The sequence below is a fragment of the Castor canadensis genome, chromosome 18 (genome assembly GCF_047511655.1).
Source record: "Castor canadensis chromosome 18, mCasCan1.hap1v2, whole genome shotgun sequence".
Classification (NCBI taxonomy): Eukaryota; Metazoa; Chordata; class Mammalia; order Rodentia; family Castoridae; genus Castor; species Castor canadensis.
The window spans coordinates 13,335,328-13,448,783 of record NC_133403.1 but is presented as its reverse complement, the minus strand read 5'-3'; the positions used below and the strand labels follow the sequence as shown (position 1 = coordinate 13,448,783).

The following is a 113,456-nucleotide window of genomic DNA, read 5'->3' as shown; positions in this document are numbered from 1 at the left end:
TAAATGTTATCAAGAACAATACAATATTTTAAGATAGCCTTGTTCTTATGAGCTTAGAGAATTAAGTTTTAGTTTAACATCAGTACATTAAATTTTGACCTTACAAAACCTTTAATGTAACTGGATTTTAGTTAATCACTTACATAAGCATTTATAAGCTCCACCTTTTTATGACAACTTACCCTGTGTCTTTGTGACAGCTTATTTTGTATCTTCTAGGGGAGCTTGTCTTTATCCTTTTTTTAATTTAAAAGTATTTTTTAACCTTCTATTTTTTAAAAAAACCATATCCTTAATACCATATATACATATACATATATATGTATATTTGTGACTTGTTGAAAATAATTCATAAACTTTTTACTGAGAACCTTATATTTGTATGAAAAAAACCAGAAAGGAAGCAACCTTGAAATTATTTTTTGTACAAAAACAATTTATAGAAAACCCATTTGATAATAGACCCATGTATTATAAGGGAGAATTAAATCCCAGATGTCATTTACAAAAGAATGAAACAAGTTAAGGTCATTTTTAACTACCCAAATTTTAAGATTCCTGCTGCAGGCTGTGACCTCACTTTTCTTTCTTTCTTTTTCTTTTCTGGTCTGATCCAGAGTGTTAACCCCTGAATGACTGAATCCTAGTGAGACCTGATTGAAATATGTTTGAAAACCTGTTTTATTAAAAGTAGCCATAGAACAGAGTAATAATTTTTTACATTGACTCTATAATTAGAACTGTTCTCAAGATGTTTACATATTTATATGTAAAAAGCTTAAGCAGTTTATAACAGAGATCTTTAAAACAAATACCCTGATTTTTTGTTACCCTGAGTACCATATTAACCTTATAACAGCAGTTTAAGAACCATTTTGAAGATGCTTACACACACACACAAGTTTTATAAATTAAGCATGCCAGAAAGAATGTCAACTTAAGCACATATAAGATGAGCTAGAATTCCAGGAGCAAATTAAATTTTGCTCATGTTATAAACAAATTGACATACACAAAATTTAGAGTACATTCTCAAAAAAAGAAAAAACTTTAAAATTATACCCAGAGGGCTATCCGGTGGAATGGTGGATGATGCATTTGTTCTCTTGGGAGTCTTCCCTCTTTGGAACTGAATTTTTTGATATCCATCCCTTAACCTCAGTTGTGACTGTTTCCCAGGAAAAGCTCAACCCTCCCTTAACTCTCAGAGGTGTCTCACATACTTTTGCCCAGCTCCCTTAACCTGAGAGACCTGGTTTCACCCCAAGTAGGGTTATTAGGGGGTCTCTGGGAGGTGATCGGTCTCCCCTTCTGCCTTCTGAGACAGGCCTGAATTTTAACCCAGGTTCTTACCAGTCTGATGAGCAGTGGTCCCCTCCCCTCACTGGTTCCTGTGACTCACCAGGTTCCATTGTGCATCTGAGGCCCTCACCCCGACTCACTTGGAAGATGAATCCCTCCTCCAGGTCAAGTTGTCCTTTGGCACCTGGTGGGATCTTCTTCCAACAGTCCAGTGACAAGGGAGGTGACTAATTACCATCTCCGCAATCCTGGCAATGAGCCCCCAAGAAATGTTGCGGGACTCTCAAGCTGAGTTATGGGACACTGAGGCAGATTAGCAGGAAGCAACGTTTTATTGTGCCAGCACAGACTCAGTGGACTCGTGTCCAAAGGCTGAGCCCGAGAACGAAGGGGTCTCACCTTATGTACCCTTGCAAGCAGGTTACAGAAGCAAAAAGCAAGGTCTAATCCATATATGGTTATATACGATTTTATCGGCTACTTTATCCTAGTGTTACAAGACTTTTCCATCCCAGTGCTTCGTGACCCTCTCAATGTTCAGATTTCTCAGGTTTTATCTCTCTGCTATTCCATCCCTACCTCCCTGCTACTTTATCAGAACCCAGGCCTAGTTTGCTTTCTTCTGGTCCTCCTCCCTGCTACAGTACTTTAAAATAACTTTTACAAGAATTTTAAATTTAAGTAAAATTGTCTTTTCAGTCAGCTTTATTTTTACTATATAAACCCATGAAGAAAGGCAATTTTAAACTGTTTGTTGATACAAGTAAAGACAAATCCAATTATGAAACAGCTGAATGTAAGACAGGATGAAACAGATCAAGATTACTGCCCATAAAATAATTCCTGTATTTTAGTTAGACCTGGTTGAAATAAAACCTTGAAAACATGGTTTTTCTAAAAAGTAGTAGCAGAAGAGGTGAGAGAAAGAAGAGAACAGAATAGCAATTCCTTTGTAACTCTATAATAAGAAACATTTTAAAGTTATTTAAACACACACATATGCAAAAAAGGTTTAAATTAGGCATGCCATAAATGTCAATTTAAGGGTGTATAGATGATCTACAATTCCCTAACAATCAAAAAAGGCAAGACACATAAAAACAACTAGAGTGCACTCATAGGAAAACCTTTCAAACCATGTGTAAGTTAGAATTTTCCTTAGGGTAGAAACAAGATAAGCTCAGGGTCTTTAATTTTTATGCAAATTACAACAGATCTCTTTAAGCCTCCTTTTTAAATATGTACCATCCCTTTCCTGCAAAAAACCAAAATAGAATCTAAATTTCCTGTTAGACAAACTAGAAACTCAAAATCAACCTAAAAGTACAGCAAATATTAGTTGTTTTTTTTTTTAAATCAGAATCTGCATATCAGGCAAGGGAAAAGGGATCACATCTCCAGTGAAACTGGTGATATCTGGCTATCTTAGTAAGCATGCAAAAGGTAAAATGAATTAGTCCATCAAGAGTTAATTTCAGGGAAGGTGTCCCTTATAATCATAAAAAAAAAAAAAAGACCCAAATGCTTTATTGAATCTATAACCAAACCCAAGAAGGGGGCTGTCTTGTTGACTTTTAGCTAATGTAACAAACTGGACTACTAAGGTTCCAATTTTAAACACATGGGCATTTTGTAGGAGATAAAGAAAAGCTTAGAAAGGAAATTGAAATTCTCTCTCTGGTTCCTCGAGCCTGTGTATACATGAGGTGGAGGGCGTGGGTCCATAATCCCAACTACGTGGTGTCTTGGCCAGGAGAGCAAAACCGGCCAGCCCATGGTTGCCACCTGCAGCAACCTGGACATGACCTGTTCCCCTTCCTGGTCTTGACATGTCTGTGATGGGAAAAGTGTCCCATCTAGAAAGCAAGACTTAAAGGGGCTAACTGTTAGTAGAGAGTTCAGAGAGATTTAGAGACAGAATTAGGTGGAAAACAATCCCAGAGAGAAGCAGCTCCAACCTCAGCTCATACCATTTAGATTAGCTTCATCTTCTTTAGAACTCTTTTTTTCTTGTGATGTTTCCCCATCCTGGTCTACCTGGTTGATGAGAATGCCAGGTAGATGCTCAACCTTCCTAACTTCCTGGAGGTGTCTTGAACACCACCCCACATGCTTCGTCTATCCAACAGAGTCCCTCATGGGACAATATCTAGTTGGTGGTGCTACTTGGCATTAAGCACCCATCTAGGTCCAACTGGACTGCCATTAAGCTGTATGTAGTCACCTTGATAGCTATTGAACTGTGGATTGGGACTCCACACTCTCCCCGTGTCTCAGATACGTTTCGTTTACTCCCATGCAACCTCCACGATCTTCCCCAACCACCAAGGAATACTTTGCCAGTCAGTGGTGTTTCTTACCTCCCTGATCTGTGCACAGGATTTCTTGGTTGCTTGGAGCCACCACAATGAGGCAGAGGGACATGTGCTTCCAAGCACATCTCCTGGTTGGGATTATCCCAGACAAGTCCCCAGATTGTTAAAAAGAAGACCCCCGAAGACCACGGGGGTCGCAAATGAAGACACAGAAACAGAGTCATCTTGGCAAGGCAAAATTTACTTCTGCAGAAGGGTGTACAGGCACACAGGCACAGCACTCACAAGGAGCAGACTAAGTATGCATTTTTATCCCCGATGCAGTGGGGCCCTGTCTCCTTTACTCAGATTGGTTGAGCTTGGGTGCACAGTCTGCTCGCGATTAGCTTATGTTACACTTGGAATTTGCGAGTGGGGTAGGCAGTAATTTTGGCAAGAAAACAGAGCTTAATGAACAAGAACCTGGAACTGCAAGCAGCTGAGATGGCGACACACTTTGATAGAAAAGACTGTAGAAAGGGATAAGAAGTTTTTATCTTGCACTCTTGACTGGGCAAGAGATCCAGGACAGTAGACCTGAATTAAAAATTCTTAACTTTTGTCTGGCATTTTGTCAGATGTTCCACGCTCTCATAAGCTCTAGAGAGAGGTGTCTTAGCTGCCCCATGTAAAGAAAAACCATTTTCTGATCTAGCACCAGGTTCATGTCTAACATTCTTAAAACAAAAGACAGATTAATAGGAGAAAAGCATACCCATTTACTTGTTTGTTTGTTTGTTTAGTAGTGCTGTGGATCAAACCAGGGGCCTTGAACATTCTAGGCAAGCATTTTATCAGTGAACTACATCTTCATTCCTATTTAATGCAAGTTTCATGTGACATAGGGTTAGAAATAAAGTCAGTGGTGGTCCATTTTCAAGGCAAAGCATTTGACCTTAGATGCTTGTTTGCATATCAGTTTGCGGATGTTGGGGGATGGGCAACTGATACAGGACCTTAAACTGGGAGGAGTAAATCACATATGTAAAAGCTACATGCCAGAAAGCACGTATCAAAGGGAGACCTTCCTGACACAAAGCCCGCCTCTAAAATTTGACCAATTCCATGTCTGGTGGAAAGGCTCAAGTGGTAAGAGCTCCTGCCTAGCAACTGTGAGACCCAGAGTTCAAACTGCACTTGTGGGAGGTGGGGAGACCTAATGGGTCAACTCTGTGAATCTAAAATTCTACACCTACCACAAATTTTCAGGGCCAGTGGAGTGGCTCAAGTGATAGAGTGCCTGCCTAGCAAGCATAAAGCCTTGAGTTCAAACCCCAGTACCACCAAAAATAAATAATAATAAAAGAGGCATATTTTAAATAACCCAAGAGGCTAATAGAATTTAGGCAATATCTGGGAAAAGAATATATACCCCATAGTACCCAGTCATTGAGGAACTGGGGGAGGGACTTGAACACTGGACAATATATTGTTGGGTCTGGGAACCTAAAAGACAAATGAGTCAGTATCCCATCCCTCCATGGAGAGCACTATGAGCCCTGCACACTGAGGAGGAGATACATGGTCTCATAGATCTGCCACAGGGCTGATAAACAGAATGCTCTCAAGGTTGTTCCACTCCCCCCACTGCCCATAAGGGACAAACAGGCCAGCTCATCAAAGAGAGCCCACACAGGTGAATCCACAGCCAATGGAAAGAACCCACCTAACCCTTACCCTAACCCAGAGTTAAAGCATCCATAAAAAGCTCCAGCCTTCACCTCAGCAGACAGCCACTGGTTTCTGGGCTCTGCTGTACTGCTGCAGTTGTAGCTTTTTCTTTATCTCATAAATCTACCTGTGTGTGCACTATCTGTGTCTCCTGAGCTTATTCCTAAGCCCAGCAAAGACAAGAACTCCCATCACTGGCTCATTACAATATTGCTTATTGTAATAGCTTCTGGTGTCTCTGCTAGGCAGACACCCACCTTGCAAGGTCATCATTAAAGTCTCACTTTCACTGTACTCTACGTGTCTCTGAGTCCATTCTTTGAGTTTAGACAGGTGAGTGTATTTCTCACACATAGGAACCTTCAGAAATAAAGACCCAAAGTCCCAGGGAAAAATGTGTACATTTATGGTTAGAGAAGATGAAAAAAATGGACAGTCATTGTTATGGTTTGGATCTTAAATGTCCCTCCTTCCCTCAAAAAAGACCATGTGTTGAGGGCTTGGTCCCCGCCAGATAGTGCTATTGAGAGGTGGTGGAACCTTCAGGAGGTGAGGCCTAGTTGGAGATGTGCCCTTGAGGGTATGCTGCGTACCTGACCCCTTCTTCTCTTTGTTTCCTGGCCACCACAAGATAAACAGCTTTGCTCTACCCTATACTCCCTGTCTTGGTGTTCTGCCTCACTACAGGCTCATTACAACACAGTCAAACAACCATGGACAGAAATCTGAAACTGTGAGTCAAAATAAACCTTTTCTCTTTTAAGTTGTTTATCTGAGGTATTTTGTCATAGCATTGGAAAGCTGACTAATACGTGTAGAAGTGTGATTGGACAGAAAGAAAGAATAACCTAATAGTAATAAATTAGGTGAACTTGTTTGTTCAGATTCTTTGTGTTACATTCCTTCCTTCTGGGCATAGGGCAGGATGCCTGCCCTATGAGTGTCTTTAGGTGAGAGGGGGAAGATTTTGTTAGAGAAGACCTTTCTACTTCCATGGCTTTCTCATATTTTTTTGGTCAGTACTGGTGTTTGAACTTAGAGCCTCATTCTTGCTAGCTAAGTGCTCTATCACTTAGCTAAAAAAACCCAACACACACACACACACACACACACACACACACACACACACACACACACACCCAGCCCATTTTGCTTTAGGTATTTTCCCAGTAGGGTCTTACATTTATGCTGGAGCTGGCATGGACTACTTCCCACCTAGCTTGGATGACAGATAGGTGCCACCATGCTCAGCTTTTATTGGTTGAGATGGGGTGTCATGAACTTTTTGCACAGGCAGGCCTCAAACCATGATCCTCCTGATTTCACCTCATGAACAGATAGAATTGCAGACATGAGCCATTGTGCCTGGCTCACAAGTTTTTTGTTTGTTTGTTTGTTTTTGTTTTTAAAGATAGGTCTCTTTATATAGCCCAGGATGGCCTTGGACTCAAAATCTTCCTGTCTCAGCCTCCTAAGAGCTGGAATTAAATGTGTGAACTACCACATCTGGCTTAGTTTTCTCAATTTCCTTCAGTTTAAAATATGCCAAGATGCCATATTTGGGGTAGCATTTCCTGCACTCCATCAAGTGCTAGACTATTCTTTTTTTGCTTTTTTTTTTTTTTTTGAGGGGTTTGGGGTTTGAACTCAGGGCTTCATCCTTGCAAAGCAGGTGCTCTACCACTTGAGCTACTCCTCCAGTGCCTTTTACTCTGGTTACTTTGGAGATGGGGTCTCTTGAACTATTTGCCTGTGCTGGTCTCGAACCTCGATCCTCCAGATTTCTACCTTCTAAGAAGCTAGGATTATAGGCATGATTCAACAGTACCCAGTTGCAGACCATTCTTTAAGCATTAGGAGTACAGCCATGAAAAAACAGATGAGTTTCATTGTTGCTGTTGGTGGTGGTGGTGTGGGGTTTGAACTCAGGGCCTTGTGCTTGCTAGGCAGGTGCTCTACTACTTGAGCCACACCTCCAGGCCCAGATGAAGTTCTTCCTCTCAAGAAGTTTCTCTGCTATGGTTTGAATGTGTCCCCCAAAGTTCTTGTTTGGAAATTTAATCTCTAATGCAACAGAGTAGAGAGGTAGGACCTTGAAGAAAGGATTAAGTCATGAAGGCCCTGTACACATGAATGGGTTAATGTCATTATCACAGGAGTGGGCTTTTTGTAAAAGTGCACTCATGCACTCTCTCTCCTCAATGTGAAGTATTCTGCCATGTTGTGATGCAGCAGGAACATCTGGTGTTGTGATCACCAGATGCAGCCCCTCAATCTGGCACTTCCTAGCTGCCAGAATCATAAGCCAAACCAATGCCTATTCATTATAAATTACCCAGTCTATGCTGCATGAAATGGACTAGGACCTTACTCTAGGAAACATATATAAAATGGAGGCCACCTGAATGTCCTGCGTAAAGCGAATTTTGTGGCTTTTGCTATCCTACCATTCCCCACCTCTAGAGCTTTCCAATTGGTGAGCCACTGACCAGATCTAGGATGTATTTTGAGATGTCTTTTGATCTCAGAAATGACAGAGGAGTGTCTCCTTCCTCCTGTCCTGGACAGCCCCCAACCTCATGCTCCTTACATGTCCCCTCATTCCCAATCTCTTCTCTTACACTGGGGTCACCTCTCTTCTCATCCCAGAGGCCAGGCTTGTTCCTGTGATCTTCCCGTCCTCACTTCCTTTCACTTCTCAGTCACTACAGGCTGGCTTCTTTCACTCTGAGGAAAAGCTCCTGCAAACACCACAAAGGCCTCTGTCTTAGTTTGTTCCTGTTGCTATAACAAAATGCCATTGACTGGGTAGTTTATAAACAACAGAAATATATTTCTCCCAGTTCTGAATCCTGGGAATGTCAAGATTAAGGCAATGGCAGATTCAATGTCTAGTGAGGGTTAGCTCTGTTGCCACTAAGATGGAATCTGTCATGGCATGTCATATATGGACCCACCTCACTTCACCCTTGAGCATCGGGGCAGAACTTGAATGTTGTTAAAGCATTGTTTATTCATTAATTAATTTATTTTTTGATACAGGGGTTTGAACTCACGGCCTACACCTCGAGCCACTCCACCAGCCCTTTTTGATGGGTTTTTTTCGAGATAGGGTTTCATGAACTTTTTGCCTGGGCTATCTTCAAACTACGATCCTCCTGATCTCTGCCTCCTGAGTAGCTAGGATTATAGATGTGAGCCACTGGTGCCCAGCTAAAGCATTGTTAAATACAGTTAAGTAACTGTTAATGTTAATAATAGTCCTTTATTGCAAGAACCACATTTAATTTTTTTTTAAATAAGCTAATATGTTGGAGGCTTGGTTGATGTAACTCCCTAATTGACAGCTGGCAGATCCTTCCCTGGTGCTCTGGCTGCCTCAAGTGAAGGACTGCCAGCCAAGCAGCCAAACTACTTGTATGCCATCACTGGCTGCTTTGAACACTCCATGGACACCTTGAGGAAGCTGTATGGCAAACACAGCTGCTTTCTGCTGAAGCACAAATCCAGCTCCTGAAGGCACTAGCCCAACCATGACTGTTTCAAACAGCTTTCACCAGATGTTTTGCTGTCACAAGCCTTGGTGTACTCTAGATGACCTTGCAGCCATTTGCACCCAGGCCAGAGGGAGAGCATGGCTCCTTGTGGCCTAACAGAAGGTTTGTGATTGGTGCCAGCACAGTCTTTCGTTTACACGAAGGGACTGGCATGATTAGTGCAGTCATCCCTGTCACATCTGTCTTCTGGCTAAATAAGCATGCTGAAAGTGAGTCAGCCTGGACACACCTTCCTATGCTGCCCCCTGGTTTTGCAACATTAGGCTCAATAAAGGCTTCTCTTGAGTGTTTTTTTTCTTGCCTTTTTTAATCTTCATTGCTGGGGTGAGGCTGAACACCATGGAGAGTGTATGTGGTGAGGCAAAGCAGTTCACCCTCCAGAGTTTCTCCTTAAGTCTACCCTCACATTGGTTTCTATTGAGCTTTTGGGGTCACTCCTTTCTGCCTCCCCTGTGGGTTCCTGTTATCAGGGTGCCCAGAGCACTGTTATGCCTCCTGGTTTTGCCTTCAGTCATTTTCCTTCCTCCCATACTTGTTCTGCCTTGTTGCACACCTCAAATTGTGTTACATAATATGCCAATGACCCCCCTCCAGCCTGACCCACCACTAGGAAGGCCATTGGCTGGGCTTCTGCAGGCTCCTCACTCTGCCCTTGGCCATGCTGGGCCTTGTCTTTCCTAGAACCCAATCTTGCTCTGGCTTCCCTGTGGCTAGAGTGGGACCACTGTCTTCAGCCATCCTTTGGTCTTACCTCTCCTCACCCTTCACTCCTCCATATTGTGGAAACTGTCTCCTTCCCAGGTATATTGTAGCTGGGAGGAGGATCAGAAGAAAAAACAGATTAGGCATGAATTATGATAAAGTAGGTAGGGATGACAAAGCAGAGAGATAAAACCTTAGAAATCCAAACATGGAAAGGTCACATAACACTGGGGAGGGGGAGGTCACATAGCACTAGGATAAAGTAGTCTGTAGCATTGTATGTAACCACATATGGATTAGGCCTTGCTTTTTGCTTCTGTAACCTGCTTGCGAGGGTATATAAGGTGAGACCCCTTTGTTTTCAGGGCTCAGCCCTTGGACAGGAGTCTGCTGAGTCTGTGTGGCCTAATAAAACGTTGCTTCCTGCTAAACTGCCTCAGTGTCCCATATCTCAGCTTGAGATTCCCACAACATCTCTTGGGGGCTTGTTTGTAGGGATTGCAGAGACTGATTTTTTCACCTCCCTTGTTGCCAGTGTGTGTCCCCCAGACTGCCAGGAGAAGATCCTGCCAGGTGCCAAAAGACAGCTAGATCTGGAGGAGGGACTGGTCCTCCTGGAGAGTCAGGGTTAGGGCCTCAGGTGCATAACAGAACCCAGTGAGGCACAGGAACCAGTGAGGGGAGGGGAGCACCACTTGTCAGATTGATAAGAACATGAGTTCGAATTCAGCCCTGCCTCAGGAGGCAGAAGGAGAGACTGACCAACACCCAGGGAGACACCCTAGTAACTGCTTTTTGGGGTGAAATTGTGTCTCTCAGTTTCAGGGAGAGGGCGGAAGTACTGTACTATGTGAACATGTGTAAAAGTGCGAGCCCGAGACAGCCTAGCTGCAAAGCAATTGAGGAGTCCTGATCCACGAGACTGTGGTGAACTCATATGGTCAAGGGGGAGCCCTAACAGGGCCTCCAGTCTGGGGTTTATATGGACTCACTACGGACGGGAGATGCCTAAATCTCCACAAGGGGAGCAGATGAAGGACGAAGAAAGTGAGGACTCCTTACCTCTTCTTCAAAACCCCTACCCCTCTGTGTCTGTCTTGCTGTCTGGTAATGGGAGGAAAATGGGTGGAAATTAGAGTAAGATCACTCCCTTGGAGTGTATTTTTAAAAACTTTAAAAAGAGATTTAATGGAGACTCTGGAGTTAACTCCTAATCTGCTTAGGACCATTTGTGAAGCAGATTGGCCTGCTCTTGTCGTAGGGTGGCCCCTGAAAGGGTCACTACATAAAACTGTGGTTGATGAAGTTTATGGAGTAATTGTAGGAAAGCCTGGGCACCCAGAACAATTTCCCTATATTGATTGCTGGCAGGATGCTGTTCTCAGCCAGCCTACATGGGTAAGGCCTTACCTAGGAGAGGCCTGAGGATTATGGCAGTTAGGGTGGCTGCAACTTTCAAGTGTAGAGAAAAAGCAAAGAAGTCTATACTGGCTGAGGAACCTGAGGAGGTACCACCACCCTATGTGCCATGCTATCCACGTCTGTCACCAGTTCCCAGTTCCACACCTCTACCTCCAATATTGGATGGAGAAGCTTGAGGGACAGTCACACCTGTAAAATCTGATTTGGAAGCCTCAGGGGCCTCTACTCCTCTAACCCCCACAACCACCGAGTCCTATAGACTCCATACCCACTCTGAGTCCTCCAGTGCTCACCACACATCCCCCACTCGATTGAGAATATCTAACCAGTCTCCATGAGGACTCTTCCTCTCTTCAGACTCCTTCCGGTATGCAGATGCCCCTGAGGGAAATCCAGAGCCCCATGAAGACAGGTATTCGTCTATTAGCCCTTTGCCACAAACAGACCTCCTCAACTGGAAACATCATACTCCCTCCTTCATGGAAAAACCCAGGCTCTGATTGATTTGATGCAGTCTATCATCCAGACTCACAAACCTACCTGAACAGACTGTCGACAGCTTCTCCTGACACTATTTAATACTGAAGAGTGATGCTGTGTAATGCTGGCAGCTCTAAAGGGGTTAGAAGATCATGCCCCTGAAAGCACTCTAAACACCCAAGCATATCCTCAGGCCTATTTCTCCAACAAAGACCCCTATTGGGACCCCAATAATAGCCAGGATTACCAGCAACTTGAATGGTATTAGGAGGCATTATTGGGAGGCATGAAGGAAGGAGGGGAAAAGGCCACGAACATGAGCAAAACATCAGAAGTCCTCCAGGGGCCAGATGAGTCCCTGCCAGGTCTATGCACACTTGTATGAGGCCTTCCATTTAAACACCCCCTTCAACCCTCATGCCACTGAAAATCAACAGATGATCAACATTGCTTTTGTTAGCCAGGCCCAGGGAAACAAGGTGAAAATTGCAAAAACTGGAGGGATTCACTGGAATGAATGCTAGCCAGCTTCTGGAGGTGGCCACAAAGGTTTTTGTCAATCAAGATCAGGAGGCTAAGTGGAAGGCTAACAGGAAGATAAAAAGGAAAGTGGATCTCCTTGCAGCAGCCCTTGCTGGACAGTTAGATAGGCCCCAGTGAGCTAATTCAGGCAGAGACAATCCCAAAGGGTGAGGACAAATGTCCCCAGGACACCCCCACCCTAGAGAGGATACTAGGTCGAAATCAATGTGCCTACTGTTGTCAGGAAGGGCATTGGAAGAATGAATGACCCCGATGGGCCCAGGACTTCCAAAAGGCCTCCCAGACTAGAGGCAGAGGCCAGGTCTTCAAAGGAAAATATCAGCCAACTAGCAGAGGAGCCAGCCCCTGAGAGGAAAACATTGTCAGTCTGGCAGGCCTGGAAGGCTATGAGGAAGATTAGGACAGACAGGGCTCCATACTACTGGGCTCTCAGGAGCCTGTGGTCCAAATTAAAATAGGGGCCATCCCATTGACCTCATGGTGGACATAGGTTCTAAGCATTCAGTTGTGACCCAGCCAGTGGGTCCTCTTTCCAACAAGCATACAACTATTATTGGGGCTTCAGAGGACTGGGTCCACCACCCCTTCCTAATGGCTAGATGATGCAAGCTTGGGAGTCATGAAGTAAGGCATGAATTCCTCTATCTCCCTGATGGCCCTGTGGGTCTATTGGGCAGGGACTTGCTGTGCAAACTGAGGGCACAGATAACTTTTGATTCAGATGATATAGCAGCCTTAAAATTGAGAGGATCCAAGGCAAAGACTCTAATCTTCGCGATTGCACAAGAGGAGGAATGGCAGCTCTATATCCCTGAAGGGAGGCCTCTTGAAATCTCTGAGCTTCTCTTCAAGATTCCAGGTGTATGGGCCAAAGATGACCTCCCAGGTCTGGCCTAAAATGTGCCCCCAGTAGTGGTGGGACTAAAGCCAGAAGCCACCCCTGTCAGCCAAAAACAGTACTTCATTCCTTGCAAGGCCCAGGTCGGAATTCAAAGACACTTTGACTGACTTTTAAAATATGGGATCCTCTGACCTTGTCAGTCATCCTGGAACATCCTCTTATTACCAGTCCAGAAACGGAACTGAGGATTTCAGGCCAGTTCAGGACCTCTGGGCAGTAAATTCAGCGACTGTCACTTTGCACCCCATAGTCCCAAATCCATACATGCTTTTAGGCCTCATCCCAGCTGAGGTGAAGCTTTTTACCTTTTTAAATCTTAAAGATGCATTCTTCTGCATCTGCCTGGCCCCACAGAGACAGCCTATTTTTCCTTTCCAATGGGAAAATCCCAACACTTGGGAAAAGGGGCAACTAACCTGGACTTGGTTGCCACAGGTTGAAAAAATTTGCCCACTATTTTGGAACTTCCCTGGTATCCAACCTAAAAGCCTTCTCAGCTGACCAGCATAGCTGCACACTCCTCCAACTGTGTTGGACCACCTACAAAAGTAGATGACCTCCTGCTGGCTGGACCAACTCAGGAGGACTGTATGGAAGGGACTTGTCTTTTCTTTCTAGTTTATGGGAGACAGGGTACAAAGCCTCTAAGAAAAAGGCCCAGATTTGCCAAAACACTGTCAAATACCTCAGTTTTCACCTGTCTCAGGGGCAACGCAGGTTTAGTCTTGAGATGAAACAGGCTGTATGTTCCATCCCAGCCCCTAAAATCCACTGGCAAATTAGAGAATTTTGGGGAGCTGTAGATTTCTGTTGAATCTGGATACTTAACTATTCCCTCTTGGCCAAACCCCTCTATGAAGCCCCAAAGGGGGGAGAATGGGAGCCATTACTATGGGGAAGGTGCAAGAGAAAGCCTTTAAAGCAATCAAGAAGGCACTCACTAACGTCCCTGCTCTAGGTCTGCCAGATGTGATTAAGCCCTTTTTCCTGTATGTACATGAGTGAAAGGGAACAGCAATTGGGGTCCTGACTCAGTTACTGGGCTCCTGGAACCATCCAGTGGCTTATTGTCAAAACAACTTGATGTGGTTTCCTGAGGATGGCTGCCTTGCCTACGTACTCTGGTAACCACTGTTGCCCTGGTGACAAAGCAGACAAGCTCATCCTAGGGCAAGAACTCACTGAGTTCCCCACTCTGTCCTGACACTCATGGAGTATAAGGGAAATTATTGGCTGACTAACTCTCAGATGGTCAAATACCGAGTATGCTATGTGAAAACCCACGCATCTGGCTGGAGGTTGCTAAGACTCTAAACCCGGCCACTCTATTGCTGATTGACTCAGGTCCCCAGGAGCATGACTGCCTAGAGGTTATGGATGAGGTTTTCTCAAGCCAGCCAGATCAAACTGATCAAACAATCAGGAATCCGGACATTGAATATTTCACAGATGACACGAGCTTTGTCTGGAATGACACGTGCTTTGCCGGTTATTCAGTTTTTGAGGCTCGTTTGCTGCCAGTAGGGACTTCTGAACAAAAAGCTGAACTTGTCACCCTCACACGGGCACTCCACCTTGCTGCACGAGTACAGGTAAACATCTACACTGACTCTAAATATGCCTTCACAACCATTCATGTCCATGGGGCCTTATATAAAGAGAGGGAACTCATTAACTCGGAAGGAAAAAGTATCAAGTATGGGCAGGAAATCCTTGAGCTCCTAGATGCTGTGTGGGCCCCTAAATGGGTGGCAGTTATACTGGAAGTTATACACTGCCAAGGGCATGAAAAAGGAGATGGAACAATTACCTGGGGAAACCAGAAAGCTGACAAAGAGACCAAACAAGTGGCCCTCACAAGGGACCATCCCCAACTGTTCTGACAGCTGCCTTGTTCCCATGCCTCTTAGCTGAATGGGACACATGGTACACACCACAAGAACAGGCTTGGTTTAAGACTGAGGAGGGAAATTTTCTACCAAATGGATGGTGGAAGTTTGGTTTTTGGCAGCATTGCCATACCTGAGTTGCTGGCCCCTACATTTGTCAAGCAGTTCCATGAAGGAACTCATTCAGGGTGAATAGCCCTTGAGACCACCCTGGCTCAGCATTTTTATGTCCCCAAGCTCTTCAGCATAAGTAAGGCAGTATGTGAGAGATATAACCTATGTGCTAAAAATAACCCCAGACAAGGGCTAAGAGCACCTCCCCAGGTGCAGAGTGTTGGTGGAACTACTTGAAAACTTGATGTGGACTTCACTGAGATGCCAAGAGTTCGAGGATGCAAATATCTGTTGGTGTTTGTTTGTACCTCCTCAGGATGGGTGGAAGCCTTCCCCACATGGACTGAAAAGGCCCGGGAGGTGGCCTGATGTCTGTTAAAGGAAATCATCCCTCTGTTTGGAATACCTGTGTCAATTGGGTCAGATAATGGGCCAGTCTTTGTAGCAGAGGTAGTACAGCTGATGGCTAAGGGCTTAGGAATCACCTGGAAGTTGCACACGGCCTACCACCCCCAGAGTTCAGGGAAAGTAGCGCACATAAACAGAACCCTAAAATCAGTTAGGAAAACTGTGTCAGAAGACCAATCTGCAGTGATATCAATTACTGCCCATAGCATTACTAAGGATTACATTTTGTCCCACGAAGCAGACAGGGCTCTCACCCTTTGAAGTCCTTTATGGATGCCCATCTCCCTTAATCAAGAGCATATGGGGGGACCTTAAGGAAATAGGTGACCTCACCTTGAGGCAGCAGATGCAGGCCCTCAGGTTAACTCTCTCAAAGATCAATGACTGGGTCTGGGAGAGACTTCCTGTTAGCCTAACAATTCCCACACACTCTTACAGGCCAGGGGATGCCATCTGGGCAAAGGAATGAAATGTCCAAACACTAAAGCCTCATTGGAGAGGCCCTTTTGTTGTTGTCTTGTCTACCCCACTGCAGTTAAAGTAGCAGAGATTTCTCCTTGGATCCACCACAGACGAGTTAAGCCAGCTTCTCTCGAGTGGGAATGCATCCCTGATCCGGCTTCACCATGTAAGATCACACTCCAGAACATCATCACCCCTCCTTGGCAGGACTCTGCTTCCCAGGAAACAACAGGGGACCATGGAAGAAGGGACAACAGCTCTGCTCTAATCATCCTCAGAAGCTAACTAATCTATGCACAGCAGAAGCCTGAGGAGTTGACTCACCAATGGGACAAACAGACTGTTTTCCACACCAGTTATTTCACTGTAATGCATTGTCACCCCTTGTCTGTATCATTGCTATAATTCTCACTCTAGTCTTGGCCATAGGTTTGGCAGAAACCAACCCTGATGACTGGACTCATGGCAAAAGGTTTTTATTAGCTCTTTTCTACCTCTTTTGGGTAGGATGCATAACTACTGTCTATTGTTACTGATCTGGTTTCCCCTCATGGTCCCAGAAGCCTCATCTTGTGACCTTTGTATGCATACTACTAGGGCAGGAAGTGTTGTCACTAGGACTTTGCTTTTCCATACTTACTATTCCTGTGCAGGAACTGTCACTGGGTCACACACTCACAACCATACCACCTATCTAGTGTGCTCCCATGGTAACTAGCATATCTGCTTCAACCCCACCTACTGCCCTCAGGAGCAATGGCCAGAAGTCTGAAGCTTTCATGGTGATGGGAGCCTCATTTACTGTACCAGGGTTAGCGACCCTAACAAACCTGTGTCCATATACTTTGATGTGTGTGCCTCAATAGCTAAAAACTCCGCTATTTGGGGCTACTGTGGGGGTTTAGCCTGGGAAAGGGCCTATAGGCTGAATAATAAGTATATGTGTCCAAAAAATAACCCACATATTGGTTATTGAGGGTCCTATGAAGAACTCTACTGCTCTTATTGGAACTGTGTGGTATGGGCAACTTGGCAGAGAAAAGGGGCCATCGCCCTTCTCCAGAGAGGGGAAACAGCAACTTTTACCATTTTCAATCTCGGTGAACCCAACTGAGAGCTGGGACAGTTGACTGGCATTTTAATTGAGGGAAAGGGTGAGGACCCCAGGATTCTATTGTACTTCAGGCTCATTACAATTACCCACGAGAGTTCCTCTTAGCAAGTCTTTCATTCCTTTTATGAGGAAATGAAAAGTGGGTTCCCTATTTCTGTCAAGACCAAAAACTTGTTCCTCTTGCTGGCCGAGTCCATAGCCCAGACATTACATGTCACTTCATATTGTTTGTGGAGGGACCAATATGGGAGAATGTTGGTCATGGGAAGCAAGGGAGCTGGACCCACAGGAGCCCTTTACTGAGACCGCTTTCTTGAAACACAGGAAAAGCCTCTGGCTCCCAAAATCTTCCATCATTGGAAATTACTGTATTTCCTACCCAAAAGGCCAGTTCTCCACCTTGGTAGGGGATTTAACTTGTTCAGGGACATAAGTTTTACAATGACACTGCCCAAGAGACCAATGGTGGGGAGTTCCAAATCACACAGAACCCCAGCCCCACCCATTGGCCAACTTTTCTAATCTCCAAAAAGCTTGGAACCATTTTACTGCAAACATAGCTTGGCAGGCGCCTAGGGGGCTATCTAGATCTGTGGGAAGCAAGCTTATATGTTGCTACCTAGCAGCTGGTTTGGGTCTTATGTGCTAGGCTCAATCAGACCATCTTTCTTCTTACTTCCCCTCAGACAAGGTGAAAAACTGGAGTCCCCACATATGAAGAAAGATTAAGTAGACAAAACAGGTGCCTTACAAATTGGCAATAGGAAAGATAATGAATGGCCTCCTGAGCATATCGTCCAGTAAAATGGTCCTGCCATTTGGGCAGAAGACTGGTCCTGGGGCTATCGCACCCCTATATATATGCTCAACCACATCATCAGGCTGCAGGCTGTTGTTGAAATTATAACTAATAAAAGCACAAGAGCTCTCAATTTGATAACAAAACAAAGCACTAAGATGTGCAATGCCATCAATCAGAACTGCTTGGCTTTAGACTATTTGTTGGCCTCTGAGGGAGGAATTTATGGAAAATTTAACCTGAGCAACTGCTGCTTACAGATTGATGATGAAGGAAAGGTCATAGAAGAAGTCACAAACAGAATGAGAAAGCTTACCCATGTCCCCATCCAGACTTGGAGAGGATGGGATCCCAATGACCTGTTTGGAGGATGGTTCGCTGACTTGGGCAGATTCAAAACCCTAATGGGGCAATCAGCCTACTCCTGGGAGCATGCTTAATACTGCCCTGCCTGGGTCCCCTGGTAGTTCAGTCTACCAGGACTATTATGGAGGCCATTATAGAAGCAAAAACAGCTACATATGTAATGATGCTGTGAACATACAATCTCCTAAGTTAAGATGATGCTCTTTGACCCTAAGTGGGTCTGAGCATCAAAGAGGGGAATGATGTAGCAGGGAGGAGGATCAGAAGAAAACAAACTAGGCCTGAGTTCTGATAAAGTAGCAGGGAAGTAGGGATGGCATAGCAGAGAGATAAAATCTGAGAAATCTGAACATGGAGATGGTCATGTAACACTGGGGAGGGGGAAAAGTTACGTAGCTCTAGGGTAAAGTAGCCTATAGAATTGTATATAACAACATATGGATTAGACCTTGCTTTTTGCTTCTCTAACCTGCTTGCAAAGGTATATAAGGTGAGACCCCTTCGTTCTTGGGGCTTACCCTTTGGACACGAGTCTGCTGAGTCTGTGTCAGCATAACAAAACATTGCTTCCTGCTAAACTGCCTCAGTGTTCCATATCTCAGCTTGAGCTTCCTTCTGTTACACAGGAAAAAGGCTTGAGTCAGCCTTCTGTTACTACAATGAAAAACCTGAGGTGATCAACTTAATAAAGAGAAATGACTTATTAAGCTCATAGTTTTGGAAATATGAACTCAAGATTGAGTGGCCACGTTGACTTACGGTTCTGGTGAGGGTGCCAGGTGGCAATGGAGCCACCTTGCTCAGAGCAAGGAGAGCAGTCTCTGCTTCCAGGCAGGAAGCAGTGAGAGTCTGAGAGACCAGAGCACCCAATCTCCTAAGACACGCCTCCACTGATCTCAGGACCTTCCACCGGGTCTCACATCTTAAAGGTCCACAGCATATACCAATACCACCACTGTAGGGACCAAACCTTTACACATGGACTTTGGCGGACACTCATGTTTTGCCCAAACTATACCACCAGGATTCCAGCCAGGTCTGCCCTCTGTCCTCTCTGATTGACTTCCCGAGGTCACTGTCTTCTAATGGTCTCTCTGCTCAGTCCACTGTGTCTGAAGGCTGCTCTTAGGCCACATCCAGTCCCCAGCAGGCAGGATCTGGTCTCCAACCTTTTAGGCTCAGAAAATCCTGGCAATCTCTCAACCATTTATGTTGCTGGATCTCCATGCCTTTGTTGACACTATCCCCTTCTTTTTTTTTTTTTTTTTGTCTTTTTTCTTTTTTGGTGCTGGGATCGAACCCAGGGCCTCACGCATGCTAGGCAAGCGCTGTACCACCGAGCTACATCCCAGCCCTATCCCCTTCTTGAGATGCTTTTCCTGCTCCCCAAAAGTCCTCCTCTGTACACAGCTGGGGAACACACCCTCCAGAAAGCCTTCCTGGAAAGAAGAGGACTCCTATTGGGTACCTCCTCTCTGGAGGCTGGTCCTCCTCTTTTCCTTGTCCTCCCCTTCAAATAGCACTTTGGATTCAGTTAGGACAGGGTTTCTTTCACTTATTTTCTTCCTCCTCTCCATTCCACCCCTCTGCCAACTCTCTCTCTCACATATGGTCTCACCATGTATCCCAGGATGGTCTGGAACTCTGGATCCTCCTACCAATACCTCCTGAGTGCTGAGATTACAACAGTGCCTCACTATTCCTGGCCCCATCCTTTTTGGCAGTACCGGGGTTTGAACTTTATCACCTAACCGTGTCTCCAGTTCCCCTTTCTTTTTAACCACAGCTATGCCCAGCATATCCTCTCTTCCCACTGCTCCCCCACCCTCCACAGCCCCTTTCAAAACTAGAAATCTTCGTGGGCCCCCATCTATGAGGAGGCTCAGTTCTAACCTTGGATATACAATGGGATCCGCCCGGCAGAGGTGAGACAGAGAAAAATGAATGCCAAAACCCTCCTCAGGACAGCTGGAGACAGGCTTTGGGGTTGGGAAATCAGACTCCAGAATCTCCAAAAATCAACACCCGTTCACTGAGCCTGTATCTGTTTACTGCCCCTACACCCAGAAGGGGTCGTGAGACCTTCTGAGGCCCTACTTAAGAGAAGTAGGATGTGGGAAGGAGCAAGGGAGAGGATGAGGTTAGGAGGGAAAAAGGAGGGAGGGAACGACTGAACGAACGAGGAAGGCAATAAGTAACTGAACGAAGGAGAGAGGAGGGACTGAGTGAGCGAGCGAAGGAGGAAGGGAGGTAGAGAAGGTGAAACGGATGCACGGCTCCTAAGGCGTTCATCCCTTTATGCACTCATTCATTCGTTCCGGCCCGCCAGGTGCCTGGAGCAATGCCAAGTGCGGAGCGCAGCTCGCAAGCGGCAGCCCTTCTCGAAGGGCGTCGCGGAGGAGCGCCTCCGGAGCTGCAGGACCGCCCCCCGCGCACCCGGCGCGCCGCAGCCCGAGGCCCCGCGCTCTTGCCCCGCCCCCGCGGCACCCACAGGCCTCCGACTGCGCCTGCGCAGTGCGCCACGTGACGGCCGAGACCCCGCCCCACCTCCCGCCTTCTGCGAGTGCGGCCTCAGCTTGCGGCGGCTCCAGGTCAGCTGCGAGGTGTGGGCCGTGCGGGCTGTGCGGGCAGGCTGCGGGGAGCGCGGGCTGCAGGAGGCTGGCGGCGGGCGGGCGGGCACAGGATCCCGGGCGTGCTAGTGGCGCGGGAGAGCGAGGGCGGGCGCGGGCCGGAGGCGCGGGGGCGGTGGCCTGAGGTGAGCCCGCGGCCTGACGTGGCGGGGGCGCTGCAGGCAAGACCCCCCGGGCGCGGCGGGGCTGGGGCCGGCGCTTTGCTGCGGGCCGGGGGCTGGGGCTTGCGCGCGGTTGCTGGCCGACTGACCTCCTCTCCCCGGGGCTGGCCCTGTCGCCCATGGCCAGTCCGCGTGTGGCCTTACCCGGCCGCGACCCTCGGCGCTGCGCGGGCGGGACCTGCAACAGGCGGGTGGGTCCGGGCCCGGCCGCCGCCACCTGGCGTGACCTCGGTTCTTGGCCTTCCGAGCCTCGGTTTCCTTAGCCTTGTGGCCGGGCTTGAGGTCGAGGGGCCGGGGGCTGCAGGCACCGGCGCCGAGCCTGGCCACCTCGCCGAGTTTCCGGAGAGACGCCGGAGATCGCGCTGTCAGTGCAATAATCGCCTGGTCCAGAAGCGTCGGCCGCCAGGTCTCACTGTTTTAGATGCTGCGCGGGCGGAACGAACGGACCTGGGCTCGCTCAGCGGGGGCTCCCCCACCGTCCGCCTTGGCTCCTCCCTGGGGCCCCTCGCCCCGGGCATTCGTGAGGACGGGCCTTGAGCACTGAGGTGCTCGAGTCTGCTCTCTGGCAGCTCATTCAGAACAAATGGGCACCCCTTGGACGGGTTCTCTGGACGTGAGGACCCACTCTCCTCTGCTCTTCCCAACCCTTTCCCTTTACTTTGGTTACAGACCTTGCTTCATACTGTCCAGGAAGACCGAGGATGTTACTCAGTAAATGATGTTGAGTTGAAAATTCCTCTAAAATGATTTTGATTCTCATCCCTAAGTTCTTAAAAATTAATTCTGCCGCCTTCAGTTTGTATCTACTTGGGATTCTGAAGCACTCTAAAGATTTGAACCAGCACAGAAATGGAGGGACCTTGGTTGTGAGGGTCTAGAATTGGAGAGGATATGCACTTGGGGTTGGGACTGGGAAAGGGTTTCAGGATAGAGTCAAATGAAAAGGAGAATGAGGATGTCAGCTGGTAAAGCATAAGAGCATTTTTTAAATTATTATTTTAGAAGTCATCAGAAAAGAACAAGGAAGGATGTATTGCATTTTCATCTAATTATTTAAAAAAATATTGTAGATTATACATTTTTAACTACAAAAATGTAGTTAACACTCCGAAATGTTTTTTTTTTTAATCTAAATCAGCAAAGAGGTAAAAGAAATACTCTTGGTGAGCTCGAATGTGGCCCAAATCAGGTTATCATACTTTGCCAGTGGGAGAACAAATTGGTACAACTTCCATGGAGAACAATTTGGTAATGTCTAATAACATGACAAATACTCATTAAAATTAAAATGACCCAGTAGTTCTGTATCTAGGAAATTGTCCTTTGCTGTTTGTATGGCACATCTAAATGATTTTCAGTGCACAACTGTTTGCAATATCAAACAATGGGAAAAAACCCAGATGTCTGCCTAGGATTGGTTAAATAAAACACGTTTTTCCATACAATGGACTGTGGAGGGATATGAAGTTACATGCAAAAACCAATGGAAAGGAGGGAGGAATGTTACAGATATGCAGAGCTGCCTGACACTCCATAGGTATCTTCTGGAAGGGTCTGCAGGAAGGTGAAATAGCTTCCTATGGGAGAGGATCTTGTTGGAGCATAGGTGGAAGGGCAGTTTTGCAGTGCACGTTTTTATGCCTTTTGAATTTGAGTCATGTTAACGTATTATATACTCAAAATACATAAGAGATTTCACTATTTAACATTTCGTACTTACAGGAAAGTACAGGAAATAACATTCCTATCAGATCCTAATGTTCTGTTTTACACTTTTTTTTAAAACAAATAAAACATTTCCCCTTTCCTTCCTAGAGCTAATCATAACCCTGAGTTTGGCATTTCTCATTCTAATAAATTTGTTTAAGTTGTTTTATACCATTATATCTATCTGTAGGCAATATTGGATAGTAATTTGTGCCTTCTAGCTTTTTATAAATTTGCAAACTATTTTGTAATTTGTTGTTTTCTGTCTCAATGGCTCTGAGATTTTCCAGCTTTGGTGGCTATTCCCTAAGTTCTCGTTTGCTCATTTTAACTGTTTCCTAAGGTTCTGTTGAATTCCTGAGCCTAACACCTGTTCTCCTGAGATGAATGTTTTGGTGATGGTTAGTTCTTGGCTTCATATGCTCAGTTTTGTTTTGTTTTCTTTTTCTTTTTTTGAGACAGGGTCTTGCTACATGGCTCAGGCTGGACTTGAACTCGAGATCCTCCTGCCTCAAGCTCCTGAGTACTGGGATTACAGGTGTTCAACACCATGCCTGGATATACATGTGATCTTGAATGTTGTATCCCAGGCTGTGCTCCTTCCTATCAGGAAACTGTTTTTTTGTCTTCATGCCCCATTCAGCACCTAGCTGAGTTCCTTTCATTATGCTTGATAAATGTGCTTTGCCTGACCAAGGAAGTTGTCTTCCTGTCTTACTGTACTTGTTCTTGTGGTGGGTGTTTAAGGTGTAGCTATCATCCATTCCTTCCTAAGAGGGCAGATGGGCTGCTGTGATCTCATCACACAATGAGGTGGCTCATTGTTGAGACCATCAGTTCTCACAGTCACTCTCAGAATGAGACCATCCTGACTACATGGTTAGTTGTGGTAATGAGCCAACTGAGGTTTAGAGATAGGAGATAAGTGCCTAGAGTCTGTGATTAGCAAATGTGGCCATAGGAACTTTGAGATGCTTGTAAGACAAAGTCCTGAAGAGACCTAACTCTCCTTGCGGTGGATAGATAAGACAGGTTCCAGGGTATGTTTATTGTATTCACAACAAAGTGGTAGAGGTGGAAGTGATTGAGCTCAACCATGACCAATACAGGGTCATGAGAGGTAAGACAGGCCTAGGAGGAAGACTGAAAGTGTTGAGAGGATGATGGCTGTCCCTTTTGGGCTAAGGACCAGTGAGTGACAGGGCAAATGAAGGAAGGCTTGAAGGAGGTTTTGAATGAGGTTACAGGGAGCCAGTGCCTGGGAAGTCAGGTAGCATACTCACAGGGGTGTTTTGGGACCTCCGTGCAGCCGGGACAGTAGAGGCCTGGGAGGATGAGGCAAGAATTAAGGAAACCAGTTGGAGCAAGGGGATGTGTCTGTCTGAGATAGGGGAGAGGAGGAGTCAGAATCAGAGGGTCTGATAGTACACAGGCTTACAAAAGAAAAGAGATTGTTGAGACCATGAGATTTCACTTGTAGCTGTACCACTGACAAAAAAAAGCCACTAGGAGCTGGGAGCATGGCTTAAGTGGTAGAGTACCTACCTAGCTAACTGGAGGCCCTGAGTTCAGGGTTCTGAGGCCTAAATAAATAAATTAATTAAAGATAATTGAGTCATCTTAAAAAAATAGATCAATTGAGAAGGCTCCTATTTGGATTATGCACTGAGCTGGAGGTACACTGTGTGAGAGAAAAAGAAGAGGTCGAGATGGGGGATTCACCTTAGGGCAGAGTTTCCAGGCAGGAGAGACTCCTAAGCTAGAGGTGGTAAATGGGGGTTACATCTTGGCTCCAGCCATCTCTAGGGCTTTGGTGAAAAGACAAATCAATCCAGTATGTGAGAAAAAGTGGGTGGGTGGGCAGAAGACCCAAGTCCGGAAGGCAGACTGAGGAAGAGAATGGAGCATGTCTGATGGGAGGCAGTAGAGGATCCAAAGCACACAGGCCCAGATGGGGGTGGGAATGGGGAGATGTGTGCCTTCAGGAATGAGGAGGGAGACTCCTTCTTTTTGAACAGTTTTATATTAGCATGAAAAATTTTTGCTTTTAAAGATGCAGAAGGGAATTGGAGAGGGGAAAGTAGGGCAATATGAAGTGAGAAGACAGATGTTCATGGCCTTGTAATTGGCTATTTTATGGCCAAGAGACCATGCAACTCAGCCACAGGTCACATCTCATTGAATAGGCTGGCCACTCCCTGACCCAAAGCTGTTCACAGTTGCTTCAGATTTGTTCGTTGTAGGTGAATGGCACAAGTGTATTTGCAGTAGGTTTGTTTTCCTGGTTAGGTTTCTAAGGCTCCTGTTCAAATCAGTTGCAGTTTTTGAGTATGCTGACTCAGTTATTAGAAAGTAAAATGCGCAGTACTAGGGTTTGAACTCAGGACCTTATGCTTGCTAGGCACACACTGTACCACTTGAGCCACTCTGCCAGCTCAGAAAGTAATCTTGAATTTAAAAAATGTAGTGTTGATATCTTTATTTGTTGTTCTGGGGATCAAACCCAGGGTCTTATGCTTGTTAGGCACTCAACCACTGAGCTGCGTTCCCATCCCTATATGATCTCAAATCCATCAGTTCAAGTTTCTGTGGTTGACTCATAGACTCTTAGTAAAAGAAGGCACTTACTGGAAATGCTAGTCTGCCCTCTTCTCCCATGGGAGAGTTCCAACACTGGGTTTCCTGACCACTTTGGCATTTTATGTATCTAGTCCTGTAAGGGGGATCCCAATTTGTTGTTTTTCACTGGGAAAGAGGAAGAGGTTTTTTGGTTTTGGTTTTTCTTTGGGTGCTAAGGATTGAACCCAGGACCTCACACAAGCTAGGTAAATACTGTACTGTTGAACTACATCCCCAACCCTATTTAGTTTTGTTTTGAGGCAGAGTCTTTCACTAAATTACTCAGGCTGACCTCGAGCTTGCAATCCTCCTGCCTCAGCCTCCTAAGTAGCTGGGATTAGAGGCAAGTGCCACCACACCCAACTTCTATATTACTGCAGTGCTGAAGGAGACAAAGTGGGATGAAGAACCTTGGAATGAAGGAACACAGGTTTTTAGGAATAAGGTCAAGTGGGACTAGAACTGGGAGGTGACAGGGAACTAGAGGGTTTGGGATCATAAAGAATGGGCAGGTGAGCTAGAGGGAGGCACAGCAGCAGGGTAAGGAGCAGGGGTTGTGGTGACCAGTGTGTGTGGCAAGGGGGTGCTGCCTGCTTGCTCATTCCCTTTCCCCTGTCTTGCCAGCTGACAGGCCGCAGTGGTAAGGGTTGGTGTGGCTGTCAGGATGGCAGAGGAGCAGGAGTTCACCCAACTGTGCAAGTTGCCCACACAGCCCTCTCACCCGCATTGCGTCAACAACACTTACCGCAGCACGCAGCACTCCCAGGCCCTGCTCCGAGGCCTGCTGGCTCTCCGAGACAGTGGGATCCTCTTTGATGTTGTCCTGGTGGTGGAGGGGAGACACATCGAGGCGCATCGCATCCTGCTGGCTGCATCCTGTGATTACTTCAGGTGAGTTACCCAGACCTGTCTTTATAAGTCCACTGGTAGGCATGCTGGTACTGATGGTGACTGGTTCTCCTGCTCTTCCTGGAGCCTCTCCCACTGTCTGCTTTGGAGACTTAGTCAAACAAGTGTGACATAGAAGAGGCCTTGGAGTTTTTCTTTCAGCTGTTCTCTCTTGGGCATGTTGTCTCTTCAAAAGATAATCGTGCTTGGCAGTTGCATGTAATCATGCTTGTAATATTGCATTTTACAAAATGAATATTCTGTGGCAGAGGAGGAGGGTGCACCCAGCTGCATACACAGCCCTCCTATGCACATTGGTGTAAAACACATTTACTTTTTACTTTACTCTGGTTTCTATCCCCATCCCTAGCATTTTCATTTTTGAAAAATATGAAATTATGGAAAAACTGAAAGGATAGTATGATAAACATCTGACTACATACCAGTTGTTAACACTTTACCACATTGCTTTCTCTCTGTATACACACACTGCTTTTTTTTTTTTTTTTTTAAAGATGCTGTAACATCTTATCCCAAGTCTTTCAGCACCTTCCCCCACTATCATAATGCAAGCTAAGAGGTCCACATGGGTCCTGGTTACTCCTTTGGTACCTGATGGGTGCTAAAGCCCAAAGCCAGGTGATTACTAACTGTGTATACATAGCTAAATGATGTTTTGTGTCACCCCCTCCCTGACTATCCACCTTTTAGCTCTAACCTCTCATCCTCAGGTATTAGCTACTGGCCCTCACAATGGGCTGTGCAGCTCCTTCAGTGTTTCTCATGGCTTCTTGTATGACCCAGAGCCAGCATTTGGCACATTGGGAAGAACCAGTGACTTGTCTGTTTCATATGCTGGGTTGGAATCTTTTATTCCTATTCTGGAACCTAACATACTGTATTACTCAGGGTTCTCCAGAGAGACAGAACAAACAGGATATAAATGTATGAGAGGAAATTTATTAAGAGAATTGGCTCATGATTATGGAAGCTGAGAAGTCCCATCCATGACAGGCCATCTTTAATGTGGAGACCTTGGCATTCCTATAACAAGGCTTAGTCCAAGTCTGAAAGCCTCAGAACCAGGAAGGCCAGTGGTGAAATTCTTAGTCCAAGGCTCAAGGTCTGAGTATTCCAGGGAGTCCTGGAATACTCCTACAGTCCAAAGTCCAGAAAGCCTGAGTTCTGATGTCAAAGGGCAGGCGATAAAGAGAGTGCCAGTTCTGGGAGGGAAGAAGGGGGAGAGAGGGAGAGAGAGATTCTGAGAAGGAGAGGGAGAGAGAGAAAAGATCACCCTTTCTCTGCTGTTTTTCTGTGTGGGCCCCCAACTGATTGGATGATGTCCACCCATACTGATAGTGGGTCTTTCCTATTTATCCGCTGATTCCAAACGCTAGTCTCCTTGGGAACCACCCAGAAATGATAATGACTTCGTAGTTTTTTAGGTATTTTTTAATACTGTGAAGTTGACACCTGAAATTAGCCATCACAAGTTGTTGTTACATGGATACTTAATACCCATGATTTTTTTTTTTTTTGGGTGGGACTTAGGGCTTTGCATTTGCAAAGCAGGCACTCTGCCACTTGTGTCATGCCTCCAGTCTATCTTGCTCCACTTATTTTGGAGATGGGCTCTCTCATACTGTTTGGGCTGGCTTCAAATCAAGATCCTCCCAATCTAAGTCTCCCAAGTAGCTAGGAGTTACAGGCATGAGCCACCACTTATGGTGGTTTTTGATTATTTTGGTTTTGGTGGTACTGGGGTTTGAACTCAGAGCCTTTGCTTGCTGGGCAGGCAATTTACCACTTGAGCCACTCTGCCATCCCTCTTTGTTTTTTGAGACAGGGTCTTACTGTGTTCCCCAGGCTGGCCTTTAACTCATGATCCTCCTGTCTCCCCAGTGCTGGGATTATACATTGTACCACCACCATGTCTGGCAGTACCCATGAGTTAAATGAGTAAATTTCTGTATTCTGTTGTCTGCACAGCTTTGTACCCTGAGAAGGTGGTACCACTGTTCTCCTCACACACGGTGAGAGGAATGAGGCTCAGGAGCAAAGGCTACCAGCTAGGTTGTGGGACTCACTCCATTCCAACTCCAATTGTTTTTTCCTCCAGTGCTGCAAATGGAACCTAGGGCCTTACACCCTGAGCTACACCTGCCCTTGCCCCTCCCCCACAGATTCTTTTTGATTGTTTTGTATTCCAGACTCCATGGTAGTTCTCATTTTTTCAATTTTAAGAACTGTCAAGCAAAGTACTTCTTTATGGTTTATGTGCCTCTGGTGTCCAGGAGTTTATGGAGAATGTGATCCAGGGGTTTCTTGCTATAGACATGTCTAGGGGCAATAACATCCTTCACTTCAAGGGGTTTAGCCGAGCTCTTCGCTAAACTTTAACATACAGGATGGTGAGCAGGGTGGGGGAGCTGAAAGCCACCTGTAGGGTAGACTCAAGGACACAGCACCACAGTCCACTCAGCAGAGGTACTAACCAGATTAGAGTCTACAGGAAAAGCTGGCAGGGGACTGTGGAGCCAGGAGGACCTTCTGGGTTTGCTCTTGCAACCTTTTAGGCTCAAAATCCTGTCTCAATTCAGTCTGTCTGACTATCCCTGTCACACCACTGTTCCTAAAAATTAGTGTGGACACTGCCTTTCCCTAACTGATGAAAAGCATTCTGTATTTTTTCACATCCCCCAGAAGTAATTCTTAAACCTTTCCTTTGGGGGTGCCTCTCATGGGAAGTGTTCCTAATCCAGGATGGTGTGTGCTGACCTTTGGGAAGGGAGGGGAAAGTGACATTGTTGGAGAGCCCAGACTCGTCTCAGATTATTCTGAGACTTGTCTCAGAAATAGATTATTGCCAGGTCATATCATGTGTATTTATTTGTTTCAGTTATTTGATTCAGGTTAAATGATAAAGGAACCTTTTCCCTCTTACTAAGACTAAGGGATAAAAGGTTTTCTTTTGTTTGTTTGCATTTTTGCTGTGCTGGGGATCTAACCCAGGGCTTTGCACATGCTAGGCAAGTGCTCTACCACTGAACCACATCCCCTTCACGTGACAGATTTGTAATTTCCTATGTGAGCAAGGGTAGAGGGAAGGGCATTTGGGGGTGCATTGGTCTCCTGCTTAGGGCCCTACACTTTTTTTTTTTGGTAGTACTGAGCTGGAACTCAGGGCTTCACTTGCTAGGTGTTCTACTACTTAAGCCATGCACCAAGCCCTTTTTGCTTTAGTTAATTTTGGGGGTAGGGTTTCACATTTATGCCAGACAGGCCTGGACTGGGATCCTACTATTTGTTTCCCTTGTAGCTGGGATGATCGTCACATGCCTCCACACCCAACTTTTATTGGTTGAGATGGGGGGGAGGGACATCACCAATTTTTTGCCTGGGTTGGCTTTGAACTGTGATCCTCTTGATCTCTGGGATTACAGTAGTAAGCCACTGTGCCTGCTTTGGGACCTGCAGTTCTATCTAGGTACCTGTTCTGGTACAGGATGAGATTGAGGGTGGACTTGTGTTCTGCAGTGTCCAGTGCAGCCACTTATAGGCAGGATAGGGTGTCTATTGATGGAGTATAGAGGCTTAGGACTGGCTAGAGAACTAGAAAATCTGAAAGAGCACATGCTGAACTCGTGAATATCCCGCAAAAGGAGAAGGGACACACAGGTTGGCTTTGTCCCCTTTATTGATTACTTGAATTATTTTATGACGAACAGAACTCAATTTCAAGTGTAGGATTTTTTATTACTATTATTATTATTATTATATTTTGAGACAGGGATTTGTTATGTAGCCTAGGCTGGCCTAGAACTTGCTATCCTCCTGCCTTAGCCTCTTAAGTGCTGGAGTTACAGGCATGTCCCTCCAGGTCTAAGTTTTAGGATTTTACTTTGTGTGGGGCTCCTTGTAGCTGCTGGGGCTGTCCCCTTGTATGGTGATGCAGGATTGAAAGTTGCAGCCTGAGGTGTTACATACTCCTGGACACCTGGTCCCAGGAGTCTGTACCAGTCTCTCCTCCCACTGTTAACTCCATGTCTTCTTCAGCCACATGCATTGCAGTCCTGCCTACTGTATCCTCTCTTGCGTCTGTACTCTTGGTGTTATTCTCAGGCTGCACTGCCTACCTCTGCCCTTCTTGCCACAGGGAACTTTATCTTCCCTCAAAGCCCATCCAAGGTGCCTTCTCTGGGGAGCTTTCCCTAATTGTTCTTCATCTTTTCCCAGCCAGAGGGATCTCACTCTCCTCCCTACAAGATGCTGCTTCCCTTGTAGGGCAGAGAGATGTACTGTCCCTGTCCCAGACAGCACCTCACTGTGTGATTTAGGAGTTGGATGGTCACATTGCATCTTAGGTCTTTTGTTAGTAACTTTGTGCAGCACACCTTTTCTGGCCCTGTGACCCTACTCTCACCTGTTTACCTTGTTTGCATCTGAGTTGGTTCCTCTGACCCTAGACCTCTATGGTCTGAAGGACCCAAAAAATTCTGTCCTGTTTACAGCCTCCCTGGGTCATCTCATCCTCCCTTCGTTTTCACACTATCTGAATTATACAGGGATACTTTACTCAAGTTGGTGGCCATGAGTTTGAAACATTAGATAAGATTGATGACTACCTAGAAAATGAAAATTGACAGGACTTCATCCCCAGAAGAGAGAAAAAGTTATTATCTCTCACAAAAGCATAAAGCCTAGATGTTTCCCAGGGTAGTTGTATTTTTTAGGAACAAGGTATAATGCCATTTATTTTAATTTTTTTGGTGGTTCTGGTGTTTCAACTCAGGGCCTTGCACTTACTAGGCACGTGCTCTACTACTTGAGCCAGGTCCCCAGCCCTTTTTTGCTTTATTTTCAGACAGGGTTTTATGCTTTTGCCCTAGCTGACCTCAAACTGCAGTCCTTTTATCTCTGGAATTATAGTCATGAACCACAACTCCTAGCCCTTCCAATGCCATTTGAATTTGCTCAGAGTGATTTTAGGAAAAAGGGGGGGTTCCAAAAATATTTTTACCATAGTTGCATAGCACTAGTGTCAAAGTTGGAGGGACAACCCCACACTGAAACTATGGCTTATTTGTGAATGACCATGTGAAAATCTTCAGTGAGTCCCTGGAACACAGAGCCTGCTGTGCCTAGTAGAACTTTCAGAGCAACCTAGCAAGGTGAACATTGTGTTCTGAAGAAAAGACTAGTCCTATATTAGGGAATCTTTCTTATAATGCATGTTGTTAATTGATCAAAAATAACCTAGCAGGTGTCTGCATACATATCTACAGCTATAGTTAGTTGGCATGTGTAACCTTGAGCAGCAAGGTTATCTATGAGCATCAAGGTTAAACTGTGAGCATTTCATAATTTAAAAACTTTTTGAATAGGTGAAAATATATGGTCAGGGAGGAACCAGTTTACCCTGCCCTCCCACTTCATTCTCCCACCCTGTGGTAACCAGTTTTTATTTTATTTTAATGTTTTTGCAGTGTTGGGTATGGGATCTTGGGCATTGCAACATGGTAAGCAGGTGCTCTGTCACTGTAGTGCATCCCCAGCCCTTGAACATCCTTTTTAGATTGGGCACCCTCTCTTGGGACCCCTCCCAGCTCTGAGAGCTGTATTCTTTACTACTTTTCTATCTCAAACTTTCCAGAGAGAGAAGGGGAACAGGAGGGGGAGGGGAGGAGAGGATAGGAGAGGAGAGAGAGAGAAGCGAGAGGAGAGACAGAAAGAAAAGGAAAAGAAAAAACACATGACATAAAATTTATCATTCTCACCATTTTTTTTCCTTTTTGTAGTACTAGAGTATAAACTCAGGGCTAACACTTGAACCACACCTTTTGCCCTTTGTTTTGCCTTTGCTGTTTTTCTTATAGGGTCTCACTTTTTGCTTGGGGCTGGCCTCTGACAACTATCCTTCCACCGGTGCTGTTGGTTGAGATGGGGGGGGGTGGAAGGGTCTCACTTTACTTTTTGCCTTAGCTGGCCTCAAACCATGATCCTCTTGATTTCTGCCTCTTGAGTAGCTGTGATTATAGACACATCTCAAAAAAAAAATAGAATAAATACCTTTTTTAAAAAATAAGCCATGCACTGGTGGCTCATGTCTATAATCCTATCTACTCAGAAGGCAGAGATCAGGAGGATCACAGTTTGAACCCAGCCCAGGGAAATAGTTTGCAAGACCCTATCTCAGGAAAACCTGTCACAAAAAAGGGCTGGTAGGAGTGGCTCAAGGTATAGGCCCTGAGTTCAAACCCCAGTACTGCAAAAAGAAAAAAAAAAAAAAATCCAGGGCCTTGAGCATGCTAGGCAAGTACTCCACTACTTAAGCCACACCCTCAGCCTTTTTTTTTTTAAATTTTGTTTTTGATATAGGATCTCACTAACTTTGCCAGAATTTATATCAAACTTGAAATACTCCTACCTCTGTCATCCAAGTAGCTGGTATTATAGATGTGTACCACCATGCCTGGCTAAATAGCCTTTTTTTTTTTTTTTTGGCCTGGGGCAGAGTGGGGAGACAGTACTGGGGAATTTGTCCTTCGGGTGCTCTACCAGTTGAGCCACTCCAGCAGCCCTAAATAATCCATTTTTGATAAAAATTAAAGAAGAGTGGATGTATGTTATTTTTCTTTTGAGATTTTTTTTTTTAAACTATGTAATTTATTACTATTTTTTTTTTTGTGACACTGGGGTTTAAACTCAGGGCTTTGCACTTGCTAAGTAGGTGCTCTCCCACTTGAGCCACACCTCCAGCCCTACCTAATTTTTCTTTTTGAGAGATGTTGATCCTATAGAACAAAGAAATCTGTGCCTTTAGCCTAGATTCATCATTTATGAGCATTTTGTAAGATTCACTTCAGAGGACCTGAAGGCATCATGGCATTTTTTTTTTTAATTTTCATTGTTTTATTATTCATATGTGCATACAATGCTTGGGTCATTTCTCCCCCTGCCCCCACCCCCTCCCTTACCACCCACTCCGCCCCCTCATTCTTCCCCCACCCCTCAATACCCGGCAGAAACTATTTTGCCCTTATCTCTAATTTTGTATGACATTCTTATCTGTAAATACTTCAGTGTACCTCTCTAAGGATTTTCTCTCATGTATCTTATAATACTATTATACATCTAAGAAAATTTGTAATTTCATCAGATATTAAGTCCATATTCAGATTTTCCTGAATGTCTCAGCTCCTCTCTCCCTCTCTATTCAGGGTCCAATCAAGGTCCATGCAGTGGATCCTTTCTTAAGATGGTAAGAGTTTAGGTCAGTCCAAATGCGCACACCCTGCTCAGGGGTCAGTGCTCACAGTGTTGCCATCTCTATTGTTGCCAGCATGATCCTGGAGGTCCTAAGCAAAGGAATCAGACAAGGGAAGTGCATGCAATAGCACAGTTCTGGAAAGTCCAGACTGCTACACAGTGCCTGGGGAAGTGCTTCAAAGAGATGGCTACATGTGGAAGAAAATGTTTGGCAATGAAATTTACCAGACATGCCAGGCCTGTAGGAAGACGATTTGTAAGACCTTCAAAGAGATCTCAAGCATAGCTGGACACATAGAGAGACCACTATGTCCATTGCAAAGATGCCAGCTCTCTGCATTAACGTAAATGTTTACTATGTTCTCAGGAGAGCTTATTGGGTGGGATATTGCAGAAACTGATTCTAAAGTTCAAATGAAGAGAGCAATCAGTGGTCAGAAAATTGTTGAAAGCAAAGGTTATGAAAGAAGACTAGCCTTACCCTATATTGGAGATGTTATGAATCTGCAGTATTTGAAACTGCTTCTGGTGACAGAAGGAGTCGGGCGCCAGTGGCTCACACCTGTAATCCTAGCTACTCAGGAGGCAAAGATCAGGAGGATCTCAGAAGTTAGCCCCAGGCAAATAGTTCTAGAGACTCTATCTTGAAAATACCTTACATAAAAAAGGACTGGCAGAGTGGCTCAAGTGGTAAAACACATGCCTTGGAAGTGTGAGGCTGTGAGTTCAAACCCCAGTATCACCAAAAAAAAAAGATTTCAGAAGCCAGGTGCCAGTGGCTCACATCTGTAATCATAGCTACTTGGTAGCCTGAGATTGGGAGAATCTCAGTTTGAGGCCAGCCTAGGCAAGTAGTTCAAAAGACCCCATTGCCAAAATAACTAGAGCAAAATGGACTAGAGGTGTGGCTCAAGTGGTAGAACACCTGTTTTGCAAGAGCCTGCTTTGCAAGGGTGAAGCCCTGAGTTCAAATCCTAGTCTTACCAAAGGAAAAAAATCAGAAATCAGGGGAAAAGGAAGAGAGATTATCAGAGTTGCCATATGGAAAAACACAAAGTTGGACCCTTGCTTTACCAAAATTTATCCTATATCAAAATTAATTCCAGAGGGATCAACAGTTGTTTTTGATTTTGCTTTTGTTTTGCAGTTCTGGGATAAAAGCTAGGGGAGTCTCACACGCTAGACACATGGTCTACTACTGAATGTGTACTACTGGCCTGATCAACAATTCTTAAGTGTGTAAGATTAAACAATAAACTAGAGGAAAACATGGGGAGCTGTTTTATGATGCAATCTGAGAAGGAAAAAGCCTTTTTAGGTTTGACACAAAATGCAATGGCAAGAAGAGAATATGATAAATTTGACTACATTAAAATAAGGATAACCAGGTTGGGCTAGCGTAGTGGCTCAAGTGCTAGAGCACCTGCCTGGCAAGTATGAAGCCCTCAGTTCAAGCCCCAGTACCACTAAAATGAAGGAAGGAAGGGAGGGAGGGAGGGAGGGCCTGATAGTGCATCCCTGTAATACAAGCACTCAGGAGACTGAGGCATAAGGATCTCAAGTTTGAGGACAGCCTGGGCTACACAACAATCCAAAACAAAACAAAAAGAAAAGCAACAATAAACAACAAAAAAACCCAAAGACAGATTTTGGCATGGCAGAAAGTTTCAGAAGATGAAAAGGTGGTAACAGCCAGGCATCAGTAGCCCATGCCTGAACTCCTAATTACTTGGAAGACTGAGATCAGGAGAATTGCAGTTTGAGGCCCAGCCCAGGCAAAAAGTTAGGGAGAACCCTAACTCAACCAGTAGTTGGGTGCAGTGGCATGCACCTGTCATTACAAGCTGGGTGGGAGTCTGTGACTGTGAGGATCAAGGTCCAAGCTGGCCTGGGCAAAAAGTGAGAGACCTTGTCTCCAAAATACCCAAAGCAAAAGGCAGGAAATGGCTCAAGCAGTAGAGCACCTATAGCAAGCATGAAGCCCTGAGTTCCAACCCCATACTGCCAAAAAAAAAAAAAAAAAAAAAAGTTAGGCTTATCCAAGAAATGACAGATTTCTTCTAGTGAGTAAGAATGAATAAGAAAGTTTAAAAAAAAAACTAGCAAAGATTCTGGACTATTCAGAAAAAAATAATAGAAGTAATTCTTAACATATGATGAGATTTTTCTATCCCATTCACAATAAGGTTTGTTCCATCATGGTAGCAGAGTTACAGCCAGTGTCTTCCTGGGTTATGAAGATGGGGTGGAAGGAAGCCACCTAGCCCCAGTGTGGGGAATGATGTAAGGAAGAACAAATGGGCAGAACTGTCAAAGTGTGAATGTGTGTCAACCCTTTGACCCAGCAGTTGCATTAGTGGGAATTAGTCCTACCAAGACACAGACACAGAATATGGGGTGAGGGTATCCATTTTGTGAAATAACTGGGACAGTAGAAGTAACCTAATGTACCCCAGAAGGAGCGGGTTAAATAAGTGATGACAGCCTTTACACGTGAGGAAGCTTGTGTATGGGTAAGAGTTGGCTTCCAAGATTTATTGTAAAGTGAAAACATAAAATGCACAACAGCTGGGTGCAGTGACTCATGGCCTGTAATTGCAGCTACTTGGGAGGTAGAAATCAGGAGGATCTCATTTCGAGGCCAGCTCAGGCAAAGAAACCCAAAAAAATGTGAGAGGGACTGGAGGTGTGGCTCAAGAGAGAGCTTCTGCCTAGCAAGCACAAAGCCCTAAGTCCAAACCCCAGCACTGCCAAAAAGAAAAAACCCAAGAGACCTTATTTGTAAAATAATAGCAAAAAAAGTGTTGGAGGCATGGCTAAAGTGGTAGAGCACCTGCCTAGCATGCTCAAGGCTCAGTTCAAACCCTAGTCAGCCTCCCCACCCGCCAGAAAAAAAAAAAAACCCATAATGCAGCTGCCTTGCCCTGCCCTGCCCTGCCCTGGTGAGGGAACCAATTAGACTTTGGGAGCTAAGGTGCCAGAGGATTTCCACCACCACCTTTTATAGATTATAAATCTCGTATCATGTATGTTATTTAATCAAAACACAAGTACAATGAAAAAAAGTTCTTATTCCATCTCCTAGATGCTGGATGTCAGATTCAGTCTTCAGCCCTGGGACCAGGGGTGAAGGGTTTAGAGGGGTTAGGGAGTGTAGCTCAGTGGTAGAACACAAGTAAAGCACTGAGTTCTACCCCAGCACCATGAACTAATAATAACGGTAGTAGTAATAATAATAATAAATCTTCATCTCCTGCACTTATCTCATGATATCTAGTTGGTGCCTCCACTTGGCTGTCTCACAAGCTTCTCACTTTCCATGCCATGACAAAATATGACTGTCCTTTCTAAACTCGTTCCTCCTGAATTTTCCCCTGTTCACCCAGATGCTGCATCCAGCAGAGCACTTAGAGCCCTCCTAGAATCAGTGTGTCAGCAGGTGCTTTCTGCTGTGTCCCAGCCCTAACTCAGCTGCAGCTTTCTAGCCACCTTGCCTTCCCTAGGGTCGCTCCTCCTAACTGCTCTCTTCACACCCCTTTCTCCAGCCCCTCTACTCTAGGCCAACAAACCATCAGTTCAGGTCACTCCCAATAAAATTCCCCTATAGCAATCCTATCTTGCTTGGATTTCAGTGCACATGCTACCTTGACCTAGAGGTAGCAGGGCTCTCTCTGACCTGCCTGACCCTCCCTCACCTCCGGGTCACTCTCCTGGCTTGGCTGTTTTGAGCACTACTCTCCTCTGCCCCGGGATCTGTGCACCTAGATGCCTTCTGCCTGACATGGGCTCTTTCAGCCTCACTCTTGAGTCTCATTTCCTTAGAGGATTCTGTCCCTGCCCCGTCTCCAAGCTCCAGGGCATTGTTCCCAGGTCATATACCCTTTGAGTTCCTTCTTGGCATTTTCTCCATTTTGTTTCTTTTTCTTTTCTTTCTTTATTGCAGTTCTGGGCATGGAACCCAAGGTCTCACACATGCTAGGCAAGTGCCCTACACCTGCAGCCCTAGTTTCTTTCTTTTTTGCTTATTTGCCTCCTTTGGTATCATTAAGCTTTTTTTTTCTTTTTTTAGTAGTGAGCCCTGAACTCACCTTAAGCCATTCCACCGCCCTTTTTTGTGAAGGTTTTTTAAAATTTTATTTATTTTTGAGATAGGTTCTCATGAACTATTTGCTCAGGCTGGTTTTGAGCCATGATCTTTGCCTCCTGAGTATCTGGGATTACAGGCGTGAGGCACTGGTGCCCAGCAGTATCATTACACTTTTATATCGCTCCTTCTCTTGGTATTTGATAGGAGCTCATTGTTTCCTATTAATTAATATATTCTTTTCAAACTTGGTCTGGAGTTGCTGCTGTTCTGACTTGGAAACTGCTGTAAGTGGATGAAGCAGCCAGCAAGCTGGGCATGGGCCTGCCCTAGTAAGGCACGTGTGGGACTCCTGCAGGCCCATGGAAAGGGAGACCAGTTGATTTCTAGGATGGCTGCCCAGGCTTGGTCTGGCTCCTCCTACATGTAGACTGACTCCATGTGTAGGCTGTGTACTCAGAGCACAGAACAGTCAGCATTTTATCATGCACACTCATAACCAGCCCTGCCACTGGCTCTTGGTCCCTTCTGAATGTTGTTTGTAGCCTGAGCTGTTATACTGACTCGTGTAACCTGCCTTGTCTCTTTGCTTTGCAGAGGGATGTTTGCTGGGGGATTAAAGGAGATGGAACAGGAAGAGGTCCTAATCCACGGTGTGTCCTACAATGCTATGTGCCAAATCCTGCACTTCATATACACCTCTGAGCTGGAGCTCAGCCTCAGCAACGTGCAGGAAACACTGGTTGCTGCCTGTCAGCTTCAGGTGAGGCTTGCCGCATGAGGCAAGGCAGACCCATACCACTATGGGGTTTCCCATACATTTGTGCTGCCTGCTGGGCAGTGGCATTGGTGGGGGTGGGTCAAGAAGATCAGGAGGTTAAGAATTGAAGGAGGTCATGGAGCGGGGAGGGCACCTTCGTGTTGAGCCGTGGGAGCTAAAACAGAGTGGTTCCCAGTGCTCCTGGCCCAACCTCCTCTCTGCCTCCGCCTTTTACTTTTTGCTGCTTCCTTCCTCTGCCTGGTTTCCCTGCCACAGTGAGGCAAGTGGTCCAGGTCTGAGACTGGTATTTGTGATGGCCTGTGTGTTGTGATGTCTGGCAATGGTGAGCCTGCAGCACATGCAGGCCTTTTCTGCCCACCCTCTATGTTTGGCCACTCACATCTCTTTTTCTTTTCGAAATAGAGTCTCACCGTGTTGCCTACACTGACCCCAAACTCACAGTCTTTCTGCCTCAGCCTCCCAAGTAGCTGGGATTGTAGACGTATACCACTAGGCCTAGCCCTGTCCCTTTAAAATATTTGTTTTCTGAGGCTTTGACAATGTGCTTTACATTTCAGAAGTTTCTGTTGAATCTGAGTGGTATGGGTACAGTTACAGAGGGCTGGGCCTACAGGTGCTTTTTAACTGCTAGTCAGAGTTACCACTTAACTACCTTTCTTGAAATGAAATGCTGTACTGAGTTCATCATTCTGACCTTTTTCTCAGATGATAGCATGTTTGGAGCAACTAGAAAAAAACTCAAGTCACAGGAAAACCATCCTGTTTGAGGGATATCTGAAGGCCCTACCAGCACAGCAGTGCCATGGTATCACTCCAGGACATGTGCTTATTGGGCTAGTCTGAGCACAACTAACCTTGTACTTGCATGAGGGGTGAATGAGCCAGGGCAGCCTTTACAAACAGAAGACTTACTTTATGTTTTTTTTGGCTCAGCGATCTCTTCTGTTCCACCTCCCTGTCATTGTTGCTTTGGTATCCCTCATCCAGTTCTCCAGCCTCCCAGAACTGCCTCTCCTCGGTGACCTCAGAATATTTCCCCCTAGTGCTGTCCACGTCCTCTTCTATGCCTGCGCCCTCCAGGTGCTCTCCCCTCAGTCTTTTATTCTGTGTGTTCTCTGACCACTCTTCCAGTACCCTGGGCTCAGAGCCTCAGGCTCCTTGAGCTTTTGTACCATCTTCATTCCCTATATCCAAGTTTGGATATGTCATCTTCCTCATTCTTGTTCATCACTGTCTCTCGTTTCTATTTTCACTTCCTTTTCTTTTGTCCGGATTTCTATCTCTATTTCTGCTGCCTTCTTCTCCTGTATGCATCACTGAGGCACACTGTCACCAAATCATCTTTCCCATCACCACTTTTCCTCTCACCCTCAGCTTGGAGGCCTTCAATCTCTTCTCTTCTATTTGACTTTTGTGTGTGAGCACCCTGGGCCATCTGCCCCAGTGCTGCAAAGGCTGCCTTAGGGGCAGCAGTAGGCTTTGGGCTTTTTGTTTGTTTCTTTGTTTTGTTTTTTGGCAGTACTTTTTGAACTCAGGGCTTCACGGTTGCAGGCACTCTACCATGTGAGCTATGCCTCCAGCCCAAAGATTTTTTTGTCCATGTTTCTAAACTTTTTTTTTTTTTTTGGTAGTTCTGCAGTTTGAACTAAGGGCCTCACACTTGCTAGGCAGATGCTTAACCACTTGAGCCACTCAAACAGTCCTGGCTTTGTTTTTAACATACTTTTTTTTGTGGGGGGAAGCAGGGTGGTACTGGGGTTTGAACTCAGTGCATCATGCTTGCTAGGCAGGTGCTTTACCAGTTGAGCCACTCCACCAGCTCATCAGAGGCAATTTTTTTGAGACAGGTTCTCACTATGTACCAGGCTGGCCCTGAACTTGGGATCTCCTGCCTCAGCCTCCCCAGTACTGTGATTATAGTAGATGCATGCCACCATGTTTGGCACCAGGTGTAGTTTTTTTTTTAACATATACAAGTTTTCTTTGGCATAAAGTATGGAGTCTGCAGGCCTACCAGATCGTGTTTGTTCCTGTAGTAACTATTGGTGGCTTGTCCCCCTGTCCTATGTCCTGGACTAGTTCTGTTATCAGACACTTGGCAGTGTCCCCTGAGACTTGTGTCTGAATCCCAGTGAAACTGTGTTCATTGTATGATTCCATGCAAATAATTCCCTTCTCTGAATCTCTTGTTGGGCTCCTGAATGGGCCTGCTCTTCTAAAAAGAGGATATGAAAGAGAAAGGATGGGAAGCCATGAGTTCTTGGTGTGGAACGCCTGGTTCTTTCCAGGAAATTGTTACTAAAGCTCACAAAGAGCTGTTGGATCTCACATTCTGCCCAGAACCTGGTCTTCAGGGCCCGGGCCCAAGACAGAAGTAGCATTTTAAGAAGAAGTGACAAAGCAGAAGTGGCTGCTAAGGGATAAAACAAGTGGTCAAGTGAAGACTTTCAGGGTTTAAGAGAGCATCATGGGGACATCTCACTTGGGGTGCCCATATCCCCAGTAGCTTGTGAGTATTCATTCAGCCCTTAGAGTATCACCTGGCAAGCAAGCATGAACTGTATTTTGAATTAAGGAAAAAGCAGATTTTAAATGTTTATTAATATGCTGCAAATACCAGCAAAACCCCTCATGCTGTGGTTACTTTATTGATGATGCTGTTAGTCTGATACAACATCCCTTGGGATCCTCAGGGGACTGGTTCTAGGATCCCCTGTAGGCACCAAAATCCAAGGATGCTCGTCTCTTTAAAAGTGTATAGTACTTGTATATAACCTATACACATCTTCTCTATACACTTTGAATCGTCTCTAGATTATTGTAATACCTAATCCAATGTAAGTGATATATAAATAGTTTTTATATTGTGTTGTTTAGGTAATAATGACAAAAAAGTGTTACATGTTCAATGCAGACACAATGGGTTATTTCAAATATTTTTGATTGTTTAATATTCAATATGCAAATATTCAATATTCAAATATTATTTATTTCCTCAAAAGTGAAACCTGCAGATAGAGCCAACTGTATTTGCATTTTTAGAGAGACTCTAAAATCCTATTTTCCTAAAGAATTTATCAGTACCTGGTTTGTTTTCCCAGGCAGTTTCCTCTAGAACCCTTCCCTTTGTCTCCCTTTCTTGTGCCTGTCACCCATGGTGTCCTTTAACAGCCTTCTGGGACCATGGGGCCCATTGTCAGCTCCCTTCCTCTCAGTGCCATTTCCTTACATGCCTTCCTTTCCTCCCACTGGTGCTTCTGTGCAGGTGGAGATGGGTAATTCTACCACCTGGGGACCCTGCACTCACTGGAGTCCAGTGGGTTCTTGACTCAAGGGAGGGCCCCAGGATAGCTTGCCAGCTTTTCAAGAATTCCAAGTCAAGGACTTGAGATGTGTGCTGGGTGAGTCTGGAGCACATGGTTGGTGAGTGGCATGGGGCCTGGACCTGGTAGGGTCACTGGCCTGTGGCTTGGGCTGAGCTGCCCATTATGAGAGTTGGTTATGTTTGTTGTTCCCAGCACTTCAGGAAAGGCAGGCTCTTTTAGAGAGTCTGTGGGTAGGGGCAGAGAGTGGTCCCAGGCCCCTTCCAAAGCAGAGATGTCTGACACAGTGACAGTTTTTATGTGAAGGTTTGTGCTGTTTCTTGCTTCTCTGAAGAGCTGGTACTTTTGATCTGAAAGGTAGTTGAGATATATCAAGGGTTCTCTCTGTGGCAAGTAATTCCTGTGCACTCATCCTCAACATATTTCTTCTCACTTTATTTCTATTATGTAGATAAGAAAACTAAGAATAAAAAAAAATGAAAAAGGAAACAGGCCCAGAGAAGTTAAGAACATGCCACACATCTCCAAGCCAAGATTTAAACCCAGCCAGTCTGCAGAAAGCCTCAGGCATGTCTAGTGTGACAGGTTGGGGGCTTCTACTTTGCTTCTCCATACCCTAGGACCAGTGCAAGGGCTGTATTTCTGCTGTCATCCTGTCTTGCATCCCCATATGCTGTTCTCCAGTCAAGACTTGAATGGTTGTCATTCTCTTTGCAGATCCCAGAAATTATCCATTTCTGCTGTGATTTCCTCATGTCCTGGGTGGATGAAGAGAACATCCTCGATGTCTACCGGCTGGCAGAGCTCTTTGACTTGAGCCGCCTGACTGAGCAGCTGGACACTTATATCCTCAAAAACTTTGTGGCTTTCTCCCGGACTGACAAGTACCGCCAGCTTCCCCTAGAGAAGGTCTACTCCCTCCTCAGCAGCAATCGTCTGGAGGTGTCCTGTGAGACTGAGGTGTATGAGGGGGCTCTGTTGTACCATTACACCCTGGAACAGGTGCAGGCTGACCAAATCTCCCTGCATGAGCCTCCCAAGCTCCTCGAGACCGTGCGGTTTCCCCTGATGGAAGCTGAGGTCCTTCAGCGGCTGCATGACAAGCTGGGACCTAGCCCACTGCGGGACACAGTGGCCAGTGCCCTTATGTATCACCGGAATGAGAGTCTGCAGCCCAGCCTGCAAGGTCCCCAGACGGAGCTACGTTCAGACTTCAAGTGTGTTGTAGGCTTCGGGGGCATTCACTCTACACCATCCACTGTCCTCAGTGACCAAGCCAAGTACCTGAACCCCCTGGTAGGAGAGTGGAAGCACTTCACGGCCTCCCTGGCCCCCCGCATGTCCAACCAGGGCATCGCGGTGCTCAACAACTTCGTGTACTTGATCGGAGGGGACAACAATGTCCAAGGATTCCGAGCCGAGTCCCGATGCTGGAGGTGAGAAAGGGAACTTGTCAGTAAATTTAACAAGGATTGTTTCGTCTTCTCCCAGTAGTTTTGAACCAACTCTGGGTTTTACCTCTCAGTTTGTAAGTTTTGCAATCCAAATATCTGGATTAAAATTTGTCATTTTAGGCCAGGCGGCTGGTAACTCACCCCTATAATCCTAGCTAGGGAGGCAGAGATCAAGAGTATCAAGATTCAACACTAGCCTGGGCAGATAGTTCTTGAGACCCTATCTGAAAAATACCCAACACAAAAAAGGGCTGGTAGAGTGGTTCAAGTAGTAGAGTGCCTGCCTAGCAAGCATGAGGCCCTGAGTTCAAATTCCAGTTCCACAATATTTTAGTCAGCTCACACAGCTATAATAAATACCATAGACTGGGTGGCTTAAACACCAAATATTTATTTCTCTATCTGGTTCTGTGAAATCTGATGTCTTGATGTCAGCCAGTTCAGTTCTGGTGAGGGCCCTTTCTTGCTGTGTCCTCACATGGTAGAGAGAATAAGCTCTAGTATTGTTCTCTTCCAGGAGATTAATCCCATCCTGGAATGGGTTGGGGAAAGAGAGACAATTGGGGGCTTCAGGCTCACAGATCCTGGCCCCTCGTAGCTCTGGGATCATATGTGTCTACCCAACAGCCTGTGTGTTTCATATGTGCCTAACAGACTTCCAGACCTGGGCACAGGGAGAAAGGGAAAAAGCCCTCAGGAAGTGGGCCGAGTCTGGGGCAAGGGATGCTGGGAAAATGAGTGTGGACTTGGCCTGTGAAGGGCCTCAGGTACAGGGCTCAGGCATTGGATTTTGGAGTGTGTGAGCAAGACCTTTGCTGGTATGAGTGGGAGTAGATAGATGGGGGCACAGGAGTTTGTTGAGAACAGGTGAGTAGCCAGGTGGATGTGTCTGAGAGGCATTTGCAAGAGTGAGTCCAAACTACAGAGAGAGCAATGAGTGACAGGTGGCAATGCTGGGTAGCTGAGATCAGACTTCTGGCAAATCAGAAGCTCTGTGTAGGCAGATGCAGGGCTATAGCAAAGGAACTGAGTGACAGCCTTTGTAGACTTTTGAGGTGGGCAGTGAGGAGGGGTTGGCTCTGTGCAGGGGTAGGGGATGATGCTCCTTGCTTGGAGACTAGACTTTTTTTTAATGACAGCAGGAAAAGAGTTAGAAAGCAAGGTTTTGACTTGCAGACAGCTGCATTGTCTGTGAAATGGTCCTGATGAGGGAGTTGTAGGTTGAGAAAGAGGTCAGCAGAGGCCAAAGTTCCTCCCTCCATGTCTTGCATACTCTCCCTTCTCTATGTGGCTTGGGCCTGTGCTATTCAATATTACAGGCTGTCCCACAGGTGGCCTTAGCCTAGCAGCCTTCCTAGGCCTAGACAGACTCTTCTGGCCTTCTGTAGTGTCTTTCCTCCCTAGAATCCCACAGAATTCTGCCTTCAGGAGTGCACAGTTCAGGCAGGAGTTAGCACGTCCACTTCCGTGGAAGCTTCCATCAGGGGTGGGAAAGAGAGGATGCCCCAGCTGGGAGGTCAGGAAAGCCATGGGAGTAGAGAACAGGACAATTACTTAAGGTGCCTGACAGACTGATGGGAGCCTAGCACATTAGTGGTTTTTTGTTTTTTTGGTTTTGCCCAAACAGGCTTTGAACTCAGGGCAAGCCTCTACCACTTGAACTCAGGGCAAGCCTCTACTCTAGCCCTTTTTTGCTTTAGTTAGTTTTCAGGTAGGATCTCATGTTTTTGCCTAGGGATGGCCTCAGATCATGATCCTCCCACCTACAGCCTCCCACATAGCGGGACCATAGACATGTGATACCTTGCCAAGATTATTGATGGGGATGGGGGGGGGGTCTCGATAACTTTTTGCCCAAGCTGGCCTTGAACTGCAGTCCTCCCAATCTCTACTTCCCCAGTAGCTGGGATTACAGCATAAACCACTATGCCCAGCCAAATGGTGAGTATTAACAAGGCTGAGGCTGTGGTGGGTACTATGTGCAGACCACATGTAATAGTGTGTTAGGGGAGACTGATTCGCCTGTCTGTCTGAGAGGCTGTAACTAGGAGCCTTCCTGAATTGGGGACAGGTAAGAAAGAGGTAGCTGTAACAGCCTTTGGGCAGCCTAGCATAGACAGTTGGGTGGGCTACAAACTCTCCCAAAGGTTACACTGGGAAGGGGCCAGCATTATGGGCAGAAACCCAGGAGACTGCTGACCCCATTTTCCAGACTGTGCGTATGAGCACACCTATGTTCAGGTGTGTATCACCTGCTGGGTCAGCATGTACTAATGGGTGGGGGCAGCTGGGGGCTGTTCAAGGTAGGCTGTGGCATAGGGGGAAGAGGAGGGGCAGGAAATGTTGGCCTAAAGGGCAAGCTGCCCTCTTGGTCAGTGATGTGCTGTCTTCGTGTCTCTCAAAGGTACGATCCGAGGCACAACCGCTGGTTCCAGATCCAGTCCTTGCAGCAGGAGCATGCAGATCTGTGTGTGTGTGTAGTGGGCAGGTACATCTATGCCGTGGCAGGCCGAGACTACCATAATGACCTGAGTACTGTGGAGCGCTATGACCCTGCCACCAACTCTTGGGCCTATGTGGCCCCACTCAAGAGGGAGGTAAGGAAGCCCTCCAAGAGGGGCCTTCTGCTAGATTGCCCTTTCCCGGGCCGTGCACTCAGGCTCAGGTGTCAAGGCTAGTACTAGTCCCAGGCCAGGAAATTAGGCCAAGATGCTGCACTGAGTGCTTTAGTGGAGCCATATAGGGAGAGGGTACATCAAGGTTCCAGATTTCATTCCTCAGACCAGTGGCCCCATGCTGAGTTCTTGCCATAGCATGCTGATCCATGAAGTTGCTTAATTCTGTAGATGAAAACCTCCTTTCTTGTCCCCTGTCCTAGCTGAGATGAGCTGGAACATTTCCAAAAATATCATAAACAGGAGGGACCCTGAGAGAGGAGGGCTCTCAGCAGCCTGGTTCACAGGCCTGTGCTTGGACATCTGTCTCATAGGCGCCCTGGAGGACAGGGCTTTCCAGGAGCCAAGAAAAAGATGGTCTTGAGGTTTTATTTTGTTTATTTATGTTTTTTTTTTTTTTTTTTCAGTATTGGAGCTTGAACTCAGGGCCTATACCTTGAGCCACTCTGCGAGCCCTTTTTCGTGTTGCCTTTTTTGGAGATAACCGGGCTGGCTTCAGACCTCGATCCTCCTGACCTCTGCCTCCTGAGTAGCTAGGATTACAGGCATGAGCCACCGGTGCCTGGCTATTTATGTATTTATTGAGTTACTGGGATTTGATCTCTTGCTAGACAGGTACTCTGCCACTTGAGCCACTCTGTCAGCCCTCTTTTTGTGTTGGGTATTTTCAGGATAGGGTCTTGTGAACTATTTGCCCTGGCTGGTTTCGAACCAAAATCCTCCTGATCTCTGCCTCTTGAGTAGCTAGGATTACAGGCATGAGCCACTGAAGCCCTGCTTGTTTTTGTATTTTTAAAATATCACGTACATCTGAATAACACTACTTTGCTTTATTCCAATTTGGAGATGTTTAAAATTATGTTCATTATGCAGAAGTGATGCTTTAGGGAGGTGCTTTTCATTTATTGTGTAGCTCTGGGGTACTGGAACCTGGCCCCCAAATCAGCAGTGGAATCCCAAGGGAGGAAGGGGCCTTGCTGGCCATGGTTTTCCAAGGCCTAGCCACTGAGAACAGGGTATGCATCCTGCTAGTGCCAGTAGTGCTGTTTGCAAAGCACCTGTTGTGTGCTGACACCTCTGGAGGTACCCGAGCACCGCAGAGGCAGAGGATGATGTGAAGGCCACACACACTGGCTCTGCCCCAGACTTGGCCCACACTTGCTCAGGGACCTTGGCAGGAGTTCTGACCTTTGGGAACTTCTTTCCACTGCCTGCCATTTTTCTTTCTTTCTTTCTTTTTGGTGGTACTAATGCATGAATTCAGGGCCCCATTCTTGCTAGGCAGGTTCTACTATATGAGCCACTCCATCAGCCATTCTCTCTCGCTCTTCTCCAAACCTCCAGGGACTGAGATTTGACCCCAGTGGGCTTGGAGTGGGGTTTCCCTGATGGGTCCAGCTTCTATACTCAAGTCACTAGCCACAGCCCCAGCAGATTCCAGCCATCCTTCCTCACAGGCAGCTGCATGCTTCCAGCCATGGCCTGCTCCTTGCTCCTCAGCTTCTTTGGAGAAAGGAAGCCTCCGTGGAGGGATACTTCCCCAAATCCTAGAGAATGGAGCAGAGTTTTCATGCAAAAAGTCAGGTGGCCCTTGAGACTTGAGGAATCCCATTCCTAGAGTTCGGGAAGGGTGGGTGCGGGGAGCAGCTTGGTCAGCTTTGTCTGTGGCTGCAAGGGAAACTGCAGTTCTCTAGCTTGGCCACAGAGGGGCAACCTTGGCCTTCAAACAGCTTCACGGAAGCCAGTTCTCCTTCCTTCTTTCAGGCGTGTGCCTCCCATGTACCAAATCCTAGGGATCCCGTGGTGACAAGAAGTGACAAACCTGGTCACCCCCAAGGAGTTTATAGCCTTGCATGAGAGACCATCCAACAAATTAGTAAAGTAGTTACAACTGCAGTAAGTGGGATTAAAGAAATGAAGGAATTGAGCTGAAATTTTTCAGGAGGTGGGCAGGGTTCTTGCAGGTGAAGTGAAGATAAACTATCTGAGAAAGTGTCAGACCGAGACCTAAAAGAAAACAGGCAGCATTTGCAGGGGAAAGACTTTCCAGAGCAGGGACAACTTCAGTCTATCTGAGAGGAGGAAGTTTGGAGAGTGCTTGTGAAAAGCTGAGAGGAGCATGAGGAAAGGAGGCTGGGCCTGAGCAAGGCTGGGGCTGTGGAGGGAAATGGACAGGCTAAGGTGTGGTTTGGAGGTAACTCAAAATGGTTCATAGAACTAAATGTAAAAGTATAAAACTTTGTGTGTGTGCTGGGAATCAGATCCCAGGGCCCTTCATGTTAGGAAAGAACTCTACCACTGAATTCCATCTTTAGCCCTCGGTTTTTTGAGAAGGGTCTTGCTGTATAGCTTAGACTGGCTGGTACTTGCTATATAACCCAGGATAGCTTGGACTTGAGATCCTCCTGCCTCAGGCTCCCAAGAATGCCACCATACCTAGTTTAAAACTATAAAACTTTTAGAGGAAAAAAAAGCAGAAAAAAATTTTCAGGATCTAGGTGACATTTTAGATTTGATTTCAAACATGTGAGCCATAAAAAGAAAAATTGATAAATTGAACCTCTTCAAGACTAAAATTTTTTGTTTATAAAAGACCCTCTTAAAAATAAAATGAGGCCAGGTGCCAGTGGCTCATGCATATAATCCTGGCTACTTTTAGAGGCAGAGATCAGGAGGACCACAGTTCAAAGACAGGGCCTGGAAAATAGTTCAAGAAAATACCCAAAACAAAAAAGGGCTGGAGAAATGGCTCAAGTGGTAGAGCATCTGCCTAGCAAACATAAGGCCCTGAGTTCAATCCCCTGTGCCACCAAAAAAAAAAAAAAAAAAAAGATGAAGCTACAGAGTGAGAGAAAATATGTGCAAACCATGTATCTGACAAAGGACTAGTTTCCATATATATAAAGAACTTTCCCCAGGTACCAGTGACTCACATCTGTAATCCTAGCTAACTTGGAAGGCCAAGATCTGGAGAATCAAGGTTCAAGACCAACTAGGGCAAATAATTTGCGAGACCCCCATCTCCAAATAACCAGAGCAAAATGGACTGGAGGTGTGGCTCAAGTGGTACAGTGCCTACTTTGCAAGCATGAAGCCCTGAGTTCAAATCCCAGTCCCACCAAAAAATGTGGGGAATAGACCAGGTACAGGGGCACATGCCTATAATCCCAGCATTCAGGGGGTTGAGGCAGGAGGATTGTGAGTTTGAGGCTAGGTAGGGCTACATAGTGAGACCTGTCTCAAACATATAAAAAAGATTGCAAGAGACATTGCACTAAGGAGGCTATACAGATGGCAAATAAACATATGAGGAAATCCACAACATGGTGGGCTCCGGTGGCTCACGCCTGTAATCTTAGCTACTCAGGAGGCAGAGATAAGGAGGATCACAGTTCAAAGCCACCCTAGGCAAACACATTGTGAGACCCTATCTCAAAAAACACTTCACAAAAATAGGGCTGGTGGAGTGGCTCAAGGTGAAGGCCCTGAGCTCAAACCCCAGTACCCCCCACACACACATACAAAATATATATATAGACAACATCATTTGCCATCAGAGAAATGCTAATAAAGTCACAGTGAGAGAGCCACCTATCAGAATGACTGAAATAAAAAGTGCTAACACTCCATGCTGGTGAGCATGTGGGTACATTGTGTTGTTCTGCTTTGCTGGTAGAATGTAATTGGTACCCTCCAGAAAAGAATGACGGTTCCTTCTAATTACCACGCAGCTCAGCAGTTGCCTTCCCCTGCAGTTTATTCCCAGAGAAATGAAGACTTCTTTGCTCATAAATATTCATAGCATCCTTATTGGTAATAGCCAGAAACCGTAAACACATCAGATGTCCTTCAACAGGTGAGTGGTTAAATAATCTGAGGTAGACACACAGCAATAGAAAGAAACCAACTATGCATAAATGCAGCAACCTGGGAGAATCTGGGTAGGCCTAGAAGGCCAATCTAAGAAGGTTATGTGCTGGGCTGGCAGAGTGGCTCACATGTACAGCACCTGCCTAGCAAGTGTGAAGCCCTGAGTCCAAATCCATTAACCACACACAAAAAAAATTTCATAATATTCTTGAAATGACAACATTATAGAAATGGAGCAGAGATTCGTGATTAATGGGGATTAGGTGTGGGGATTTGGAGCACAAGGCAAGTGGATATGACTATTGTCAACTTAAATTGAGTAATAGAGTGACCGACTCTCCAGAATAAAGTGTTCATTTGAGAATAGCAAGGGAGTGATTACGATCTGGAGATGTGCTGTGGTGGACTATTGGCACATCCAAGAGGGGCTCGTCAAGGGGAAGCTTTTTTTTTTCTTTTTTGTGGCATGGGGTTTGACCTCAGGGCTTTACACTTGCTAGGCAGGTGCTCTACCATTTGAGCCACTCCTCAAGCCCCAGGATAAACCTTTAAAGACAGCAGTCCACAAAAGCTGTTTTGGAATGAACCTCATTGACTGCAGGTGTTGGCAGCTATTCACAGGTAATGCTGGCTGTTACTAGGGAGGTGCCCCTATAGAAGAAGTAACTTAATGGATTCATTGGCATAGGTGCAGAGGTTCCTTCCTTCATGGCCTCCCAGCAGTGTTTGGTTTGGGTTCAACACAAGCAACTCCATTTTGGTACTAATAGCCTTTGCACTATTAAAAGGGCAGTTGGGGAATTCTGGTGGTGATGGAGAAGTTCTGGGACAGCATCAGTATCAGTCAGTATCCTGGTCATGATTTTGTAATAGAAACTCTCACCACTGAGGGAAGCTACATGAGGGGTACATGGGACCGCTGTTACTGCTTCCAACTACATATGCCTCTCTGCTTACCTCAAATTGAAAGCTTACTCAAGAAAATAAACCTTCCCAGACTGCCACTAGTGATGGGAAAAGATCCAATCCCTTGGTGCATGTCTTGCCTACTGTTTTGTCTACCTGTCCCGTTTCTTCCTGTGTTACCCAGAAGGCGTAAGGTTAGTGACCCTGTGACACAGACTTACAGCCTCCACACTCCAAGGAGCTCCTCTCCCTGGAAAACACATAGTGCCTCTTGTGGCCTGCTAGGTATGAGTAAGTGGATCCAGAGGGGACAGGTACAACATGAAGGATACACGTGCAAGTTTGTGGGCTGCACCGTGTGGACACAGCTCCCTAGAGTGGAGGTAGAAAGCCCATGGGAAGTTGAGTACCAGAATTAAGCAGTGTGTGGTGTGTTTTCCATACTTATCACTAAAGTGGTAGTGTTCCTTGTACATTCCTCCTTTGGAATCCACAGAGGATTGGTTCCAGAACCCTCCAAGGATACCAAAACCCATGAGTTGCCAAGTCCCTTGAATAAATTGGCCAGTGTTTGCATAAAATCTATACATATCCTCCTGTATACTTTAAATCATCTCTGGATTGCTTACCATACTTAGTACATTGTAAATACTGTGTAAACCGTTGTTACACAGTACTATTTAGGGGATAATGACAAGAAAAGAATGTCTATATATGTTCAGTACAGACGCAACGTATTTGAGTATTTTTGATCCACAATTGACTGACTCCACAGATGAGGAGCCTACAGGTACAGTGGGCCAACTGTATTTGATTTTGTGTCTCATTCTTTTCCTGCTCACATCAACTTTTATATCTGTAGATACTATGTGCAGACAGATCTGGAAAGCTGGGTCAGCAGGCCTCGAGGGTTGCTTAGCCAGTGGAGTGAAGGAGGGACAGAGGCCAACAAGGGCTGGTCATCATTGCCCATGTGTCATGACTGCAAAGGAGGCTTGATTTTCTTGGAATTTCCCCACCCAGATGTTTCCTTTAGGGGAAAAGGAGAAACAAAGATTATATTTGATCTCTGGGTCTATAGATGTGTTATCCTTATTGAGAAGTTAGGGTCACTGTGTAGGACAGTATGTCCAGCCAGAATCTAGGGAGCATTCTCCCCATCATGTGAGGAGCAAGCCACGATGTTGTGAAGCTTTGAAGTACTGCCAGGCACGTGTGCTGGCTGCCTTCCTCACTGCCCTTTTGCCTACTCCCTACCCACCCTGGCTCTCTCGGTGGCTCCATGCAGGTGTATGCCCACGCAGGCACCACATTACAAGGGAAGATGTATATTACCTGCGGCCGCAGAGGGGAGGATTACCTGAAAGAGACGCATTGCTATGACCCGGGCAACAATACCTGGCATACCCTGGCTGACGGGCCTGTCCGGCGTGCCTGGCATGGCATGGCTACCCTCCTCGATAAGCTGTATGTGATCGGGGGCAGCAACAATGATGCTGGCTACAGGAGGGACGTGCACCAGGTGAGCCAGGTCTGGGGCTGCCTACTCAAGTTGGCAGAGCCAGTTTAAGGTTCATAGTGAATTGAGTGGGAGGTACCAGGAATTCCCATATGGCTCCTGCCCCCACGCAGGCCCAGCTCCCCTGCTGTGGTTGTCTCCACTAGAGAGGCATATGTTATGGTTGATGAACCCCTATTACCACACCACCACCCTGAGTCCATAGCTGATGTGAGACTCATTTTTGGTGTTGCATGCTCTGTGAGTTTGCAGAAATGGGTAGTGATGTGTCCACATTAGAGTATCTTTTCATCTGAAAGAATTTTTTTTTTTAATTTTGAAGGTACTGGGGTCTGAACTGAGGGTCTTACACTCACTAGATAGGCACTTACCACTTGAGCCTTGCCTCCAGCCTTATTTTTTTAATGAGGTCTTCATAACTTTTTCCCCTGGACTGGCCTCAAGCCCCAATTCTCCTAACCTCTGTCTCCTGAGTAGCTAGGATTACACTGCACCCGGCTTAGAACCTTTGAAAAAAGAATGGAGAAGGATGAGAAAAGCACTCATACCTGGGTGACTGAAAACCTTGGGTTTTCATTCTGCCTGTGAATACTTCTGCCTATTTGTAGGCAAAGAGCACCCCAAACCAGATGTAGTGGTACATAGCTATAATTCCTGCCCTCGAGAGGTATAGTCAAAGGCCAGCATGGGCTACATCATGAGATCCTGTCTCAAGACAAAACAAACAGAGCATCCCAGTATGCCCTCTCACTGACATTGGTCCTAGGCTTTCTCTAGTTTATTGCTCATCTTCATAACCACAACCTGCCCCATCCCTCCCAGTAGCTGTGTAGTATTCTGTCAAATTATTCCTCACACCGTCTCAAAAACCAAAACCAAAAATATTCCTCACCACGTTATGAGTAATACTTGCTGTGAAGAGCTTTTCAGGTATTTTGGATTTTCTTATGTTCATATAGAGGTTCTCAAAGTGTGATCCCAGACTAGCATCTGCTTCACATGGGAGTGCTGTTTTAGGGGAGGTGGTTCTTAGGCCCTGCCTTAGACCACTGATTTGGGAGCTAGGGGATAGGACTGGACCACCTGTGGTGAGAATCTGGGCCAACATACTAGTTTCCTATTACTGCCCTAACAAATCACCACAAACTTAGTGATTTCACATAAATTTATTCTTCATAAGTCTGGCAGGCTGAAATCAAGGTGTCATCAGGCCATCTTTCCTTCATGCAGAGGATCTAGGAAAGATTGGTCTGCCGCTCACTCAGCTGTATGCAGAATTCAGCCTCAGTGGCCACAGGACTGAAGTTCTGGTTTCCTTGCTGGTTGTCAGCTGATGACTTTTAGTGGCCTCTGTCCCTGGCTCAGGGCCACTTCATCTTCAAAGCCAGCAAGGGCAGGTTGAGTCCTCCTCACTTCCTATTCCTCTTGTCAGAATTCCTTTTCCACTTTTGAGGGCTTGTACAATTACAGTGCTCCTCCATTTATGATGGGGATGGAGTTACATCCTCATAACCCCATGATTAATGGAAAATATTCTTGTTCAAAAATGTGTTTAATCCACCTAACCGACAGAACCTCACAGCTTACCTCACAGTTGATCCCCTTGGCGTGGACTGGCTGACTGGAAGCTGCAGCTGGCTCCTTCTGTCCAGCATCTTGTAAGAGGATTATATCATGCATCACCAGCCCACAAAAAAGTCAAAATTTTAAAAAGTATATTTTCTACTGAATGTGTTGTCACTTTTTTTTGCACCATCATGAAGCTGAAAAATTGTAAGTTGAACCATCTTAAGTCTGTAAATGGGACCACCCAGAAAATTCACCCCCAAATCCACCTGACCTCAAGGTCCACACCCTAAATCCTACCTGCAAAGTCACTTTTGCAATATAAATTAACATTCATCACTTGTGGAGATTAGGACCTGGATATCTTGAGGGAGGGGCATTACTCTCCCTATTACAACTAGAAAACCAAACATCCCAATCAAGTAAGACTTTTATGTCTTTTTTTTTTTTTTTTTTGGAGACAGAGTCTCACTATATACCTAGGCTGGCCTCAAACTCACGATCCTCTTGCCTCTGATTCCAGAGTGCTGGAATTGCAGGTATGCACCACCAGGCCTGGACTGTGTCTCTGACTACCTATTGCCAAATCCCTCTCCTGGCATACCAGACAGATATACGGTAGTATGGCTTTACTGCATGCCCACCAGCATTGGGTTTTGTGATTTTTCTTTTCCCCAGTTGTTGCAATTTAATGGTTAACATTTTGTTTTTGCATTTCTTGGATTACTAGTAGGTTGAACATTTTCCCAAGTTTTTGTAGCTTTGGAGAATTTTGATAAGAAGAGAAAGAGTTCATGGTCATGATTAGTCAGCAAGTAACAACTTCCATGTGTACTCATGCTAGTGATGGGTACTAGAGAGAGGTAAAGACATTTGAGCGGCTCAGTGTCCTCATTCAGTTTCAGTCTGGTGGAGGGGAGAGAGGCAGGACCCTCAGATCATAGAACATGGCAGCCTGCTGAGAGGATGCCCACACATGTGGGAGCAAAAGGCTGGTTATGGGCTAGGTAGGCTGGAGAAAGGCTTGTGGTAGAATGAGGCCAGAGCTATGCTGTTCTAGGTGGGGGGAGGGCGGGGGGCTACAGTGCTACAGAGCTGTCCATCTCTGGGCAGGACAGTGCACCCTCCTGACCCATGGACAGGAAGCTTTAGTTCTAGGTGTGTTAGTCTTCTAAGGGCCTGTCAGACAGTGGCAGGTGACTAAGGCTGCCTGGGGTGGGCTGGCAGCTTGTTTCAGCAGGTGCCCAGGCTCACCCTGGTGTTGGCTTTGCAGGTGGCCTGCTTCAGCTGCACATCTGGGCAGTGGTCATCGGTCTGCCCACTTCCAGCTGGGCATGGCGAGCCCGGCATTGCCGTGCTGGACAACAGGATCTATGTGCTGGGTGGCCGCTCTCATAACCGTGGCAGCCGCACAGGTTATGTGCACATCTACGATGTGGAGAAGGACTGCTGGGATGAGGGACCCCAGCTAGATAACTCCATCTCAGGCCTGGCAGCCTGTGTGCTCACTCTTCCCCGCTCCTTGCTCAGAGAGCCGCCCCGAGGGACCCCAGACCGCAGCCAGGCTGATGTGGACTTCGCCTCTGAGGTGATGAGTGTGTCAGACTGGGAGGAATTTGACAACTCCAGCGAGGATTAGGGTTCTTCACCTGGAGTTAGGGAGGGGTTGGCAGCAAGGTCCATGGGGCTGGGGCCAGAACACCTGGCTCCAGGGTGGGGGGCCCTTCCCCAGGCCCTCATGGCTCACCCTCTCCTGGTGCCCTTTCTTCATTCCAGCCCTTGGCCAGCCTGCCACAGGTGTTTGAGGACTGCTACAGACTTTGTGGCTGTGGATTATATTATGATGGGAAATGTTCCCAAAAGGCTATCATCCTCTGAAGGAGTGACCAGGCCCTGCCCTCATTGGTGAGCCCAGAAGGGTTCCCGTCACCAGCTGTCTTGGCCTTCCCCAGATCTAGTCCTTGCTGGGATTGAGAAGGTCTCTTCTTCAAGAGGTCCTGGAGACTGGCAGCCCAGGTGATGGGGCCAAGGCACATGGTGCCCTTCTTTCTGTTAACAGGATGTGGCTTGTGAGCAGCCCACCAGCAGCCAGGGCCTTAAGGGACTGGGAGCTCACTGAGGGCAGAGAGAGAGCAGAGGCACATAAAGTTACTTGGGACTGGTTCTGGTGATGAAGAGATCCCCTACTGCTGGGTTTTTCTGATCCCATGTTGTCAGAGTAAATAAAATAAAGCATTATACAAAAGGTATTGACTGTTTTCCTGTGGCTATAGCCCTGGTTCTTTTCCACTCAGTACATCGGTGTGGCTTCTGGGGGAACATAGATTTCAGGGTCAGAACGGCCCTGGGAGATGGGTTATGGCATGGGAGCCAGGCCTCTCCTTGAGCTAAGGGGCAGGAGGTCAGGGTGCTGCCTCCCTGCCTTGGAGGGAAGCATGGTATCCCGAGCGAGCGGGAAGGGTGGCTACCTGGAACCTGGTGGCGGGGGGCGTCCCTGACTGCTTGTGCAACTTTGCAGAGGAATTCTCCCAGCCAGGGCCTGGTGAACTTCTGGCACTTACAGGCTCTTGCCAGCCTTTCTTCACTCTGGCCCCTCAGCAACCTGTCACAGGCTGCTACTGACTCTCCAGCTGTGGATTGTCACAATGAGAAATGTCCACAAAAGGCTGAGGTCCTCTGAGGGAATGACCAGGGCCTGTCCTTGTAAGGCCTAAGAGGACTTGTCACCAGCTGTCTTTCCAAGTAGAAATCTCTTAGCTGGGAGTGTGGCTCAGTGGTAGGGCACTTGCCTAGCATGTATGAGGCCCAGGGTTTGGTCCCCAGCTCTGCAAAAATGAATCATTTTGGGGCAGGGGCGAGTAAAGCCCTGGCCTGAGAGTCATGAAATGGAGCCTTGGTGTGTGATCACTGGTGGCCGTGTCGTTTTGTGCAGTCCTGACAGGGACTGCCTGTGCGCAGCCTTTCCCAACCTCCTGACTGCGTTTCCCAAAGGTTCACCAGGTGACCATCATGCACCTTGTCTCAAGGCTACATCAAACAGCAGATGGGACCTTCCCCCGCTCACCTTTAATGGTGCCTCTCCCATCCTCTCTGAGCCATCAGACATAGCCTGGACCTCCACATAGACTGGGTGGCCCACACCAATTTTGACACTTGGTCCCTTCTTCCTGCCTGAGGGTCTTCACCTGCAGACTCCTGCAAGCGTCAGCAAGAACCTGCCCTGCAGACAGGTGGGAGCTTCCCAAGGTCCTGTGCCCTCTCCTGGTCAGCAGGGAAGAGCATGGGTCCCACGAAGTCTTCACACTGGTGCCCTGTCATGGAATAGGAGACAGTGGAGGAATGGGGACAGGGAGGAGAAATCATTCACTCTGTGTTCTCCACTCTGAGGTGGAGACTTGGAGTTGATCTATCCTCAGGGCAGTATTGTGAACTTCTTCACTGTCTTGGGGCCTGGGTATACCTGAGGAAATACGGCAACACACGCAGGCAAACCCAGTGTTGATCCCCAGTGATTTACTTCCAGCTGGGCTGGATGGCTATATCCTTGTGTCACCTTCTGAGAGTGAGGTCTGAAGCCCGCTCTGTTTATTTGAGACCCAGCGTTTTCTGTGTCTCTCCCACCACCTGGTAGGCCAAGGCAGCAGGTCCTGAAGGACACCAGAGGTTTCTGGAAAGAAGTACCAGAAATGCCTGGCCACTCTCCACATGTTCTCAGCTTGCTGGCACTGTCCCCACCTAAGCCAGGTGTGGCCAAAGGCTTGTGATCTGCAGAGAAGCAGGAGTCTGCTGAGGGGGAACATGGAGATGTATGTGGAAAGTGTTCTGGCAGAGGCCGGGTGGCAGCCTTGAGGCCCTGCTCAGCATACAATACCACCTCCTCCTGCCCCTTTGCTGAGGCAGTCCTATCTGGGCCCTCTAGTAAGGCCATGTTCTCAGGCCTTGCTCTCATCCCAAATCCTCACCCTTCAAGACCTGCCTACTTCCAGAAGCCACTCTGGCCAGAAGTATTGGGCCAGAATCCAGTTTCTCAATTTGTCTGCACAATAGTTGTCTGTGGACATCTGTGAACCCCAAGCTTCTCTACCCTGGTATCCACCTAGTGCCAGGCCTTGCGGGGATGATCCTTGATTTCACCATACTTCTTAGCCACCCGCAGAGGGAGGAGCTGCCACAGGTACCGATGAAGCTCCCCCAATGTTGCCATCCACTGCAAGGTGTCTGCGAAGGGACCCATGCAGGAGGTTGTCAGGCTGAGAGGAGGCTGGGGATAGTCCTTGTCTTGAGGGAGCCACTCGACGGGTGGGTAGAGATCCAAGCCACTGAGAAGTTTCTGGTGATGGGGGAGGGGGCATTGTCTAAGTCATGCCTTTCACAGATGTCAGGGACCTTGGGGCAGGGAGTTGGTCCAGGGGAAAAGTTGGCTGAATTGGTAGTGTCAACTCACGAACTTGGGCCCAGCTGAGGTGAGCATCCCTTCTAGGCCAGAGAAGGTCAGTGCCTATAACGGTGACTCAGGAGAAACACTACAGCCACAAGTGTTGGCAATAGTTACAGGAGTTTCTATGGGAGGGGCACCCAGCCCTGGGAGGGCACTGCTGAGGTCAAGGCTGTGCCCAGGCTGAGCTACCCACTAGTGGCTGGCCTGTTCACCTGTTCCTGAGAAGTGTTTGCATTCATGACCACATTGGAAGACCTTCCCACCTCCCTCCTCCACCAGCCTGGCTAAAGGCTAAGGGAGAGGCCCTAGGTCCCACTCTCAATGTCCTGCTGCTCCTCCTTCCGTCCTCCACTGCCAGCCTGCCATTCTGCAATTCCATGGACCTGTTAGGGACTCTGGTTCTAAGCCCCATCCTCCAGCCCCACCCTCCACACACTGCCTGGACCCCTCCTCAGGGAGTCTCTGGCCCCCACCCAAGAGAAAACAGGTGCTGGCTTCCTACTCAGGCCCTCCCACCTTAAGTACTAAAAGACAAACTCCTCCTTGGTGGGTCTGGCTGCCCACAGGGAGCATTTGTGCTTCCTGCCTAGCAACGTCTGCCTATGAGCCTGAGGTGGATCTAGCCCCTCCTCCCCAGAGGAGGCCTGTAATTCTCATTCAGCTGTTCTTCTGACCTGTGCTGTTGTAACGGTGAAAGATTGAGTTCTACTGTCACCCCATGAGACTAGTGACTCAAGAGACAGTGATGGGAGGAGAAAGCTTTATTGGCAACAATCTGGCAAGATGGAGTAGAGGGTTCGTGCTGTAAAGTTCCATCTTGCCCAGGAGTCTCAGAGCTAAGTTTATATAGGGATCTGGGAGAAGTCTTTTTAGCCACAGCCAGATGGGCACCCAGAGTGGTCACTAATTCTGTAGCAAGCAGCAGCTCTGAGGAGCTTGTGGATATTATCTTAAGGTCACCAGACATCTCTGATTCCTGCAAATCTGAAGAAAGATTACTGACCTGGGGTAGGGGGTCTAAGATTGGAATTTTCTTGTTCCCCCTTTCTCTGGGAAGACTCACTCTAGGTTATTTAAGGAGCGAGGTACAGAAGTAAAGTGAAAACCAGATTTGCTAGGGTCAAATTAACCCATTTAGTGCTTCACTGTCATCCCACCTGTAGTGTTGCAGAGGTTTCCACTCTCCACCTTCTGGACCTTTCCCTCTAGGAAACCAACAGCCTTCTCAAACAGCCTGTCTTGGGTTCCCCTGTTCCTTTTCACTCCTTGACCAGGGATCCTGGGTTTGTCCCTATTTTCATGTCCCCTTCCTCTGCATTTACCTCCACATTCTGTTAAGAGGCCAAGGCTGGGCCAGTTTACCTCCATCTCTCCTGTCTGTCCCTACAGGGAGCCCCCCCTACCCTTTCACCGGCCTCTGGTCCAGACCGAATCTACCCACAGGCGTCCAGCATCTTGCTTAGTTGGTCCCTTGCGCTTATTACTAGAACCCAGGGGTGGGCTTATGGCCCAGGGCCTTTTTAAGGTCACCTTCCCCTGTCCGATTCCAAGGCGCGCTGGAGTGGGGGCAGGAGTTGTCGCGTCGCGTCCCCCGCCCCCTTCCAGCCCAGGGCTTGGCTGCGCAGTGTGAACGCAGGGGCGGCCGCTCGGGTGGGTGTCTGGGGAGAGGAGGGAAAGGCGCGGGAACAGGGCACTCCTTCGGTGGGCCCCTCCCTTCCCCGACGCGCGGCGGGCTGCCTTCAAGTTCGCCCTCAAGTTTTGGAGTGGCCAGGTGGGGGCGGGGGCCGCGCGGAGGGGCGGTGGCGCGGCCTGAGGGTGGGGTCTGGCGCACGGGGCGGGCGCTGCCGCCTGGCCGGCCGCGGCTGGCCCGGGATCAGGGAGCCGATGTGGAATTTCCTGCCCGGCCCGGCGCCCCTCCTGCCGCCCCCCGCCCGGCCTCGCACTCCGCTTCCGGCCGCTCTCGCTGCGGCCGCACCCGCGCCCGCGCCCACCCGCGCCTGCCCCGCGCCGCATGGAGGGCGCAGGGCCCCGGGGGGCCGGGCCGGCGCGGCGCCAGGGAGTCGGAGGTCCGTCGTCCCCGCTGTTGCTGCTGCTCTGGCTGCTGTCCGGCCTCGCGGCGTCCCAGGAGTTGAACCCGCGAGGCCGCAACGTGTGCCGCGCGCCCGGGTAGGAGCCTGGCCTGGCTGGGGGAGGGGAGAGAGGGGGGCTCTCGGGGGGGACCGGGCGGGGGGCGGGGGCGATGCTTGGCATTGGTGGGGGGGCGCCTGCGCGAGCCCCTCGGGCAGCCCTCGCCAATGCCAGTTCCGTTCCAGGCCGAGCCTGGACTCCCAGGCCACGATGATGCATCACGGATACCCTGGACCAGAGTCACTTGAAGGGATAACGGAGTTCTGTGGACGCCCAAAGGGGTGACACATGGTGTCTGAGATTTCAGGAAAGATCCCCTAAAAGCGACTCGTGGGTTGGATTATGAGGGCCATGGGGAGAAGTCGAGGAAGGGCATTCCAAGCAGAAGGAACAGCATGTGCAAAGGCTCGGGACACGAGTGGTTGGAGCCTCGAGTGGGAGGCGAGGGAAGGGGCCAAGTGACGAGCGGCGCTCCGGAGAGGTGGGAGCCAGGAAAGTCTTGAAGGGGGCGAAACGTGGACAGATTCGTCTTAGAAAGAGCCCGCGACGTTGGGAGGAGGATGGTGGTGGAGGTGAGCATTGAGGATTAGGAGTTCAGAATGGACCAGAAACAGGAGTCGAGAGGACAACGATGACTGGGGACCGGAGGATGTCGGAACCCCTGGAGAGTCTCAGGGGGAGGGGGTGATACCGGGTGGACAGAGGGGCAGTTCAAAGGGGGATCGCCACAAGAGGCCGGTTGGGAAAGCTGGTGTGGGACGAGCAGGGGACAGGCCCAGCCTAGAGAGCGGTGGGCCCGGGAGCTTTGGTGGAGGGCAAAGACAAGGACAAGACGCCAGGAGCGGGCGCAGGAGTCAAGGGACCTGTCTGCTGGTCAGAGGCCACGGCGAGGTCAAGGGCATCGCTGCTCTGCGGGGAGGAGAGGATGTGTGGGGACGGCTTGGCGGGTGCTGGGGGGCGCCGCACCCGCGGGCAGCTGGAGAGGCAGCCGTGGGACTCCGGACTGGGTCCCCTGGGACGCGCTAGGTTGCAAGACCGGGGGAGGCTGAGATCACGTTCAAGGGTTTGGGGGGGATCAAGGTAGAAAAGGGGCATTAGGGGGCCGCACGGGGTTTCCGAACTCGGGTCGGGAGGCGCGAAGACCCCTCCCCGCCGCGAGCCCCGCCTCCGAGGCGGGGGCCGGCCTGGCCCGCCATCTGCTTCGCATCGACGCCGCAGCCACCGCCGCCTCCCGGGCCTCCCCGGCCCCAGGAATGCGGCGGCGGCGGCGGCGGCGGCGGCGGCGGGCGGGGCCGTGCCTGGAGAGGGGGAGGGCGCGATGGCCGCCGAGCTCTGTCTACCCGCCCCGGGCCTCTTCCCCCGATCCGGCTGGGTCCAGGGATGGGGATCCGGTGGCAGCATGGAGCTGTTGGGAGCTGGAACTGGACGGCCTTTGACTCCCGCTCTCCTTGACCTCCTCTGGAGGCGGACAGTTTCTATAACCAAGAGCCTGGGTTTGCGTTCAAGGTCGTGCCAGCGCTTCCCAGCCGTGCGGAACTGGGCAAATCCTTAACCTTTTTGGGCTTTTCTCCACCTCTGCAAAGTGGGATTGGTGATGGGACGAAACCACATCACATCACGAGGTTTAGATTACCGTGATCATGTTGTGGAGAGGGTTCATGGGAAGGACAGGTCACTCTGGACACTGCCACCTAGGGTCTGGACCATCTCTTTTGTTATCCTGGCAAGAGAGAGGGGTGTGCACTGAGCCAGGAACAGTGACAGCAGCAGCAGCAGAGACCACGCTCTTGTGCCACTCCTGTGCGGGTGCAGGAGGGGTTCTTACAACCCAGGAAGCACGTGGGTCTAGACATCTAGACCCACATCTAGGAGGTGTTGAGTGCTGTTTCCTTGGAGGGTAATACGAGGAGACCCAGTGAGAAGTGTGAGTGAGCACAGGCCACAGGAGAGGAGAGTGCCCATTCCAAAGGGCACCTTGGAAACAGTAAGGACCTTTGGGGCTGCAGAGCCCAGGAGAGCACAAAAATCTGCCCACTGGTTTGAGGACTTGGGCTCTCTTAGGGCTGTGGGTAACTGGGCTTTGCTAGGGGGAAGTGTGGATCTGTCCAGGCTTGGCTTCCAGGTGGTGGGTGCAGTGGGAGGCAGGAGGGTAGAAGCTGGGGCCAGCTAGAAGACACTTAGAGACACCACAGAAATGGAAGGTGGCTCTCTGAAGGCTGCAGCAGGGCAAGGGTGAATTGGTCTCAACCTAGATGTGGTTTGGAAGAGAAAGCAGGTAGATTTCTCAGTGGATCCAGTGTGGCCATGAGAGGGAAGTAACAGATGCCTCCTGGGTCCCAGCTTCCAAGCCTGGAAAGATAGAGATGAGCTGAGATGGAGAAGAATTGAGGTATAGAGGTCAGGAGGCCAGTTTTGAGAAATCCCCCAGTTCTCCTTGTGGTTACACAGTCCAGTGGGCAGTTGGATTTGCAAATCTGGCATTTAGGGGGAGGGTCCCATTGGAGCTCCTTGAAGAAACCAGTGTAGACAGAATTGAGGACAGGAGTGATCTGAGGATGGCAACAGAAACTGGAGGAGAGGTGTCCTGGGGGCAGAAGGAGAGCCCAATAGGTGGGTTTCCAGGTGGCAGTGCTGCAGGCAAAGAAGCCTCCCTGGCTGGGTTTGGGAGTGAACAAGGTCAGGCATGGATACAAAGAGCTGATTCTAAGATGGGAGAAATCACAATAGGTTTGCTTACAGCAGGAAGAGTGAGCTCTAGAGAGGCAGCCTGCAGCTTCCCAAGGTCTCACCCACTTAGAGCAAGCTGGAGAGTGCACCCTGCACCAGATGTCTTTCTCCACAACACCTTTGTAAGATGGTGAGCAAGTTGACTTGCCAGCCCAACCTGGGTTTTTCCGCCAACCTTTCCAAGAAGGAGACATTCTTGTTCTTGGTGAACCCAAATGGACTCTGTCCGCTGGTGGTGAGGCCTGGGTGCCCACCATGCTGGGGGTGACCAACTATACTCAGAGGCTTCCAGAATTCCTAGGGTCTGCGTGGGCTAGAGAGCAGACAGTGAAGTCAACCACAACCATGACAGAGCTCTTGTTCACTGCCCACATCATGATTCTATTAACCCTTCTGCCAAATCCACGAGCCCCATTCTACATAGTCAAGAAGCTTACAGCTCCGAGACGTTAAGTTGCTTGCCTGAGGTCACACAGCAAGTGACAGAGCCGGATATGAAGCCCAGTTGAGGGTAGTCCTAAAACCAGGCTCCTAGTCACAGAGTCATGTACCAGGCTATCTAACAAAGAGGGGGGTGTTACTGGGGCCATCTGGCAAAACTGCTTGCAAGTGGGACAACTGGGGAGGATCTCCATCCAGAGACCAGAGTTCAAAACCAGACAGAATTGAGTGGGGGTGGGTTGGTGGAATTCTGTCACCCTGCAGATGGGTTCCTTGAAGCCTCTGAGTCTGGGCTGGCTGGGTGGAGACAAAGGGGGAGGGGGCATAGGGAGATTCATGCCTGATTGATTTCCAGTTTTACTTGTGGATAATATGCTGGGCCCATTCCCCTGATTTGGGATTTTATGGGCCCTCTTCCCCAGGTCCCGACTTTGGCCTAGGAGAGGGAGAACCAAGCTCTTTTGGGTGGAAAGTGGACTTTCTTGGGGCCTTGGAGCCCTGTTCACAGTGTGGGAATTATGCCAAGTTTATCCCAAGACCTCTTCTGCAGTCTAGGCAGGAGTGCAGGGAATGGTGTGGGGAGGCTTCAGCCTTTCCCTTCACTCTGTCCCACCCCACCAGGTCGTGGTTCTCCCACCATCACATCCTGATTCTAGATTCTGAACACACACTCCTTTTCTCTAAAGAGTAAATGGTTGCTGCATTCCTATAGGGTTGAGGCAAAATTCTTCTAGGTTTGATGTGACAGTGGAAACCTGCAGCCTCAGTGGCTGTCCAGGTTCAGCCTCCTTTGCCTCCCAACCATGGTTGGGCGCTCCAGGGGTGCAGTGGGCCTCCACACCTTTGTACCCACACACCCTTCCTCTTGGGGCTTTTGAGGCCACACCACTCGACCGACATGCTGTAATTAGTATGAATTTATTTATTGTTATTTTTATTGGTGGGCCTCACACTTGGTAAGCAGGCGCTGTACGGCTTCAGTCACTATGCCAGCAGAAATGCCTGGGTGGGTAGCGTGGTGGTGTGGAACACTTATCTAGCATGTGTCAGGCTCTGGGACAAGCCGCAGTATGTCCCCCCTCCAAAAAAACCCTACAGTGGCAACACTGTGTACTTTGGAAAGACAAATAAAATTAAACATGAGGAAAACAAATACAGGTAGATTCTCCAATCTCTCCTCCCTCCCCCTGAAGTCCTACCCTGGTGTTCTGGGCCCTCAGTTTTATTTTTCCTTGTGTCCGTGGAGGACTCTGTGTGTTCATTCCCCACAGCAGGCGGGAGTGCCCCCTAGGGCACTCCCTAGGTTTGTCTCTCTGTTCCAGCCTATCCTGGAGCCATCCCAGTCATTGACACTTGTCTGGCCAGGCCACCAGCTCCAAGAGATGCCCTAGACCCCAGTTGAGCAGGACCCAGAGGCCAGGGTCTCCTCCCTAGTCCCTACCCTAATGCTGCCCTCTGGCACTCACAGGGCCCTTTCTTTAGTCTAGTGGCTGGCAGAAGAGCACAGAGGTGGGATGAGGGGGTGGATGGGGTGGGGCTGAAAGTTCTCAGAGGTGAGCTTTTTGTGGTGCGCTCAATGCCCCCTTCCAGTGTCAACTCCCTGAGCGTCGGAATTTGTGTTTTTCTTATTCACTCTGAGTCTTCCGCACCTACAACAGTGCCTGGCACACGGCATTGTATCTGCATCCCTAGGTCGGCACCCAGGGAGGCCACGTGGAGGCTGCTGGGGAACCCTGAGCTGATTAGGGATTGGCTGATGGGAGGGAGGTCAAGCTGTGTTTCTCCCTCTGCTCGCAGTTCCCAGGTGCCCACGTGCTGCGCTGGTTGGAGGCAGCAGGGGGACGAGTGTGGGATCGGTGAGTGGGGCATCCCGGGAACTTGGGCGGGCGGGTCTTGGGAGAAGGTGGGAAGAACACGCGCGACAGCTCACCCCCCTTTTGTCCGCAGCGGTGTGCGAAGGCAACTCCACGTGTTCAGAGAACGAGGTGTGCGTGCGGCCCGGGGAGTGCCGCTGCCGCCACGGCTACTTCGGTGCCAACTGCGACACTAGTGAGCGCGGGGCGGGACGAGACGGGTACTGGGCAGCGGGACAGGAAATTGGGGAGATGGGCGGGGCCTCAGCAAGGAGGCGGGTTCCGGGTGGGGCGAATTCCTTAGACGTGGGGGTGGAGGGCGTGCCGCCCGCACAAACCACAGAGCCACGCATCCTCTGGTCCTTGCAGAGTGTCCGCGCCAGTTCTGGGGTCCCGACTGCAAGGAGCGGTGTAGTTGCCACCCGCACGGGCAGTGTGAGGACGTGACGGGCCAGTGTACGTGTCACGCGCGGCGCTGGGGCGCGCGCTGCGAGCATGCGTGCCAGTGCCAACATGGCACGTGCCACCCGCGGAGCGGCGCATGTCGCTGTGAGCCCGGCTGGTGGGGCGCTCAGTGCGCCAGCGCGTGCTACTGCAGCGCCACGTCTCGCTGCGACCCACAGACTGGCGCCTGCCTGTGCCACGCTGGCTGGTGGGGCCGCAGCTGCAACAATCAGTGCGCCTGCAATTCGTCGCCCTGCGAGCAGCAAAGTGGCCGCTGCCAGTGCCGCGAGCGCACGTTTGGCGCTCGCTGTGATCGTTATTGCCAGTGCTTCCGCGGCCGCTGCCACCCTGTGGACGGCACGTGCGCCTGCGAGCCGGGTTACCGCGGCAAGTACTGTCGCGAGCCGTGCCCTGCCGGCTTCTATGGCTTGGGCTGTCGCCGCCGGTAAGCCTGGGGCCCCGGTGTTGGGGGGAGGGGCGCGGAGGGAAAAGAGCGGGCCACTGATGGGGGCGGGGATGAGGCGGGTCCCCGCCCCGCCTAGCTTCCGGACCCTTCCCTAGGTGCGGCCAGTGCAAGGGCCAGCAGCCATGCACTGTAGCCGAGGGCCGCTGCCTGACCTGTGAGTCCGGCTGGAACGGAACCAAATGCGACCAGCCGTGCGCCACCGGCTTCTACGGCGAAGGCTGTGGCCACCGCTGCCCGCCCTGCCGCGACGGGCATGCCTGCAACCATGTCACCGGCAAATGTACGCGATGCAACGCGGGCTGGATAGGCGACCGGTGAGCAGCCTGCCCCTGGCCTCGGCCCAAACACGCAGCCCCACAGTCCTGCCCTGGCCCAGACCCGCCTTGGAGGGCTTTGTGGGATTCGGATCCGTTCACCTCCATTTCTGCTGACACCTCCTTCTGCTCTGTCTAAGGTGCGAGACCAAGTGCAGCAATGGCACTTACGGCGAGGACTGTGCCTTTGTGTGCGCCGACTGCGGCAGCGGCCACTGTGACTTCCAGTCTGGGCGCTGCCTTTGCAGCCCTGGTGTCCACGGGCCTCAGTGAGTGCCCTGGGACCTGGAAGGGGTTAGGGGGTATGTACCCGACACTGGGAGCTGCAGTCAGACCTCAGGGGCTGACCAGGTGGGATCAGGCTGGCCTCTCCGCTCCTTGGCCCCTAACTCCAATTAGGGAGTAGCAACAGGTTCTTTGGGGGCAGTCTCCTGACGCTCAGACTGGGATCTAGCTAAGTGGGCTCTTGCAGTGACCCAGATCTAGTGTAGCGCAGTAGGGACCTCCATTTACAGTCAGTAGTCTGGACCGAAAGCCCCTCTTCCCATCTACACAACAGTCAGCCTCAGAAAAGACCTCACCAGATGGCCAGGTCTCATCCTCAAGACCCTGCTCTAAAGATGATGCATACGTTCATGTCCAAAATATTATCTAGTGTGTGCCTGGCCGCAGGAGGGAGTGGGCTTCAATCCCTAAGACGGGAGCTTGGGACCAGCGACTGTGGCGGGAGGCTGAGGGCCACTTCGGCCTGCCCTGACCCCATGCTCCCGCAGCTGTAATGTAACTTGCCCACCCGGACTCCACGGCGTGGACTGTGCCCAGGCCTGCAGCTGCCACGAGGACTCATGCGACCCAGTTACTGGTGCCTGCCGCCTGGGTGAGTGGGTGAGGGTCATCGGGTTAAGGAGCGAGGGGGATGCGGGTACCCGCGCTGACTCGGTACCCCCACAGAGACCAACCAGCGCAAAGGAGTAATGGGAGCGGGCGCACTTCTCACCCTGCTCCTTGGTCTGCTGCTCTCGCTGCTCGGATGCTGCTGCGCCTGCCGAGGCAAGGACCCGGCTCGCAGGTGAGACTGGACACCGCCCACCTGTCCACGTGGTTCAGGACTCACCCTTTCTCCGGCGCATCCTGCCCTTCCAGGGCCCAAATCCCGCCCTTTTCAGTTCCCACCAAGCTCGACCCGCCCCGCCCAGTCCCGTCCCTTCGCTCAGGCCCCGCCTCCGCAGGGAGCTGTCTCTTGGAAGGAAGAAGGCCCCGCAACGCCTGTGCGGGCGCTTCAGCCGCATCAGCATGAAGCTGCCCCGAATCCCGCTCCGCAGGCAGAAGCTGCCCAAAGTCGTAGGTAAGGATGAGGGAGCGGGGTGTGTGTGGAAGGCGGCGTAGGGGACCTGTGAGTGACTGCATCACGATCGTGTGGATGACACTTGAACCTGATAGGCTGCTGTAGAACCGCACCGTACATCCTTCTCGGTTGGAGCTGTAGGAGAATGCGTGGGAATGTCTGGCTGCAAACTGATCCTTTCCTGGAAAGCAGCAGGCTGGTCCCTGGACACCCCAAGGGGCCACGGGTGGGGGTCTTGCTGCTCCTCCTTGTGTTGGCGCAGAACCAGGGTGGACCCAGCTTTTCACTTGTTTCTGAAGATTGCTGGGGCACATTCAGGCTCTTGGGAGGTAAAGGGGATAGTGAGAAAACCTTTTGGTCAACCCAGCAGCATCTGTGGACACATTTTCGGGGCTGCATCCCCACACCTCTGTGGAATGGAGATCGCCATTGTGGGGACCCCCACAATGTGGGGTCTTCATCCCTGGTGGTCAGGCCTGGGAGGTGCCTGCTGCTGAGAACGGCTGAGCCTAAGGGCTTTGACATTGCATAGTCTCAAAAGCGCTCTCTGCATGGCCCAAGTCCTACAAAACAGAATCCAAAGCATGGCTTGGAAGTCCTGGTGACTTGTCCTGGCCAAGTGTTCTCTCCAGCTGTCTCTCTGACCTTTTCCCAACACTTTAGCCCAACCTTTTCCAGCTTCCTGGCTGCATACACTTGCCTTGCATCTTTACATACATTGATTGTCCCTTCTCGTCTTTCTGTACTGGGCCCGCTGTTACCCATTCTTTTGCCTTGGTCTAGGGTCACTCTGTCTGTTGAATTTCTTGTTCCCTCAGCAGTCTTAGGGTAGGGTTGGTCTTGATCACTCCATTCTTTTTGGCTAATGAGGGCACAAGCTGGGGCAAGGCAGGGCCCCTGACAGTTCTGCCTCACTCCTTCCCCAGTGGCCCATCACGACCTGGACAACACACTCAACTGCAGCTTCCTGGAACCACCCTCAGGACTGGAGCAGCCGTCACCATCGTGGTCCTCCAGGGCCTCCTTCTCGTCCTTTGACACCACGGATGAAGGCCCCGTGTACTGTGTACCCCACGAGGGTGAGTATGGCCTTGCTTGTGTATCTTTTCAGCCCTGTGAAATGCTCCTGCTATAAGATCTCTGCTGGATGTGGGGACAGACAGTGCAGCGAGCACGGTCATGGTGGTTCTGTGAACTGGCAGCTACAGAGCTGGACTCTGCTGTTCTGGGCTGGGCTGGGGCCTGATTAGATGAGTGGCCCTGTTACTAGTCATGGGCCCAGTTCACTTTTGGGGGAAACCAGGCAGAGAGAAATTTCTGGGCCTGGGTAGGGAGTGGCAGAGGAGATAGGAGCAGGAATCCGTAGTGTAGCAAGATGGACCTTTGCTTGTAGCCTTGTGAGCACAGACAGCAGGAGGGAGGCTGAATGGTTGGATTGCTGGCCTCTCTTTTCCCTTGTCCATATCTTGGTGACCTTGAGCGGGTCACTAACCAGGAGTCTCAGAAGGCTTACTACTTAAAAGATGTGGAAACCCCTTGGGGGATCCAATTTGATGACGGTGGACCCAGAGGCAGGGGAAGGGACTGTGGTGGGGAAGGGACACAAAGTCAGGCCCAAAAAAACGTGTCCCTCACCGCCCCCAGCAATCACCAGCACAGCCTGGGGCTCAGAAAACTAAGCTTGTGGTTGGTGCCCAGTGCACTAGGCCCGCCTGGATGCCAGGGCGACCCAGCGTCAGCCTGGACTCGGGAAGGAAGGTTGCTCGCTCCAGAGCGATTCCTGGGGGTTTGACCGGCTGCTCTCCCCTTGTTAGAGGCGGCCGCCGAAAGCCGAGACCCGGAGGCCACCGCCGCTGCTCCTGCCGAGGCGCCCGCGCCTTCCCCCGCGCCCGCGCCATACGCAGAGGAGGCGACACCCGTCCCCGCGTCCTCTGACAGCGAGCGGTCCGCGTCCAGCGTGGAGGGGCCCGGCGGGGCACTGTACGCACGCGTGGCGCGGCGCGAGGCCCGGCCGGCCCGGGCCCGGGGTGAGGCTGGGGGCTTGTCGCTGTCGCCATCGCCTGAGCGCAGAAAGCCGCCGCCACCTGACCCTGCCACCAAGCCCAAGGTGTCCTGGATCCACGGCAAGCACGGCGCCGCCACCGCGGTCCGTGCTCCCTCGCCGCCACTCCCGGGCCCCGAGGCTGCGCCCAGCCCCAGCAAGAGGAAAAGGACACCGAGCGACACGTCGGCGCGGCCAGACGAGCCCGGAAGCCCCCGTACCCGCGATCTGACGCTGAAGCCCCCCGGGCTGGCCGAGGAGACACCGGCCCTGGCCGTGCCCTCGCCGCCCAGGGCCCGACTAAGAGGCCACGGCTCCGGTCTCTCGGAAACTACGGACGCCGGTGGTCCCCCGCGCAGCGCGCCCGAGGCCGCGTCCATGCTGGCGGCGGAGCTGCGCGGCAAGACTCGCAGCCTGGGCCGCGCGGAGGGAGCCCTGGGCGCACAGGGCCCCTGGGAGAAGCCGGCGCCACCGCAGAAGGCCAAACGGTCGGTGCCGCCCGCCTCGCCGGCCCGCGCGTCCCCTGCTCCCGAGGTCACAGGGCCCGAGAAGGCGGCGGCCGGCACGCCGGCGCCCGACACCCCTCGGAAGAAGACCCCCATCCAGAAGCCGCCCCGCAAGAAGAGCAGGGAGGCGGCAGGCGAGCTGGGTAGGGTGGGCGCACCCACTCTCTAGTAGGGGTTCAGCTGCGCACACAGCTTCCCCCGGCTTAGCAGCGTTGCTTGCCACCCCGCGCTCAGCGCCTCACGTCTCCCACGCGGCCTGGACACTGGAAGCCTCCCATTGGCCGAGGCCCCGAGCGGCACGGCGGGGAGGCTGTGTCTGATTGGCTCGGGCTCCAGCAGCTGCTTCTTGATTGGAGTAGAGCTCAGGCGAGAAGTTCCCTATCCTATTGGTCGAGGCCTGCAGGCAACTCCCTTCCCCATTTGCCGAGTTATGAAGCTTTCCACCAACCCGCGTCTCATTGGCCAAGGCTTAGGGACCTCCTCTTACCGGCCAAGAGTGCTCATGGCTGGGGCTTCCTTTTCATTGGCTAAGGCCAGAAACCCTTCTGCCCTGGCTGCTTCTCATTGGCCAGGGCCTGGTGCCTCTGGCTGGAGGTTCCCTTTCTTGGTAGCCAGCGGCTACCACCAACCGGGCTTTAGGGCATCTGGTTGACCCCGAGCCTGGGGGGGAGGGCTGGTCTCTGCTCCTCGGGGAACTTGGCACCCCCTTGGCGTGTCCCATTCCTTCTCTCCCCAGTGTCCCCAGCCCTGGTCCCTCAGCTGTCGAGCTGGTTTTGATGGCCTCCCACCACCCCACACGCTGTGGGAACCCCAGGGGCGACCCTAGTGGCCTGAGGAGATGTATTTATAGGCCCCCGGCAGGGCTTCTCTCATCCCACCTGGGGACCCCAGGATGGGCTCCTCCCAGCAGGGTCTTGGCCAAAGCTTTCTTAATAAAGTGCCTTTTTTTTTTTTTTCCTTCTGAGCTCTGATTACTCCCTGCCTGCAGACTCAAGACAAAAATGTTCCAAAGATGTGATCTCTTCCAGTATGCATGCACTCCGAGGATCCCTCAGCCTACGTCCAACGCTAGAGCTCCAGGGACCACGTTGACAGTGGGCTGTGTCCACCTGTCTGTCGTTCTTAGTGGAGTTTATGGGGCCCCTGCCCTGGCCAGCCCCATTCTCAACTGCTCACCTGGTAGGAAGAATGGGTCAGAACAGATGCAGGCTGTCTCTTGGCTGGAATGGGCTGGGCAAGGGATGGGGAGCCTCTGATGGGGACCTCTCCCACTGGGCTGCCACTGTTAAACCTGGAGGTCAGAGTTGTTTGGGGTGGGCCCGAGGCCGGGGCCAGGGGCCAGTGGGCCGCAGGCTCAGCCTCCAGCCAGGCCTCATGTGGCACAAACAAGACAGTCTGCCGCTGCACAGAGCCCTGCTGTCTACCTCAATGGGCTCCTTGTCTTCAGCCGGAAACTCTTCACCCGCCTGCCTGCTGGAGAGGTGGAGGGGAGAGGGAGCTGGAGCCTGCCTGGCCCAGAGCCCCTGCCTCCAACTCCTGCCAGCCTTGGCCACACCACCCTCCGGGCTGGCTTTCCTCTGACCAGTTGTCGCAGGTACTTTCATGCTCCAGCCTGTCCTCCTAAGTGGCCACAGACCCTTATCTTTCCATGGTTCCCACTGACCTCTGGAAGATTCCAGAAACTAAGTCTGTTCTTCTCCATCTCTGCCTCTGTCCGGCGGGCCCCAGGCCATTCTCTCCAGCTTTTGTTGCCCAGTTCAGTCTTCTGATTCTGCTGAGATCTGCCCAGCCTTCAGTCCAGCTCTGTTGTCTCTCTACAACAGAAGACCCTTGGCCTGCTCAGGGACTCCCCCTCTGTCCAGATAACACATTGAGGTCAACTTTGGTCACATGTGCAGGGGCTCAGCCATCTGAGTGGAGATAGCCAACTGCCATAGAGGAGACAGGAACAACTGACAGGCATTTGGTCTCTGCCCCTGGCTGGGTCAGGCAGCATGTGGATTGAGGGCTGCCAGTTTCTTGGCCACAACGACTTCCCTCGAGCCAGCCAGGCACCCTCCCAGCTTAGCCCTGTGGCTGGCTGGCCTCTGCCTCCTTCAGGCACCAGGCCATGCAAGCTGCTGGGGCTGAGGACACAGGCACAAAGTCAGCCAGGACAGTAAGAGGAGGACAATCACTTTTGTGGGGGTCCAGGCCCCCCCAGAGCTATTACACCATCATGCTGCCTCTCCCTTACCCAGCACCCCTAGCTCTTGCTCCCCCACTCCCCAAGTGGGGAGTCTGTGATTTGGGGGAGTGCAGGTGTGTCTCAATGACTGGGCTCTCCTGGGGCCTCCCCTCCCTCTGCCCTGGAAACCCCCAAGCATCTGAGGCCTAACCGGCAAAAGCCCTTCTGTGGACAACTTCCGGAGCAAAGATCGCCTGACACACACACACACACACACACACACACACACACACACACACACACACACACACACACACACACACCCCAGCAGCCAGTCTGTGCTGCCTGTCTCCCCAGGAGGGTCCCCCAACTGTCTTCTGCCGTCCCTGCCACCCGCTCTCCCCACCCCCACCGCTTGCAGCAGTGCCAGCTCCCAGGGCAGGCGCCACAAAAGGGAACCGCAGCTGCTGGAACCTCCGTTGCCATGGGGATGGGGACCACAGGACCCACATCTGGTAGCGATTGAGGAGGAAAAATTATGAGTCGTGGAAAACGCAAATATTTTTTGTAGCACAGAGCACAAAGGAATGTGGGGACTGGAGAGGGGCCTGGGCCCAGTCTGGTTTCCAACAGGGACGCGGCACACGTCACACAGACAGGACAGGGTACACACAACGCACACCGCCAAACCAGCAGTTGCTCGCCCTGTATCACAAACACGTTTACACTAGCCAAAAACATCAACCTCAACGTGAAACACAGGCAAACACACAAGCTACCAGAGCCCCAGAAATGCAGAGAGCCATGTGTACCCCCACACACAACTGGACCCAAAGACACAGAGAGATACCTGCCAATGAGCACACAGATGTACCTAGACACACACAACCCTCTGCTAGACAGAAACAGATGCTCACTGTCCAGCATAAATGCATGATCTGCCACTCACAAACACAGCAACACTGCACACGTGCACTGACGGACACACACGGAAACACACACACATTTCCAGCCAGCACACAACTCACAGAAACACAAAGGCACACGCTGCAATGCACAGTATATCCGGGTGACATCGGAACATAGAGGCAAATACCCTTGAAGCACACAGACTTAGCCAGATACAGCAAAACCAGAAGCAGCCACATATCACACAAACGTATACGTGCATCACCTGCACCCTGAGACACCAAGAAACACACATTCCCTGTACTACACACACAATCCGTGACACACTGAAAAACAAAAAAGAGGAAAATACGGGTCCCACAAACACACTTCCTCCACCAGACACAGAAATATGAGATGACACATTGCAACACACTCATCAAACACACAACACACCGCATGCACATGTCACCAGACAAAACATCCTCGTGTACCTGCACCCCGCCCACCGACAGGAACACCCCTCATCCTGAGAAATACTCATGCCACCATCATCCGACACTCGTCAACATCACGACCCCCCAACAATACCCAGCTTCCACTAGTGACACACACAACACCCCGCCAGACACACAAAGACACAGTGACACACCCCCGCAACCCACACATGCTCTGCCAGAGCCATCTGAACACTTAGATATTCACTAGCAACACACACCACAGAAGCACTGAGACACACACATTACACAGAACCACAGAAACAGAAACACACACCAGGATATGCACCCAGCATGGAAGAATCACCCGGATGTATACCCTGCAACCAACACATGCGCTCCACCAGGCTCAGCTATAAGGAGCTGGGTACCTACCTTACAACACGTGCACACTCTGCTCAGACACACACACACACCTGATGCACAGACACACAAACACCAAGGAGCACACCAATTCCACAGGCAAACAGAAATACAGAGACAGACATCCTGCAACAAGTACACACAGCACTCCTGGAGCTAAGTAGGGGACTAGCCCTCCCTCTAAAACCCACACACTGCAGCAGACTCAGACACACAGTGGATACACACACACAGTTGTCCAAACAGGCACACTGAGGTGTGAAATTCATCTGAGCCACGTGCTCCAGAAAAGCTGGATGGGTAAGAAATCCCCCCGCCTCCCACCGCTTCTTTCATGCTCTGACAAAAGGTGAAACAGAACCACATCTATTCCAAGACTTGCCCTGAATAAGGCACTTCCTGCAATTTGGGTGCCCTGATGTGGCCTGGACTGGCCTGGCCTCCCGATTCCTGATGTACTTGGGCAGGGATTATAGGCATGTATCCAGCTTGTTTTTGGTGGTACTGGTGTTTGAACTCGGTACTCTATGCTTGAGCCACATCTCCAATCAAATACCTGCCTTGTTTTTGAGATAGGGTCTTCCTAAACTTTTTGCCCAGGATGACCTCCAACTATGATCCTCCTATCTCCACCCCCCCCCACCACCACCCTGAAGTAGTTGGGTGATTTGGATTCCCTTTACGTACTTATTTGACTTCTGGGGTTGGATTCTTCTCCATCTTCATCCCCTTCTCCTTCTCCTTCTCCTTCTCTTTCTCCCCTTTCCCCTCTCCCTCCCCCTCTCCCTTTTCTGCCTTCTTTATGGTACTGGGGTTTGAACCTCCTACTTACTAAGCAAGCTCTATAGCCATCTGAGCCATATCCCAGTCCTTTTTGGCTTTAGTTATTTTTTTAGATAGGGTCTCACATTTTTTGCCCAAGGCTGGCCTCAGATAGTGATCTTCCTACCTATGGCCTCCCTTGTAGCTGGGACCACAGACTCATGCTACTGCATCCAGCTTATTTGTTGAGATGGGGTTTCCTTAACTTTTTGCCCAGGCTGGCCTTGAACCATGATGCTCCTAATCTCTACCTCTGAGTATGGGGCTACATTCTTTTGGTTTCCTAGCCTTACCACTTGGTGATCTTTTTGAATAGACTAATGGTTTGTATAGGTCTGTCTCAGTTGAGTGAGAGCCCTCAGAGTATATGGCTTTTGAGTCTTTTCTGCTTGCTTGCTTTTTGCAGTACTGGGTTTGAACTCCACCCCACCAGTCCTTTTTTGTGAAGGGTTTTCTTGAGATAGGATCTCGTGAACTATTTGCCTGGACTGGCTTTGAACCTCGATCCTCCTAATTTCTGTCTCCTGGGTAGTTAGGATTACAGGCGTGAGCTACTGATGCTTGGTTTATTTGCCTGTCTTGAAATTAAATTAAGAATCCATACCCACTGGGAAGATGGCTTAGAGATATGGCCAGCTGAATAGGTGGATCAAGTTGAGCTGTCATGAGGGTTTCATTTGGATCAGTTGGGTTGACTGCAATATGCACAGGTAAGTGATGTTCACAACAATTTGTATATTTCAAAATATGTGGTTTGGATGTAGCTTACATGCAAATGATTGGGGGAAACACCGAGAAAACAGTGGTGTGTCAGGACTGGGGTTAGGAGAGCAGAGGTCTGGGCAGCAGACAGCAAAAGAATCAAAAAATAAGTAAGTGGATATGTGGAGGTCATGTGACACAGAGCAGGAGGAGGACAAGTGGGGAACCTAGGGGAGCATCTAGATAGGGGGAACCTTTGACAAGGAATGGGATCATGGATGGTTCCACTTGGGATGAGCTCATAGAAGATGGGCAGAGAGCATCAACTTTGGGTGAGGTCACCATCAGGATGAGGCCAGTTGCAAGGTTGAGATCACTCACCTGGTTATAAAGAGGCTGACTGGGGCTGGGGGTGTTGCTTAGGGGTACAGCACTTGCCTGGCATGAGCAAGGGCTTGGTTCCACCCCCAGCAGCAGACACACACACACACACACACACACACACACACACGTGTTGGTTAGGATGAAGTCATGGGTCTCCATAGGTTCCTGGTAACCTTGGGCTGAGTAATGAACTCTGAACTGCTCATTCATCAGTCTCAGAAACCTTTTGGACATTTTTTTTTTGTATGTGTGGTACTGGGGTTTGAACTCAGGGTCTTGTGTTTACTAGGCAAGTGTTTTACCGCTCAAGCCATGCCCCCAGCCCTTTTGTTCAAAGGATTTTGGATATTTTCTCTTCTTTTTCCCTTCCCCTCCTTTCCCTCCCTTCCCTTCTCTTCCCCTCCCCTTGGTGAAGAGGGGTCACTAGAATACAGTGATCCCCCGGGGGATTTTCCAGTGACTTTTATTACTGCTGTCATGTGCATTTTGAGAGGTGAGGTGTGTGTGCAGGGAATGTTCTGAAGGCTCAGCAATGGGTATTACAAGCACACAGCTGCCTCCTGTGCCTCAGGACACCCTTGCAATTTTAGAACGGCCTTTGGGACCTGGTTGAAGTTTGCAGGTGAGGTAGAAATGGACTTGTGGTGCCATCTAGAGGCTCACAAGGGCAACTTCTCAGTGGATAACATCAGCCCTAGTGAAATACAGTCCAGCTGTTTGGACTGCAGGAGGGGACTGCCCAAGGGAGTGTGGGGTCCCAAGCCAGGTTATTCCCAATGTCAGTGTGTGCCCACTTGGGCTGAGGATGTAACTCAGTGGTAGAGCGCTTGCCTGGCAGGTGTGAGGTCCTGAGCTCCATCCCAACTCCAGCCTAGTGTAGCCCCGTGGACCAGTAAACCAGTGTGGGAGTTGAATCAAGGACACGCCTGGGTAATGATGGACTTAGTCCCCTCTAGGTAGTGGTGGGGAATAAGTGGATCTCATCAACGTTCTGCCAGCACAGGTGTGTGCTACCCTGTGGGCAACCAGGTAAAGGTGTAGATGTGCCTTCAGAGGAGAATGTGATCGACTAGAAAAAGGAAGGACATTTTGACAATGCGGCAACATGAAGGAAACTAGATGATGTCAAGTGAAAGAAGCCAGACACAAAAGGACAAATGCTGTATAATTCCACTTCCGTGAGGTGTCTTGAACAGTCTACCTTGTCAAGATAGAAAACAGAACTGTGGTTGTCAGAGGCTGGGGTAGGAGTTGGTGTTCAGTGGGGGCAGAGTTTGAGTTTGGGATGATGAAAACGTTCTAGTGAAAGTACTTAATGCCACTGCACTGTACACTTAAAAATGGTCAAAATAAGCTCATGCCTGTAATCCTAGCTATTCAGGACGCAGAGATCAGGAGGATCAAGGTTCGAAGCCAGCCCAGGCAAATAGTTCAAGAGACCCTATCTGGAAAAAATACCCAACACAACACAATAAAAGGGCTAGTGTAGTGGCTCAAGTAGTCTAGCATCTGTCTAACAAGCATGAAGCCCTGAGTTCAAACCCCAGTACCTCCAAAAAAAAAGTCAGAATAGTGAATTTTATGTGATGTATGTTTTGTCACAAAAAATAAAACTGAAGAAAAGCAAACAAAAGCGAAGGTGAGCAAAGGTTGTTGAAGTAGTTGCTGTTTACACCATTGTCAGCAAACTGTAGCCCCAAATGTTATTTCATGGAAGACAGAATGATTTTTACCATTTCAGGGCATTAAGGCTGGATCCTTACTGGGCCGCTGGGGTAAGGCCAAGTTAATTCATCATGAGATGCCATTGCCCTTTTGGGTTGAAAAAAAAAAAGACAAATTATGCAGTTAAATGAAGAAACAGCGGGGACAGTCACCCTTAACTTGCTTATGTAATGGCCTCCATTCTTGACATTTTCATTTTAATTTATATTGCACTATATTATAATTTTAGTAGCTTGGGAAGATCCTGAGTCCCATTACAAAGTATGATTATGTTCCAAATACAGCATCGGTTCCAAGAATGAGAAATGCAAGAGGAGAGGGGACCAGAAGGATTGGAATATTCAGCAAAGCTGAATATTGTGACAGTGGTCAGGGTAAGCAACCTTGCGTGTCTTCCATTTTATGTGTGGTAATGTCCCAGGAACGTGGGCAGTTGATCCCTTAAATGTGGTGGAATAGGGGGAAACAGATTAAAAAAATATTGCTTAGTGAGTGAGAAACAACAAACTACATGTTTGCAAGAACAATTGTCGTCAGTAATACCCAGGGACATTCCGTGTCCCTGACTGTGGAGGGCTGGAGTGGATGCCATCAGCTGAGTTTAGGGGATGTCACAGGGACACCACAACTTGAGAATTTGTTTGAATGCTCTGTGTAACTTGTTTTAGAGGAGCATGAAGCTTCTTTGGGGTTTTAAAAGTTATTTTGGCTTACAGTTTTAGAGACCCATTGTTTTTACTCCTCTGGTGGGGATGCCAGACAGAAGTGGCAGGGGATAAGGAGGAGTAAAACCATTACCTCTTGATCAAGGGGCAAAAGAGAGGCAAAAGAAGGGATGGGTGAGGGGTCCTACCATCTCCTTTGAGGGCACACCCCCAATGACCTAAAGGCCTCCCACTAAGCCCCACCTCTTAAAGATTCACCACCTCTTGAAGACCAAACTTCCAACACACGATCCTTTGGTGGGTCAAACAACGCAAAATCATAGCACTTTTTGTTCCTTTTTTTCTTTTTTTTTTGTCCTACTGTATTAGCTAGAACTTCCAATATGATGTTGAGAGGAGTTGTGGGAAGGGTATCTTGCCTTTTTTCCATCCCAGCAGGAAAGCTTCTATTTTCTCGCTATTAAATGCAACGCTAACTGTATGGTTTTTGTAGATGTTCTTTGTCTCCTTGAGGACGTTCCTAAATCTTCTTAATTTGTTGAGGGTTTTTACCATGAATGGGATATTGCATTTTGTTAGAATGTGTTTTGTGCATATATTGATATGATCATATGATTTTTCTGTAAGCTGTTCATGTAATGCATTACATTAATTTATTTTTGAATATTTAACCAGCCTTGGGTACTTGGAATAAATCCCACTTAGTCATGGTGTTTGATTCCTTTCATACATGCTAGATTTAATTTGTTCATATTTTACTGAGAATTTTTGCAACTATGTTCATGAGAGATATTGGTCTATAGTTTTCTTTTCTTGTAAAGTCTTTGTCTGATTTTTGTGTAAGAGCGGCTGGCTTTATAGAATTCCCTCTGCTTCTGTGTTCTGAAAGAGATTGTAGGTAATTATGAGACCCCATTTAGGTCTGGTACTTTCTGTTTTGGAAGGTTATTAATTACTAATTCATTAAAGAATATATAGGCCTATCCCCCCTGTACAAATATTATATGCTAATAAAATTTTTTTTTTAAATAGGCCCTATTCAGCTTGTCTATTTCTCCTTGTGTGAGTTTTGGAAAATTATATCTTTCAAGGTATTATTAGTCTATTTCATCTAGGTTATCAAGTCCGTCATTTCTATTAGTGTTTGGTCTCTAGCATCTTTGTGATTCTTAGAAGTTCTGTCTCTCTACTTATATTACCCATCTGCTCTTGCATGTTGTCTACTTTTTTCCCATAAAAATCCTTATCATATTAACTAAAGGTATTTCAAATTCCTCGTCTAATAATTCCATCATCCCTTCATTATCTGAGCGTAATCTAAGTTTGTTTCTGCTGTCTGCTGTGTCTCTTCAAACTGTCCTTTTTTTGGCAGGACTTGAACCTGCTAGGCAGGTGCTCTACCTCTTGAGCCACCCCACCAGCCCTTTTCTGTGTTGGGAATTTTTGAGATAAGGTCTCATGACTTAATTGTCCAGGCTGGCTTTGTACCGAGATCCTCCTGATCGCTCCCTAAGAAGCTAGGATTGCAAGTGTGAGCAACCAGCACCTGGCATGTTTTATTTATTTATTTATTTGGTGATACTGAGGTTTGAACTCAGGTGTTCATGCTTGCCAGGCAGGCACTCTACCACTTGAGCCACTCCACCAGCCCTTCCTCAGTTTTTAAATGGGACAGAATGGCTAGAGGAAGCTGGGGTTGGCTAGTTCTCTTCCCCCGGGTGGATTGGGCTCTGATAAAACCTCTGTACATTAATCCTGGTAAAATAGTTTCTTTCTCTTCTTTTGGGGGGAGGAGGGGACTGGGGTTTGAACTCAGGGCTTTGTGCTCGGAAAGCAGGCATTCTAACCCTGAGCCATTTCATTTTGCTCTGGTTATTTGGAGATGGAGTCTCCCAAATGATTTGCCTGGGCTGGGTCTTGAAACTCAGTCCTCCTGATCTCAGTCTCTCAAGTGGCCCGGATTGCAGGTGTGAGCCACCAGTACCTGGCTCAGCTAGGCTCCATAATAACCCGTGACATTAAGGCTTGGGAGTGCTGCTCTGGTTGACAGAACTTTACACATGTCGTTCGTTGTTGGACATGTCCCCTCCAACTCCACTGGAAGGGACACCTGGAAGCTGCTGTTTAGTTTCCTCTGGATTTTACCTCATGGGTTTTTTTCTTTATTTATTTATTGGGGGTACTGGGGTTTGAACTCAGGGCCTCACACTTGCTAGCAGGGGTTCTCTCTCTTTTTTTTTTTTTGGGTGGGACTAAGATTTGAACTCAGGACTTCGCACTTGCAAAGCAGGTGCTCTACTGGTTGAGTCATTCCTCTAGCCCATTTTGTTCTGGTTATTTTTAAGAGATGGGGGTCTCACAAACTATTTGCCCCAGCTGGCCTCAAACCATCACCCTCCCAATATTAGCCTCCCAAATAGCTACGATTACTGTGAGCCACAGGTACGCATTTTTTTTTTCAGTATTAAGGTTTGAACTCAGGGCCTCATACTTGGGAGGCAAGCACTCTACCACTTGAGCCACTCTGCCAGCTTGCATTTTTTAAGACAGATAGGCTCTGGAGCAGCCCAGGCTGGCCTGGAATTTATAATTCTCCATTCTTAGCCTCACAAGAGCTGGGATTTCTGGCATGTGCCACTACACCCAGCAGTCTTTTCCCTTTGCTGCTTTTATTTATTTATTTTTGGCCATGCTGGAGATCCAACCCAGGACCTCACTGTGCTCTGTAAGTGCTCTGATGCTGAGTTACACCTCAACCCTACCTTTATTGATTCCAGTCTGTATCCTTTTGTTGCAACAAGCCACAGTTACTTCTGGGTTTTGCAGTCCTTCCAGCAAATCAAGCTTGAGGGAGGGTGGTCTTTGGACTCTTCCTCCCACCTTCTTACCTTCCTTCCCTCCCTTCCTTCCCTCCTCCCTCCCTTCCCTCCTCCCTTTCCTCCTTCCCTCCTTCTCTCCTTCCTTCCTTCCCTCTTTCCCTCCTTCCTTCCCTCCCTCCTTCCTTCCTTTCCTCCCTCCTTCCCTCCCTGCTTCCCTCCTTCCTTCCTTCCTTCCTTCCTTCCTTCCTTCCTTCCTTCCTTCCCTCCCTCCTTCCCTTCCTTCCTTCCTTCCTTCATTCCCTCCTTCCTCACTGGAGTTTGAACTCAGGGCTTTGCAGTTGCTAGGCAGGCCTCTACCACTGGAGCCGTGCCCCCAGCCCTCTTGGGGACTCTTGACACAAAGTCATAATCCAATGGGGATTGTTGCAAAATTAGCCAAAAGCTATAATGGACCCACTCGAGGAATGTTTTAGCTCAACATGCTAAAGAACATCTCTGCTCCCAGCTCTGGCCCAGAACCAGTAAAGCCAATAAGGTAGCAATTGACATGGTGGTGTGGCCTAAGGCTATTGCATCAGTTGGATTCCATTCGGGAAGATGGGCATGTGGCACCAGTTGGTGTCCTTTCAGGAAAACACACACTGCTATGAGAAGCATAGAGAGGCCTCCCTCAATAGATCCCATAAGCACTCCAACAATTCTATAAGGGGAAGAAATGCAAACTGAAATTGATTTCTGTGATTTGACACATTTGGAAGGGCTGGGGGGTGCAGCTCAGTGTGGTAAAATACTTGCCTACCATGTACAGTGCCCTGGACTTGATCCCCAGCACTGAAAAAAAAAAAAAGCCATGTTTGGAAATTCAAAATTTATTAAAAGAATTTATGCAATTAACAGCTGGAGGCGTAGCTCAGTGGTAGAGCTCATGCTCAGCAAGAGCAAGGTCCCGAGTTCAATCTCCAGCACCAACCCCCCAAAAAATGCATGGAATTAGAATATGCAAAATGTGTTAGATAGTTTTTGTGCCTGTAAAGCACTGGCTCTGAACTAACTTTAATTTCTACTGAAATGTGCAAAGTGCCTGCATATCTTATGATCCTTGAATTAATAATGACAGAATCAAGCCAGGTGTGCTTGTGTATGCCTATAGTCTCAGCTACTCAGGAGGCTGAGGTAGGAGGATCCCTTGAGATCAGTAGTTCAGGGCCACCCTGAGCAACATAGTGAGACCTCTTCTCTCTCTCTCTCTCTCTCTCTCTCTCTCTCTCTCTCCTTCTCTCTCCCCCTTGCTGGTGGGACTGGGGTTTGAACTCAGGCCTTCATGCTTGCAAAGCAGGTGCTCTACCACTTGAGCCACACCTACAGTCCCTTTTGTTCTGCTTTGGAGAATTAGTTGCCTGGGCTAGCCTCCTATAGTGATCCTCCTGATCTCAGCCTCCCAGGAGCTAAGATTACATAAGTAAACCACAGGTGACTGTGGCTAAGCCACATTTAGTAAAACAATACTAACAATAATTAGAGAATCCACTAGACTTCTGGAAATGGAAAAGCAACTGCTCCCTGCCCCAGCTTCCTCCATATGACTCCCATACTTCTCTGCTCCAGTGGATATTCATGGCCTGAAAAGTAGTCTGCCCTAATTCTAACCCTAATTTCTGCCCTAACACCAACCTTCAACTCCTAACTACCTTAATTCCCAGTGGTAACCCCAACCCCAACCTCCCCCCCATACACTTTGGCACCCCACAAGTGAGCTGTTCTGGTGTTCGGAAGACCTTCTGCTGCTTGGGAAAATCTGGGGACAGGAAACAAACCCCTCAGTCTTCCTCTCCACTTCCAGTCTCCACCTGTAGCTTCCTCTGGCACAACCTATCTGGAACCTCGAGGGATATGGTTTGCAGCGCCTGGCCACAGCAGCTTCGGGGGAGGGAAGCTTGCTGAGCAGAGCCATCTGCCTGGGGCTCCCTCCTGCTTCTGCTGGTCCCTCAGGGCTTTGGTCAGGAAAGGGAAACCAAAAGCATTCTGGAATATGGCCATAGCAACAACTCTGGACCATTATCTCATTTTTCATACTGCAAATGGCTTATTATACTAAATGTTTGTCATTATAATAATTCAGAAAATTAAGTGAGGTTTGTTGCTTTTCTTTTTTTTTTTGTGATGTTGGGGATGGGTGCTAGGCAAGTACTGTGCCACTGAGCTACACCTTCAGCCCTTGCCTCAGTTCTAAATCATCATTTACAAGGTAATACCATCCGGTGCATCTCCTACCTTGTAGACGCCTCGGTCTTCCGTGGATTCTTGTCTTGCCACCACAGTAATTCTGGAGGAAACCTCATTTTCTGGTTGTTGTTTTTGCAGTGCTGGGGATGGAACATAGTAGGCAAGCACTGCACCACTGAGCTACGTCCCCAGCCGCTTGATTTTTCTTTTTTGTTTTGAGGCAAAGGGGAAGAACAGTCATATCAGAGGTGTCTAGCCAGCTGTCAGGAGATGAGGTTGGGTGCAGCCCTTCCTGCAGGGTGCAGGAGGAAGCTCCCAGCCACAGGTCAAAAAACAAAATAACAACAACAACAACAAAAAAAAACAAGATAAAGCATGTCACTGGTGGCTCACACCTGTAATCCTAGCTACTCAGGAGGCAGAGATCAAGGTTCGAAGCCAGTCTGGGCAAATAGTTCGTGAAACTCTATCTCAAAAAAACCTATTACAAAAAAGGGCTGGTGGACTGGCTCAAAGTGTAGGCCTTGAGTTCAACCCCTGGTGTCAAAAAAAGAAAAAGAAAAAGACAAGATAAAAAAATCTGAGACTCAATTTGAACAATTCTGCTTGATGAGTGTACACATAGTAAAATGTTACCACACCATTGCTAAGTGGGGCTTAGTTCAAATATACAAAGATGGAATCATATCAGAAAATCTTCTCAAGTATCCAGTGAAATCTCCACATGAAGAAAAGAAAACTGTATGCTTAGTTTTGAGAACAATATACTTGGTAAAATTCAGCATCTAGTCCTGATTGTTTTGATGTTTTAAGAAACTAGGCCTATAAAGCTAGCTCATTAATGAGACGAGCAATCAATCCTGGCCACAGGATCAGCCTTTTACTTACTAGTGAAATATTAGACCTCTCTTCCTTTGAGTCAGGAATGACAAGTAGACATCAGGTGTTTATTTTTCTTCTATATCAACACTTCAGGAGGTTCAGTGTCTGTGGCTGAAACAACAGTAAAAAATTTCATCAAAGGCCTAGGTCCTTCTCACCCTCCGTTCTACTATCTTTACTGTGTGACTTTTGTTCTCAATTGTCACATGGTTGCAAGATGGTAACTATACCTACAGGCGTTATATCCACCTCCCATGCGGAAAGGAGATGGGGAGGAGGAAGGAAGAGGTTCTCCTATCAGGAAAGTAAAGACGTCCCCCTTGCAGTGGCTTACACCTGTAATCCTAGCTACTCAGGAAGCAGAGTTCAGGAGGATCATGGCTCAAAGCCAGCCTGGGCAGATAGTTTATGAAACCCTATATCTCAAAAAAAAAAAAAAACCCAACACAAAAAAGGGCTGGGAGAGTGGCTCAAGTGGTAAAACACCTGCCTAACAAGTGGGAGGCCCTGAGTTCAAACCCTAGTACTGCCAACCCCCCCCAAAAAAAAACCACTTTCCCTCAAATCTCTAGCAGACTTTCCCCATAGTTCAGAACTGGCACCTGTGGCCACCCTGGATGCAATGGAGTCTCAAAGGCAAAGCGTTTTGAGGCAGACCTGTGACAAATAAAAAATGAGATGATAAGATCAAGTAAGTGCTGACCAGGTGTGGTGACATGGGCATTGTCAGAGTTGACCATGACAGTACAAACTTGGACCGTTGTATTGGATTCAACCAACAACTCTACCATGCTCATAACCTACATTGGATAACTTCACTTCTCAGAGTTCATTGAGGAAATAATGGAAGATGGGCACAAAGATTTGTGTTCAAGACTTATGTATAAGCCGGGCACCGGTGGCTCATCCCTGTAATCCTAGCTATTCAGGAGGTAAAGTCAAAAAAAAAAAAAGACATATGTATAGATACAATCTTGATATTCAAAAATAAAGGAATGGACAAACAATAATACAAAGTAGAAAATAGATTTAGCCATCGATGTTTTTGAAAAATAACTCATAAAAGAAAATGCTCATTAAAAACATTAAGTGGAAAAGGGTAAAGACATATATAATATAAATCTAAATTATTTTTTTTTTGGCGGTACTGGGGTTTGAACTCAGGACCATTGTACTAGCTAGGCAGGTGCTCTACTGCTTGAACCACACCCTCAGCCCTCTATTTTTTTTTTTGAAGTATCGGAGCTTGAACTCAGGGCCTTCACCTTGAGCCACTCCACCAGCCCTATTTTTTGTGAAGGGTTTTTCAAGAAAAGATCTCATGGAACTCTTTGCCCAGGCTGGCTTTGAACTGTGATCCTCCTGATCTCTGCCTCCTGAGTAGCTGGAATTACAGGCGTGAGCCACTGGTGCCCGGCTCTAATTTTGTTTTTAAAGAAAAAGCATATGCATACATGCACAGAAAACTGTTGGAAGGAAATGGATGTAAAAAACAGTACTTAACAGTACTGATCTCCAGGTAATGAACCACAAACTAATACTGAGGGTCATTTTTATTACAATTTTGTGATTTTTTTCAAATTTCTTCAATATACATGTATGCAAACAGAGAGGAAAATGGTGTTTATATGTAAATTTAAGAAAATGTCTCCCCCAGAAGGAACACAACCCTGGGGATCCATTGTAGACCTCTGATCTCCAGAAATATATGATAATAAATTTACTCTCGAAATTTAGCTGCAGATTTTTAATATTTTTTATGCACATAATTTCACTTCTTAGATCTTTACTTTTAATTATTAGCTTATTAGATGGTGAAGACCTGTAGTACAGAGTTGAAAGGAAGTGGTGAGATTTTTTTTATGAGAATGTTTTAAATTACAGATTAAATGTATTAAATATATAAATATAAAAAAATTGGAAAATGATTCCTTTTGCTATGAAATTGAATTAAGACACATTGTTTCCAAATATTTTACATATTGTAAGAACTTTCATAAATGCCACAATGTACCCCCACTATAACAATAAAACAATAAATAAAGTTAAAAAAAAGAAAATGTCAAGACTTCATTAGAAAGAGGAACAAAAGATACATTCAAACAATTTTCAAGAAGACCAAAGTGAGTGTGGTGGCTTCTGCCTGTTAATCCCAGTTACTTGGGAGATGAATATCAGGAAGACTGAGGCTCGCCGCCAGCCCTGAGCAAAAAATTTGCTTAATCCTGCTCAACCAATAAAAATTGGGCATGGTGGCATGTACCTATCATCCCAGCTACGCAGGAAGCATGAACAGGAGGATTGCAGGTCAGGCATGCTAAGCAAGTGCCTAGCATTGAGCCACATCTCCAGCCTGACACTGCTTTCTTTTTTCTTTTTTGGTGGGAGGAGGTCTCTTTCATTTACTTTTATTTTTTATTATATTGTTGTTGTACTAGGGGTACACTGTGACATTTACAAAAGTGCTTCCAATATTTCTTAGTTAAATTCACCCTGGAACTGACTTCTGATTAACAAAATTGTACTACTTTGTAAACATACGACTAGAACGTACTTAAATAACTCCTTAAGATGTTCATTTCTCAAAATCTTCACTTCTAGAAATCTACTCAAAAAGGAGAATGAAAAAAGCTGGTTAATGAAGAATTATATATGAACGTATGCATTTTGGCAGTTCTAGGGTTTGAACTCAGGGCCTCATGCTTGCTAGACAGGTGCTCTACCACTTGAGCCATGCCTCCAGCCCAAGAATGTTTTATGATAGTACCAAATAGAGAAATAATTTCAACATACAACAAAAGAGTAAGTAACAGACCAGTTAAGTTATAGCTATAAGGACAATTCAGTTATTTGGGGAAAAGATTCTACTATACAGCTAAGTAAAAAATAATAAAAAATAACATATGCTATTTTAAAAAATCAGTATTAGGGTTTGATCTCAGGGTTTCCATCTTGCTAGGCAGCACTCTATTGCTTGAGTCACACCCCCACTCCTTTTAGCTTGAGTTAGCTTTTCAGATAAGGTCTCATGCTCTTGCACAGGCCAGCCTCTAGCTGTGATCCTCCTACCTCTGCCTCCTGAGTAGCTGGGAGTATAGGAATGCAACACCATACCCAGCCCCTACACTAATTTTAAAGAAATGTAAAACTGTTATATGAAAAAGGCAGAAGGCAGTGTATCAAAGTGAAAAATGCAATTTTATTAAGAATTATGGGTGTTTTATTTTTCTTAAGTACACATTTTCTGAAATGTGGTTATTTAGCTTCTGGAAGAAAGCATTTCATAAACTAGAGAACAATACAAAATACAAACTATGATCACCGAGAAGGCGCTTATCCTTGCATAGGACTGAGTAGAAATGAGGAATTTCAGATTAAAATAGATGATGCCTGACTTACGATGGTTCAACTTCCGATGTCACTTTACCAAGGTGTGAAAGTAACATGCATTTAGTAGAAACCATACTTTGAATTTTGTCCTTTCCTGGACTAGCAAAATGCCATTTGATCCTCTCTTGAAATGTTGAGCAGTAGCACTGAGCTGTAGCACCCAGGCAGCCATGCCACCATGAGGATAGACAATAACTGGTATTCTACAGTGTGGTGTTGCTAAGCTGTGATGTTTGTAAAACATTTGGTGGGTTGAATGCATTCTTCACTTCATTATTTTTAATTTATGATGGGTTTATCAGAAAATATAACCCATCTTAAGCCAAGAAGCATCTATACTGTCTTCCTATATGTCTTTCTGAATTTTTTTACAACCGCCCCACATGGGACAGCCATGAAGCTGACTACCTCACAAGGCCCTATGGAAGGCCTCACCTCTGACTGGAGCTAAGTGGTGCAAGGGTAGGCACTGCCTGGGGTGCCTGCCCAGCATCGGTCAGTGAAGGAAAGCTTCTAGATACATCTGTTTCCATGCATGCCCATCTTCTCTGGACACACTGAGCGTCTGTCTGCTCTCAATTTCTCACCAGGGGCTAAATGCCAAAGTGTGATGTTGGCCTGTCAGACCTGACTACAATGAGGGACCATGCTGAGACTGCTGCAGGGACACCCTGAGTGAGCTGTTGCAGACTGCAGCCTCTGCCCGAGCTCACCTGAAGCAAGTCAGGGAAGTCCACTGTTTTCCAAATGCCGCCGACATTCTCTCCCCTCTGGGAATAAAATAATGGACTATAATGGAGGTAGGCCTGTTTGCAACTCTTCTGTTTTATTATTTTAAATTATTATTCTGAACATAATAGTTTACAAGGGAATTCCTGACTGAAACCCGTCAGGAGGCTGTCTAAGGACTCCACACTTGACATGCCTTCATTTTTGTATACAGGCAAGAACCCACCCCCCCTTCATAAATGACCTCCAGACCTATTAAGGAAAACAGGATGACTGACATCCTCAAGTGGCCTCAAGTCTCTTCTGAAATGTCTTCCCGGGGCGTGACCAGCTGGAGCAAGAGGGGTCCTGGCTTGTGGATCCCATGGGAGGCCAGGGGTCAGGCTTTGCCTCTGCAGGAGCAAGCCAGGTGAGGGTGCCTACCTGTGGGACAGCTCTGGCAGTGGCTACCTTGACCAGTTGCAGGTCACCCTAATTGCCAGCCTTGCTCCCCAGAGGGAAGTTCCTGCTGGCGGCGGGCTGCACCACACACAAGAGCTTTGCCACGTCCAGGGCGTTTATCCGGTCCACGTCTCGCTCCCCTGTGTCCCCCGCCCCCAGCAGGCCACCGGGCACGTAGTAGGTGTTGAGCAAGTGGCGGCCCAGCTGAAGGGCCAAGGGCCTCTCTTCCCCGTGCAGCCGCTGGTGCTCCAGGAGGCGCGAGCTCCAGCCAAATGCCTCGCCGCATTTGCCGCATTTGAAGGCTTTCTCCCCAGAATGGACCTTCTGGTGTTTAATGAGGCAGTGGTTCTGGCTGAACGCTTTGCCGCACTCGTGGCACTTGTAGGGCTTCTCCCCGGTGTGCACCCTCTGGTGCACGATGAGCGACGAGTGGCAGCTGAAGGCTTTCCAGCACTTGCTGCAGTCGAAGGGCTTCTCCCCGGTGTGGATGCGCTGGTGCACGATGAGGTAGGAGTGCGAGCTGAAGGCCTTCCCGCACTCGTTGCACTTGAACGGCTTCTCCCCGCTGTGGATGCGCTGGTGCACCACGAGGTACGAGCGGCAGCTGAAGCCCTTGCCGCAGTCGGCGCACTTGAACGGCTTCTCCCCGGTGTGCGTCCGCTGGTGCAGCGTGAGGCGCGCGCGGCTGCTGAAGGCCTTGGCGCAGTCGCCGCACTTGAACGGCTTGTCGCCGCTGTGGATCTTCTCGTGCACGGTGAGGGACGAGTGGCAGGTGAAGGCCTTGCCGCACGCGCCGCACTCGTAGGGCTTCTCGCCGGTGTGGATGCGGCGGTGGCGCGTGAGGTGCGTGCGCTGGTTGAAGGCCTTGCCGCACGCGCCGCACTCGTACGGCTTCTCGCCGGTGTGCACCCTTAGGTGCATGTTGAGCAGGGAGCTGCAGCTGAAGGCCTTGTCACAGGCGCTGCACTTGTAGGGCCTCTCGCCCGTGTGGATGCGCTGGTGCACGTTGAGCGACGAGTGGCAGCTGAAGGCTTTCCCGCACTGGCCGCAGAAGAAGGGCTTCTCACCCGTGTGGCTGCGCTGGTGCTCGAGGAGGTTGGTGCTCCAGGGGAAGGCCTTGCCGCACTCGCCGCACTGGTAGGCCTTCTCACGGACGTGCCAGCGCTGGTGCAGAGCCAGGGCCGCGCTCTGCGGGAACCTCTTCCCGCACTGGCCGCACGTGAAGACGCCCGGGCCCGTGCGGGGCCCAATCCCCAGCCCTCCTCGCTGCTGGGGCACAGCTGGCGATTTCCCGGGCCTGAAAACCCTCTCCCCTGGCCACGTTCTCTGGTGGTCTGGGGTTATCCCCAACATGGTCTGGCTGTCCTTGGGGCATCTGGCAGGAGAGCGTTCTCCTGGAGGGACACCTTGCTGGGTGGACGGGGGGCAGCCGAGGGGGAATCCCTCTACAGACCCACGATGTCCCCAACAGCTCTCTTCTGTGAGGTCCCAGCGCGTGGCAGGTGCTGGCTTACGCAGCGTGGCCTCGCTGTTCCACACAGTGACCATCTGGGCTTCCCATGCCTGCGTATAGCCCAGGCTGGCGCCAAGAAGACCCGGCCTCTGCAGCCGTGCCAGGATCAGCTCCTGGGACACTTCTGCTTTGCAAGCAGCCTGCTGTGGAGTGGCCTCTTCCTTCATCTCAGTAGGCTCCCGCTCTGTAAGAGATGGCAAATAGAATTTTCTGTAAGCTGGCATTAGGATGGACTTGGATTCAGACTGGACAGTCGACCTGGAGATGCAGGTAAGCCGGGAAATGAGAGAGGAAACCACGAGAGCCAAAGGGCTTGAAGTCGTGAAGGCACAATGCAGGAAGGAAAGAGAAGGAAACCGGAAAGTAGGTCGGGTGCTGGTGTTAACACAGGTCTGAAGGAATGATTAAATACTTCCTTGGGGCTGGGTGTGGTGACAAACCCTTATAACCCCAGGTGGTCTGAAGCTGGCCTAGGAAAAGTGCAAGATCTTATTTAAAAACTACAGGTGAAAGGCTGGGGTGTGACCCTAAATTCAATCCCCAGTACTGACAAAAATTTTCTGGTGTCCAAAGAGAATTCCTGGTACTCCATCTCTCTTTAGTATTTCCTTTAGAACAGCTGGAACTGCAAATGCTTCTAGCTCTGAGAGGCATGGATATCATTTTAGAAGCAAAATAGTCTTCTTGCTGGCTTTGTACCCTAAGGACATCATTCTTAGAGCCACTCTGTGAAATGTGCACACAAAGAAGGAAGGTGGTGTCCTGTCCCTCTCTCTGTGAGAATTTAGTCCCAGATGTAGCCTGCTGCTTGTTACAAAGATATGGGAAGTTGCCTTTTCCCTTGGAGGAAGACAGCTGACATGTGTGACAGGCTGGATTGGCCTGGTTCCGTAAATGAAGCCTGGGATATGCACTGCACCAAGTTAAATGCTTATGCAATAATGAAAAGGGTTTTTCTCCTTCTACATTTGTGGAAAGGTGTTCTATGTTGGTAGGAGATTTTTATTTCTAGTTCTATCTTCCCTAACAGCTTCAAGGAGAGCAGTCTAGTGCTATAGGCAGAGCTGCTCCCTGCTGTGCAGTGTGGGGATCCTGACCTGTCTGGGCAGGCAGCTAGGTGGAGGGTGAGCAGGAGAGAGCCTGCCACTGATCGAACAGTGCATACAGAAGCTCAGAGGCAAGAGGGTGCCTCAGAGGAGGATGAGGTTAGCAGTGAGGAAGGCCAAGAGGTGGTGCCTGTAGGATGAGGTACCCAATAGGAAGAGTCCTGGGGAAGGAAGGCTTTCTACATAGGGGTGACATACTAAAGATGGCTTTGGTGTCACGCACAGAGGCTGGAACAAAGCTGGTCAGCAGGAGACCAGTTAAGGAGGTCACGTGAATAATCTGGTTAGAAAATGGCACCTTCAGACTAGTGTCTGAGCTGTGAGGATGAATACGAAGCAACAGACTCAAGAAATATTTAGGTGCTAAATTTAACTGTGCTCCCTGCTGTTGCCTGGCGGGTGGCGGGAGGGTGGATGGAGAAGGTAAAACTCAGCGGTGAGGCCTGAGCGCATGCTGGAAGTTCTTACAAAGGCAGGACGGGAAGAAGTGCTGTCTAACTTCAGACATGTGGAATGGGACCAGCTAATGGGAACATGAAGGCAGGGCCACCTGATGGTCAGTGACATGGGTGTAGTTCAGAAGGTGACAGTACTCATCACTACAAGGGAGGTGAGGCCACCACCAGGCACATGGTCAGTCTGCAGAAGGTGTACAGGACAGGGACAGAAGAGGACCAGTGGAGGGGTGCTGTTTTCTTGCTCCCTCCCTTGTTATTACTGAACCTAACTGGGTTTAACTGGAGGCGACTGGAGATTCAGAGAAGAATAGACAGACAGAAAGCAGGATCAGGTGTGTTGGGAGCTTGGGTGGAGATGTACAACCCTCATTGCTTCTTTTCTCTATCTTTATTTTTTAAGGCCTTACTCCTTGCAGTTCTTTACAACCTTGCTTCTAGTCTTCTTTAAAACCTTGCTTAACAAATACCTAGGTGTAAACCTAACAAAAGATGTGAAAGACCTCTACAAGGAAAACTATACACTTCTGAAGAAAGAGATTGAGGAAGACTATAGAAAGTGGAGAGATCTCCCATGCTCATGGATTGGTAGAATCAACATAGTAAAAATGTCAATACTCCCCAAAGTAATCTACATGTTTAATGCAATTCCCATCAAAATTCCAATGACATTCATTAAAGAGATTGAAAAATCTACTGTTAAATTTATATGGAAACACAAGAGGCCACGAATAGCCAAGGCAATACTCAGTCAAAAGAACAATGCAGGAGGTATCACAATACCTGACTTCAAACTATATTACAAAGCAATAACAATAAAAACAGCATGGTACTGGCACAAAAACAGACATGAAGACCAGTGGAACAGAATAGAAGATCCAGATATGAAGCCACACAACTATAAGCAACTTATCTTTGACAAAGGAGCTAAAAATATACGATGGAGAAATAGCAGCCTCTTCAACAAAAACTGCTGGGAAAACTGGTTAGCAGTCTGCAAAAAACTGAAACTAGATCCATGTATATCACCCTATACCAAGATTAACTCAAAATGGATCAAGGATCTTAATATCAGACCCCAAACTCTTAAGTTGATACAAGAAAGAGTAGGAAATACTCTGGAGTTAGTAGGTATAGGTAAGAACTTTCTCAATGAAACCCCAGCAGCACAGCAACTAAGAGATAGCATAGATAAATGGGACCTCATAAAGCTAAAAAGCTTCTGTTCATCAAAAGAAGTGGTCTCTAAACTGAAGAGAACACCCACAGAGTGGGAGAAAATATTTGCCAACTATACATCAGACAAAGGACTGATAACCAGAATATACAGGGAACTTAAAAAACTAAATTCTCCCAAAACTAATGAACCAATGAAGAAATGGGCATGTGAACTAAATAGAACTTTCTCAAAAGAAGAAATTCAAATGGCCAGAAAACACATGAAAAAATGCTTACCATCTCTAGCAATAAAGGAAATGCAAATTAAAACCACGCTAAGATTCCACCTCACCCCTGTTAGAATAGCCATCATCAGCAACACCACCAACAACAGGTGTTGGCGAGGATGCGGGGAAAAAGGAACCCTCTTACACTGTTGGTGGGAATGTAGACTAGTACAACCACTCTGGAAAAAAATTTGGAGGCTACTTAAAATGCTGGACATCGATCTACCATTTGATCCAGCAATACCACTCTTGGGGATATACCCAAAAGACTGTTACTCCAGAGGCACCTGCACATCCATGTTTATTGCGGCACTATTCACAATAGCCAAGTTATGGAAACAGCCAAGATGCCCCAGCACTGACGAATGGATTAAGAAAATGTGGTATCTATACACAATGGAATTTTATGCAGCCATGAAGAAGAACAAAATGTTATCATTCGCTGGTAAATGGATGGAATTGGAGAACATCATTCTGAGTGAGGTTAGCCTGGCTCAAAAAACCAAAAATCGTATGTTCTCCCTCATATGTGGACATTAGATCAAGGGCAAACACAACAAGGGGATTGGACTATGAGCACATGATAAAAGCGAGAGCACACAAGGGAGGGATGAGGATAGGTAAGACACCTAAAAAATTAGCTAGCATTTGTTCCCCTTAACGCAGAGAAACTAAAGCAGATACCTTAAAGCAACTGAGGCCAATAGGAAAAGGGGAACAGGTACTAGAGAAAAGGTTAGATCAAAAAGAATTAACCTAGAAGGTAACACCCACGCACAGGAAATCAATGTGAGTCAATGCCCTGTATAGCTATCCTTATCTCAACCAGCAAAAACCCTTGTTCCTTCCTATTATTGCTTATACTCTCTCTACAACAAAATTAGAAATAAGGGCAAAATAGTTTCTGCTGGGTATTGAGTGGGGGGGGAGAGGGAGGGGGCGGAGTGGGTGGTAAGGGAGGGGGTGGGGGCAGTGGGGAGAAATGAACCAATCCTTGTATGCACATATGAATAATAAAAGAAAAATGAAAAAAAAAAAAAAAAACCTTGCTTAAAATCTCTTTCCTGAGACTCGCTCTGTTCCATGTTTTCTCTATCTTATCTTTAGCTTAATCACTCTTAAAGTCTTTTGCCCCCAGACTTGCACCGTCCCATCTTTCTTTAGCTTTCTTAAAGCCTTGGTGCTCAGACTTGCACTGTAAAGTTCTGTCTTTGGCTTTTCTTTAGCTTAGCCTTTCTAAGGCCTGTGTTAAAGTTCTCGGTGCAGACTTTCTATCAACCCCTCTTTAGCCATTCTTCTTCCTTCAGCAATTTCCCTTTAGTAATTCTTTTCCCTTTTAAAAGCTTCCCACACCAAAAGGCCCAAAGCAAAAGAACCAAGCCAAAGCCCCCAAAAACCCATCATGTCTTCCTTCAGCGGGCCTTTTATAGACAGTGGCAAACAGGGTGGAGCAGAGGTTCTTGGGGAGGGGTGTGACATTGTAACAGGAGAAACCTGCGTTCCTGTTTCTCTGAACCTAAACTTAGGAGACGCAGCTGTTCTGCTTTTTTGTTTCGTGGCTGGGGCTGTGCCTATCTTGGCCTATAGGTAAAAGCAATTTAGCCACATCGTGCCTTGCTTATGTCCAGTTCCCAGAGGCTTTTCATAATCCTCTCTCCACAGCCCAGGTCCAGAAAAAAGTTGTAGCGATAATCAGGGCTGCTGAAATACCTGGGCATCCATATGACAGGATACTGTGCAGTCAATAAGGAGCACACAGTGATGCTCAGCCCATCACGGTGAGTGGAGAAGGGAAGATTTCCAAGTGCACAGGAGTCCAGTGGTGTGTGCTTTGTATTGAGTCATCCCTCAGTAGTCTCAGGGGACTGGTTCCAGGGCCTCTCTCAGTTACCAAAAACCCGTGGGTGCTCAGGTCTCTTAGGAAAAACAGTGCAACACTTCATACAACCTACACATGTCCACCCACCTGTATACTTTATAATACCAGACACCAGGTAAATGCTATGTGAATAGGTGTTAGACTACACTGTTAAGGAAATATGACAAGAAAACAAGTCTGTACGTGTACAGAACAGATGGAATTTTTTTCCAAATATTTTTGGATGAACCCACAGATGTAGAACCTGCACATATGGCAAGCCAGATGTGTGGAGGAGCAAATGAGAGGAAATAGTGAAATGAGACATGGCCATCTTTAGGTGGAAAGATTATAGGGGATTTCAGTACTTCTCTGTAGTATCCTAATTTTCACAATGCACATATATTAATTGAATAAGAACATTAATTCCTTTAAAAAGTAATTTTGGTTTTGGCAGTACTAGGGTTTTGAACTCAGGGCCTTGTGTTTTACCACTGAAGCCCTACCCTTGGCCCTAAGGACTCTGTTTTTGCCTGGGGCAGGCCTCAGATAGCAATCTTCCTACCTATGGGCTCCTGCACATTTGGGATTACAGATGTGTGATCTTGTGAACTTTTTGCCTGGGGCTGGGCTTGAACCTCGATCCTTCCAATCTCCACCTCCCAAGTAGCTGGGATTATAGTCTTGAGTCACTGCACCTGACCTAAAAAAAGTCATCTTGGGAAAGAGAATGGAGAGGTCAGCAGAAACTGGAATGAGAACCAAAGTCCATGAAGTTGGGTATGTGGTCACCACTGCACCCATTGCAGAACTGGAAGTTGTGGAAGGGGTAGAGCTGAGGAGCAGAGATCCTGCCTCACCTCTGTACTGCAGATGCCAGGCCCTTCACAAATGGCTCTGTGGCTGTGTTTAACTACTTCACGTCCTCTTTCCCACAAAAATTTGCTTCTCAAGCTTTCTAGATGCCTAGCATTTCATTCACTGTCCACTACATTATGTTGAAATTAGTTAATTAATTTATTTATTAGCCAACTTAGAAGTCTCTAAAAGAGAAAACATTTGAGAAGAGCCATGTCAGCCTCCTGCTAGGGGGCTCAGGGCTCCCTTTCAGTCATGGAGGGTGGGTATGTCTGCTGTGATCCTGCTCCCTCCCTCCATCCTCTTTCCTCTCCCCCTCCTCTTCTCAGTGAGGAAAGTCCTGACTCCCAATTCCACACACATGACTTCTCAACCCCACTAACAAATGCTACTTGTTAAGTCTTTTCTTTTTGGTGGTGGTACTGGGGTTTGAACTTAGGACCTCATGCTTGCTAGGCAGGTTCTCTTACCACTTTAGCCACTCTGCCAGCCCAAACACTTGTTAAGTCTTTACATAAACATGGATGTATTTCTGTCTCCCACCCTCCATCAGAAGGCAGACGTTGGCCCAGTTTTGCTCATGGCTGTATTCCCAGCACAGTGTCTGGCACACACTCGGTGCTCAATACATGTTGAAGGGAGGGAGGATCTAGCAGTACAGAAAGGCACAGATGGGTCCAGAGCAGTGGGACTGAGGAGAAAAATGGGAGCATGATGGGTAGGGGAAGAGATGGAAGTGAGGGGACTGTCACCTTTTCTCCTGTGACACCTGCTCACCTGGACAAGACGCTCTAGGGACTTCCCTGTGCACTTGCCATGGCTCCTCACCTCGTTCCAGGTGGGAGATCACATCTGGCTTGTGAACTGGAGGCCCTGCTTGTGGGAGAGAAAGTGATGAAGCTAGCTGTGCTGCGGCTCTCAGGCCCAGCTGACCTTGTAGGATGACCTCAAGCAATGACAAGGCACTGCAAAGCATGTGCCACTGGTAGGAAACAGGAAGCCCTCCAGGCCCCAAAGTGGTAAGTGGACTCAGAAGCACTGCCATGTGCACACTCTGAAACCCATATGACACTCTCCCTTTGTCAACTGAGGAAAGCGCCAGGTTAGATGGGCTCCAAGTGTCCATGGTCCTACTCTCCTCCTCCCAGCAGACCTCCCTCTCCTCCATGCTCCTCACTCTGGGACCAATCACAACTCTGAGGATCTGCCAGCTATCAAAATGCAGTGTGGGGACTTTTGATGTTGTGGAGCCTCTTGACCCAGGTGTCCCAAGACAGAGGTCATGTTTTCAAAGACTTGCCATGTCTAGTGGCAGCACTGGTGCTGAAGGAATCCTCATAACATCTACCATAGGGAAGAAGGCCAAAACAGATGCCCAGCCTCCAGGGAGCCAAGCTCACCAAGGGCAAGAAGGTTCTGGTAGTTCTCTAGCATCACGTCCCGGTACAGGGCCCTCTGAGGAGGGTCCAGCTGACCCCATTCCTCCTGCGTGAAGTCCACAGCCACATCCTTGAAAGTCACTGATTCCTGAAATGACACAGAGTCACTGGGACAGTGAGCTGAATGGACACTATGGTGTCCTGGCGGTTCTGGGGACTGCAGGTGGCTGCTATAACATATCCCGGGTGGGATGCTATGCTTTCTGGGGTTGAGAATTTCCAACTTACAAAACTTAAAAGTACAGTATGAAGTACTATAAATACAGTACAAACAGCCCAGCAGCTCTTTTCCTTTTCAAAAGTCACCATTGCAATAAGATCCAACTCCAGGCTGGAAATGATTATCATACTCTAAGGAAGGAAACTTTGAATGTATCAGCAAATTCTGTGCCACAAGGGACCAAGAGAGTTAGTGTCCTCACCTGACTGCCTCCTACTCCTTCCTGTCTCACATCTACCCCCTCCCTGTGTACCATCAGACCCCCTTCCCAGTTGGCACTCTACTCTGGACTTGCTTTGATTCCTGAAAGGATCAAACTGATGCTAAGTATTTTCAGTGTTCCCAGGATAAATCACAGAACTATCTTAGAAATTCCAAAAAACTCAGCACTCAACAAAGAACATTTGCAATGTCTAGCTCCCAGTCAAGTAACTAAAAAGAAAAAGATAAAATCACAGGAATCAAGAAAATATTAAATATTAAACAGTATTAATATTAAAGTATTAGAATATTATTCTAATTATTATTTATTTTAATATTTATTCTAATATTAAATAGTATTAATATTAAGATATAATATTAATAATAATAGTATTAATATTAAAATAGTATTTGTTTACCTCAAAATAAAAGGCATTAAGGGGGAAAAAGTAGAGGAAAAAAAGACAACAGACAGCAAAATGGCAGATAGAAATCCAATTACATTCAATGTGAATGGTCTAACCAAGGTGAATACTATCAAACTGAATAGAAAAGTAAGACCCAGGCTCAGTAGTAGAGTGCTTGCCTAGCATGTGCAAAAGGCCCTGGGTTTGATCTCAGGACAGGCAGATAAAAATTGTTAGCATCAAGTTTAAAAAAATATTAAGTAAGGTTCAACTATACATCAGCTCCAGAGACCCACATTAAATGCAAACATTGTTTAAAAGTAAGAGGATAAGCCCGGTGCCAGTGGCTCATGCCTGTAATCCTAGTTACTCAGGAGGCAGAGATCAGGAGGATCATGGTTCAAAGCTAGCCTGGCCACATAGTTCATAAGACCCTATCTCGAAAAACCCTTCACAAAAATAGGGCTGGTGGAGTGGCTCAAGGTGAAGGCCCTTAGTTCAAGCCCCAGTACTGCAAAATAAATAAATAAAAACAGAAGGAAGCTGAAGTAGATGCACTGAAATTAGACAAAACTGATTTCAGAACAAGGAGTATCAGAGAGACAGACATAACATAAAGGGATTAAGAGCTTATGACAATCCCAGATACAGATGCACCTACTAAAAGAGCTTCAAAACACATAAAGCAAAAACTGATATAATACTTGAATAACACCATTGTTCGACTTGACTTAATTGATATTTACAGGACTCACTACTCAATTATAAAAGAATAAACTTTTGTTTTCAGGTATAATCAAAAAGGGAGCTACCACCTTGAGATATTTATATGTATACACACATGCCCAGCTCAAGCACACACATTTTTTTTTCCTTTTTTTTTTAATGTCTCCCCATTCACAATACAGACCAGGCACAAGGCCTGGGCTGAGGTGTATATAGGATAGGTTTACTTTGCCTCCTCTTTCTATACAGTCAGTGTAAGAACACAGACTGTGGTAAGCACCAGGAGGCCAAGCACACACATTTTTGAGTGAAGCATGTAAAAGTTTTAGACATCGCACACACATTTTTGAGTAAAGCATGTAAAAGTTTTAGACATCATGACATCTCACCCTACATTTGACTGCCTTGTTTCTTGAGTGTTTCATACAACTGCAGAGCATTCTAACAAATCCCAGAAACTCGGCACATCTCACAAGATACGTTTCACAGCTTTCTGTAGAATCACACCTCACCTCTTTCAAGTGGAAGATTAACAATCACAAAATTCTAAAAAGAAGTCAAAAGATCCTCCATCTTCTACACTTTTCATCACCTCATATTCATTTTGCCAAATGCATCTTTATAAAGACCACCACAGGCTGGGTGGTTTTGCTGCTAGAACAAAATGAGGAGAAAAGTCCAAAAACTGTAAAAGCAGGGATCTGGGCTGTACTTAGCTGCAGAACTGGCCTCAGGACCAATTCCTTATTGAGCCTGTGGGTTCTGTAAAATTCCAGATTTTTCCATGCCAGGCGCCTCCCGTCATCACTCTTACCCGAGTGGGAGCAAAGTGACCCCATATCCCAAGCTCAGGTTTGGCCACAACCATTTCTTAGAGCTGCCAGCACAGCTCCTGGGCTCACCTACTGGACTGAATCTGGCTGGAAGGGCCACTGGTGACAGTTCATCTCCTGCATACACCTGGGGGCGTGTTATCTAAGCTTTTCAACTGAAGCTGTTCTCACTAAACATGAAACTTCCTGAGGACTGAAGAGCAGGTCCCCAGGTGCAGGCCATAGCTGACTGCAGCAGATCTGGGCAATGTGCCCACTCTCTTCATGAAGAAGGAAAAGACAGTCACTCACCTCAGATCTGGCTTCCAGGAGACCCCAACCAGATTTATCCTCTGGATTCTCTTTGGCAGAAGAAGTAGGGTTCGGAGCGGAAAAAGCTGGGGATGGAAAAATGAGACTAGAAATGGGTTAAATCTGCCCACAGTCACCCGCTCACGGCCGAGCTGAAGCCCACCCAGCCCTGGCCCAGCCAGGAACCGGCGAAGAGACAGGTTCAGCGGGCAGCAAGCCTCAGCTCTAGCACAGTCTAGCCCGGTGCTTCTGGTAAACTAGTCTGACCTCTCTGGTCAGTCTCCCCAAGTGCGAACCCACAAACCCACTGATCAAAGGAGCCAAGCTGTACCAGTTTCCGCGGGCTTCGGGACCGTGGTCTCCATGGCGCGCGCGTCTAGGCAGCGTCACTAGGCCACAGGGCCCCTGGTCAGCTCTAGAAGAGCGTGTCCTGCTGCTGGGGCTCGGGGACAGCGGCCTGCAGGACAGCCCCGGGGGTCGCAATGAGCGCCACCCCCGCCCAGCCTGAGCTCGGCTCGGACAGGCTCAGCCACGCGCCGCCCCGCACACTGGGCTCACGCCACATCACACCGGTCCGCAGACACTCCGACACCCACGCGGCGCTCACGCCCCGGCCCCATCACACGCCTGGCCATCCTGTCGCCTGTCCTCCTGTGAACCCCGCGCTAGGGAGCCACGGTCAGGCCTCGGACTCTGGCTTCCGGAGCCAGCGGGCACAGAGTACAGCCCGGCAGACAAGCCTGAGGCGAACGAATGAACTGTCGGAAGGACAGGCAAATAAGTCAACCCGAACCCCACAAAAGCACGGAGACCACCACAAAGAGCAGCCCCGGCGGCCGCCGCGGGAATGTGCGCCTGCGTGGGACGGAAGTGAACTACACCTCCCAGGAGTCTTTGCGCAGGCGTCGGACTCCATTTCTCAAGAGGCGCGAAGACACGGGGCTGCCTAGCCCTCCAGGCCGAGTGTGTAGCACTGGCTCCTGAGAACTGTAGTTCCGGGAGCCGCAGGGCCGCGCTTTGAGTCTGTCTCGCGCCCTACTGGGGACGGCGTTGTTTACCTATATGGGGTGTGTGTGGGCGGCTGCATTGGTGTCTAATTAAAATCAGCGCCCAGGCGGGTGGAATTGTCTTCTTCCAACGTCTCCAGGTGGAGGAAGGTGGGCTCCCACCCACATCTTTCTGCAGAAGAGGCTTAGGGTCCTGGCGGCAGGGATACTGACGATGGTGGGCAGCTTTCCAGGGGTTCCCACGGGCCCGGGCCTCCTGTGCCTCCTGAGACTGGAGGACTCCCCCTCTGGACAAGCAGTCTCAAGCTGGCTCTGACAGGCCAGGTGGTCGGGTAGCAGTCCACTCAAGGCGCTGGAAAGAGCCTGGGTGATAGTCCAGCCTTGGCCCAGTGCTCTAAATGTTAACCGTTATTAACACAGGGATAAGGTAATAAAAGGCTGGGCTGGAGGCGTGGCTCAAGTGGTAGAGCACTTACCTAGCTCGCCCGAGGCACTGAGTTCAAACCCCAGGACTGCCAAGCAAAACTAAAACCAAAAAAAGTAAGAGGCCTTTTTTTTTTTTTTTGTCTTCCCAGTACGGGGGTTTGAACTCATGACCTACATCTTAAGCCACTCCACCAGCCCTTTTTTGTGATAGGTTTTTTCAAGATAGGGTCTCACGAACTGTTAGGGCAGGCTGGCTTCGAACCTCGATCCTCCTGATCTCTGCCTCCTGAGTAGCTAGGATAACAGGCCTGAGCACCTTTTTTTTTTTTTTTTGAGATAGGGTCTTGCTATGTAGCCCAGCAGGCCTCAACTCGAAGTCCTCCTGCCTCAGCCTCCCAAGTGCGTGGATTTTGGTGTATACCACCACAGCCGGTTAGTAACAGCTAATATTTATTGAACTCCTCTCATGTGCCAAGCCATGCTTCCAAAATGTCATTATATATATTCTGGCAAACTGCTCAATAGTTTTGATAACTATTATTATACCCGCATTGGAGAAATAAATCTGTGGTATGGGTAGGTAGGCTAACTTGTCCCAAGTCACACGGTTAGGAGGAGGCCGAAGAACTCTAGAGATGGAGTTTATTTCCTGTTGAGAATCGATCTGGGGTGGGTGGGCTGGGGCACATTCTAAACTCTTCAGACTCCCACCTGGACACCAGCCTAGCCTTGGTTCCAGGCTCTCACTTGTCACCTCTGTTTAGAACCCATGCTGGGACAGCTATACTAGACTCCCCTTGATGAGTGCAATACCAGCGTTCAACAGCACAATTTTCCAGCCCAGCTCCTGCGAGGGTGTGGAACTGTGACACTGAGCCTTGCAAATCTGACTGTGACTCTGTGTGTGTGTGTGTGTGTGTGTGTGTGTGTGTGTGTGTGTGTTAGCTGGTCATTGTTTCTCTGGACATCTGTGAATGTATGTATGTATGTTATACTCTCACAGTAGCCATTGGCTACATAATACGTGAGTTTCTGTGTAAATGTGAACTTGTGTCTCTCTGGTCTAGGTTTTTGTATATGTGTGCATAACCACTAAGCTCATTTGTGACTTTGTGTTGCTTTTGCCTCATATTTTTGATCTGTGTCTTGCACCTGGGTGTGCTTCTAAGATACTGGAGTGTCTTCAGTATACATATACCTGAGCACAGGTAAGTCTGTTAGCCTTTATGTGGCTGGCATCAACAGTTTGGGGATGTGTCTGGATGTGTGTAGCAGGCATCTGTGTCTGGGAGTGCACTCATGTATACACGTGTGGCTCACTGTAGTCATACAGATCTGAATGAATGACTAGGTGCCTATTTGTGCCTATGCCCCTCTGTATGTTGTATGAGTGACTGGAGATAGTTCATAGTATCATCTCTATCTGACTGTCCGGGTGTGTTCTGTGTAGCAGTGTGCTTATGTACAGGGTCTCGTACAGGTGATGCTGTAGACCTGTGTGTGACTGTTCTCACAATTTGGGTTGGTGCGGGTAAGCCCTTCTCTAAGATCGCGGGACTGTGGATCACATAGGTCCAATTGTGAGTCTGAGTGTACCTCCATTGCATGTCACTCTGTGTGTGTTGTCTCACAAGCTCATCAGTATGTGTGTCTTTGCATATCTGTACCTTGGTGTACATATGGATGTCACTGTGAGTCTCACAAATGTGGTGTGTCTGTATATAAACCAGTATGCTCCTAGGTATATTTTATATTGAGAGCTGTGTCCACCCATGTCTCTGCCCAGTAAGAAAGCAGTAGTGACAGGGATGTGTTCAGCCTGAAACCAGGGGAGGATGGAAGTTTGCAATTATTGCTTTCAGTTGGCTGAATTCTGGGTCTGGGCAAGGCATTTAAGTTAAGACTATGTAGCCTAAGCTTAACACTTGGATAAAGAGGGATTCCAGGTCACTTTCTGGCCCTTGAATTTCTCATCCATGCAAAATCTTGAGGACTGACTAGCAGTGCTATGTGAAGCTCCAAAAAAAAAATACGGGTATTATACCAATTTAAATGCCAAACACACCTTTCTAAATGGAAAATTTAAGACCAAAATACATTGATGTCTTACTACATTAGCACTCCATCACCTTAACCAGTCAGGCACCTCGTCCCATGGTGTCTTACTTATTTAGTTGGTTTTAGATTTGAACTCAGGGTTTCACACTTGTGAGGGTGGTGCTCTACCACTTGAGCCATGGCTCCAACAGTTTTAATTCTCGTTACTTTTGAGATAGGGTCTCACTTTTTGCCCAGGCCAACCTGGACTTCAGTCCTTCTATTTTAAGCTTCTTGCCATTGCTGGGATGACAGCTGCATACCACCATCTCTGTTGAGATGGGGGTCTTGCAGACTTTTTAACCTGGGATGTTCTGGAACAGTGATCCTCCCAATCTCAGACTCCCAAGTAGCTAGGATTACAAGCATGAGACCCCGAAACTTGGTTAGAGAAATATTTTTTAACCTGTTCCAATAATCACAAATTAGCTTGTATCAGGCCAGCCCTTGTGCCAATAAAAGTTTTAATAGATCTCAGGCAAAAAGCAATATGTCGAAGATAGAGAAGTGAGAATTTGTGGTTTCCAGAGTGACTCTAAATTAAGAGGAAAAATCCAGGAACAGAGATAGCCAAATAGGGGTAAACATCAAGTCTGCATAAAAAACCCTATCCCTCTCAAATCCTTGGGTAACTTGTAAAGCATACAAGACCTCCAGGAACCTAAGGGGAGGTATTAATTGGAGACTAAAAAAATTATAGAGTGGAGATTTCCATAGAATTTATTATTCAGACCTTTTCAAGGAATATGTTAAGTACCTCACATTTTCCACTGGAGCCAACAAAGGTTCATGCTTTTTGGGTAAGGACTATAGCCCAGTACTGTGGGCTATACCCTAGGACCAAAAGCAAAACTAAAATAAACTTACCTTTAAGAGCCAAAAATGAAACTTCCACAACATGGAAGAGTGCACCTGCACTGCCCACCTGAATGAAACTCAAGACTCTTGGGAGGCCAGGTGCAGGTGGCTCACACCTGTAATCCTAGCTACTCAGGAGGCAGAGATCAGGAGTATCTAGGTTCAAAGTCAGCTCCAAGCAAATAATTCATGAGACCCTATCTCAAAAAAATCCATCCAAAAAAATTGGAGGGTGGTGGCTGGTAGAGTGGCTCAAGCAGTAAGAATGCCTGCCTAGCAAGTGTGCAGGTCCTGAGTTCAAACCCCAGTGCCACCAAAAAAAGAAAAAAAGCTTGGGAAGAAGATAAAAATTTAGAATTTCTTCATTACTCATCCACAATGACCAATCTAAAAAATTTTTAAATTAATAGACACACAATAAAATAAAAAAGTTTGAGCCATAGCAATGACAAAAATTTTTATAAATAAGATCACAGATTGCTCCAGTGATGCGATTAGCAAAGTGTTTGAAACAACTTTTACAAATATGTTAAAGAACTGGTAAGAAAATATAGGCAAATAATTATGTAAATTTGCAAGCTCAGAAGAGAAATGGATTCCTAAAAAGAACCAAGTTTTAAAAATCGTTGATGAAAACAGTTTGATAAAAATTACTCAAATTAATCAGTTGAATAAATTTATTGTCCCATAGTTCTGGAAGCTAGGAGTTTGAGAAGTGTTAGCAGGGTTGGTTACTTCTGAGGGTTAGGAGGAAGAAGGAATTGCATGGCCTTCCCAGAGTTATGGTGGTTAGGCAAACTTCTGTCCCTTGGTTGTAGAAGCATCAACTCAATCTCTGCTTTCATCTTCATAATACATCCTTTCTGTGTGTGAATCTCCAAATTTTCTCCACATTTTCCCTTTTTATAAAAATACTAGGCTTGTGGATTAGGGAGCACTCCAATGACCTTGTCTTAACTTTCTACCTCTATAAAAACCCTGTTGCCAAGTAAGGCCACACACTGGCAAACTAGATGTTAGAACTTCAACATAGTAATTTTGGGGTACACACAACCTCTAACATGTTAACATACATAAGATTTAAAAATGGGAAACCCTGTATTTTGTGTTAAAAGTAGTAAGAAGCACCATTTTGCACATTTTCCAGTCTTTAAATGTAATAGAAGATAGCTCAAGTCTCCTCTCTGTTTCACCATTCACTCCTGTGATATCACATATAGTGTAGGTAATAGAAACCCCAGTAGATAATCATGAGAGTATTCTTACACATGTGTGCATGTGTGTGTGCATGTGTGTATGCATGAGTATTTATAGACATATATATATATATATATATCCATATAGCCTGTGGACCTACTTAAAGGATCTTAAAGATTCCCAAAGGTCCCTTCACAGCATTTTGAGAATAATTAGTCTAGCATATACGTTTGGAATCTAGAAAGACAAGAAAGAAGGAAGCAGGACAATTATTTGAAGACTCAGATGGCCATATGTATTTTTTTTCAAAATTGAGAATGACATCAATACTGAGATTCAAAAAACTCAGTGAACCCCAGAAAGGGTAGAAGCTAAGATCACACCTGTCAGTTGCTGAAAACAGAAAGATAAAAATCAGTAACACCAAGAAGACACATTCCATTGAAGGTAACAATACAAAGAAGGATGCTAACTTCTTGTCAGAAACAATGGGACCCTGAAGACAATAGAATAGAATCTTCAAAGGGTAAAAGAAAAAGTCAACTAAGAATTCTATGTCCAGCAAAAATTATTATTTAAAAAGGAAAGCCAAGGACTGGGCATGCAGCTTCAGTGGTAGTGTTTGATCTCCAGTATCTGTGAAAGAAAAAAATAACAACCGACCTGGTGTGGTGGAGCACCTGATCTGAGTTCAGACTGGAGCACTACAGGTCAGTTTTTATCTGTTCATAATCTCTCCCAGTTTGAAAGGACAAGAGAAACCAGGCCAACTTCATAAAGCTCTCTAATCCAATAGATGATGTAATCTTAACTTAATACAATACTCCCATACCCTACCCAAGAACAGGACTTGTTAAGGTGGCAGAGTCTGGTAATTGCAAACTGGGATTTGAACTCAAGGCCTGCACCTTGAGCCACTCCACCAGTCCTTTTATTGTGATGGATTTTTTTGAGATAGGGTCTCATGAACTATTTCCCCAAGCTGGATTTGACCTCCTGATCTCTGCCTTCTGAGTAGCAAGAATTAACAAGCATGAGCCACCGGCACCTGGCTTAAGACTGAAAACTTTGTTTTCAGAGGTTCAACTCCTCTTCTTAACAAAGGTGTTTAGAATTAATCTCCTCACATGAATTAACCCAGTTCTCTTTGCTATAGGATCCTTAACTTTTAACTGAACAAAAAACACTAGGAAATATATAACTTTGAAAAGGCCCAAACATGGCTAGGTGCTAGTGGCATCATGGCACATGCTCATTCATCATTCCAGTGATGGAGGGCAGCCTAAAGTAGAAGAATTGTGGTCCAGGCAAGCCTGGATAAAAGCAGGACTCTATCTCAAAAGTAACCAGAGTAAAAATGGCCGGAGGCATCATGCAAGTAGTAGAATGCCTGCTTAGTAAACAGGAAGCCTTGAATTCAAACCACAGTACAAGAAAGAGAGAAAGAGCCCAGGCACCAGTGGCTCATGCTTGTAATCCTAGCTACTCTGGAGGCAGAGATCAGGAAGATCAAGGTTTGAAGCCAGCCTGGGGAAATAGTTCATGAGACCCTATCTCAAAAATTTTAACCCAACACAAAAGGGCTGGCAGAGTGGATTAAGTGGTAAGATCACCTGCCTAGCAAGTGTGAGGCCCTAAGTTCAAACCCCAGTGCCACCAAGAAAAAAAAAAAAAGAACTCAAATGTCATTGGTCCCTGTGGTTTACTCCAATCTATTGCTCCTGCCTATAATCTCAGCTACTCAGGAGGTAGAGATCCTGATGACTAGGGTTCAAGACCAGGGAAAAATGTTCCCAAGACCCTGTCTCAACCAGTAAACAGCTGGATGTGGTAATGCACACCTTTTCATCCCAGCTATGCAGGAAGTGTAAACAAGAGGAACATTTTGTAGCTTATTTTCTGAGACTTAACTGTGATGCTACAACCTGACAGGGAATTTCAAGGAAAGAAAGTTATGGAACACATATGCAAAGGGCAAAAACGCAAGACCCTTTTTGAAAATGGCATGGCTCAGATGGTGGAGCACCTGCCTAGCAAACACACGAGACTCTGAGTTCAAATCCTAGAACTGAGCCGGATGTGTGGCTCATGCCTGTAATCCTAGCTACTCAGGAGGCAGAGATCAGGAGGATCTCTGGGCAAATAGTTCTTGAGACCCTATCTCGAAAAACCCTTCACAAAAAAGGGCTGGTGGAGTGGCTCAAGGTAAGGATCTGAGTTCAAGCCCCACTACTGCAAAAAAAAAAATTTAACATTTCCTCATTACCATTATACCCACTCTAGCCCTAACACTAACATTAACTGTTTGAGTTCCCTTTTCTGTACCTCAACTCTTAGCAATATAATTATTGGTGTTCTGTTTATTCTAGCAACATCCAGTCTACCTGTTCACTTCAACTTTTTTTAAATTGGTGGTACTGGGGTTTGAACTCAGGGCTTCTTGCTTGCTAGGCACACTTTCTTCCTTATTCCAGATGAGCATCCAAATCAAAATATGTTTTAATCAGAGCTGTAGCACAATTTCTTATGAAGTAATCCGTTCGATTATTCTTTCATCTATTTTGTTAATAAATGGATCATTCACCCTCTCCACATTAATTTTTAATCAAGAATCCTTGTGACTCTTGCCATCATGATCTCATGCCATATTATGATTTATCTCAAGACTAGCAGAAACTAACCAAGCCCCTTTCAATCTCACAAAAGGTATCAGAAAGAAAAGAAAAAGTTAAGAATCATAGTTTAAGCTAGTAACTAAAAATAACAAGAAATTAAATCCCCAAATTAGAGGGAAAGATTTAAGAATGTAAATAAAAAATAGAAAACATGTTATAAAAATCAACAAATCAAATATTGATTTAAAAAAAACACATAAAGCTGATCAAAAAAAGAGAGAGAAAAACATAAATCACCAACATAAAGAATGAGAGAAGAGAGATACCTGTGTATATCACTGACATAAAAGAAAAATATCAGTGAGCAATAACAAACTTCATGACAAATTGTCAGCAATCTGACAGTTTAAAGTGACAATTTCTTGAAAAATACAGCTTACCAAAACTACATAAGAAGAAAAAGAAAATCAAAATAGTTCTATGTCTAAAAGAAACAAATGTGTAATTTAAAACCTTCTCAAAAACGAACTTCAGCCAGGTGCCATTGACTCATACCTATAATCCCAGCTATTTGGGAGGCCAAGATGAGGAGGATGGTGGTATGAGGCCAGCCTGAACAAATAGTTTGCAAGACCCCATCTCCAAAATAACCAGAGCAAAATGGACTGGAGGTGTGGCTCAAGCGCAAGCAGAAAAGCACTTGCTTTGTAATCATGAAGCCCTGAGTTCAAACCCATCTCACCAAAGGAAAAAAAAAAATTCCAGGCTCAGATGGTGAATTCCACCAAGCAACTTAAGAAAAAAAAATAATAACATCAATTTGAGCACAAAGTATCCTATGAAATAAAAAGAGGAGGAACATTTTATAGCTTATTTTCTGAGACTTAACTGTGATGCTACAACCTGACAAGGAATTTCAAGGGAAGAAAATTATGCAACACATATGCAAGAATATAAATGTAAAATTGTTTTTAATGTAAAAATCTTTTATAAAATATTAGCAATTAAAATCCAGCAATACTTAAAAATGGGTAAGTATCATGACCAAGTAGATTTTATTCAAGGAATGCAAATTTGGTTTAATATTTGAAGAATGATCAATATACATAGCCTAAATAATAGATGAGAAAAATATCTTCAGTAGATGCAGGAAATACACTTGATAAAATGTTATACTTTTTGAGTGGGCCACCAGTGGCTGAAGCCGGTAATCCTAGCTACTCAGTCGGCAGAGATCAAGAGGATTGCAGTTTGAAGCCAGCCCTGGCAAATAATTTGAGAGACCCTATCTGAAAAAAATAAGATTACAAAAAAGGGCTGGTGGAGTGGCTTAAGGTGAAGGCCCTGAGTTCAAGCCCTAGTACTGCAAAAAATAAAAAATTATACTTTTTATGTCCTTCCATCTCCTGAGTGGTGTATAATAGATACTCACCACCATGACCAGCTTGTTCTTAAGTTTTTACAGCAAACCAAAGGACCAAAAATAGGTGCAAAAATATGGAAGAAGAATAAAATGGAGTTATTACTCTCTGATTAAGAGCTCTCCTTTCTGGATGTTTCTGTGGCCTATGCAGACTCCTCTCTGCTGGAACTTTAGCCATGACTGATAAAGAATAGCTGCATCTTAGTTTTGTTCTTGAATAATGAGAATTTGGGAGATGGCATGCTTCTAAGTTCCCATTTACTTTTTTCTTGTAAGGTTTCCCCAACTAAGCCCTATTTCTACACTACTGATACATGATCATGATACCCTTCCCCTATACTTGGCACCAACTTTGGGTGCATATTACCCAACCTAGTGTCATCACAGAGCATGATCGAGGCCAAAAGGTTGGATAGGCCAGCTGGGTTCATGGACAAGAGATCACCCACTATCCAGAAGGCCAAACTCATGCTGTTAAACCAGGTGTGCACTTGCAGAACTCTGCCTTGCTCATCTGGATTTGGGTTTTGACAGGCCAGGTGCACTCAGATAGCTGAGTTGGATTCACAAGAGACAGCCACCTTGCTGATGGTCACAGACACATTCTGCATGGGGCTTCCTTAACCACCTCCTCAGCTTCCTGCCCTGTGCCCAGGAAATGTTGCAGAAAGCTAAGCCTGTGTTTCTTCCAGTCTGGCTCCGTTAGAGCCTAGTGATTAACGGGGAGTCCATAGAAAAGTCAAAAGGAACAGAAATTCTGTTGATAAAGTTCATAAACCATAGACACCTGGCTGAATGGTAAAACGATGGCTACTTTCTGGATGACAAACCAGCTAGTCAATGCATAGCTATACATTATTTTATTCAAAATCAAAACCAGTTGGCACACAGTATTTTCCTCACATCACGTCCTCTCCCACTGTTGTCTATGTACAAAACTCAGTAAAATGGCCACAGTTTGTGCAAGGGTGTTAGTGGTTTTGCCATTGTTAATTCCTAAGTGATTGTGAAGTTGGGGCAGTAAGGATTTGCTACCTGCGTGACAAGTTTGCTGAGAGCTCTATCTGGCCATAGGCTGCACTTTGTGCTGTTAGTCTGATTGGCGTTCAATGACAGAACCTTTTTTTTCAATATTAGAGTTTGAATCTAGAGCCTTAAATATGCAAATGATCTATCGCTTGAGCCATGTCCCCCCCCCCACCCCCGGCCCTGCTAAACCTGGTTCCTAAGGTTTATGTGTATTATTAGAGCTAAATTAGAGCCGTCTCTGAGCTTTGGGTCCCTAAAAGCTTAATTAGAATACACATGGTCCCCTCCCCTGTTGGAAAGGCCCAGGCTCCCTACCTGGCTCTTCCTATCAGCTCTCTACTTGGTCCTCAACCTAAAGGTTTCACCTGCCCATCAGTCATGAATTATTCAAACAGGGCTGGTGGAGCAGCTCAAGTGGTTAAGAGCATCTGTCTAGCAAGCATGAGGCCCTGAATTCAAACCCCAGTATGGAAAAAAAAGAAAGAAAGAAAAGAAAATGAATTATTGACTAGTGTAAAGATCAGTTAGAGATGAATCAACTTGGGATGCAACACATTTTACATGAAAGCAATGCTAGGAATCTCTCTCTATAGTTGTCCTTATCTCAACTAGCAAAAATGCTATGTCTTTCTTATTATGCTTATGTCTTCTCTTCAACAAAATTAGAGATAAGGGCAGAACAGGCTCTGCCTGGAAGCGAGGAGGGGTGTGGGGGAAGAAATGACCCAAACAATGTATGCACATGTGAATAAATGAATAAAAAAAAGAAAATGAATTATTGAAACAAGCCAGACATATCTTTCTTTTTTTTTTATTGTTTTATTATTCATATGTGCATACAAGGCTTGGGCTATTTCTCCCCCCTGCCCCCACCTCCTCCCTTACCACCCACTCCGCCCCCTCCCTCTCCCCCCCACCCCCTCAATACCCAGCATAAACTATTTTGCCCTTATGTCTAATTTTGTTGGAGAGTATAGGTAATAATAGGAAGAAACAAGTGTTCCTGGTTGAGATAAGGATAGCTATACAGGGAATTAACTCACATTAATTTCCTGTGCGTGTGTGTTACCTTCTAGGTTAATTCTTTTTGATCTAACCTTTTCTCTAGTTCCTGGTCCCCTTTTCCTATTGGCCTCAGTTGCTTTTAAGGTATCTGTGTTAGTTTCTCTGCATTAAGGGCAACAAATGCTAGCTAATTTTTTAGTTGTCTTACCTATCCTCACCCCTTCCTTGTGTGCTCTCACTTTTATCATGTGCTCAAAGTCCGATCCCCTTGTTGTGTTTGCCTTTGATCTAATGTCCACATATGAGGGAGAACATACAGTTTTTGGTCTTTTGGGCCAGGCTAACCTCACTCAGAATGATGTTCTCCAATTCCATCCATTTACCAGCGAATGATAACATTTCGTTCTTCTTCATGGTTGCGTAAAATTCCATTGTGTATAGATACCACATTTTCTTAATCCATTTGTCAGTGGTGGGGCATCTTGGCTGTTTCCGTAACTAGGCTATTGTGAATAGTGCCTCAATAAACATGGGTGTGCAGGTGCCTCTGGAGTAACCTGTGTCACAGTCTTTTGGGTATATCCCCAAGAGTGGTATTGCCGGATCAAATGGTAGATCAATGTTTAGTGTTTTAAGTAGCCTCCAAATTTTTTTTCCAGAGTGGTTGTACTAGTTTACATTCCCACCAACAGTGTAAGAGGGTTCCTTTTTCCCCGCATCCTCACCAACACCTGTTGTTGGTGGTGTTGCTGATGATGGCTATTCTAACAGGGGTGAGGTGGAATCTTAGTGTGGTTTTAATTTGCATTTCCTTTATTGCTAGAGATGGTGAGTATTTTTTCATGTGTTTTTTGGCCATTTGAATTTCTTTTTTTTTTTTTTTCATTTTTCTTTTATTATTCATATGTGCATACAAGGCTTGGTTTATTTCTCCCCCCTGCCCCCACCCCCTCCCTTACCACCCACTCCACCCCCTCCCGCTCCCCCCCTCAATACCCTGCAGAAACTATTTTGCCCTTATCTCTAATTTTGTTGTAGAGAGAGTATAAGCAATAATAGGAAGGAACAAGGGGGTTTGCTGGTTGAGATAAGGATAGCTATACAGGGCATTGACTCACATTGATTTCCTGTGCGTGGGTGTTACCTTCTAGGTTAATTCTTTTTAATCTAACCTTTTCTCTAGTTCCTGGTCCCCTTTTCCTATTGGCCTCAGTTGCTTTAAGGTATCTGCTTTAGTTTCTCTGCATTAAGGGCAACAAATGCTAGCTAGTTTTTTAGGTGTCTTACCTATCCTCACCCCTCCCTTGTGTGCTCTCGCTTTTATCATGTGCTCATAGTCCAATCCCCTTGTTGTGTTTGCCCTTGATCTAATGTCCACATATGAGGGAGAACATACGATTTTTGGTCTTTTGAGCCAGGCTAACCTCACTCAGAATGATGTTCTCCAATTCCATCCATTTACCAGCGAATGATAACATTTCTTTCTTCTTCATGGCTGCATAAAATTCCATT

The 113,456-nt window shown here is 47.6% G+C and overlaps 3 protein-coding genes and 1 non-coding gene across 12 annotated transcripts; 2 read left to right on the top strand and 2 right to left on the bottom strand.

Annotated features, from left to right (window-relative positions):
* Positions 1 to 20,607: 20,607 nt before the first annotated feature.
* Klhl22 (kelch like family member 22) lies at positions 20,608 to 55,785 on the top strand. Of its 4 annotated transcripts, XM_074061219.1 has the most exons (9): positions 20,635 to 20,675; positions 23,045 to 23,120; positions 25,826 to 26,092; positions 38,040 to 38,205; positions 42,264 to 42,982; positions 45,405 to 45,597; positions 51,740 to 51,973; positions 54,810 to 55,124; positions 55,313 to 55,785. In XM_074061219.1, exons 3-9 carry the CDS (start codon positions 25,866 to 25,868, stop codon positions 55,412 to 55,414), a joined length of 1,956 nt encoding a protein of 651 aa, XP_073917320.1. In that variant the 5' UTR covers positions 20,635 to 20,675; positions 23,045 to 23,120; positions 25,826 to 25,865; the 3' UTR covers positions 55,415 to 55,785. The 4 variants fall into 4 exon arrangements, with proteins under 4 accessions (XP_073917319.1, XP_020016306.2, XP_073917320.1 ...); XM_074061218.1 differs by lacking the exon at positions 23,045 to 23,120 and having other exon boundaries at positions 20,608 to 20,675; XM_074061220.1 differs by lacking the exon at positions 23,045 to 23,120 and having other exon boundaries at positions 20,643 to 20,687.
* Positions 55,786 to 59,967: 4,182 nt separating this feature from the next.
* Positions 59,968 to 71,193, top strand: Scarf2 (scavenger receptor class F member 2). The gene is made up of 11 exons (XM_020160641.2): positions 59,968 to 60,140; positions 65,067 to 65,125; positions 65,217 to 65,318; positions 65,492 to 66,011; positions 66,128 to 66,346; positions 66,487 to 66,615; positions 67,120 to 67,223; positions 67,298 to 67,415; positions 67,576 to 67,691; positions 68,618 to 68,770; positions 69,506 to 71,193. The coding sequence occupies exons 1-11, from the start codon at positions 59,986 to 59,988 to the stop codon at positions 70,405 to 70,407; spliced, it is 2,577 nt and encodes an 858-aa protein (XP_020016230.1). The 5' UTR covers positions 59,968 to 59,985; the 3' UTR covers positions 70,408 to 71,193.
* Positions 71,194 to 87,554: 16,361 nt separating this feature from the next.
* Positions 87,555 to 101,145, bottom strand: Znf74 (zinc finger protein 74). 6 transcript variants are annotated; one of them, XM_074060588.1, is made up of 5 exons: positions 100,619 to 101,145; positions 100,288 to 100,393; positions 97,571 to 97,697; positions 96,948 to 97,046; positions 87,555 to 90,632 (listed from the first exon to the last, which is right to left on the bottom strand). In XM_074060588.1, the coding sequence occupies exons 3-5, from the start codon at positions 97,602 to 97,604 to the stop codon at positions 88,966 to 88,968; spliced, it is 1,800 nt and encodes a 599-aa protein (XP_073916689.1). In that variant the 5' UTR covers positions 97,605 to 97,697; positions 100,288 to 100,393; positions 100,619 to 101,145; the 3' UTR covers positions 87,555 to 88,965. The 6 variants fall into 6 exon arrangements, with proteins under 6 accessions (XP_073916689.1, XP_073916687.1, XP_020016229.2 ...); XM_074060586.1 differs by having other exon boundaries at positions 100,288 to 100,373; XM_020160640.2 differs by having other exon boundaries at positions 96,948 to 97,043; positions 100,288 to 100,373.
* Positions 99,321 to 99,452, bottom strand: LOC141419104 (small nucleolar RNA SNORA51). The gene has a single exon (XR_012443768.1). It is a non-coding gene; the product is annotated as a small nucleolar RNA SNORA51 (small nucleolar RNA).
* Positions 101,146 to 113,456: the final 12,311 nt, after the last annotated feature.

Coding starts and splice junctions, on each gene's coding strand:
- Znf74 (XM_074060586.1), bottom strand. CDS start 100,652: ATGGAGACCACGGTCCCGAAGCCCGCGGAAACTG. Junction 100,374..100,618: donor CCCGAAGCCCGCGGAAACTG/GTACAGCTTGGC, acceptor TTCCATCCCCAG/CTTTTTCCGCTCCGAACCCT. Junction 90,633..96,947: donor CCCTAGAGCGTCTTGTCCAG/GTGAGCAGGTGT, acceptor CATCTCTTACAG/AGCGGGAGCCTACTGAGATG.
- Klhl22 (XM_074061218.1), top strand. CDS start 25,866: ATGGCAGAGGAGCAGGAGTTCACCCAACTGTGCAAGTTGCCCACACAG. Junction 38,206..42,263: donor TTGCTGCCTGTCAGCTTCAG/GTGAGGCTTGCC, acceptor TTCTCTTTGCAG/ATCCCAGAAATTATCCATTT. Junction 42,983..45,404: donor GCCGAGTCCCGATGCTGGAG/GTGAGAAAGGGA, acceptor TGTCTCTCAAAG/GTACGATCCGAGGCACAACC.
- Scarf2 (XM_020160641.2), top strand. CDS start 59,986: ATGGAGGGCGCAGGGCCCCGGGGGGCCGGGCCGGCGCGGCGCCAGGGA. Junction 66,616..67,119: donor CCTGGTGTCCACGGGCCTCA/GTGAGTGCCCTG, acceptor ATGCTCCCGCAG/CTGTAATGTAACTTGCCCAC. Junction 67,416..67,575: donor GGCAAGGACCCGGCTCGCAG/GTGAGACTGGAC, acceptor CCGCCTCCGCAG/GGAGCTGTCTCTTGGAAGGA.